Source organism: Anticarsia gemmatalis, chromosome 7 (genome assembly GCF_050436995.1).
Source record: "Anticarsia gemmatalis isolate Benzon Research Colony breed Stoneville strain chromosome 7, ilAntGemm2 primary, whole genome shotgun sequence".
Classification (NCBI taxonomy): Eukaryota; Metazoa; Arthropoda; class Insecta; order Lepidoptera; family Erebidae; genus Anticarsia; species Anticarsia gemmatalis.
Genome location: NC_134751.1, coordinates 4,386,371 through 4,530,549, shown reverse-complemented (window position 1 = coordinate 4,530,549; position 144,179 = coordinate 4,386,371). Strand labels below are relative to the sequence as shown.

The 144,179-nt window shown below is 33.3% G+C and overlaps 3 protein-coding genes across 3 annotated transcripts; all 3 read left to right on the top strand.

Annotated features, from left to right (window-relative positions):
* Positions 1 to 3,066: 3,066 nt before the first annotated feature.
* LOC142974322 (carboxypeptidase Q-like) lies at positions 3,067 to 9,196 on the top strand. The gene is made up of 3 exons (XM_076116572.1): positions 3,067 to 3,352; positions 5,559 to 5,688; positions 8,041 to 9,196. Exons 1-3 carry the CDS (start codon positions 3,153 to 3,155, stop codon positions 9,130 to 9,132), a joined length of 1,422 nt encoding a protein of 473 aa, XP_075972687.1. The 5' UTR covers positions 3,067 to 3,152; the 3' UTR covers positions 9,133 to 9,196.
* Positions 9,197 to 9,388: 192 nt separating this feature from the next.
* LOC142974321 (carboxypeptidase Q-like) lies at positions 9,389 to 11,528 on the top strand. Its single transcript, XM_076116571.1, has 3 exons — positions 9,389 to 9,785; positions 9,910 to 10,039; positions 10,315 to 11,528. Exons 1-3 carry the CDS (start codon positions 9,586 to 9,588, stop codon positions 11,404 to 11,406), a joined length of 1,422 nt encoding a protein of 473 aa, XP_075972686.1. The 5' UTR covers positions 9,389 to 9,585; the 3' UTR covers positions 11,407 to 11,528.
* Positions 11,529 to 30,228: 18,700 nt separating this feature from the next.
* LOC142974320 (uncharacterized) lies at positions 30,229 to 112,778 on the top strand. Its single transcript, XM_076116570.1, has 7 exons — positions 30,229 to 30,382; positions 40,518 to 40,616; positions 62,532 to 62,619; positions 91,442 to 91,527; positions 92,990 to 93,097; positions 105,575 to 105,634; positions 109,641 to 112,778. Exons 2-7 carry the CDS (start codon positions 40,518 to 40,520, stop codon positions 109,725 to 109,727), a joined length of 528 nt encoding a protein of 175 aa, XP_075972685.1. The 5' UTR covers positions 30,229 to 30,382; the 3' UTR covers positions 109,728 to 112,778.
* The last annotated feature ends 31,401 nt before the right edge of the window (positions 112,779 to 144,179 follow it).

Here is a 144,179-nt window from a genome sequence, read left to right as displayed (position 1 = left end):
TTAATTCTTAGAAATAGTTTGAGATGGATTAATTTATTTAAAAAAATGTAATCAAGGGGAAATTTGCAGAAACTATATTATATACCATCAATATACAATATTAAACTCTACTGTTACTGAGCGACTGACTGATGAACAAGGCACAGCCGATATTACTGAGCGTTGAAAGTTGTAATTTGGTATGAAGATTCCTTAGGACATGTAGAGGAGCACTGAGAGAGGATTTTTGGAAATTCCACCGCGAAGGAGGTAAAATTTCACGAGGGCAAAGCTGCAGGCGGAAAGCTAGTATTATACATAGTTAACTTTTGATATAGTCATGACTCGTGTCATACCGCCAAAAATTCATAAATAAACAAATAGGAAGAGTACTGGTAATTAGTTTTCTAAATAAAAACAACATAACATATTATTAAAACTTGATTAACCTGTTAAAATGGCTAAAACCATTTGGCGATTAAAAAGAGAGGCCAGGAGTTTCTTTCCAGCTCTTCTCATTGGCCCTACCTTCCGAACTAGAGGTAAATTCACTCTCTGTATCAATGACTATCATAAGTGTCAACATTTGACCTAAATGAATAAATGAATCATTTTTTTTATATTATTTCTTAATAATATAAAAGGGTTTTTAGGTCGAATATCAAATGTCCTTGCCTACTCCAAGTTGAAGTACAGTCAATAAACGATTAAATACACGGGCAACAATATCAATTAGTTAAGTCGAGTGTTTGTGAGAGCTCGTGTGATTACACGCATGATTTATTACCCTTAATTAGACGTGTACAAATATACACTTTGTATAAGAATATGTTTGTATAAGAAAGCTGACTTACTGATTTATTAGGTTATAATTATACAAGATTTTGAGCGTGAGTTTGTCTGTGTTGAAAGATTCTTCGGTTTAAAAAGTATATTTTGTTTTAATATAGGTTTTAAGCTACGTGTGTACCAAATTTTATAAATATCTATTAAGTAGTTTTTGAGTGAAAGAGTGATAAACATACATCTATCTTAAGGAATTTTCGCACCCAGAAAAATATATATTTAGTTTCTGTAAATTACTATGCACATTGTAGGAACTTGAACCCACCGATGAGTAAGTAGGAACAAAGTCACGTGGTTAGGCTAGTCTTTGAAAATATTTTTACTTGTGGTTAATATTCATGTTATACGATTATAATGAAGAATAGCTTTGTGAGACCGTTAAAAGTCGTGTAATTGGATTGATTTTCTGCAACAAACTTATTATGATGGTAATTGGCTGTTGAAGTATTAAAGTCACAAAACGATATTATGTAAAACCATAAGATTTCTCATTTTAATAAAATATGTATATGGAAAAATAATAAAAAGGCACTTTTTAGTTGTGTTACTAATTTAAAACAATTAGGTTCAAATCACAGCTTATAATTAGGTAAAGAAGGTATTGGATTTTCGACAACATGCGTGAGATTAAAACAATTAGGGCCGATTTCACAGCTTTAAATATTATGTTGCGAAGATATTAGATTTTCGACAACTTGCGTGAGAAGCGAATGCTTACAGCACTCGCATTTCTCAAACAAAAGAACATTATAATATTGATTGCAACAATCATAAAATCCTGGCCTTCATATAACAATTATCCCTCAGTATCGCAACTCAAACTCGCAATTACTATCGTGTTACTACCCACTAGTACAGTACAATCCAAAAGTGAATCGCTATTCATCTGAGCGTAAATTGTGCGGACATGTACGTACAGTTCTGTAGTACAATGAGCAATTGGATTTGATTGCGGCGACGGATGGCCGCTATTCATATTTCATAGTGCATGCTTGAAATGAAACTAAGGATGTATGCTCACTAGTCAAAAATTATGTTTTCAAATTTTACCTTTGTCAATCGCGGTAGGTATGGAGGAGCTTGTGATTTTGTATATGTTACTGTAAAAGCCCGAAACTGTGGTAAATCCTAAGATCTTCCGGTAAAACCTAAGATTTACCAACTCTCAATGGTAAAAGTCCGAACAAGCCGGAGTTTAAAAACTATGTTACGATTTATAAAAAACTCCTTCTTTATAACTATGTTACGGTATACAATAATTATACCGTGACATAGTTATGAAGAAGGAGTTTTTTTAACTCCTTTCGTGCACACAGTTCGGGCTTTTACAGTAATAACATATACAACACGATACTTATTTCAGAAACTAAATATTTGCGTCATTTTCACGACGGTAGCGAAACGGCAAAGCCATATTTTACACTTATATAATAGGTATGTATTATTATGTAGAATTTATGAAGTGAGAGTCGTTAAAGTTAGGCCGTGTAGATTCAGAAGCTTGGCTCTACATAAGATCTTATTTCTTTTTCACAGGCCAAATCTTATGTGGTCATCTCGGCAACATTTTAGATGAAATGTTTTGTTGAGATATTATTGTTTAAAACAATGACATCAACGCATTTCGAGTTAGACATATTTTCCTCCTAAAAGGTTAATTTATTCTACGTCTGCGTCTCGTATATATTAACTCTATTCATAGTAATTTGTGCGTACCAACTATTACTAAATATCTATTCGTCATGTCGTTTGTGTTATTAAAATGCACATAATTAGGCATATTTAAATTCTTATCAGTAACATATTAGCATTAATACTTTGACATATAGGTTTATGGCGCTATTGATAGCGTATCCTATGATCGGATACTGTTGATTATAAGAGCTAGGGTTCTATTCCCGGGTTGTATCATTTCTAATTTATATTACAACAATCATCGATAGTATAGCCAGGAGTTTGGTAAAGTGACTGGTAACTGGCAATATTCAGCATTCAGTATTCTGAGAAACTAGCCCTTAGGCAATTTAATTGAGTTAAAAAAAACGTAACATTCGTAAGTACATACACATGATATTTTAATAAAATAATCTATGATTTTTTCTTCATCCAAAAAATGGTTCACTTCCAACGGGAAATATACACTATAACTACCAAATAAACATTGAAATTCATCACACTTTTATTAATACTTACCCTTATATTAGTAGGCGTCGCATTATAATACATAAATATACAGCACAAAGTACAAGCGACCTCACTCGACCATTTATTTCATCAACTCTAACGTATTTACTTCTAGTCGTTGTTGGTATACAGACGTTTGTACAATGCCTTTAAAATTTACGGCATTGTATATAATCGTTGTTTTAATAGTGAGATTGAAATGTATGCAGGATAAAAATTATTCAGAAGAACATTTATGTGATGTGGGGCCTTTGGCTGAAGAAATTGTTTCATATAGAGATGTGGTTCAGAGTATAATAGAGTATACGGTGAGTGGACCGTTCAAAGGGAAGACTTATGAAGAGTGAGTATTGTCAGAATATCCTGCTAGTGCCTGATTCGATTGACTTTGTGGGTTCCGGTCTTTTCGTTTGATTGATTTTGTTTTTCAAGGTTTTGTTGTTGGTTAGTGCAAGTAGATGGTCAGTTTTAATTTTCTTATACCTGTTTTATTTATAGCGTTTTTTAGTTCCATAAAGAACATATTATTATGATGAGCGTTTGACATTTTATGTATTTTTTTTTTGTGAAAATCAATTCCGTCAAATTACGCCCATAAAGTTTCCATAAAACAATGTCTGGATATCAGTAAAGTTAGTCTAGCCGTGGTTGCTAAATTACCTATTGATATTCCCATATGCATGGGGCAAATTGGAGCAGCCTAATAACATTAACTAACACGGGAATCGAACCTGAGACTCATGACTGGCATTCGCAAACTCTGCTAATGTTTATGTATTTTTATTATGTTAATGACATACATTTTTGTATATCTATTGAATGTAAATTATACATGGATACATTTTTGTATAATTTAGTAGTGGGCATTTATAATTAATTACTAACGATGATTCATAATGACTTACATAATATTATATCCGTGTGTAAATTTGTCTCTTACTTTAGATAGGCATTTGTATATTATTATTGACAACAAATTAATACAATGTTTATAAAAACTGGTTTTACACATGTTTAACCATTTAGGTGTAATGTATACATTTTCTTATAAGCTATGCTACCTTGAAGGTGAAGATTTGTTAAGCGGACAACGAAAGATACGTTAAATCATGAGGTCTTAAGTTTGATTCCCGTATCGTGTAATTTGGAGTAAAAATTTTCTTATTTTCTATGCGTTACGTTTCGTTGTAAGGTTTTACGCTGATTTACGCTGACCTCTATTCTTTTGGCCAAGGTTAATAATAATATGATTATATTTAAAAATGTCTGCCTACGCCTTTTTGCTTAACAGGTCTGATGTAAAATGATAATATATCAATTTGTACTACACATAAACAAATACTAAGTGTGATAAATTATGACATTTTGCGCTCATTATTGATTTTCTACCATTTATCAATTTACTAGCTGACCCGCGCAACTTCGCTTGCGTCCAATAAGAGAGAATGGGTGAAATTTTTCCCCTTTTTTGTAACATTAATACTGGTACTCTGCTCCTTTTGGTCGTAGCGTGATGATATATAGCCTATGTCTTTTCTCGGGTATCAAAATATCTCCATACCAAATTTCAGGCAAATTGGTTCAGTAGTTTAGGCGTGATTGTGTAGCAGACAGACAGACAGACAGAGTTATTTTCGCATTTATAATATTAAGTATGGATGAGGCATGTGCACATTGTGCGTTGTCATGCAGGAAATCATAGTTAATATGTTATTATCATTCATTTTAATATAATGTCTTCCTATTTCTTGGTTGGCCTTGCTTTATGGGTAACTTAACTTCTGTGTGCCATTAATACGACATGTAGTAAGTTTTATCTAAATGTTATTTAATTTCTATTCGTGTACCGTAATTTGTCAAATACTATAAGTCTTCAATAAGTATAAAAAGTAATCTTCTTCTTCTTCTTCTATCGTGTCAACAACTCACCATGGTATTGCCTAAACAATTGTTGACCAGAACCTGGCAACCTCAACTGCTTTATCCGTCGCCAAGTTAAGGTCCTCAATTGTGCAGGTTGTGGGACAGAGAGGGCATTGGAGCAGATGTGCCATGGTTTGTGATGGGGCACCACAATCACAGCTACCTTGATTGGTTAAACCCCACTTGCGCATAGTATCTCGACAACGGCCCGTCTGAGCTCGCAATCGGTTAAGGGACTTCCAGACAGGCCATTGTCGGTCGTGTCCAGGCGGAAGGTGCTCGGCTGGCTGTATAAAGTCAGATGGAGGTGGATGCCTTTCACGCCAGAGCTTCAGCCTTGTTTCCCTTGGGTGGGAGTTCATGGGTTGTTTTATTTAGAAATAATTATTACTAAATGGTGTTTTTAAAGTTTTTAGAACATTATTTGTTTCTGGATTATCAGACTATACATTCTAATTTTTCACCAGCATCAAACAGCGTTTTCCTCTGATTTTAATTGAAAAACAATGATCAAACAATTTTCCTTGAGGAATCCCTAAATTGAGTTGTATTAATATTAACTAATTATAATATTAATGCATCTTACTCTCAAATAATATTTAAAAGAAATTCGTTTACACTTCCAGATTGGCAAAATTCGTGGATAAGTTTGGTGCCCGCATAACAGGAAGCGAAGTACTTGAACAATCCATCGATTATATGATAGAACTAGCTCGAGAAGAGTCTCTTAATGACGTGTTCACAGAAGATGTCGAGGTACTTTATGCATATTTAGATAAAATTATATTATCGAAGATCTTTATCAATAAACTTCGTCTTTTTAGATAAATTTGACTACGCATCTATTTAAAATGACTTGTGAATAATAATATGTACTCACCCAACTAGCACACAAGCTGCTTATACAGTCGTTATACAGCCTGATAGTTGCATAAGAGTCGTTCAAATGCTGTACAATTCTCTATAAGTTGTATACTAGCTATTTAAAAAACCCTTTAACAGCTAGGCGGGACAGTAGCCGTTTAGTAGGAAACTAATGACTTATAGTGATATATGAGCATGTAATTGCATCGCTAGACAGCCTAGGGAAGTATAACTGAGTTAATGGAATCTTCTATAACACCGTAAACTGTATAAGGGGACTTTAGGAGATAAAGGAGTTTAAACGGAGTTATGCGTTGCGCTTATAGCGCTCAAGAGCGTAAATAAGCTTTTTGTAATGCCTTAGGTTCTATAACAGATTTTTTTAGGGCTAGTGTATTACTCATCTATAAAAGAGTTGCGTAGGTCTTTAATAGCGCCTTGAGCGTTATATCAGATATTTATATGGCTTCTGTACGGCAAATAGATGTATAAGGTATCATTCGAAACATTTTTACAGCCATGGGGATTACAGAATTATGTTAAGCACCTAAAGCGCTATAACCGAGTAATATACCTTTATACTAAAGCTTAAAATTATTATCATAATATATTTACATAGGTGCAGTGGTGGTTCAGTCTGTCAACTGTTTTTAAAGAAAAAATAAAATAAAATAAAATAAAATAAAATAAAATAAAATAAAATAAAATAAAATAAAATAAAATAAAATAAAATAAAATAAAATAAATAAAATAAAATAAAATAAAATAAAATAAAATAAAATAAAATAAAATAAAATAAAATAAAATAAAATAAAATAAAATAAAATAAAATAAAATAAAATAAAATAAAATAAAATAAAATAAAATAAAATAAAATAAAATAAAATAAAATAAAATAAAATAAAATAAAATAAAATAAAATAAAATAAAATAAAATAAAATAAAATAAAATAAAATAAAATAAAATAAAATAAAATAAAATAAAATAAAATAAAATAAAATAAAATAAAATAAAATAAAATAAAATAAAATAAAATAAAATAAAATAAAATAAAATAAAATAAAATAAAATAAAAAAGATTTTCAAACTATTTTAATATTCAACGACTGACCCCTAAAAGTACGAGTAAAATGCTGGTGTGCGACCAAAACAGTTATATTGAAGCACTCCTATGCCACAACTGCAAAACCTTGAGGTCTACAACAGCAAACACTAGAGCCTTTGTACAGCTTAAGGCGCTAGAGCAGATGTAACCAACTCTGAGAGCTGCTTGATCGAGACGCCATTATAGCATTTGGTAAACATATTTTTTGAGGTTATTACGATCTTTTGAAGATCATATAAATCTATAGCCTGGTAACGTTAACATAATTAAAATCATTTTTTATTACCTATAACCCTAATTAAATTATCTGTAACCCTCAAAGTCTTATTTATGTTCAAAATACAATTTCCAAATCCACATATCTATATAATTTTTGCACTTAAAACTGAATATTTTGAGGGCGCATGAAAATATTGACGATAATATACATATATATTGACAGCAAACTTGAACTCGCACTTTCATATCACGTACACAAAGAAATAAAAGCGATAGACTACTTGTTATTTTAATAATCCAATCCGTAAAAAATAAAATGTCTCCTCATTTGTCACTGATGATTCATTTTAAAAAAATATATTTAGTTTACACCATAATAAACCGACTATATTACTAATTTAGAGCGTTAGCATTTATAACCGTTACACAGTAGCGCTAAAATAAGGTAAAGGTGGTATAATCGCGCTGCAAGAGCTTTTTCAAAGGCTCGTGGCGCTAACCACCTCTGTACAACAGCTGGTAAGCGCCACGAAGCTGCGAAAAAGCTCTTGTAGCGCGATTATACCACCTTCATCTTATTTTAGCGCTCCTGTATTACTACTATACTACGTACTATTATAATTACTATTTACGACCACTGTAGATCCAATGTCGAGCTATAAGCTGGACAGTATGGGCCTATTTGACGCTACAAGAGCTCTGTAGCCGCTTATAGAACCACTATACTTCTTACTAAGGAGCCTAAGGCGTTATAAAAATCCTTTAACCGGCCATTGTACAGCTTGTTATAGCGCTTGTGTGCTAGTTGGGCAAAGAACGTAATCTGAGCAAACTTAGTAGACGAGTAATAGCAAAAGACGAGCAATCATGATTGTTGTCAAACATAAGGTTTAAATATTATAATGATGTTGCTTTTCAGGTCCCACATTGGGTACGTGGTGAGGAAAAAATAACAATGCTCAAACCAAGAGTAAAAAATATTGCCGTTTTAGGTCTAGGCCCTTCCGTCCCCACTCCTCCTGGAGGAATCACAGCTGAAGTAGTTGTCATATCTAACTTTACTATGTTGGACGACACTCCCGACGAACATATAAGGGGTAAAATTGTTCTATACACTCCTACGTATACAACTTATGGTGAAACAGTTAAATATAGGACGCAAGGAGCAACTAAAGCATCAGCAAAAGGCGCTATAGCATCTTTAGTTAAATCCATCACACCTTTCTCTATATACAGTCCTCATACTGGCTATCAAAAGTACGGAGAAAATGTAACAAAAATTCCAACAGCAGCGATAACTTTAGAAGATGCAGATCTTATTAAAAGAATAAACGATAGAGGTGAAAAAGTTGAACTGCACATCGAAATGAGTTCAACGTTTGATAAGAAAACATCTAGAAATACGATCATTGATATTAAAGGTTCGGAACATCCTGAAAAATTGGTAATAGTGTCAGGCCATATTGATAGTTGGGATGTTGGTGAAGGCGCAATGGATGACGGTGGTGGTCTTTTAATAAGCTTGGCTGCTCCAGTTATTCTCAAAAGACTGAATTTAACACCAAAAAGAACCGTGAGGTCTATATTTTGGACTGCTGAGGAATTAGGATTGGTTGGCGCTCAAGCGTATGAGAAAGCCCATCGGAATGAAAGTGATAATATAGACTTTATTATGGAGTCAGATGAAGGAACTTTTAGACCTCGTGGATTAACTGTAGGTGGGACACAAGAAGCTCGCTGTATAGTAGCAGAAGTACTAAAACTGTTTAATTCGATAAATTGTTCTACTTTAGTAGAAACAGATAGTCCTGGCTCAGATATAACAGTATTTACTAAAAATGGTATACCGGGCGCTGGACTTTTAAATGATAATGAGAGATATTTTTGGTTCCATCACAGTGAAGGAGATACAATTAATGTAGAAAACCCTGAAGATCTCGATCTAGGAGCCGCATTTTGGGCAGCGGTTGCTTATGTGATAGCTGACATGTCGGCCGATATCCCTCGATAGATTACTTTTTGTTGTTGTAAAATGGCTATATTTTATTGAATAAATCTTTGTTGTTTAAGCAATATCTAGATAGTTATTTATTTATATTGCTTCGTTGTTACGAAACTCCCGATAATATTATTAAAACAAAAGTAATATTCTCATATCAAATAATAGCCATTTCAAAATAATTTGTATTGACGATTAATACGCCTCAATAAGATTACTTGAACCGAAAACACACTATCAAGTGTATCGAAATTGAAATTTCACTCACGATTTGATAAGATATGGACGTAATCCACACAAAATACACTCTCAAGTCCCTTGAGTATTAAATGTCTATCAAATATATGAGAAAACGTATAGACGTTTCAGACAGTTGGCTATCACTGTCGATAAGATAGATGCGGTACAAAAGAGCTGATCTCTTTATCGAAACATCTCAATATCTCAAAGACATTGGGAGAGAAAATGTTTTTCTTACGTATTGTATCGGTTACCCTTTTTATTATCGTCGCGAGTGAAGCTAAGGCCTTGAACAAAAATTCAAATACATGCTCAGAAATATTGGGAAATGAATTGATCGAAGAGATTCGATCTTACGAAAATGTTAAAAATCAAATTTTGGAGTACGTTTTGAACGGTGATTTCAAACGCAAAACATACGATGAGTGAGTTACAATTCTAATATTTTAATATAAAAATACGTGCCTCAAGAGGAAAGCGTTAATAAGTTTTGTGCTGTTATTTGTATTAAAATCTGTTTTAAATTTAAATACTAATTTATTATTTCAGATTGGCAAAGTTTGTTGATAAATTCGGAGCGCGGCCGTCCGGGACGGAGGTTCTGGAAAAGTCTATCGATTATATGATAGAGCTGTCTCGTGAAGAAGGATTAAACGACATTATTACTGAGGATGTTGTGGTGAGTTTATAATCTATTTTACAAATAATATACAGTGACATATTGCAATGATTCAAAATGTTTCAGAAATGTTTTGAAAGTAGGCCATGAGATAATTTAATCTACGATTGAGAATTGAACTAGTTCTTGAGTTAAAGTGTTAGTTAGTCAATGTAACAAACCTTTTTTATTAATATCTTTACAAGTTGTTTTAGAAGGTCTTATATCAAGTTGCTATGCTAACTTTGCGTGTTATTATTTTTAGAAACTTTAATAATCATTGTTGTTAATTTTAGGTTCCTCATTGGGAGAGAGGGGAAGAAAGATTAACAATGCTTGAACCAAGAATTAAAAACATCGAGATCCTCGGTCTGGGCCGTAGCGTCAGCACACCTCCTGAAGGTATCACAGCCGAAGTAGTGGTCTTTAACAATTTTGACATACTAGAAGAAGCTGCTGAAGATCTAGTCAAAGGTAAAATTGTTTTATACGACCCTATCTTCACTACCTACGGTGAAACAGTAAAAATGAGGACGCAGGGTGCAGCTAAAGCAGCCGCTAAGGGCGCTGTTGCTTCACTTGTACGATCCATTGCCCCGTTCTCGATTAATACACCTCATACAGGCTCCCAGTACTACAGCGATGACGTAGAAAAGATCCCCACAGGAGCTATTAGTCTAGAAGATGCTGATCTAATTAGAAGAATGTACGACAGAGGTGAGAAAGTAATTCTAAACATTCAAATGTCTTCGACATACGATACACAGATGTCCAGAAATACGCTAATCGATTTAAAAGGTTCTGAAGATCCCGAGAAACTGGTTATAGTTTCTGGTCATATTGATAGCTGGGATGTGGGACAGGGCGCTATGGATGACGGTGGTGGTTTATTCATTAGTTGGGCCGCTCCGGTAATTCTAAAACGACTGAATTTAATACCAAGAAGAACGGTAAGAGCTATTTTTTGGACTGCTGAAGAACTTGGTCTAGTTGGAGCCTATGCGTATGAGGAAGCTCATAAAGATGAACTGGATAAAATCAACTTTATTATGGAATCAGATGAAGGTACGTTCGCTCCACTCGGTCTAGCTGTTGGTGGTAATGAAAAAACCCGTTGCATTGTTGGAGAAGTACTGAAATTGTTTGAATCTATAAATGCTTCGACGTTGGTTGAATCCGACAGTCCCGGATCAGATATTGCTATATTCACTGGAAATGGAATCCCTGGTGCTAGTCTTCACAATGATAATGAGAAGTACTTCTGGTTCCATCATACTGAAGGAGATACGATGAATGTGGAGGATCCTGATGAACTGGACCTTGGGGCCGCGTTCTGGACCGCCGTTGCATACATCATTGCTGATCTTTCTATAGATATTCCACGATAAATAGATAATTAGCTACTTTCACTCCTAGAGTACTATTACGTTAAAAATAAATTGTACTAAATGCAAAAGTAACGTTTAAATTGCTTTATTTATTAAACCACAAGCATTAAAAATGCAAAGCAGAAATGACGATTTATTTCCACATGAGCTAATATTACCTTCCTGTTTTGCATAATGCATGCCAGTGTTTGCGTCACGTGACTTCCGTATAATTTGAACAGGTAAGCTTCACGAATACTAATGCCTCGCTTCTCTAGCCATTACCCTATTTACTGAAAGACTAAGTGGATCATAATAAAATTATGTGCTCGGAATATTTCCAATATATTTGGAAATGTTCTAACCAATATTTCTAGGAGTCTTCTTAAATCAATAAGCGTGAATCTTTTATCTACGGTTCGTTTTCTTTTAGGATCGAGCTCTGAGCGGTAAACGGAATAGGGTATATTATAAAGATATTTTCTATACTCAGCGAGCGAAGAATTTTCTTTGGCAAAGCGATCCACCTTTCGATAAAGGTCTTAAATTATGTTATCGTGTCTCAGCCGTTGTAATAAAAATAAAACAAGTAAGCTTTCCGACACAATGTCTCGTGGAGCACGTAGGCTAAAATTGATTTTTGTGCTGATGTATTTTCTTGTTTATGTATTCGGCTCGATAGGCTGTAATACTTTGTTATTTTCTCGCGAAATTAAATTGTCACTTTCGGAAAGATGGAGACTTACTTAAAGAAACAATTTTATTGTTTTACTTTCTATGAAAAATACTAGGTGAATATGCATTAAAATGTAATTATATTGATCTATAATGGATGGAGTGAAATTGTTCCGGTGGCAACGCTATCGAATAAGTTAAAATATTCATATTGTAGTATTCTCTGTAGGGACATTTTGTATGCAGCTCACGGGTATCATTTTATTACGTACCTACACTTCAGCTCAACTGCTTCCGAATAGACGTATTCTCATCTTTAGATATTTGCATAATTCTAGCATCTCCCTGCATCGATATACGAGTTGGCTATTATGCCTCTTGTACACTACAACAGAGCCTTGTTACTAGCAAATTATATCCATTTAGTCTATATACGATGTGGCAATTTAATTATTTTTAAGGCTGTGAAACCTTAGAGCTTTAACTTTCACCGTAGTAATTATATAAAGTACATAACTCTATTTATGTTTCAGTGTATAACAAAGCCCACTTTTCTTGTGTACATTTCTTGATTGCCTTCTACAAAAGCTTTGCTTGATCTAACCATAAACCACAAAGCTTTGAAGTCAAACAATATTATTCTTGGTAAAACCGAAAATCAATTTCTTAGAACTAATTGATTGTATTCGGCCAATATGACTTCCTAATAAGAAACCTCGGTATTCAAAGCCTATGAATAATTTAAAACTTCCCGACAACGCTAATTGAAAATGTAATGAAATTATAGGAGGCTCAATTTATGCCGTACGCAAAGTAAATAAAATGATCTAATGAAAAGGAAAGTTCCATTGAAGGAAATCATTCTAGGAAAAGAAGGGAATGTCAAAAGATGGAAATTAAAGGTAAATGTGATGAAGCATTATTAATTCATTTTGATGCCTTATTGATAATTAATATGACTTTGATTGAAATTCTTTAATAGCTTTAATATTGTAAAAAAAATATATTAGTAAAAAAAAATAATTCTTCGTAATCTTTGATCCCACATTAATTGTTCATATTCACGATTGTTCGGTTGAACAAACTGTAAGGGCAAGTCTTTGTGCGATACTTTTCTCGAATACACTCCATTCATTCAAGATGACTTTCATTAAAAATTCTGAAAACATTATTGTGCGTAAACAAAGAGAACTTGTAACAATAGGAAGCCCAAACTGAAGACATTTACCTGGCTATATTATTGTTTGCTGAAAAAAGTGTAATTTTATTACAAACAACCCTCGCAAAACTAATGAAGAATGAAAATGTTTTCAAAAAGAAAAACGTTTCTTTCAAGTTTATTTTATAATTGCTGGATACTTGGAACCGCTTGTTTGTTTCGGAGGTTTGTAAAGAAATAAGTTTTTAATTTGATGGGACAATATTGTTGTAAAGTTAAGAATGGTTTCAGTGATTGAGACGTTTTTTTAATGTTACTAAAGTAATCTTTTTCTGCCGATGTTTGTGGAGGCATTAATCTTGTGAAAATTATTTATCCTATCCGTGCTTTCAGTTCTTACAATTTTACTTTTAACGTTGGTTTTCCGTACTAAATTAATTTTAATAATATTGTTTTTAGTGGTATCCACTGCGCCGGAAAGTGGTAAATGCGACACTGCATCGGGAAACGTGAGTTCGATTCTCACTTGAAAACAAATATCTGTGTAATCCACAACAAATCTATTGTAATTTGAACTTTGTGCTTGTAGTTTAAAAAAATCTTAAAAAAGCTGAAGTACTCTTAAAATCTTATTCAGTCAAATAGTTAACTAAATCTCATATTTAAATTCCACATCAAGTTCGACACAACTCTATAGAAAGCAGTAATGGTTTGAAGCAACAAATTGCATCAAAGTTAAGCACATCTGTCTTGGAAGTAGGTCGTAAAGTCTAATCTACGACACCGCCACGGAAACTAATGTAAAGCGTTAAAATTTGTGATCTAGAACTTTTGAAACAGATGTTACTTTGTACAGAGCCAGCAAATAATCTTAAATTCCACAAATCCATACTACACTCTTAGTGTAACTTAAAAAGTCTGTGTGTTTTATCCACTTTTACAGCTACACTGCTGTACCGACTTCTTTAATATTTTGTATTGAGACATTTAAAGACGAGTGGGAAATTAAAAAAAAACGACTTCATACAATACATCATAGTGTATACGCGAGTGGAGCCGTATCACCCAGGAACGATAAAAACTATTAAAAATATATAAACTTGCTCACAATACTTAACTATTTATTATTTAGTGCTGCGAGGCGTTCGTTATTTTAAATTACAGCCTGTACAAGAAAAAAAAAGAGAACCTACACCCTGTGGAACTCCGACATGGGTTATCTTGAGTTTTGAAAGTTGTACCTATACGTGCATTGTGCAGGTTTCCTAAAGCTTATTACTATAATCGTCTAGATTCCACAGCATTCCCGGTTAGTAAACTATCAGTAAGATAATCAAAGTTATCGTGGCCTTTGTGGCCATTGAGTTTCTGCAGCGTGCTTCGATTAAAGCAGTAGTCGTGAAGCCAAGATATAAACCACTGAGTCACTTGAATTACTTTTATACAAGTTTAACTGCTAACCACAGAAAAAAGGACCCGAGATAATATATGAAATAAAAACCCCTAATTCTTTATCATCTACAATCCCGTGTGTCAATGTTTCACATGCATACATACCTTAAATAATGCCTTTTTTCCATCAGGAGACAGAGACCAGAGAACGCCATTTGTACGATACTTACAAACTTCCTTTGCTTCATTCACATCCATACATGTTATCTTACAGGACCGGTTTATAAAACACATTTTTACAACAATGCAATGCAAGTTCGATAAGAGACATTTTACATTAGAAATAATAAAACATGCGCCCTTCCGAAACTGCACATTCATTTTTAAACAGGCACAAAGCTACAAAAATGCGAATGTATCTAAAACTATGACAATCAACAAAAGTAGTACAGTCGACAAAGACTAGTATCAAAGTGGATAAAATATAAAACAAAGTATTTCTCTGTATCGTCGGACAAACAGTATTTTACTTGTAAAGAATAAATTCGTACCATATTTTCGCGTTCTCAAAGCTCTTTTGTGGGAATATTCAAAAGCCGACCAGAAATAGTCGAGAATTGTGTTATAAAATGCGAAATAGTTTTCACAATAAATTATATTAAAATATGGATGCAGTTTCTTTCAGCACACAGGAATCTGTTAATACTTTAAATAATGTATTTAAATGCTGTACTTTTCAATAACTTTCACAGATAAAATGTTTGTCATTTTTTCACATTAGTTATGGGTCTCTGGAAGTAATATTATCGTTTTCATCGTCGCTTACTATCTTCTTAGATGAGAAACAAATGCCTTGTTCAATAATGTATAAAAAAATGTAACTTACCAATTAGCTTTTGACTGCCTCCGTCGCGCAGTGGTTTAGGTCGCCACGCCGCTACCATTGCATCGGTAGGTCGTGGGTTCGATTCTCACACGGAACAATTATGCGATCCACAAATAATTGTTCCGGGTCTGGTTGTACTTTGTGTCCGTTGTTTGTATGTTTGTAAAAGTCCCCGCGACCCAAGAGCATTACTTAGCAAGAGAGCTATCTAAATATATTGTTAAAGTAATATCTTCAAAGTCTAAATCCGTCCTCATTACAGGAGGAGACTTGACAAGCAGCGGAACTGTAATGGGTTGTATTTGTACTTAATATATATTGCTATAACTTAGTCAATGCGCTATAAATTACGGCTTAGCTGCAACATAATCAACTTTTAACGTGCCCTCTTAAGTACAGAGACGAAAAGCTTAATACCAGTATCTAAATATAAAGGTATATAATTACTACCTTTAGAGTAATAACCAATCATCTCAAGTTTCTACAACAGGCATATTGATAGGCCAAACTTGTAGCGTCCTAAACTTAAATTAAACAATTTGAAGTTGAATGAAACTTAGAACGTACACACAAACTTTCAGTTGAGAAGTTTCACTTTACAAATACACAACTTGATCCCTTATAGTGATATAAAAACTTGACGTGTGTTTAAGCCCGTTTTTAAGACATAATTTAATATGTTATCTAACGACTCTTTTCTAAGTTTTTTTTAGTATTTCCATGATAAATTTGCCATAAAAATTGACCGGTCGTTCGAGCTCTTTTCAAGCGAACATATGTACTCTTACTTCCTCCTAAAAAACAATGTATTACAAGCTACTTAAGCTATGAAATTGTCTTAAAAGCAACACAATATTACTACTTATACTCCTCTTTGTAACAATACACACTACACAAAATACTGTTTACTGAGGTACTTGTAGTTGCACCAAACGTTTTCGATTGTGAGCCCTTATAAGGTAAGAGTAACAACAGGAATAAGGAAATCAGTAGGGATTTTGGTATTGTAAATTCATGAATTATAAATTTTAATATCATCTTATATTCCGATTGTCTAAGTACGCCCTTTAGAGGTTATTAGCAATTATTTATTGCAATTCTTTTAACAGATGGAGTTACTGTGCCTCTATGGAAAGGAAATATTAGATATTTTATTCAGAAGTCTCGACATTTGTATTGATTCTCAGTGGCGCTAAATACTTATTTTATCACAGGATACTGCTACAGGTTTCTTTAACCTATAACTTCTATTATCATTATTTTCATTGGGACTTGATATTGTCTAAAAACAAATAGAAAGAAGAAATACCCAAAAGCACGTTACTGACGTTGAAAATACAGCTTAAAATATTGTGTCACTCGTAAACTTTAATATTATAAAGGTAACCACAGAATCTAAATAAAATACAAAACACTTATACACCGTGACATAAGGTTGCTATTTCATAAATATAATATTAGAAATAATTATCACTTGCTCCAACGGTAAAGGAAAAACATCGTGAGGAAACCTTGCATGCCTAAAAATTTGTTTAAAAAAACACTTATTGAGGTCATGCAAAGTCCCCAACCCACACTTGGCCAGCGTGGTGAACTCAAGGCCTAACACCTCCCTCATTACGGGAGGAGACCCTTGCCCAGCAGTGGGACATAAATGGGTTAAATTTATAATTTAATTTTATTTAATATTTTGCAAGTAAAGTCAGGTGCAGAAACTAGAGTTTTTTTCACATACGATAACACATTCGATTTACATGGTTACTCGATACGGAAATGACTATAGCTGCATGCCAGCATTTGGCCTTAATGGCGCCGTTACCTGAACGAAAATTACTTTTAGATGAACTTTTAATACTTTTCGACTTATGTTACGAACATTCAGAAACGGGAAAGTAAGTGAATATTTTAAAATAATTTACTTGAGTTTTTATAAAGTTACTTTTTATTTTTCTTTCTTAGATTACACTTTTACTGAGGGCGATTTCCTACAACTATCAAATATAGACAGCCGGCTAGGTAACGAAAAGTTTTGTTTGAACAACTGATTAGCGCCTCTAGCGGGCGCCGTGGGTAGCTTATTCTTGCAGCACATTTTAAAATTCGAACGCTAGATACTTGATTGTTAGGGGTATAGAAAATCGCATTACAGTATGCGTCATTCATCTTTGTATGATAGAATTGTATTTGCGCTCTTTTTACCTCTTTTCTTGCAATAAAACATTTTCGCCTCCTGAAAAGCGATTTGTCGTTTAGAATATTCAGCTATATGGTTAAATAGAGTAGGTGTAGAGTAGAGTAAGACACATAATACAATACTACCGCAGTGCTTTAAAAAAGCAGCGTTATTTGGATGCAATTTAAAAGATTTATCTTTTTCATTTATGTTACTCACCCAATATACAATTTCAAAAAAGCACATCGCACTATAACAACGACAAGACATGTGCCCTTTTCAAATTGTTACCCAATCTTAGCTTTATCAAAAAGTCCTTTTGCTATCTAAAACGTCTGGTTTTAAAACAGATAGAAACTAATTCGTATTTAGGAAAGTAGTAATGAGGTATTAAAATTCCGACTGGCTAGCGCTTCTTCATTATCCTATTTTAAGTTGCGGAATTAATTCCAGCTATTTTAGGCTTCCTTTTAATTATTACGTGAATCATAGTCGCTTTCCCGGATTTAGGATGAGTTTACACAACGCAAATGATTTGCAACTTACTAATAGCTGTATTTTTTAAGTAACGATTGAATTTATGGGTGATGTACATTAAAAATCAGTTATAGCCAAGTAATTCCGACGCTAGTGGTCGATGATTCGAACTCATAGTAAAACACCAATAACTTTTTGAATTTCTGTGTGTAGGTACTTATAAATAGAATTCACTTGCTCTAACGGTAAAGGAAAACATCGTGGTAAACCTTGCATGCCTAAAATTAACAAATTTCTCCGCGTTCGGGAGACCTTTGCCTAGCAGTGGGACAGCTACGGGGTAAAAAAATCGAGTAAACAATTACTCATTGATAGCAAAACCAACTATAGGAAATATAGCATTTCCTTTGACAAAATCTAGCAATTTTAACGTAATATTATGCCAAATGAGGCCATTGCCTGAGAGCGAAGCCGGCGCGACGACTGTAATTGCTCGAAACTTACGTACATATTTATGTTTCAGTCCTCAGTGAAATTCGTTCAACGAGTAAGTGATAAAACTAACTAACTGACTTATCAAAAGTTTTGCATATTAATGTATTTTCAACATAACACTTGCGTGGGATTCGGTAATAAATTACATTTTTATATGAGTTTTTTATCTTCTTAAACACAATATCACGTCGGTTACATACGAATGTGTTGGCAGAGTTATATTAAACACACTAGCTTTGTTTATCTAACAAGAAACAAACTTATGATTGCTTAAAATATTAGGTAAGACGATTATGTAGAAAATAACGGGATCAAGCATTTAAAGATGACATAGATAGATGTTGCTTGACATTTTGATACAAAATACACTAGACGTAATCGCAAATCTATTTTTTTTTTCTAATACTAATATATGCGAATATTTGGATAGATACATCCCAACTAGCACACAAGCTGCTTATACAGTCGTTATACAGCCTGATAGTTGCATAAGAGTCGTTCAAATGCTGTACAATTCTCTATAAGTTGTATACTAGCTATTTAAAAAACCCTTTAACAGCTAGGCGGGACAGTAGCCGTTTAGTAGGAAACTAATGACTTATAGTGATATATGAGCATGTAATTGCATCGCTAGACAGCCTAGGGAAGTATAACTGAGTTAATGGAATCTTCTATAACACCGTTAACTGTATAAGGGGACTTTAGGAGATAAAGGAGTTTAAACGGAGTTATGCGTTGCGCTTATAGCGCTCAAGAGCGTAAATAAGCTTTTTGTAATGCCTTAGGGTCAATAACAGATTTTTTTAGGGCTAGTGTATTACTCATCTATAAAAGAGTTGCGTAGGTCTTTAATAGCGCCTTGAGCGTTATATCAGATATTTATATGGCTTCTGTACGGCAAATAGATGTATAAGGTATCATTCGAAACATTTTTACAGCCATGGGGATTACAGAATTATGTTAAGCACCTAAAGCGCTAAAACCGAGTAATATACCTTTATACTAAAGCTTAAAATTATTATCATAATATATTTACATAGGTGCGCAGTGGTGGTTCAGTCTGTCAACTGTTTTTAAAGAAAAAATAAAATAAAATAAAATAAAATAAAATAAAATAAAATAAAATAAAATAAAATAAAATAAAATAAAATAAAATAAAATAAAATAAAATAAAATAAAATAAAATAAAATAAAATAAAATAAAATAAAATAAAATAAAATAAAATAAAATAAAATAAAATAAAATAAAATAAAATAAAATAAAATAAAATAAAATAAAATAAAATAAAATAAAATAAAATAAAATAAAATAAAATAAAATAAAATAAAATAAAATAAAATAAAATAAAATAAAATAAAATAAAATAAAATAAAATAAAATAAAATAAAATAAAATAAAATAAAATAAAATAAAATAAAATAAAATAAAATAAAATAAAATAAAATAAAATAAAATAAAATAAAATAAAATAAAATAAAATAAAATAAAATAAAATAAAATAAAATAAAATAAAATAAAATAAAATAAAATAAAATAAAATAAAATAAAATAAAATAAAATAAAATAAAATAAAATAAAATAGATTTTCAAACTATTTTAATATTCAACGACTGACCCCTAAAAGTACGAGTAAAATGCTGGTGTGCGACCAAAACAGTTATATTGAAGCACTCCTATGCCACAACTGCAAAACCTTGAGGTCTACAACAGCAAACACTAGAGCCTTTGTACAGCTTAAGGCGCTAGAGCAGATGTAACCAACTCTGAGAGCTGCTTGATCGTCTTGTCTTGTCTTGATCTATAGCCTGGTAACGTTAACATAATTAAAATCATTTTTTATCACCTTTAACCCTAATTAAATAATCTGTAACCCTCAAAGTCTTATTTATGTTCAAGATACAATTTCCAAATCCACATATCTATATAATTTTTGCACTTAAAACTGAATATTTTGAGGGCGCATGAAAATATTGACGATAATATACATATATATTGACAGCAAACTTGAACTCGCACTTTCATATCACGTACACAAAGAAATAAAAGCGATAGACTACTTGTTATTTTAATAATCCAATCCGTAAAAATAAAATGTCTCCTCATTTGTCACTGATGATTCATTTTAAAAAAATATATTTCGTTTACACCATAATAAACCGACTATATTACTAATTTAGAGCGTTAGCATTTATAACCGTTACACAGTAGCGCTAAAATAAGGTAAAGGTGGTATAATCGCGCTGCAAGAGCTTTTTCGAACGCTCGTGGCGCTAACCACCTCTGTACAACAGCTGGTAAGCGCCACGAAGCTGCGAAAAAGCTCTTGTAGCGCGATTATACCACCTTCATCTTATTTTAGCGCTCCTGTATTACTACTATACTACGTACTATTATAATTACTATTTACGACCACTGTAGATCCAATGTCGAGCTATAAGCTGGACAGTATGGGCCTATTTGACGCTACAAGAGATCTGTAGCCGCTTATAGAACCACTATACTTCTTACTAAGGAGCCTAAGGCGTTATAAAAATCCTTTAACCGGCCATTGTACAGCTTGTTATAGCGCTTGTGTGCTAGTTGGGATGTTACCCAATGACGCCGAAACTACTAAACGGAATTTGAAACACAATATACTTTTCAAGTGGATGCAATTACAGCGTGAGTTCAGATATCATATCAGAATATCATGCAGTATAGAAGTCTAAAAATCTGGACAATTTGCATGACTATTTTCAATACGCTTTAACAATTAAATGATTTCATCATCAATTGCGATGAAATTGTAGCAGTCAGTTGAGAGTATTCCACGAAATAACATCGTTACAAATAATTAAGAGTGTCGAGAGCGGATGCTGCGAACTCCAATACTCATTATCATAAATCTCGAGATGCTATCATTTCTCTGAGATGAGTTATTTTATTAATTTCTCTTACATTTTTGTTGGATTGAAGATATTAGTATCTGACTGTGAAACGTGGTCTGATTTACATTAATTTATCTACTATTTTTAGACTGTTGTGAGACAGTTAAAAACAAAATAATAACATATATTATTTATAATTAAACTAAACTTTTGAGCCTTAATTTAACCCATAATAGACATAAATAGATTATACATAGATTTATTGAGTAAATAAGTGACCAAGAACTCTATGGTGACTATTTTTAGCTACTATCCTTACTTAAAACAAGTTTCATATGTAAGTATAACCAAAGACACACATAACGTATCCACAAGCAGTAAACGTATAAAGGGTGATATTTTATTCACAAGTGATAAAAGAAACCAGAATATGAAAAACGTTATTCGCTCAAACATCGCAGAATGTAAGTATAAAAGTCAACGTTAATAACAAGAGTTCCCACGACACATCGTCCGCTATAAATCTATACTAATAATATACCTACAGCTGAATAATTTGTTTGCTTGTTTGTTTGTTTGTACACGCTTATAAAAATAGCATAAGACCTCTTCTTCTTCTTGTTCTTATCTAAAAAATATGCTGTGAAACGGTTTAGCTGATGTTTTTACCACCTACCCTTCGTCAACCCTTCTTCGGAACTCAGGAACTACCGGCTTAAATAAAAAATATTTTTGTGTTAATAGTCAATTTATTAAGGAGGACTGAAAGATATAGGCTGTATAATAACAGGCTAAAATATTAGGAAAAAAAATGTGAAAACTGGAAAACTAAAGTCCATGCGGACGAAGTCATGGGCGACCGTAAGCAACATATCCAACTCACATTAATTCCCACCGCGCAATAGAAATTATTAATTTGGAAAAACCGATATTCCACATGAGAGGATATCGGATACGTTTTAGATTTTTATTTTGAATCGTCGTTCTGCAATTATCCAATATCGGAAAATTCAATAATCGTTCCGTCGTACCCTTCATTGGAGGTGATATTGTGCCAAATTTTAACTTAGCTTTAATTCGAGTGAGGCGTGAATTCCAGGGGAGGTACTAAGGTTCATAACCTAATTATTTTATTACATTCAATCTTCAAAATCGTTGTATATTATGAATTAGTTATGATAGACGTGGTTAAAAGAAAATACTTATTATTAAGTTACTCTTTTTTGTTGTATGGAATTTGATTAATAAAATTATTGAAGAACTAACAAAAATTGATAGTAGTCATATCATGACGAAATCGATTAAAATCGTTTTAAAATAACCTGTAATTTTCGAAGAATAGGTATCTAAAACAGTTCCTAGCAAATTTGTGACAAAAAATACTATAACCAAGATACAATAACATCAAAAAGTTTATGCACCGAAATTTATCACTCAAGTTTGCAACAATTCGAGTTTCCATAGTAAAGGTGTCGGGTCACAAGAGATAGAAGGCATTTCTTTTGTTCACGACGCCGGGTGGCGAACGATAAGAAGTTATACGGGTGTTCAACGTTTTAATTGATACCCGAGGCCGAACGCCGACAGCCAAATGCCGAACGCCGAATGCAGAGATTAAAGAATATATTTTTCACTGCAGTGTACTCTAGCTTTTATCTTTTTCAACACACGTTTGAGAATTTTCTTAGATTTTTCTAGTGGCAGTTTATTTTGATTGTTAGTTTTATATTGTGGGTTTAGTTGGCTTTTGCTCTGATATTGTTTTTAATGGTTTTTGTAGAGTAAAAGTGAGATAAGATACAGGCTTTGTTTTACCAAAGTTCTAACTATATTTAGTGCCTACTCATAGTGTTGTAAAATATAACGACTGGTCATGAGGTTTCGAGTTCTATCTATTTAGAGATTTATTAATTTGCTTAGAAATATATCTCAACAGTAGCCCTGAGTTAAGTAGCGTCGCCGGCTTTACATGGGACTAACATTGTTAATGGAAAGACGTGAAAGTAAGTCGTATGCCTCAATTTTTTTCTTTTCGTCAGGGAAACCAATCGGGTTCACTGTAAAAGCCTACAACTTCATGCATTTATACATTCGAAATGAATCAATAAAATAATAATATACTTATTAAGTAACCCACGTCAAAGGCCTTCAGGCGGCTTGAACAACTTTGACACTAGGTTGACCACTAACCATACGACAAGAAGAATACTTATTAAATACCCCAATCGAGTTACTTTTAAGATATTAAACCGTATTCATTTCGGTTCCGACTTCAATCAAAGTTGATTCTGTCGTAAAGATCATAGTTCAACGGAATAAGATTAAATGTTGACCTTTAAACCAATTTTCTTAAACCGCTGCTCAACTGACACTCAATTTACGAATATTACGATTTAGATTGAAACATGAATCCTGACCTATGGTTATTAAACCTTGTCAAGTCCTTTACTTATCTTAATTACTTTATATCGGTCAGAACTTATGAAAAGGAGGCGCCCATAGCCAGTTGCGCTCACCGGTCGGTAAACGATCTGTGGGTGAAGCGACCATTGGCGCGGTCATTCCATAGATGGGTGACCGCATAGCGGTATTTGAACTGGGCGTCACCGTGCTTCGGAGGGCACGTTAAAAGTCGGTCCCGGTTGTTGTCTACTAAGATAACAGTCGTTAAGCCATGTCAAAGGCCTCTCGGGCGGCTTCAACAACTTTGACACTAGGTTGACCACTAACCTTACGACAAACAATAAACTATGAAAATTAAATAACTCAGATTTTGAAGGTTGCATCTATCTGCCGATTTATAATAGCGTCGTTTAAATTCAATCACAAGTAATTTTTGGCGGTTTTGACATTTTATTGTTATTGACTAGAGAATTGAAAGACGAAATTGAAATTTGTCTCTCGTGAAAACTTGCTAAAAATGACTAACGTGGTGAAAAACTTAAACAATGATATGTGCTTAAGTTTGAAGTAGAGACTAACCGAAGAATAATTTAATATTTATTAAAGAAAATATAAAGAACTGTGAAGTTTGGAAGCATGTTATTGTTTGTATATGTTTACCTTACTTATGTTCTATTCTAATGATGTGTAGAAGCTATGGCGGTAGCTCCACCACTACCGATACTCGTAGTTGTCGTGGGTTCAATTCCTACACAGAAAGATCATCCATGTAATAAAAAAAAATGAATCACCGATCACGGTAGCTTTTAACCATCTTAAAAAAGGGAGGAGATTCTCCATACGCAGCGATTTTTTTTGGTTTCAATATTTTAAGTAATTTTCTTATTGTACCCTCTTTACGTAAAGGCGATTGATGTATTAAAATACGAGTATGTATAGAAGATAAGGTGCAATTCTGTTGCTAGTATCTTAGTTAATATTTCAAAAGTCTTAATCAAGTAAAGTGATATTTCTTCAGTCACAGAGACAGTATTCTTACAAAGTTGTTAAATTCCCCAGATAGTAATTAAGCTAGGAATTCTTCTACTCTGCAGTTAGTCTTGAAACCTGCAACTTCGAAGGAAACGGACTACAGAATACTATAAAATTGAATTAAACCTAACTCAAGGTTTTCACTTTATTCCGGTACTAGCTGACCCGCGCAACTTCGCTTGCGTCAAATAAGAGAGAACGGGTGTAACATTTCTTATTGCTTCTCCGCTCCTATTGGTCGTAGCGTGATGATACAAATAGGCTATCTAACACTGAAAGAATTTTTCAAATCGGACCAGTAGTTACTGAGATTAGCGCGTTCAAACAAACAAACAAACAAACAAACTCTTCAGCTTTATAATATTAGTATAGATTTTACACTTTGTTACGGTTTTCTCGTGCAACACGTATAAATTTAAAAATCAGAATAAAATGTCTTTTACCAAAAAAAAGTTTAAAGTATGTATTATGCAAGTTGCAGATTTCAGGATACGTCCATTCTCGAAATATATTAGCAATCGTTCATGTAAAATCTGTCGTCATATAGTCAGAATCTAAAAGTAAATAAGATTGTTTTTAGGCGAGCAGGTGCAACCAAATTCATCAAAAACGAATAAAAATATTAATAAATGTAATGGAAAACATAACACGTAAAATATTTTATTTAAAATCAAATCTCAAACACAATCCACACTCCGTTATAACTCGATTTGAGCGTCAAGTAACGATCGTGAACAATGCCACGAAGTTTCACCGCACACTATAAATATTTCATAAGCTGTTTATTCGATTTTCATTTTTACGTGCAAAAGGGGACTCCACTTGAATGGAGATTTCCTCAAATCGTGGTACGAACAGTACTCGAAAGAAAACATCTTGTGAATTTATATTCGGTATAAGATTAAGAACCAGAATGGATACACTCGAATGTACTCTGAAAGGTTTTCACAAAACATCAAACAAAAACATGGACTTGTGTTTGTGTAGGTCTTTGCTATAGGTACAGTAAATAAATATTTATACACTCTCTCATATTTAATAGTATTTCTATCAATCAAAATTATACAATCACTACTTGTTATAAACTTTAAAATAATTTTACAGTCACTGTATTTTTATTGATGGCAAATTGCATAAATAAAATATTTTCGTACAAAAAAGTGCAATTGAAAATGTGACAAAGTATCAATGTCCATATTGCCCATGACTGTACTTTTGTTCTGAAATTTGTATATCAAGCAAGGTTCATTGTTATCTTAGAGAATTCAAGTCTTAATAATTCAATATTTTTATTAACTAAATAACCAGATCTTGTAATTTTGCAACCTGAAAGATAGTATACATTAGATAAACATACATACTAATGAACTTTATAATACAAAAATACTGTTTAGACTTTACATCAAAATTTAGAAAAGTAGCGATTATGTACAGACATTTACAATGTACTTCAAAAATAGTTCCTACGGCACCCGCTAGAGGCTGAACACATTTTCATATAAAATATCTCTGTAGCTAGCCAGTTATCGATAGTCGATAGTAGTAGACAATCGATAACTGAAAAATACAACAACAAATAAAACAAATAAAAACCTAACCTCACACAAATATTTGTCGCATAGAATAGGATACGGGAATTAACGCGAACACGCATTTCCCCTTAAAATGCGTGTGCGCGTTGATCGAATTCCCGTATCTTATTATATATAAAACATGCAACGCGAGAGTTTAAAAGTTATGATTGTCGTATAGAAGTCGTGTCGTACAATCTAAAAGCCTTAATTAGAGGAGTTTCATCAATACGATACACACGGGAATTAGATGAAGAGGGGTTTAACGCGGGCCTTCGATTTAGAGGTACTTTAAGGGCCTCCTAATGAATCCTCTTTTTTAGCACTTAAGCAAATGGAGCGGAGGTTTTTTTCCGCGTGTGTGGGTGTAATCTCTAATGGCTTTAACGATACTATTGAATTGAGTAATTTTGTTGTATTGACGACACAAATTGTATAAAAACGTAGGTTTTAGTCATTAGCGATGTTTGTTTTACCTCTGCTATCAATATAAAGGTCGATATTAACAAATTGAATGAATAATCTGAAAAGTGGCCAATAGTCTTTTTATTTTCATACCTGTGCCTATGTTACAGCAAGATTTATTATCCTTTATTTGCTCACTAACCATTAAAGCTTATCTGAGTGTTTTAGTTGTCACGGGATTTAGTTATTATAGCATATTGTTTTTAATTATGCAAGTCAATGTAACTTGTGCCAACACGACAACCATTTCAAGGTAAATGTATAAACAGTACATAGTCGAAAATGAAATTAGGTACTCCTTCTGTCTCTTTTCAGAAACAAAAGCTTACAAAGTGTTTTTCTCCAAAAAATGGTATTGTATACAATTTGAAAGCACTTAACCGTAGGAAGCAACACGAACCAATTTTAAATTCATCTAATTTTCTACAAAGCTCAGTCAACTGACGATAATACTCAAAATCCCAGTTAATTTGCAAGAACATTGGCAAGATGTTTCCTCGGTCTTGTATCTGCTAACAATTTACTTCACTGATTCTACTACACGTCACTTGAACTTGACTGATCGAATTTACTAAACATGGCATTTTATACCTTATTTTAAAGCTATAGAGCCCATTTCTGGTTGATGGTTTAAAGGTTTATTTAAGAATGGATGTGGTTGATTGTAAATGCGTATCCGAACGATAAATTAAAACGCGATGTGTTCGGATAAATATCCGAAACACGCGGGCAATTTATTTTGTTCAACTCTTGCCTTTGGGTCTATTCGCGGAGGAATTAAAAAAGAAGGAACTCGTATGGAGATATTTTTGGTGTTTTTCTTAGAACGAGGTATTAATACTTTTACTTTTATTAAACGTTAGAACCATGACACAACTTTCTAGCACTTGTAGCACAATTTTCTACATTCGGTACTGTCGAGCATCGAGATTAGACGTTTAAAGTGTACTACTAAAATAGTTCTTACAAATTCCGGTAGAGGCGCTGAACAGATTTTACTTATCATTTTTTGTGTAGGTGTTTGGTTACCATATTAAAAGCAGATTAATATGGTAACCAAACACCTACACAAAAATAAGAACATAATGGTTACTTATTTCTAAATACGTAGAGCTACGTATATCGAATACAAAACTTTAATTTGGGATTTTACTGAAAGCCACATTGTCTCAAAGTTCAATATTGTATTTGTAGATACAATGAACGAACAAGTCTTAGGTCTTCACATAATCATGTCACGTAAAAAATCGTTTCTAAAACTACATTTATGTTTAAAAAGTAATCAAGTTCGATATCAGTACGCATAATCGAAGTAAAACTATAAGAATGAGGCTTTGTTTGCATACAAATGTTTTTGAAAGTATGTATGACACGTGAAGATAAAAGGATTCGCTTTCATGAATTTATTGATAAGAAAAAAATTAAGTTTGAATAAAGATATTGAGAGCAGTAAAACAAACGAACTTATTTATAAGATTTGTGAGAACCAAGTAATGTTTTATAACATTTTAGAAACAAATATATCGTTTTTGAATTTTCGCGACATGTGCACATGCAGACAACACTATTTCAATAGTATTTAAATGCGAAAATAATTTGAAACCAAGTCTTTCCGCGACCAAAGCCAATAAAAAGATAGCAACACTGGGTTATATCGAAATATTTAGGGAACCTTTAAATTTCACACTAAGCAAGCACTAGCTTTATTCATGTGGTTTTTCTTATATTTAAAAGTACACAGGAACGTATTTTTACATTTCTGTGCTTTGAACTCTACAGTTGTATGATTAACCGCCTGTTTCTGAGGTTTATTTATCGTTTATCTATTCAATAGCGTTTAAACTCATATAAAAAAAGAATATGAATAAATATACTACCATAAATGCATGAATGTTTAAAAATAATAATAAACAATTAAGTAATTGATATAAACCATTTCATAATCTTCATAATTATTTATTCATTAAGATACTAACCATCAGTACAGAACACGATAATAAAGTCAGTAATGATAAATCGCAGATGTTGTAAAATTTATTGAGGAAAAGTGCGCGTAATCGCATGTACATCACGTGCGAGTCTTATCGAACATTCACCACGAATATAAAAGGTTAACTGTGTAAATTATGGTGAACATTGCGATTATATTTCATACGTAACATTTCGCTTATATACCCGAAGGTGTAGGCAGAGGAGTATTAAATTACTAACCATTTGCAATGAGTGTAAGTATCGCCGTATATATCCCGTATTGCAATATATAGGGCATCTTACCTAACTCCTGGCTGCTATTGAGACAACGAGACTTTTGAGTACGAATACCATCTAATTATGGACTTGGACAAAACAGGCGTTGCGCAAATTAGTAACATTCCCAATGCTGGGGCTACATATCACGTATTTTGGTTGACAACTATTTGAAAGCTACTACGCTGTACATTGTTTTTTTCCCATATACTCTAGTGATCAACACTAGTTGTCAACTAAGATACGTGATAAACCGGCAGATGGAAGCCTATTCCTAAGACTATTGGTAAACTGATAATTAAAGAGTTGTCATAACAAGAACATGTCAAAACAGAAAGAAGTCCAGTGTTTTGGTTTCATACATGAGAAATTAAACATTTTTTTAAATTGCATTTTTGGTTTCAAAAACCCGCGTATTACGACCGTCCATTTATCTAAAAAACAAAAGCTTAAAAAATTTTAAGAACATCTTCAAACAAAAACTTTTTGAAGATTGCGTTTAATTTTTATTCACTCTTTCGTTTTCTTTTAACTTTCCTCGTAAAGGTTTTATTTTTATTTAAAATTCAGATTACAAGGAGTAAACAAAACTTAACAGATTTTTGTACTTTTTAAACATTATGAATAATTTATAACTTTGTTTTTTCTGCTAATGTTTAAATATTTTGTAATTCGTGTTTTCTTTTACGGGTTGTTTTTATCTAAATATCTGCTGATTTAACGGAAATATTTTTACCATTGCAGCCATATTATATACAATAATCAATCACTTATATTTAGTGACTATAACTACTAAATTACTAACAGATACTAGAAGAAATAGTTTCAAAACGACCAAAAACGTTCCAAACTTATAGAAAAACTGCAAAGTAATGTGACACGCAAGACAAAAATGTCGTGAAGTAAAAAAGAAAAGTTTATGTTCTACGACGTAGCACCGTAGCGTTCGTAGCTATGTCTACGGCTACAGCTTTCAGTAGAGAGCCGAGAGGCTCAGTCACCGCGCGGCTTCGAAGGAGAGCGCACGTCGCTTCGCGGACGGCTCCCGAACATTTAATACGAAAGTAAACAAATAATATGTGATATAGTAAACTTTGTTATAACATGACATTAAGTGGTTCGAGTACTTCTGAAGATAATTCCCATAATCGAAGGTAAATTATTTTTGTTTTTTAAACGTAGCTTTTATATCTAAATTGCCTACGATTTTTTTTTATTCATACTAATAATTGTAAGGTGACCGAATAAGCGCGTGTGAGAAAATGTATGAATTGAACACCTCGTGATCATATTTAAAAATAAATTAAAATATTCTTTGAAAATTGCGAAAGTGTCTTAGATAGGTGACTTATTTTCTAATCAGATTATCAAATATGCAAAATGTGCCCATTATGCAAACAGTTCAAATCAAATGAGCAAATCTAAATAATTAGATTTAAATCTATAAATAAATCATAGATTTAATACTTATTACTATACATACGAGTACCATTAATAAAAATTATATCGTAAAAAAATTACTAAACATAACAAACATTGAAAAATGATTAATTGTCTAACAGGCCTACCCTAAAATAACGATCACAATAATTAATAATATCCAAATACAAACTCAAATATGTCTCCGTATTTGGCCCATAAATCGTACAAAATAACTAAGCTTTATATTTCAACATAAAGCTTATCAAAACCCCATATTATAATGAAAGTAGTAACTTTCTAAGACCTCTTATTTGACGAGTATAAATAACACTTATTATATATGAACCTAAATGTATACTAGTAAATACAATTCTTTAATTTCAAAAACAAATGCGTTATTATATTTATTCAGTTTCAGGTAGATATTGCTTGTTAAAATTTACCTTGAATTAGTAAATCGAGGCTTCAGAATATTCGAGGGAAAATATAAACGTCTACAATAATAGCTTAATATATTCTTATAAAGAAAAAGTAATAATTATTTTAGTAGTAAAAGAACAAAAATATTTAGACAACTCACACACAGTCATCTGATGCCAAACTAAACAGAGCTTGTTCTATGGTAACCAGACAATTGATAAACATAATAATATATAAAATAAATACAACGTATCAATAGTTTTTTTTATTATTTTACCAATTTTTTGGAATCACTTACAGTTAAAACTCGAGTGAAAAAGTAGTTAAATCTAGAATTATAATTTGTAGCACAATTCACAATATCAAAATTAATATTTGATTTAAATATTCTTAATAGTGAATTCAAAAAAGGAGATTATTTTATGTACATAATATGATAATTATAATACCTTCTAAGAACTAATAAACTTAAAACTCCTAAATTAATTTTTAGTAAAATATTTTTCGAGAATTGTAACGATTTTAAATTAAAATCGACCCTTTGAGAAGTTTTTGAAACATTTCATAAAAACTAATTAAATTTAGTTTTAGTTGAAAAGTTCTTACTTAAAAGGCTTGTGTTGAAAACATTTTATAATATTTTTTAAAAATTAAGGAAAAAGTTTTTCGTTGATTATTATTAACTTTCCGTTGTTAGATTTAAACAGACTGCTGCAAAAAGACTGTAATACAGTTATTACAGTCTCCTTTGACAATTTTAATGGACATTAAAATTGTATCATCCATTACTCCAAAAACTGTTTTTAAATAATAAAGTACAATGTTAGTTTTAATATGTTATAATATCAAATGGACAATTCATCTTGAAAGATGCAGAATTTGAGCCGACAGTTGTTTGTCTGCCTATCAATATCCAAACACGTAAAATCTATAAAGAAAAAAGCGATATACAAAACCCGGTAGTACTTTTCACGGCAAATTAATGACTACCAGTGACATTACCACGGCTAAATGATTTCGAATTATTCGTGCCATTTGAGATAGAATTACACGGATTCGTACTTAAATAAAAACAGTTCTGATAAAGGTCAGCTAAAACATTTCGTATATCTCATTAATTTAGTCTTGCTTTTTGTATCGTCCGAAGTGTCATCTGAATTCCAAATGAATTTCTTAAAAAAGCGCCTTTGAAGGAAATTTTAATGTGTCTGAAAGCCTAGAAGAAACGTTTCGAGTGTTTATTAATTATTATTTACTAATTTAGTTGGTCTTCAAAGTTGTTTTCAATGTTATTTTGTAACCAAGAACAAAGGAAAATATTTAGTCTAAAAGTATGAGAACATATTGATTGGCCAGTTTTGCTTATACATTACACTGTGTTGATTCCGCAATATAATGTTTATGTACGTTGTTTTAGGTACGATGTATTCGTCAATATTATTCTAGTATTTAGAACCGTAAATGTATTTGAAAGGTTTTTTTATTTCTTAACCATTTATTAATTTCAAGCAAATAGAAAAAAAGATATCCGGTTTTCCTAAGGTCCTTTGAATTACACATAAATGCAAAATAAAATATCAATCATATATCACTAGTTACGCAAGTTTAATCTTGTATTGTTTTTAAAGTAAGCAACAAAAATAGGTTAAAATATTTACCCAGTTAAATAGCAGTCCATTCAATTTGATACAGAACATTAATTGCTTACAAATACGTAAACAGTTGAAGTAGGTTGTTAAATTGCAAATACGTTAGCTCAATTTGAAATTATTCCACACTAGCTAGGACCCACGACTTCGTCCCTGTAAAATCCAGCTGTAATATCTACAATTTATAATATAATATTTATAATTTAATAAAAAATTGTTTGGCAGTTTTGGCGTGATTGAGTAACAAACATCTATATAAAAGAACACAGCTTATTTTATTATCCTTTTTCTTAATCCACTATTAAAATAAATTGGTAATTGGTTTAATAAAAATTGGTCTAGTAGTTTTGATATTATTTACTTACAAACATCCAACCATTCAAAGTGATGAATTTATAATATTAGTAAGAATAATATAAATTATAGGAAAGGAGTCGAAAATTTTACTAATAAACTTTACGCGACTCCCGTTTTAGAAATTGAAGTACGAATTTGAATGACTGAAGTTAAATAAAGTTTAGTTACCGAGACAGTTACGTAATCTAATTATAGAGTTATTAATATTCGATTGTTAAACATTTAGTCTAAGAATAGGAAGGGTCAAAACTTGGATAAATGGTTTTAAAACATTTGCAAAACACCGTTTTATTAATGAATTTTAAATTAAGTTTTGCAAGTTTGTGCAATACATATTTTTGTGATAATCATATTATGTTACAATTTATTGTTACTGTACTATTAGATTTTCTTAATAATTGAAAATTCATTAAAGGTTTGGCTTAAACCTAATTAAAAATTATTCAGGATTCAGGATAATAATATTCAATATTTTTTTTATTAAGATTAGTTAAAATTGGCTACAATATTTTTTTTATTATACTATATATAATTTTATATATTTTCAATATTTTCTTAATAATAAATTGTTACGTGATATTTTGAATTATTTCCTTCAGTTCTGTTTAGTTGGTGATTAAGCGCTTTGTGGTTTCACAGACAATTACTGCTTCCGAGAATATCTCGAGACGCTAACGTGTACAATATAACTACATCTATTGATCTATACAACTGACAAAGTTTGGTACACCAACTAATATTATGTTACTTATTACTCATCTATACTTATATACTAATTACTTATTTACTTATCTATATTAATATTATAAAGCTGAAGAGTTTGTTTGTTTGAACGCGCCAATCTCAGGAACTCCTGGTCCGATTTGAAAAATTCTTTCAGTGTTAGATAGTCCATTTATCGAGAAAGGCTATAAGCTATACATCACGCTACGACCAATAGGAGCAGAGTACCAGTGAAAAATGTTACAAAAACGGAGAATATATTGACCCATTCTCTCTTATGTGACGCAAGCGAAGTTGCGCGGGTCAGTTAGTTATAATATAAATATGAATTTATGTAATGATGAATGTGTGTAAGAAAGTACGTTTTTTATACATTATGTAAAAAGTACTCAACGAATTTTGATGAAATTCGTTTCACAGTAGGACACTTCCGAACAAATTAGTTTTTAATACCTATATTGTTTTTTTCATTGTTAAACACTACTTGTATTCCGCATGTCAGTAATAATGCATTATTTTGCACTAAACAGCTCAATGCCTGCTAAGTGGTACAACATTTTGAGATAAGTTTTTCAAAAAAAAATACACTCTAATGAAAGTTAAGTCAAAAATATTCAGTAGCATAATGGTAACGAACTTTTTCAACTTCAGTCTTTCTAAAATTCAATAAAAGAGTAGTTAGTCATATGAAAAAGAGCGTATAAGCTGAAAAAGGCATCAAAGCCTCGACTGGCGACTGTAAAAATACTAAAAGTGTCATTGTTATCAAACACCGAGCAAAAACTGAACCGTAGCTTTTTATTTCTACTGAAAACTGAAAAATGTCGCCTAGCAAAAAGTTGGAACGTTAAACCATTTAAAACTGGAAGGTTTGATTTTTAGGTTATGTTACTAATGAGATGAAAATTCCGTAGTGGCTTAGTTAATTTTAGTTTATGAAAGATTTTATTGGAAATAACTTAGCTTATTTGATAGATAATACTTGTATTCAACAGAAAGAAATTTAAGAAAATATGTATTTTTGATGGATTCTCTTGACATTTTAGCACACGTTTTTGGCTGTAGTCTCAAGATGTCAGCTTAGATAATAAAATCTCAAAAGGTTAAATACCAAAAAATCATTTCGAAAATCATTTTTTATAGTTGGCAGTGTGAAACGCCAATACCAATATAATTACGCAACCATTTTGTTACATGAAAAAAAGCCAGAAAACCAATTTGAATTTAAAATAATAAAATAAAGTTTGAGTCCACTAGTATGATTAAAATCGGCTCGGCAGAACTGCAAACACAAACATTGACACTACGCCGCGGTCGACGCCGCGGCTTCCCTCCGCAAGTAATTAATAAATGAAAAAATAATTAAAAGACAACAGACTTTCGTACTAGGAATATTGATTTTTTGAAAATAGACAAACAACTACTCTATTTGTATAATTATATCCGAATCGCTAAGAATTTTCGAAACTAAAATCAGTGATTTTATAAATGATATAGAACGTCAAATATTGTTAGTTGACAACGTAATACAAGTAATATTATTATGATGTAATCATCATCCTTCATTCACATGTTGCAAAGAACTTTACAAACATACGAAATGAGACTAATTAAAATAATTTGAACTGGTCTAACTGATGATTCATGCTATGTCAAAAATTACAAATAAGTACAGAAGTTTTGTTAGATAGTTTATGGTAGTAGAAAGTAGAAATATTTTCTCAGATCTATGTTTTTCGGTTCAGGCTAGAAAATTCGATTTAGTTACAATACATGCACCTCAATTCTGACCTTCAGCTTCAGTTTCGATCCTCTCTTGTTATTTTGTACGCCACGCAATTTGATACCAAAAAAAAGACTATCGGCTTGTCGGCTTTATTGAATTTTAGAAGCCAAAAATGTTTGGTATCGTTGTTTACATTGAATATTTGTTCTTGCACAAAGCTGCCGCTTAATATTGCATAACTTCGGTGATTTTTTTATTGCTGATGATAGAGTTTTTGTTTTACGTCGTATCGCACTTTTATTATAGTTAGTTTTATAGTTTGTAAGAATAGAAATAAGTTGCATTGTTTTATTTTTGCCTGTCAACCCCAATCGCAAAGAGGCATTATTTAATAAGTACATAGAAAATGACAGACTAGACTAGACCATGAGAATTTTTATAACAGACTAAACGTGAAATTTATCGCTATTTTAAAAGCAGGTTCATTTGAAAACAAATAAATAATTTTATCTCCACTCTAGAAATAAGTAGGTACTAAATAATCGTACATTATGTTCATGCAAATACCAGCGATATTACAGGACAGGACAAATTTGTGGAATATAATTTAAATAAATTTAATCATTAGGTTTCATAAACATACCTTAATAATAAAATGACTTACATTATTAACTATGAAACGCGGGTGTATTAAATACGCTTTTCCCGACACTTTCGGGCATAATAGACGTGATGTTATGCATACTTTTATAAAAACCGTTTAGAATAAATTGCGTTTTAATTATTATTATTATTTATCGTATGGTTAGTGCTCAACCTAGTGTCAAAGTTGTTCAAGCCGCCCGAAGGCCTTTGACGTGGCTTAACGACTGTTATCTTAATTGACAACAACCGGGACCGACTTTTTACGTGCCCTCCGAAGCACGGAGACGCCCAGCTCAAATACCACTTTACGGTCACCCATCTATGGAATGATCGTGCCAAGGTTTGCTTAACCCACAGATCGTTTACCGACCGGTGAGCGCAACTGGCTATGGGCGCCTGTGGCTATGCGTTTTAATCAAAAGTAGCCAGTCATATGCTAAGTCATAAAACAAAATTTTCCCCTAGGCAGCGTCTACCTTGATCGACATAGAATAATTTAATCCTCAGGCAGCTAGTTTCAAAATAAAGCTATGCATATTGATGGACCGTTAGATTAAAAGTGCCTCTTCAGGGAACGCAATGGCGATTACAAAGCTTAATATATTTCCCATTTTATTCTACCTCTATAGGTCTGTGTTGACATTTTTTTTAACAAAGCTATCAAGGTATACTGGTCCTTTGGGACCAGCAGCGCGATTTCCAACACGGTACTATATTCCGACAACTAAGTAGATACTGTAGGGAAGCCTTATCTTTCGCGTTTTAGACTATAAAAAAAATAGCTTGTCTATACATAATAACGCTGTTCATGTACAAATAATATATGTACAAGTAGGTCGGTACAAGCTGCGTAAGACTACGACTACGTTCACAAAAGTACAATTCTTTTATGTGCCTCAGCCAAACGATAGCCTTGAAAACAAGGCTCTTTTCAGCGTTGTAGGACTATACCGAGTAGCGAACGATTGACATTTAAAATTACTTGAAAAAAAAAAAGTTATATTCACTCTGTACAATCGAGTAGCGAGCGTTTGACATTTAAAATTACCTACTTGAAAAAAAATGCTGTTCAGTTTTTTATACAAAATTTATTATTGATCGTCAGTTGTTGATAGTCGATAGGGGTAGGAAATTAAACCCCAGCACAATCATGTTGTTTATTTTCGATCATATTAATGTCTATACTAGTTGACACAGATTTCTCTAGCGTAAATTTTCATCTTGATGAGAGATTTTCCAAAAAATTATTATGCTTCACCTCGTTCTTCAACAAGCTCTATACAAAATATTAAAATCGGTGCAGCGTTTTAGTCGTGACAGCGTAATAGACAGACTTTTGCATTTATAATATTAGCATTAAACTAAACGGCTGTAGATGAAAGGAGATAGCAATTTATATTCAACTTTTCAACTTAATTTTACTGAGTGAAGATTAAACTAGATGAATGATGTCAAAAGTCTCCTCGCGTGAAATGTAGTTTGAGAAAGTGTCAAATGCAGAATAGATTGTTTTTAGAGATGATGAATAACGCGTTTAGTCTTAAAAATAATCCTGCATTTTTACAGATTTTTTTTTTTTTTTTCTAGAATGCTTTTCGTAGAGACACTGCTAACGTTATAGTTTTTTGTAGTCGATCGATTGCTCGGCTCTGCAGTCGTCTTCACGTACTGTCGTACTCATATAGTTAGGTCTCCTTATTATTAGCTATTATGTATAGAGGCTAGACTATGAATAATGAAATATATTATTTTTTCATACAGAAGATTTATCTATCATTTATGGTGGATCATTGATGTTCGAAATTCTAATTTTTTTTCACCTACAACATCTTTTTAGTTAGTTACAAAAATAAAGCTTTTGTATTATGTTATTATGTAAACGATTTTGTTTTAACTTCTTTTGTGGTAATTAAGTTTTGGAGGTTTACAATTTATCAAATAATTCACGGCCATATTTCATGTAACAAATATTACTTAATACTAGAACTTTAAAACAGCGCAACAATTACTTTAAGGAGTAATATCATTGAAAAATGTTTTGTAGGTCTCTTTCAGAAGTAGGTGCAAGTTTTATTAAAACTATTTCTCTCCGAGGCAGCAAAGTGCAGCGGAATCTTGTTCAGTGATAGTCGAGACCTTTCAACAAAATGAGAACATCTACTTGAGAAACATTTGTTACGTAAAAAATATACTGCTATGTAGTTGTTCAAATTAATCAAAGTTTTTGTGAAATAGATGTTCTTGTAGCTATGAGTGGGATTATAATAAAGTTCTAGTTTTGGTCCCTCGATTAGGGTTTTTTTGGAAAGTTATAGCGTAGAATAATTTTCAAATCAAGAACTTTCGCTATTGAATAATATTGAAATATATCAATAAAAAATATAGACGAATTGAAAACCTTCTCTTCTTTTTTGTTTAGAAAAGCTTGAATTAGAATTGAAGTCAATTACAACACTTTCCGCAAAAAACAACTAGTACGTTTTTTATACAGTATTTCACAAGCTACTTATTAAACTAGACTCTAATTAAAGGATGAAGGCCACAGTCCACAACCGCCAAGTACTATTTATATCTTTATTTAACGAATATCCCACTTAAATTCCAGTTCACCCAGTAAGGGATAAAACGTGACCAATACAAACATACATACATACAAAGCGGATTAAGGCGCATCACACACAGCGCGGTTGCGGGGCGAGCGCGGATCGAAGCAGGATTATGAAGACCGTAATACTAAGTAGTTGTTTGGACGAGTACACACGTAAAACGAACAAAAAGGAGCGATTTCCTACTACTATCGAACGGTAGACCACCGGAGTAGCTATCGACAAATTTTGTATGTAAAACTAATCAACGCCCCTGGCGTGTTCCCCAAAGGGCACTTTTTTAAATGTCAAACGCCCGCTACCCGATAGTACCGCGAAAAGGAAATTACGTTACCTCAGTAACGTGATTTCCTCCACGAGTAGACAGACTGCTGCATAACCAAACGGTTCCAGGTAGTTAGTATACAGCGATTTGCGCCTGTGTTATAAAAGTAATGAATCGTGCAAATCACGCGATAACAACGTCACGCTTCCGCGCCCAGTGTGTTAACGCTTTAGTTAACCAAATAAAAGTTTTGGACCTCAGGTAGAGACCGTGCGTAAACACTTAGCGTAGGAAAACTTTCACGGTTTTTGTCTTTCAATTTGATTCAAGAGTGTAAACAGGCTTTGTCTTGTGAAGAAAGGAACTGGTTCAAAAGAAATCACTCAAGAGTTTTTGGAAAACGTTTGGCTAGTTTTTTACTGGTTATATAACCAGTAAAAACTTACGGCATAAATTGTTTTATAGCATGTAAATACTTTTCAATCACTTTTTGAACTACAACGGTAGGAGATTTTGTGGAGTTGAATGTGAGTTTTATCAACGAAAGTACATAGAAAAATTAACCACTTTTACTCATTTAAAGACCATACTAATAACTTCGCATAACGCATCAAAAATAACTTTTTAAAAGCACTAAACTACATCAGTAAAACTAACCTAAAGCATATAAGGTCCAAAATAGCGTAAACATCACACGTCTTCAAACAAAATGTATAGAGCAATACTTTCAGAGATGCCAAGACGTGGATGATTAAAAAATACCGCGGCTCCCGGCCCCGGAACTATTTGACAGATGAAAATAACTGTCATAGAGGGAAGCATTGATTGTGACGCCATCTTGGATTTACTGTCAATGTCATAATTGTGACGTTTGATGAATAAGGTCGTGGAGGTATTTTGGTGTTTACTGCAGATATCGCGGAATTTTTCGGAATTTGGTCAATGGTATTATATAACTTTTTGTCAAAAAATGGGTTTGTATTCGAGACGAAAATAAAGGAGCTTTTTTATATTATTGACATATATTATTTTAGTCTACAATTACTATACCCACTTTTTTATATGGGTCGTTGACAACAAACCATTTTTCTTTGCTTTGCATTTTCTCAATAAAAAAGGTAGGGTACCAAAATATAAGCTCTCCAAAAAATAACGAAGTTCTAGCGCTCCTCATTTGTTATACTAGAGTGTCGATCTGATTGACATTATTATGTCAAATGGTAGTAAGGTCACTGACGAATGGAATATCAATTTTTGCTAGACCTTTTTTCAGTGTACCTCGACAAAATACAAAAAAAATGTATTGTACAAAAATAATTTGATTTATATGAAACCGATACGCAAACACGACAATGCCCCTCCTGCTACTAGTTTCATTTAAAACTAACCACCGTGATAAATTATCTACTAGGAGAAAATTGTTATGAGAATATTTATATTCACCTGTTAACCTTTGAAATGTTTGTTTGTCATCAGATGAAAGCGTGGAGCGCTCACGAGCAGGACACAACACTGTCATGCTGTCGGACGCTGCACGTCAAACACGCTGCTTACGCAAGTGCCCTCTATACACTGGTAAGTTGAACCCTAAATATCTTTGTTTAAGAGCTAATACAGATGACGTAGTGTCACTTACGACTGTTTTGCACAGAGACGTGTTTTGACGTATAAAATTACTTACGTCCTCAGGAATATGGTGAAAAATTAAATGGAATCTACGCTTATTCAAAAGAAAGCAAATATTTCCTTATGCTTCGTACTTAACTTAATGCTTCGTTTGTTATAAAATCTTGGTTTAACCGAATAAACGATGCGCTTGCCCAATACAGTGCCACGATTCTCTACTGCTATTGACTACCGACAACCGACCAGTCATCGAGAAATTTTGTATGAAAATCTAATCAGCGTCTCTGACGGGTGTTGTAGGAAACATTTTGGCAGTACATTCTAAATGTCAAAATTCGATAGCTAGCCGGTTGTCGGTAGTCGATAGTGTTAGAGAACAGTAGTACAGTTCAAAAATACGGTCATACACGTGTACGGTTAAACATAAAACATTACACAGATACGATATCTCATTTCGAAGAATTAGTGTCCACTCCCTAAAAGACTAAATTTTTATTTTATATATTGACAACAATCTCTTAGTCGTTCTTCCTGAAAATCTGAAGATCTTCGTAGGCGTCAACAAAAACATTTAAGAATTGATAATAAATCTATGCCGAGCCTTAATACCAAGAAACACCTCTGAAACGATCTCGACAAAAGCTATGAAATATTTTATCAACACATCTTTTTCAGAAGTGACTCAACATTTCTGATAATCACACTTTCAGGATTGAATAAGATATAAATTTGAGATCAAGTAAATTCTCCTAACTGAGTGCTAAACAATTTTTGATTGTGTTTTTATACCTTCTTGATAAATTTCGGCATTTGCTACTTTATTTGTGAAAAATGAGTATTCTCTTACCTATATTTTTCCTTCTTAAATGGTAGGTACTCTAGTAACAATTTTAACCAGTTGCTTAAACAGTCGGTTACCCTGTATTTTGTAGTACAACAAGTATAAAAACTAAATACTTTTACTTGTATATTTTTATGGTATAAATTAATCAGTTTTGATCTACTGCTTTTGAATTCACATATTTTTATCGTTTAGCACCTGTTTCATATATGCTTTATCTAGTATCAAGAATGAGACATATCAAAGGCGCTATTCAGATTTTCATATATTTTTTCACGATAGTAGATAGCCAGTTGTCGATATTGTAGTAGAGAATTGCGCTAATAGTCTTAGACATAGTTTATGCTCAAAACTAGATTAGTTAGACAAAAAATCAAGATCTAATTTCGAAAAAAAATATCATCAATTAGGTTTTACATTTCCAAACATTTTAACAAAAATATCCAGCGGTTTAACCCTCAGAATAACTTTAGAAACTTGCTATGTATGTATCTAAGAGTTAGTGGTGCTAATAAAGGCTTGTATTAATCAGTGAGGCGGCGAGAACGTGAGAATTTATTTTGTTAATTAGTACGAGACGCAGCAGGTGGAAAATATTAGAGATAATTAAGAAGATACAACATATTAAATTATATGATTTATGAATTACGTGTTCTCGTGAGCGAAATTATTTGATTACTGTTAACCTAAGTTTTCTTAGACAAAGACTTTTATACTGATAATTTAATTCGAAGCAATTATGTGAAGAACACGCAAAACTATTATTTTTCTTTATTCTATTTCTTTGCTAAAAATCATGCACAGATGTTAGTCAGATTAGAGGTTTGCAACTGAATTTGTGCCTTCTTTTATAATAAAATATCTTTCAATATTTTATACTACGGTTTTAAAGCTCGTGCGAGCTCCAAACACTTTCTGATAATAATAGAGTAATCGACCGTTAAAGAAGCTTGAATTATAAATTTTGCAATAAACATATACAATACAAGAAATATTAATAATATTGAAAGTACGACAATTATTTTTATTGAAACGATTATTAGATATGCCTTATTGATATTACATCATTTGGAATTCGTATTTAACTTTCGCAACTCTCATCCATTTTAAAGAACACCATTAAATTTAGCTCCGTATAAAACAGCAAAAGTTATACAATGTTTCAGCAGTTGACTTATAAAACGTTTGCCTGCAGTGGAAGAAAAAAACATCGTTCTGTCTAAAAATAGCCCGGCGCGGCATGCAACCCACCTTAACCTTGCCCCACTGAAGTAATTACATACTAAACAATAGCAAATCGTTCCAAACGAGTTTTCTTTTGCGCAACAATTTCTATGTTTTAATTTGTAATGAAAATTAGCTTACGTTTTCACTATCGTATGGGCTTTGAAATAAAAAATTATGACGTTTGATGTAGCTACTTTTTTGTCTTACGTAATAGTACATAGGTATCGCAAAATACTTTCTTCTTTGATGTAACGAATATTTTGTAAACACCAAATCCATACAGAATCTCAATTCTAAGGCTCATAACGTTTTAAATAATTTTTAATTGTAGCTATATGATCTTGATATTGATATCTAAAAAAAAACAACTTTGGTATAAAAAAATGAGGGGGACGTTTTTGTTTACAATCATATAGTTTAACAACAGACAAAAAAGTGAAATCAGACACAATTTCAATACCAAACACTCCAACTTTATACGTTTTATCTCAAATACACTACTTAAAAAACTAAATTCCTGATCGCAATCCATATTCCAATACAATAAGACTGAAAACACACAACCTTTTACACCAACCAACAAAAAAATCGTATCTATTATACGTACATTGTATAGTCCTTACGTCCTTAGTAGAAATTCCATTTGGTACGTGGGAGCGGTCATAATAAGCCTGTTGCTTTACTGAGGCTTGGGGCCAAACATCGTAGTTTATTTATAGACATTGAATATTATTTCAGCCCCTGTTTTTATACTAAAGTACAAACATATCATGTATATCTTCAAAACTGACGGTAAATCTAGTATTTTTGACAATTTAAGCGTCTATATTTGACCAATGCTGATGTTTTTCAAAAACAAATTAGATTTTATTTTTAAAAACATCAGCATTTTTTTTAAAGCGCCCGATTTATGGAAATAGGCTTTACATGAGGCTAACATTGTTAATGACGAAACGTGGGTGTATTTTATATACCTTTGCCAACACCTACGGGAATACAAGCGTGATATCAAGTAACTATGTATATGTACGTATATTTTATATATGACTTGCGTAATCAACTGTGTGGGATATAAAGGTTTTTGCAACTTTTGCTAAGATTTATTACATGATATTTTGGTAGAAGTCTGTAAGAAAATTGGTTAAGTTACGAACTATAATAATAACTTTTATGCTGTAGGTTTCTTTTTAGAGTCTAAATAAGCCTAAATATACCTAAACGGGCACATTTTCGTGAAACATTACGTCAAAGTCCTGTAATAGCTTCTAAACAGTTTAGTAGTTATGAAGATCCTAGTTATATGGTTAAGGTTTCTAATATCACCTTACATTATGATGATCCATTTAAAACAAACACAGAAATTATAAGATGACTAAGCATGTTGTAATATGTAATTTAATGTGTCATTGGTAAAAATAAAAATTTATACTCTATTAATTCTATAAGCAATAAAATTCACAAATATAATTTTACGACTCCATCGACCGGTATACTGTTTTTGCTAGTTATTGCTCAGACATTGCATCAAGAAAGACCTCTTCAGAGCCTTTAACCTAGAGTTGCATCTCGCTTTTTAGTGTTCGTACTCAAAAAGGAAAACCGGAACCCTATTACTAAGCCTCCGCTGTCTGTCTATATGTCTGTCTGTCACCAGGTTGTATCTCATAAACCGTAATAGCGAGAAAGCCGAAATATTCACAAATTATATATTCCCATTGCCGCTTTAACAATAAATGCTAAAAAATATTTTACAATCAAAGGTACTCCTGCACTAAGAATTGCTCTTCTGTCGCGAACACTTTTACAAACATACAAACAATGGACACAAAGTACAACTAGACCCGAAACAATTAATTATTTGTGGATCGTATAAATAATTGTTCCGTGTGGGAATCGAATCCACGATCTCTCGATGCAGTGGTACCGGCGTGGTAAACTCAATAAAAATATTTATAACCTTTTCACAGTATACTATAATTTGAAGCAATACTATTGATAGGAATCTGAGCGCAAACATCACAAGAGTCGGTCAGAACAATCGATATATATAATTGTGTTCAGTGGCCTCCTTGTGTCAGTACAATTACATGTTTCCTATTGGATTAACACTACGCACGAACAGTTTTATAACGGAACGGAATACAATAGTTTTAGACTGGAAAATTACTTTTTATTGGACTCCTTTTTAATTTATTTTGCACTGCATACGGTTAAAATACTACCCCCCGGTTTCTGAGGTACATTGATCGGTAGTTTATCTATTCAATAGCGTTTAAACTCATATAAAAAATAGATAAACTACCGATAAATGTACCTCAGAAACCGGGGGTAAGAATTGTATATTTCTGGTTTAAATCCTTGTGAAATACTGTGATTTAACAAGTCCATATATTTCTTATTAAATTGTGCTTTTTTATATTTTTAATCATTAATTTGCCTAGCTTTTCTTCCAACTATGTTAGAGTCGACTTCCAGTCTTACCGGATGCAGCTGAACACCAGTATTTTATATGGAGCAACTACCGGACCTCCACAACCCAGTTACCTCTGTTATAACCCGATTCATACCCTTCGGTAAGACTGGTTGTTAGACTCTCAAGTAATCGATTACTGTAACGATGATGTTATTGTTTTAAATAATATATCCTTTTAAAGTACATTATTTTTCATTCACTGACGTTGCAGTGCTATCTAAAACGCTTTTAAACATGTTATGGCTCTTGTACCCACTGGGCCACACAAGGCCACACTAGCGTTCACATATTGGGTCCCTGCTTACAGTGCTTACATATCGCTCGCTCGGTGGTCAGCGACGAACATAGGCAGGGATTCTAATAACATATGTCACGTCTTTATTGGTATCAAGGACCATTTTGTCCGGTCCTTTGTGAAAATATTCTCCCCACTGAAATATTGACTAAAATTATGTTCTGAACCTACCTAATTGAAAAAACCATACCCTAAACTTTTTCTTGTCACTTTACAAAACATTTTCTACATAGTTTTTTGCCTTGCTCCTTTTTTTCCCGTTGTAGACCTAACTCATGTAATTGGGGTCGTAGAATGACTAGTGAAATTTTCGTGTAAAACAAATGTTGTTAAAAACTGTCTCCTCATTTTAATCTTATGTAATTAAAACGGCTTTAAAGGCGTGTGTTGTCACAATTTAACAGTTAAGGGACTGGAAGTAAGATTTTGGGTCATTGTTTTGCTTGGCCTTTGCCTAAATCAAGATTGCCATTTTAAGGTCTGATTGTGATACAATGTAACTGGAAGATTTTTTTATAGCTTTCTTGTTTAATTGTGAAAATCTTTTTCAATTGTTTTTGAATTTAAAAATTATTTGATTATTATTATTTTCATTCTGTACGGACAAATTAACACAAAGCTTTTATCTTGCGCGTTGAACCTAATAAACATAAGAAAAAAAAATCACATTCATTACCCTAAAAATAACGCTCTGGCTTTTTAAAAAACAGCCATAAAAGCAAAATAAAAATCGCCATATTTTCCATAAAACTTTTAATGAAATCCATCCATCAGTTTTGTTTGATGAATTTAATTTAGGAGTCGGAGTTGTATTTTGTTTTTCCAACTCGTTCGTTACGGTTGTACCTATTAACCAAACTTTGGTCATCGATTATCGAAAAAATTCACAACGAACATCAAAAGTTTTATTTGTACGGGATATTGGGAAAATTGATTGAGTATAGTCACGAGCAGATAATGCGAGCACTCATATTTACAAAGATATTTAATGACGAGACGAATGAGAGAGGTTGGAAATGGACTGAATAGATAGATAGATAGATTATAAATGGGATTTAGCCTAAAGTACACTTGAAGATCCCTGATTAAATATTGGCTACTTTTCAGTTTTAAATTCTGCCCTTAAAGTTTTGAAATAGTTAACATGAACTTAAATATATAGTAACTCGTTCATGTGCATAGCGCACGTGAGCGATTACTCTATATTTTGCAACAAATGCATAATGATTTAAATATTGTTTGCTAAAAAAGCCAAAAAAAAAACAATTTAAGGGGTAAAAATGTGGTTGAAAATGAGTGAAAGTGTATATATTTTTGCTTGTAACTGTACTCGGTTGATGTTGGATATTATTTGTTGGTTCGGATCCGACCTAGTTTGTTGAGATCTCTGGCAATATTGTCTAGCTTTTCGTGATACAGATTTAATATGACTGTCGTAGATTTAAGGTTAGTCTGACGTATTTTTTTCGATATATGACTCGAATTTTCGGTAAAAGGAGTGGTTTCTACTAATATTATCCTGATAAATCCGGTATTTTTTTTTTGTTCGTATTGTATTTTTTGTATCCATACTATAATAACATTTGAATACAAAGGTTTGTCCATCCGTCTGTTTGTCTGCATGTCTGTCAGTTTGTATGGTTGTAACGCTTTCATGACTAAAAGTTGAAACCGATTGTCATAAAATGTTGCATAGTGATTTTTTAGATCCGGATTCTAATAAAGGTATATTTTTTCCAACCCTTTAGTGACTTTAGGGGATGAAAATCAGAATATGTAGAAAATAAAGCAAGCTTAAATACTAGCTAAATCCCATTTCCAAATCGCACATCTAATTGGCATCTGTTAATCGTGCGATCCGTGATTAATGTTGGCCATCCATCGCTGGTTCAGTACTAGTCGGTCCTCGTTAGCCTCATGTCAGCGCGTAATGGATGTCGCCCACACGACAGATTAACGATAATGATGAGCATTGGAACGTGTTTTGTAGGATTTCATTCTTGTTCAATGTTGTTTTAATATCTATGTATTATTATGAATGCTTCTACGACATTCGTTTGCCTTCTTTTCGTCACACAGACGGGTAAAACATAATAATATTCCAAATTTTATGTGTGAGTCAAAAAGTACATACGCTTTACCAAAAACAATATCTTTTGCGTCATTTTTCTTTGCCATTTATTTTGCATCATTTATATAACACGTTTTGTTTCAAAACGTATTAAATAAAATTATTTGTTTTAATTGTTGAATCCCTATCCAGCAATTAAAATCGCATGTCGATATATAACGCTTAACTAAATAATATAATTACTAACGTTAAACTGCTGGGTTACTTCACTCACATTCACAATATTATTAGGAAAGGTAGGCTTTAAGGTAAATTCGTTATGTACACTTGAAACCACTAAATGAGTCCTTAAGAAATTTACGCTTCAAGACACAAAATAAATACATAGTAAAAATAATTATGTTACTAACGTTGTAAAAAATAAACGTCTACATTTAAAACGTCAACGTTACTAATAATAACAGTTATTTTTAAAAAAGCCGTCAGAGAAATTACCACAAAAAGTAATTCTGCTCTGTTGCAATAGCGGCGGACCAGTTTTTATAGCGACCCATATAAAGGAATTGCTCTCTCGTGCAAATACGAATACCTTTTAATATTACGCGGTTTAAATAAAACGTTCGTGCTTCGACTAATTACTTGGTTGTTCTACCTGAGCGATGTATAGTAGCGACGCAACGCGACGCGATGAAAAAATCGTCTTCCAACTGTCTTTTTAATAATGTAATTTTCAATACAGTTCCTTAATTAATTTCAGTTTTCCCAACCCGCACTTGGCCAGCGTGGTGGACTCAAGGCCTAAACTCCCTCATTACGGGAGGAGACCCTTGCCCACCAGTGGGTTAAATTTATTTATTATAATTTTCAATAATGACGAGTAATAAATATGATATCGCAACTTTTGTACGTCTTCACAATATTAAATTTACTCCTAGCCAATAATTGGCCACCTGAATCAGTTTTATTGACACCAGCCAACTGCTCACGAAGACGGCTTATGAGATGCAGCCTGGTGACAAACAGATAGACAGACAGACAGCAAAGTCTTAGTAATAGGGTTACCGTTTTATTCTATGGGTATGGAACCCTAAAAATAACTCAAAAATGAAAGGAAATTAATTGAGATTCTATACAGATTCAATCGCTTTGTCGACGTTGTGACGCTTACTGCGTTGCGTCGCAATGTCTCGCGTCGCGTCGTGTCGCGTCTGCCGCTCGCGTAGAACAACGCCTTAGTTTCTTTATTTACATACAATTGTCATTAGCTGTATTCAGCTTATGTGATTTTTAATGTAATTAATTTGAGTGGTTTTAATTAAATGTGACTCTCCTCTTTGTTCTATTTAATTAAGTTAGACGTGTTTTAGGGATGTGGTGATATAATACTAATTAATTAGTTTAGTTAAATATGGAAATGAGTATGGTGTCATAAAATCGTGTAAGAATATTTATTTTTAGACCATTATTTCGAAGGACTCATAAAATAATCACGAAACGTTTACGTGATATTAAAAGTTAGGTAACGCATAGTATTATTTCCTCCGAGATTTTTGCGAAATATTAAAGATTACAATCACAAACAATCGCCAAATTTAGTTTTAAAATTGAAAGATGAAACATAACAAAACACCGGTATTTAAATAAAAAGGTAAGTATAACCACAAAAATTCTCACTTAGTAATATTTTCCTTCGAAAAAAAATATTCTTATACTCCTTTAACAGAGTGAAAAGTTTCATTCAGAAGTGAAAGGAGGTCTGTATCAGTGGCTTATCTCACTCACGACGGAGGTCACAATGTGTGAGTTGACGGCTTAATACCCTTGTATGTTATTTATTTTGAAAGTAATCTGAGACTTATGGAGTGAATAGGCTTTTATGGGCTCTACGGGATTCGTAATGACTTTTTCTATTGAATTGAGTAGCCTGAATTGTTTGATAAGGGTGAAATGAGAAAAGAGCAATGATGAAGTGGTTAATGCATTTGTTTTCTACGCAAGTAGTTGCGTGCTTGACTTTATACCATGTGTGGTAGAAATAATATAACAAAACTTTGCTAGCCTAAGAATTAGATACATGGACCACTTCAAGATGTACAATTGGGAGCCTACACCTTGATCAGTGTTGCTTGTTTTTCATCACGTTTCGAGAAGAAACTCATGTCCAACACTGCGACATTATTAATACGATACATTTCCATTCTTATGAGTGGGATACCTAGTCTTTAAAATGTTGTGTATTTGTGTTCAAACGGATAGTTCTAAAGCCAATTACTATCTATACTATAATATAAACGACCTATAACTTATAGAGGAATAAGACAACCATTTACAAAAGGTATTTATGTAAACATAGAACGGTATCATCGCATCGAATATCAAGTATTGAGCATCAAACGTCTTTATTACTAACAAGCAATCAACAGGCATCTAGACTAATCCGAGATCGACGGACATAGCCGAGTAATACCGAGGGTACCCGAGCCAAAGGTATAAAGGTATTCTAGGTCTATTCAGAGACTGGAGGGATTATTGGAGGTATTAACTCTATATACACTAATGAGAGTCAGTAGGATTGAATTGAAAAGCGATTTAGAGGCTCTTTGATTCGAATGTAGCCTTTTTGGATAATGTTTTATGTAATAGAAGCTTTTGGCTGTAAAGAAGCTTTCTCGGGAAATGGGTTGTTAGACTGACAAATTTTATCTCAAATTCGTTTTACCATTAAAAAGGAGAAGCGAAATATTTTTACATACATTGCATACAAAGTTCTTTAAGCTGTCGTATCATCCACTTTGTCGACCGCACTTTTTCTTTACATCTCCTGTATTTTTCGCCTGCCACGCAACAACTCGTTGCTGTATTCCGACACGTAATGTTTAGTGGCACGTACAATACGTATCTGAATTACGTTCACAACCAAACCATTCACGTTTAATCCACAACTTACCAACAAGTAGTCGTAAATAAATTAACATCAAACATAATTACTATTCCAAATATTTAACGTGTATCAAATTTAATTTTGTTCATATTGTCAACAGCCGCGCTAACCGCGACGCGACGCGACGCGAGCATTCAGTAACGATAATTTATGGACGCACGATCAAAATGGCGAGCCATTGTCCAAACTGTTTTTATTTAATTTGCACACATTTCCATTATGGATTATTGCAGATCATGAGTTACGATTATGGTCGGATAAATTTTAATTGTATTTTATGTTTAAACTCATAATCCTTTTGTAATTGATTTTTCAAGTCCGCTTGATTAAACAGAAAACAGCTTCTTTCCGCGACTTTGTTCGCTTGAAAATATTTCCCAGGGTAACGTAGCTTACAAACTCTTTCTGTGTAACAACATTCAGCAAATCTGTTTTGAGATTTTTGCGTGAGAGTAACAATAACGTAAATAGACACATTTCTTAACAAAATTTTGCATATAAAGTTGTTCAGTTTCAAAGCTTTACGTAACGACACGATGTGACAAAATAAAGAATGAACACTACGCTAGGCAAAATAAAAACGCAAACGCTACGCTTAACTAACTTATTGTTCTATACCTATTGTAATTTCGGCTAAATGTCACTAATTGGTGTTTCTCCTTTGATATGTGCTGAAATAACAATTTATCGACACAACACTGGTCACAATTGTCAAATACAATGCCGAGCGGGTGCCAAAAGAGCCACATTTGAATAGTACAGCGTGAAACAACGTTAGGATGCCTTTATACAGGAACAAAAGGACAATTTCCGAGCACCGAGTATCGACATAATAGTTCCTGTCGAAATATTTAAGACAAAATGGGTTTGTATTTATTTTATATGACTTTTTAAAATATGTCAAACGCTATCATTATATTGTATGCGTAAGTCTTTTTGTCCACTATCTACGCTCTCCCGCTGAACCAATTTCCATGAAATTTTGCGTGGAATGTTTGAAGTTATATGCAAAAAAATACTGCTTTCTAACAACTAAAATATGGATGGAAAATTTACAAGCAAGCCACACATAAAGCGCAATTTTCAACAGTCGGTACTATAGAATATCGAGATTTTGAAATTTAAAATGTACTTAAAAATTAGTTCCTACGACTCCCACTAGGGGCGCTGATCAGGTTTACATACAGTTGTCGATTGTTAGCTGGTTTTCGATAGTCAATAATGTTAGGAAATTACCTCTGATTTAAAACCTGCTTCATTATAAAGGCAGCCTTACACATTAGGCACGGCTGGTCGCTGACTATAATCATAGACCGTTGCAATTCTCACTGTTATTAGTCTGTGCTCAAATTTGATTGGAGGCCACGCTGTTTGCTCCTTTTGTTGTGTATGTGGACCTATAAAGGATTGAATGGAATTTGACTGTACTGCTGACTGTTCAAGGCTTTTGACAAGAAATACCTATACATAAAGATTTTTTCATACAAGGTTTACCGCAATTACGCGCTATAAACTTGTTCGTGTAAATTAAAAAAAATATCGTAATTTCAACATTTAACAATAAGTAAGTAGTTATAAGCTAAACTTGTAAGAAAATTGGACACTCGGTGCTCGATAATAGGTTTGTATATTTGTCGTATGGTTAGTGGTCAACCTAGTGTCAAAGTTGTTCAAGCCACCCGAGGCCTTTGACGTGGCTTAACGACTGTTATCTTAGTAGACAACAACCGGGACCGACTTTTAACGTGCCCTCCGAAGCACGGAGACGCCCAGTTGAAATACCACTATGCGGTCACCCATTTATGGAATGACCGTGCCAATGGTTGCTTAACGCACAGATCGTTTACCGACCGGTGAGCGCAACTAGCTATGGGCGATAGTAGGTACCAAGTGTAGAAAATCCCGCTACTACTGTGAATCTATTAGAATAAGATATAATTCCAATAGTTGTAGTAAAGATATATTATTCCGTGATCGGAGCGGGGTTAACCGTACAAGTAACAGTTCAGGATTGCGGTGTACCACAGCGTGCGATGCGAGCGGGTTCTAACATCCTCGTTCAACGTGTCGCCTAGTTACATCTGTGTTTTAGGTGTTAGTAGTAATAGTTCTATATTAAAATAGTATACATCTATACTAATATTATAAAGCTGAAGAGTTTGTTTGTTTGTTTGTTTGTTTGAACGCGCTAATCTCATGAACTACTGGTCCGATTTGCAAAATTATTTCAGTGTTAGGTAGACCATTTATCGAGGAAGGCTATAGGCTATATATCATCACGGTATGACCAATAGGAGCAGAGTAGCAATAAAAAATGTTAGAAAAACGGGGAAAATTTTGACCCATTCTCTTATGTGACGCAAGCGAAGTTGCGCGGGTCAGCTAGTATACTATAAAGAGTGTTTTTGTGCCTTTATGGCTGTATAGTTTATTGTATAGAGAATTTTATCTTGTGACGTTGGGTTTCTTGCTCTAACCAGATAATATTTAATTAAACAGTTTAAATTTATTATTGACATAAAGAATACTGAATTTCGGTACTTCATGAAAAATAATATCTTGTTATACCAGGTTTAAACAAAACTGTTGATGTTACTATGAAAGAATGATGCTGAAATGTTTTCTTTTTCAAAAATAATTTTATCGTTACAGTATACTAAATACTGAATTACTGTATATCATAAATAATAATATATTGTTTTATCAGGATTAAGCAAAACATGTTTATATTTTAGATTGTTTCTAAACAATTTTCTTTTCACACATTTGTACCAAAAAAATCATATTATAATTGCATATCTCAACATTACTTAAAAGATAGCATCCGTATTTCTCTAGGAATTTTTCTCTCAACGTACGTAGAAACGCAAGCTGTTACTCCAGTGACCAGTAGTGAGTGTTGGCAGTAAATCACTGCAGTTTACAGTCACAATGTGTGGCGGTTTTGTGGCTAGTTGCTCGGTCACTGTTAAAACACTAGCCAAAATAGCCTGACTGTAGTTGACAATAGCCGTTTTGTAGCAAATCACTTTTTTGTAGTTTTAGTTTAGTTTATTTAGTAATTTATATATCTTTTAGCCGTTGGAGAAAAAAAGGATAGGTCCTTAATGCAATAAAATTTAGTAATTATATTGGTTATTTCCATTAATAGCTAATTAGAGAATTGAATATGAAATTGTAAACGGTTTTGAAGTTGGATCTGGGCTGGGTCTTCAATTGAATTATTTCAAAGTTTGAAGGTCAGCAGTGTACTTATTGTGCCCCTGAAAGAAGATTTTTATTTTACTGTTTACCTCCGAATTTCGATATCTGTAACGCAATTCTGTACTATTATCGATAAAAGGCTAGCTAACGAGAAATATTGTTTAAAAATCTGATCAGCGCCTCTAGCTGAACATTTTAAATGTCAAACTCTTTACACTCGATGGTACCGACTGTTGATTATCGCGCTTCTAAGTGTAACAACAAATTTCAAAATCTATTAAACAGGCATTTTGTTCAACTAATATTTTACTAAAACTATTTTTACCTCACAAGACGTTTTAACAGCCAATACATTCTAGGATCTGAAACTATGTGAAAACTATCAGTATGCGAGGTAGCCATCCTCGTAAAAATAAAACGTAAGGAATAACCCGAGTTGTTCAGGGTTTGTCGTAAAATTCTAACTTTACTAAAGGGTTACTGCTCACTTTTACTACTAAGAACGAATCTTCTAAACTATGAGGACGTTTATTTTTATATTATACGGGAATTTACACGATGTATTAGTCGCCTTGCTTTTAAGTTGTAAAAAAAACGTTACCGACTTAATGACTTACAATTTGTACGCATAGCTAATGTATGAGCATTTCTAAATCAGAATTGAATAGTTTAAGATGTTTATAGTTCAATTAACAAGTTAAATATATATGTAACAAATAAACATAAAATCATGCTAATAATACATACGCTGCTTTTATTTCCGGGAAATCCTTTCACGCGGACAAAGTCGCGGGTAAAAATAGGTAGATTTAATAAAAAAATATAATACCTAGGTTCAAAATAGTTAACATATTATTATTTAAGTTATTTGATGACAAGAGAAAATGCTTCAAAGACTTTCTTTTGATGAAAGTATCATAATTATTCACGGTTCAAAAAAAGTGGTATTAAAAAATTCCTACGTCAAGTCATCCATATGTCCCTTTAGGATTATAAAGTATTACCGTCACGATCATGATGGATTTAAAAACCAAAGATAGAAGAAACAAACCAAAAAGATTATCACAAAGCCTTCGTATTTAGAAATTACGCAAATTTTGTGACCACATACGACAAATTATATCATTCATCCACGTCCGCTGTCATGAAGCACCTAATAAATATGTATAATAACAAAAACCGCATCAAAAATGGGTCAGTGGTTTTCGAGTAACAAAGTACAAGCCGGGTTTATGCGTGAATTAATTATGTTCATTAATTACTTTTATTGTACTTTGTTGTGTAATTAAAATTTGTATAATTATATTTTTATGAAAGCTTTGATGTGGTCGAATTATTTGAAGACTAAAGCTTGGGATACACTGAGGACAAATGTCTGACAACAATGTTTCATTCAATACCTGGCAATATTGCGCGACTTTCATACGCGTCATTCATCGCTACGGTAATAATGCCCGGTTTCTGAGGTCCATTTAACGGTAGTTTATCTATTCAATCAATTTTTTATACGAGCTTAAATGCTATTGATCGTGTAGCGACGAGTGATGCGTAACAAGTGGAACGTTGGACCATTTCACCTAATGTTGTTGCCGACTCCTAGTGTATCCCTGGTTTGATAACATTAATTTTTGTATTAAATAAGAGAGGCCTAAATGACAACGTAATTATCGTCGTGTATTGTCAAAGTGAAATTATTCCGCGTGTCTAATTAATTATCACTTTGTTTAAGACAAACAATATGTTTTAAGTAGTAGCGGTATAGTGCCTTGTAGTCAATAAGCGATTACTGAAACAAACAGTAACGCGATTCTGTACAGTCGGGACAGTCGAGTATCGAAATTTTGACATTTAGAATGAATTTCACCGACAACCGAACTGTCATCGAGAAATTTTGTATGAAAATCTGATGAGCGCCTCTGGTGGGTGTCGTAGGAAACATTTTGGCAGTACATTCTAAATGTCAAAATTTCGATAGCTAGCCGGTTATCGGTAGTCGATAGTGGTAGAGAATCGAGGTACTGTAGCTCAATTCTCTATTACTATCGACTACCGACAACCGAACTGTCATCGAGAAATTTTGTATGAAAATCTGATGAGCGCCTCTGGCGGGTGTCGTAGAAAACATTTGGGCAGTACATTCTAAATGTCAAATGTCGATAGCTAGCCGGTTGTCGGTAGTCGATAGTTGTACAGAATCGCGGTACAGGTTAAGGATTATCTATATAAGTAGTATCTACGTAAAATGAGATCCTAGTGCCGAGCAAAAAGCCTCTTTCCTGAAACATGTACACATTATTGGCCGCAACATTTTCAATATACCGCATAGAATAAAGAATATATTTACACAATATTATGCCCTAGTCTATTTTCCAAAGCAATTAGGGTCAGTACAGCAGCTAACTCGTTAAACAGGAAAAGAAACATTTACGTAATGAAATAATTATTCAGCGTACTAATGACTCAATCAAAAGTCGCGACTAAGACAAATTACTTGGCAGTTTCAACTTCAACCTAATAAGTTATTCGCGTGAACTTCTGAACAAAATAACGCCAAATATTTCTGGAAAATTTAACCTGCTATTTTTCAACTGCTGGGCATGGGTCTCCTCTTGTAAACAGAATTGAGTCCACCACGCTGACCAAGTGTAAATTTTTATTCCTTCAAGAACTTTTATAATACAACGAAATCTTTTTATTTCAAAATTGTTTGAAGTAAAAGCAGATAATATATAGTACTCGTTATTATAGGACATGAGTAGCGACCTTATGGCATACAGGCAATCTCTTCCAGACAACTATAGGATGGAGAGATATTGATACAAAGATATGGTTTAGTTCTTAGTTAGATCGAGTGATCATTACGTCCTATAGGCATAATATTATAACTTCTAAAACTATAGTTTTTATGTTTAAAACCTATGACCAACTGGAGGGCAAATGCAGCTATACTTATAATATTTGGATGATATTGTTTTCGAGTTTTATACTTATGACCAGCTGCGTGGAAGGTAAATCACTGGGCTATCACTGCTTATCTACACATTCTTAAAGCTATGTGAGTTAGTCAGTCTATAAGGTTGATTCACCCGAATAGAAACGAACTCTGGTGATTTTCATGAAATAAAGTAAACACGGAAATAATTCAAGAGTCGATCGAAGCCTTTTTTATTTAAAAAATCAACCCCTTAAGGGCCGAAATAGGGGAAACAGCAAATTAAGCTACCCCGGTCAGCTGCTATTACATTAAACAAATATTTCTAGATTATTCTAAGGTAAGAAATTGTTCTATGGATTGCCTCGGGGTAAAATGTTGTGATAAAATGCAGGCTGATTTTTTTAGTTGGCCGTACTTAATAAATTCCTAGTAGCGGTAGAGTAGAAAATTGTGCGGAAAATTGCCACGAGAAAAATATTTTTATGTGGATGAAAATAAACTTTAGTGTCTTTTTTACTCCTTTTTTTATTTCATTAGTTGAGGTATTTTATGTACTATAAATGCCACCTGCATAAATTCAGAATTCTTTTATAATTATTTTAAAAAGCTAGACTTTCGTGTTGCTATTTTTTTTGAGATGCAACATTTACGAAACAGTCGCAAAATTAACGAAGCAACCACTTTACTTTACAAAAAGTTGTTATTATATTAATAATGCCTAAAAAATAAACTTTCTAAATAAAATTTCAGGGATTACTAGTCATCTAATAAAAAAAAGCCAAACCAACCAACCATAATCAACCTAAAGACATACAATCACAAAACAAACCAATATGATATAGGTACAACTCTCAGTTCCATTTTCAACCACTGTTGGGTATTGTTTACTTAGGGAAATACAGCGCTTAGATAAATAGATAACAGGGTAATAATAGAGGGTTGAAACGTTTAATTTATCGTGTGAAACACAGAGCGGGAGTGTGACGTTTTCAATGCGTGAGTTGAGCGTTTTTTGATCTTCACATAGAACACGTTGAAAGTGGGCGTACAGTATTTCTTTAGCTACAATAGCTACGCAGTACAAAAAAATGACTTTTATATAGATCGGCGCCCGTTTTGAGCATCTGATAGAATATTGTGTTTCATTTTTGAATAAATATATAAATTGCATCTTAATTATAATACGAGTTCTTTAGCTACAATAACTACGCAGTACAAAAAAATGTCTTTTATATAGATCGGCGCCCGTTTTGAGCATCTGATAGAATATTGTGTTTCATTTTTGAATAAATATATAAATTGCATCATAATTATATTATAATACGAGTTGTTTAAGTTTCAACAACAGACTGCTGCGAAAGGAGAAAAAAAGAAAACAAAAGACGTAGGCAGTGAGTGCGAGTGACGAAGACGTAACAACGGCGGTTTCCATCCGTCCCGTCACACACACTCATCTACTGCATTTTTTATATTTACTTTACACCGTTCAGTGTACCTTGCTATGAGAAAATAAAATGATGTGTTTCATACACGCATTCGTACTGTTATTACACTTTTTTCTATACAGAAAAAAAAAATAACATCATCATCATCATCAGCCTAGCCTTTCTTCCAACTATGTCGTAGTAAACTTTCAGTCTTACTGGATGCAGCTGAATACCCCAGACAACGCATATGCCAGGGTTACAACACGCTACCCCTCGGTAAGACTGGTTCTTAGACTTTCAAACTTCTGACTTACTGGTAATGACTATCAAATTTTTTAAAAGGACCGCCAGGACCCACCATTAACATGCCTTCCCGAATACAGAGGGACTCGAAATGTATAATATGGTCACCCATCCACAGGCCAACCTCGGCAAGTGTAGTTTAACCAAAGAGACTTTTCCGCGCGACTGTTGCAACTTAGCCACGAGCTCTTTTCTAAGCTCCTCTCTCCTCTATCCGTGGTCGCTTATACCTATACCGTTGAATTATACCCGCCGTACTCCAGTCACGGCCCGCGCCCGCGTTGAGTGTATACTACACTTTATAGTGTTGCCAACCAAAAGTTGGGCAGGTGAATTATTAGAGAATAATTTAGTACGACTTCACGGCTATAAACTGTATTGTTGAGAATTCTAATTAACTCGTCCCTGAATAATGTACGTTCATTGATTTTACTTAATACTTTGTATGTTGAATGGAATTGGTTGGTATTGATCGGCGAATTTTAGGTACTTTTATCGAGAGATTCGTACTAATGGGTAACACAGAGCGATATTAGTCCAGAAGACGCATTTGTCATGTTATTGTTACATAGGATGCGTCCTTTTCAGAATTGAATATTTATTTAAAATAACATAACAAATTGACAATGCTCACCATTAAAAATCATTGGAACATTTTGCTTTAAATGTTAAAACGTCCGATTTCTTTCAAAACTGAAAATAGTCCTTTGCCTCAATGCGTTTTTAAGCAGGTAATATTCAAAAGTTTTGGTTATCATTTAATCGGTACCGATTAAGAATGAGATGATATTTGCGTCTCTTTTGCCCAGAATTCACACATACTTTTAAATTCGATAAATATTTCCACATGTGAACATCGCGACACTTCCCTTGATCTTCTCTAATGACAGATAGGTTGAATTTCGAAAGGGGGGAAAGATAAGCCAAAATTAATAAACGCAAGGTCTAGTGAAACGTGAGCAGAACTGGGTTCAGAAAGTAGTATTACTTGAAGGTCCTAAACTCTAGAGGCCTATAATAATAAATTCTAAGCGCGTCGATCGAGTTGTATGAGAATACGACGTGAACAGTCACGTTTCGTATGACCTAACGTTTTCCTATTGTATTTCACTACTCGATTAACGTTTCGTAAACGTCTTGTGAGTAGAATAGTTTTAGTTTAAAAGATGATATTTAAGCTTTAAACTGAAATCTTAATAATAATTAAAATCTGTCCTGCTGTTGGGCAAGGGTCTCCTCCTAAAATCAGGGTTAGGCCACGATTTCGCCTCGTGGACCATACAGGCTGGGTTAGGTTATGTTAACATTCCTACAAGAACTGATTTAAGGAACTGTCAGACATGCATGTATTTTTATGTCCGTTTTACAACAAGCTTTGTGATAAATAACCTTAGCAATAAAAGTAATTGCTTACTTGGACACAAAGAAAATGTGTAAATGTGAATAAATTATTTACACAGGTAAAGGCCGGGTCAGTATAGAGAGTAGGACATACATTAATGTTGAAATAAATCGATAAATACTAAAATAGTGAGTATTAAACTAGTTTTTACTTGTAGATCTGCCTGCTGCTGTAGTGGTTCTACCCAAGGGTATTAAAATGGGAAGTTTAGATTTTTCCTAAATATATAGTTGCCCCGTAAAATTTTATCGGATTCAGGTCACTCGTTTTTGTAAAAGGCTTAAATTATTAATAATAAGGAAAATAATTAAAAATGAAAAGTATTTTTAAATAGTAAGTTCTAGCCTCAGACAGTTTTATCCATATAAAGAATTCAATAATAATAACATATTTTTTTAAACCTTCAAAACCACTCATTTTGGGTAAAGAAATTTTTCTCAATTCAAATCTAAAACTAGACGAGATTTGTATTCGTAGACAACATCGAATTGTCAAAATAATTCTTCACAAAGCGAGAATTCTTTCAAAAATATCTCAATTTCCATGAAAATTTGTACCAAATTAATGTAACAGTACAATTTTGTTAATTGGTAGGTTTGGGAGGACAGCCAATTCTTTAACTGTTCTCGACTGAAACCTGAGAAGGGAACATTAACAATTAACACGGAGATAAATTAATGGGTAAATAAACGTTTTATTGAAAGTGTTCATTTTATAACGTTTTAAATGTTAAATTATATATAAAATATATATTAGGTATGGTACAATATAACTAAAAAGAAACGTTATTTTAGTCATGAATTGAGGTTTGTCAAAAGCTAGAATAGATATATAACTATTGCAGATAGATAACTTTGTAACTATATCTATCAAAATATCATTGGATTTTTTTTTGTGTCTTAAATATTTTTCTTACATTATTTTAATATCTACATTATAACTCTACACTGACACTTTCTGCAACTTATCTGACTTTCTATTAATTGCTTTTATTAAATTATACCTAACATCACACTTGCACACGAAATTGCAAGCAGAGGTCGATACACCGTTTTACTAATAAAATTGTTAGTAACGAAGTACCTAGTTGGTTGTTCCTAGTTGGTTTGACATTTTAAAAGAGCAAGCCGTGAGTTTCTTGCCGTTTCTTCTCACGAGCAAACGAGCTTTTCCGAAACGGACGAAAGAAATACAACACGTGACTATTTCAAATACTTTGTAAAAAGTTTCCGAAATAAAGGATATTTTGAATTTGAATTTGAATTTGACCATTCAGAACACCCCAACAGAAACTAAAAATACAAAAAGCAATTTTCTCAACTTGGGAATTGAACCCGAGGCCTCATGATAAGCAGCCACAATACTCAGACCACAAAGTTGATAATAATGTGAACCATTTTAATACAACTTTACCAAAATAATATTTTTCAATGCAAAACTTTGTTTCCCCTCTGAATATTCGATTCATTAATGTTTTAATATTAAAGCGATGTATTCAGACTACCGGGAATACAATGGCGCCCGATTATAAATAATATCTCGCTTCCGTTTGTACCGGCGTTATTTGCATAAATTATATTAATTAAGCTTTACAAAAATGAAGGAAATTTATTAAATAATTGATTATTAAAAAGGTAGTAAAAGTATTTGCCTTCTACGTAATGTAATATGTACTTGTTTTTATTTTTTGTTGAACGCGCTAATCTCAGTTACTAGTGGTTCGAATTGATGCTTTTACTGTTAGATAGCCTATTTATTGAGGAAGACTAACGGTTTCATAACATTAGAGCTACGACCATTGAGAGCAGAGTAGCAACGAAGAATGTTACAAAAACGAAACGAAGTTCGGCTAGTTATAAAGTCCCTTCGCAGCATCTGCCAGCCTGTTCGCGATGGTGAAAATCTTTTTTTTGTCCCCGTACTGTCCTACTGTAGGGCAAGTGTGTCCTCCCCAAACGAGAGGGAGGGGTTAGGCCTTGAGTCCACCATGCTGGCCAAGTGCGAGTTGGGAACTTTGCATGCCCTCAATACATGTTTTAAACAAATTTTTTTAGGCATGCAAGGTTCCATCACGATGTTTTCCTTCACCGTTAGAGCAAGTGATAATTATTTCTAATACACACATTATCGAAATGAGATTTTTCGCGAAGGTTGCTAAAAATACTAAGCTTAAATTGATACTTCCTATACATTATGTTGGTAACCTTAGCCCGCGTTGATAGTGTAATACTAAAAGCTTGTTATTATGCTTCCCTAGAGCAAATGTAAAAGTAAAGTAAGGTACTTATCTTAGGTTTTTATTACTTACATCGATATTGTAATAAACCTATATACGTATATTTTCAAAGCTTTGAGGGTTTTAATGCATTCCAAGATTTTTTTGTTATACGTTCAACAAAATAAAATATTGTCTAACTCGTAAAATGTAAATTTCTTACCCATACAAATCTTGGGGCATATTTTAGTTTACTAATCACTAATCACGTCAAAACTACTGAACATATTTTGTTAAAATTTAATGTGCTATAAGTACCTAGTTTATAACGTAGATTTATTCATAAGAGGTCGCTTTATTGGAAAAACTTAACGTGCGGACAAAGTCGCAAGCAGAAGTACCAAAGTTATAAATTCAATACCTTTAGCACAATTTGTTTTCAAATAGGATAGAGTTTTGTATATTAATTTTATGTACTAATTTATTAAGTCCGAATATTTTATGAATGTGTTTTTGTATGTTTGTTACAGAATATATCAATATTGGTGGTGCTGTTGTACAGTTGGAGGATTGGCGTCAACGCCAAGAGGTATAAGGAGCTTGACGATGTATATTATGGTATGTACCACAGCATGTCTTTTATTTAAATCTATACTAATATTATAAAGCTGAAGAGTTTGTTTGTTTGTTTGAACGCGCTAATCTCAGAAACTACTGATCCCATTTGAAACATTCTTTCAGTATTAGTTAACTCATTAATCAGGGAAGGCTATATATCATTACACTACGACCAATAGGAGCAGAGTACCAGTGAAAAATGTTACAAAAACGGGGAAAAAATCACCCATTGACTTTAATGCGACGCAAGCGAAGTTGCGCGGGTCAGCTAGTAATATATATTATTATTATAGTTAAGGCTCTGAACATGACAAAATTGTAAGGTATTGAAATAGTCCAGTGTTAGCGGAATTGTTTTAACAAACTTTACAATACTAAGAAACTACCGAGACCGACAAATAATGTGCCCTAAATAACAGTAAACGGTCACCCATCTATACAATGTCCACGTCAAGGGCTCCTTAACCAGCAAATCGCTTACTGACCTGTCAGCGAATGAATTTTTTTTTTCTATAGCTATCTGTACTAACTATACTGTATACACTTCCTTTTCGTGTCAAAGAAAAAGAAGAGTAGTTTCAGTATAGCACTACTTATTTTACTTATTTAAATATCTTCTGATACCAAACCCAAGTAAGTGACAAAACTATTAATGCCAAAAAACCATGTAGATGAAAAAAACACATAAGTACTTATATTAAAATAATTAATACAATTTAATCAAAGCTAAAGTATCAAAACTTTTTGTTTGAACTATCAACGGTCTTACGATGAAAGTCAATCTATTGGGTAAGTGTAAAAACTTGAAGTAACTACGTGAATTTAACGTTACAAGTTTAAAGGGTATTGACCCGTAATCTGATATAGCGCGATGGATACAGTAGCCCAATTCTCTATTACTATCCACTACCGACAACCGACCTGTCATCGAAAAATTTTGTACGAAAATCTGATCAGCGCCTCTGAAGGGCGTCGTAGAAAACTAAAATGTCGATAGCTAGCCGGTTGTCGGTAGTCGATAGTGATAGAGAATCGAGGTACAGTAAGATCCATTTAACTACATTTGATTAAAATATTCTTGATTTTGTGTACTAATTATCAAATACTTTCCAAAACTTGACTGCATATAAATATTTTGAGCTCTTATAAGTATGCTATGAGTAGCCTCGAAGAGCACGTAAAGCCGTCCTGCGCCTGACCCCTCACTGGTCTTGTCGGTTATCCGTCTCACCGGGCTATGAGAGTGATGGAACAGAGAGTGTACCTGTGTATCGTAGACACGCTTGGACACTATAAACAGAGTCCTGCACAAATAGCCAGTTTCCATGAAATTGACCACCGTAGCCGGATATCTTCTAGAAGGCCATTATTAATATTATGAGTTAAACGTTAAAAATAATAATCTCAGAGCTTAATTTCGTCAAAATCCTAGTACCTTCCTAACAAATTTGTTACCTTAATATTTAAATGTTTACTTCAAATCCTAGTCCAACAAAATGATTTAAAGAAAAATATATCCTAATATTCATAAGTAAGGAAAAGCAACACATTCCTAATATTATTACAAAAGAACATATTTATACAAATACATGGAAGATATAAATAACACTGAACGAAGTGTTTCATTAAGAGAATATGTATCGTAATTACTTATGATTCTTTCGTATCTATACTGTTAATATATAAAAGAAGAATTAGTTTGTTGGTTTAAACGCGCTTATTTCAGGAATTACTGTTTCGAATTGTTTTTTTGTGTTGATTAGTCCATTTATTCACGAAGACAATAAAGAAATATAACATCAAGGCATGACTAATTGTTGTAGAGTCCACGCGGAAAATCAAGTGTCCACGCGAACGAAATCGGGCGGTTGCTACCTCCTGTACCACTATTCTAGTTTATGTAGTAAATGCGAAATATCGTTACTCTTTCACGAATAAACTGCTAAACATAATTTTTTATTATATTTTGATATTTGATACGGAGAAATCGTTTCTCGCGGACACACACACATAAATGCGAAAGTTTGTGAATGTTGGAAATTGTAGAAGTATGTATGTGACTCTTTCACGTGAAAAACTACTGAGCTACTTTCATGAAATTCGATTTAAAGATAGTTTACCTCCAAGATTAACACAGTATACTTTTTACCATTCCAAATTCCTTCACACGGGCGAAGTCACGAGCTTTCTTTAGTCTGATATAATAACAACACTGGACGGAGTGTTTCATTAAGAAAAGATATATCGTAATTACTTGTATATGATTCTTTCGTATCCAATATGAAAGCCAAGGAAATAACAAATATTTACTAGGTAACAAATAACACGCAAGTATTTGGGTAGTAATGTGAGATTCTATTGATGGTTAATGAATTAATTTCGGTATAAAGACCAATTGATGTTATATTCTTCATAAATCTTAATAGTTATTTCTTTGTGCTATTTTTTTTAAATGGGATTTTTATTTTTTTAAACGGTACATAGTTTTTTGATTATGTTAAGTGCAACCAATACAATTAATATTATAAAAAGAATCCGACCAAAACAAGTAGATATAACAAATGCTTAAGGTTGTGAGGATCGATGTAGGTATGTCTGTTATGCAATAATACCAAAACTACTAAGCAGATTTTCATACAATTTTGTATACACATAAATGATTACCTGGAAGAACACATAAAATATTTTTTACTTTGATAAATCTTTACACGCAGAAATTGTCACAGACAAAAGCTACTAGCACGTTATACAAAATATGGATAATTTTATCAACTTTTTTAGTTTATTGCGCTTTCTACCCCACATTTCAAAAGGCTATTGTATACATGTATGCAGACTATAGCCACAAAGATATGAACGAACGATAGTTAGCTGTCTAGACGTCTTTTTGTATTCAACTAGATATGATTTATTGTCGGTATTGTCAGGCGGTATACGCCAAAATGCTTTGAATTATAATTGGCACAGGATTGTTGTACAAATTGATGCAGTGGCGTTATATTATTTTCTGTAATAACTTTTCCCAATAATTAGGTCGGGGAAAAAGTATTTTCGCATTATAGTATGCATGAACTTGTAATAAAATCTTTTCTCTACAAAAAGCTCGCTATTTGGGTTCCTCACGAGCTCACTGAAAGAAACCTAATGAACCGTGTACTCATTAGTGATTCTTGAAGTCATTTTATTACAAGTGCATACATACTATAATGCGAACAGACTTTTCGCGACCTAATATTTCATTATCCGTATATTTTGATATACAGCATGTATGCCACGTTGTAGTTGAAAAAAAAAGATTTTCTTAATATTAAATACGCAATAAAAATTACACATTCAGAAATAAATGTTATCCATTTATGTCCAATTGCTGGACTCTCCTCCCGTAAAGGGTTTCGTCTTGAGTTCAACACGCTGGGCAAGTGCGAGTTTATACATAAACAAAACTTTTTTTTATAAATTATAATAAAAATGTCCGATACTGGTAGCAATGTAATGTAAATACAGAGATAATAATGAAATAATAATTTAGATAAGTATATTAATCTTTAAACCAGCTACTAATATGTTGCTACTCGTAATAAAACGGTATTAGGCAATAGATCCATCAATGTCGGCTGTCAAACTAATAATTTAGACCTGGAGATAAGATAGCAATACTAACGATATCATAATCAATACATCTTAATATGTATTATAATTAAGATTGATAGGACTTTGAAAATATATATATCAGCTTAGCCTTTTCTTCCGTGCTATGTTATGTGCCAACCCAGTTACCTGGGATAATACGATACCCTTCGGTAAGACTAGTTGTCAGACTTTCAAGCTTCTGACTACTGTTAACGAATGTCAAAGATCTTCGAAACTGACAACCAGGACCCAAAATGTAACGTGCCTTCCGAAACATGGAGGAACTCGATATGTATAAGATGGTCACCTATCCACAAATCAACCTCGGCAAGCATGGCTTAATAAATTCTTCAGTAATTATGGCCTATTAGCTTATTATCTATTGATAAGTCGTAGACAAAGTTTATACTACTTTTCTTAAAAGAAAGTGCGTCGATATTGATCAGTTTCAATGACTTTTCAAAATTTTATATCAGTTTTTCTTTTTAATACGTATAATAAAATCTTAGTAAAGATCATTATCGTTCGTAGCACTCAGTTTTATAAAGTTATATTAAACAAAAGAATATAGGTAAAAGATTTACGGGAGCCTAAGGTCTAAGATAACGACACCCGGGGGACATCCGTGCTGTGACCGTAACAACTAATAGATAGAAACATTTATTATACCCGGCTACCCGGCTACCCGGCTACTGACTATTGTACGGTTAATATTTTATAAGAACAAGGTCACGGAGATTTATCTGATTGTTTTATATATACGTAAGTAATTGTGAAATTGCCTCTGTGGTCTTGGCGTTAGTCTATACGACAGGTAACCACGAGGTCCCGGGTTGGATTCCCAGGTCAGACAAAGTGCTAATGGTCTTTCAGAGTTCGGTAACGTGCCTAGTATATGGTATTGCTAACGGCTAAACGATATATTCTATACTTCTCTGCCTAGACCTTCGGGTGTAGCAGGCATTATATTAAATATTATGTATTTTATTATACCCATTAGCCGGCTACTGACGATTGTGCGGTTAATGTTTTATAGGAACAAGGTCACGAAGATTTATGGGATTGTTTTAAAAATACGTAAGCTATTGGGCTTATTTCTTGTTGTCTTGATTTCTAGAAATTATGATTGGTTTGTTTTTCTTCGTCGAATTTATAATTAGATTGTTGTTTGCTGGTTTGCTAAGTCACTCGCGATACAACGTATCATTTATTTTAACATAAAATTGTTTCGACAACTGTAAATACTATAAGAAAGCTAAATAATCTAAAACTGTAAAAAATCTTGTAATTTCAAAAAACTTCAAAAATAATGGCCTTTACCACTGAAAAGTGCTCAACAGACATTCAACGTAGGCTCGAAAGTGATACAAAATCACCTCTTAAGTAAATAAAATCTAAGTAGTTCGAACTCAAATAGGTAACCGCATACATCTAAAAATGACTGGATAAATAAAAACGATCGTAAACCTTTCAGTCTTTATTTAACAACCGAGTGAGCTGGAAAACCTGTAATAAAGTTATAAGTGTGTTGGACTATGAATAACGAAGGTACAGCCGAATCATCTCATTGAAAATAGTATCAAGTTAGACAGAAAAATAAGTATCCTAAATCGGGATTTCAGTAGAAAAATTGTTTAGTTAATTGAAGTTAAGTAATAGTTGAGTTCATTTTAGTTATAATCGACTAGCTATTATGAAATTTTGTACGTCTCTAGCTGGCACCTTAGGAATAAATTGTGAACTACATTTGAAATGTCAAACTCTTGATACTTGCCAATACCGACTGTTAAAAGTCCCACTACTAAGTTTTATAAATCATACGACAATTTGAAAATAACATTTATAGAATGCAATGTTTTTATTTCTTGTAGGGAATACTTGATCCTTGTCACAGATCTTTGATACTTCTTGAAAAAAAATTCAAATTGTCCAAACAATTTGTAACGCTTAGCTTCAATTCCTTACGAGTAAGACACGTATACAATTTGTCTATAGTCAGCTACGGCCAGTGTAACCTGCGCCAAAATATACGTCTTATAAGCGTCAATTCTCGTTTCCTGTTATATAATAAACATGCAACGCAAAAGTTTAAAAGTTATTTAAATAAATAAATATCATTGGACAACTCACACTCGGTCATTTGATTCCAAACTAAGCAGAGCTTGTACCTACTAACCAAATAACTGATAAACATACTTGTATACTTCTAAATACATACTTATATACATTAACATCCAGGCTCAGAACAAATACTCGTGCTCATCACACAAAAAAATGTCTCGGGTGGGATTCGAACCCACCATACGCGGTGCTATGGTTGTTGCGGCGAGGTGACAGCTACGCTACCGCTATTTATACGGAGATATTATAAATTCCATAAAACTACTTATTCATACGTCTTATTAAGGCAATACAAAAGCGTTAATATATAAGATGCAAGTCTCAAGAAATATGAAACTATTTTTTAAAAGTTGGCGGCGAGACAAGAAGTCATTTGTTACGCTGAACACTGAACACTAACGAAATTGCTTACATTGTAGGTTTATAAGTTAAATATTAAGTTGGCCTGAGATACGCTTTTAATATGAGTTTAACACTAAGTACATTTTGTCATGGAAAATTTAGATTAACCCATTTTAAATGAGTAAGTTTCGGTATTTATCTGAACTAGAATAGTCGATTATTTAGTATGATTTCATAGAATTTATACTACTTATTACTATTCTATTTTTAGAAATAACAGTTGAAGCGGCTGAATCAAAATTGGATAAAATTTGGCAGAGTGACAGATATAGGCTGATGGAAAAAAACGTCGCCGCTTGTGAAATATTATGTTTTGAGGTCATTATACATAGTACCTAGGTCTAAAATATTAAAAAACAGTCTAAGTTCAACTAGTCATAAGTCTTAAATAAAGATTTGAATCAATAGCACGAATTAATGAGTGTTATCTTGTAGCTAATTATTGACACTAGAAAATTACTTGGAAAAATCGTTTCCGCAGTAATTAGCTCAGCTGACTATTTTTCACACAACTCGATGACTATTCAGTTTTCGACAGTCAAGGTTGGAAATCGCCTAACAAGAAACAATTTTACTACCATCAATACTTCCTTATTTCCAATTGACATATAAATTCAATTTCAACTCAATAATCCAATGAGTGACGGTATAAAGGCCACACTCCATTATAATTTAAAGCCCAATTTCTTCATTTAACACCCCAATAAACTTCCACCTTTATAAAAGAATCGTCAAATTTATAGGCAGCACCTATAGCCTATAGGCTATAGAATCTTTGTCAATATCGGGTCCATGAATATTCAAATCAGAGTAAAGTGTTCAATGATTTTCCTTACGAAATATTAAAGAGCTTTCTATTGCAATTAAATGAAATAATGTTGGTTTAAAATGTTTGTGTGTGTAGGTTTTGTATGTAGGCAATTATGAACAATTCGCTCCTTCAATGCAAAAGGGCCACAACTCAAAAAAAAATGAAAATCGTTTTATTGCAAAAATGACACCTGAACCGACTATATTTTATAGTAAAAAAAAAACCCCCATCATTTTTGCTTATATTATGGCTGCACTGACTTACTGCCCTTTTTGCATTAGCTCACTTTGACAGGTAATGTCAGTGCAAAACAGCCACTCTTTGAGTTGCGCCCGGAGATTCAACGCAAATGCTCGTCAGTTGCATGAAAAAGTGCCACAATCCAAAATATGTCTGTGTTGGGAGCAAAATTTCAAGTAAATGTGATTATATTTTACAATACAAAACTGCCATATTTTGGAAAACGTCCTTTTTGCATTCTAACTATAGTATTCGTTACCATATTTTGTAATGCAAAAGTGCCATATTTCTGAAAACGACCGTTTTGCATTCAAACACTAGTTTTTGTTATTATATTTTGTAATATAACAGTAGCATATTTTGAAATACGTCCCTTTTGCATTAAATTATTGTGGAATAAATAATCATTTTTAGCGTGCTAGAATGGAAAGGCCAGAAATATGACCGTTTGGTATGATAATAATTTTAGTTTTCGTTACAATTTTAAAAATAAAATAATACATTTTGATGCAGGCAAAGTAAAGAGGCACCCTTTCCTTTCAAATTCCTCTTTCAGGGGCAAGATCCGACCAGTCCTTTTCAAATGCGTCTAGGTCATCCCGCCATCTCCATTTAAGTCTCCCGCGTCTGCTATGACCATCTTCTGGCATCCAGTTGGTAGATATGCGGGTCCACCTTTCCGAATGCATATGGATAACGTGGCCGGCTCAGTTCCATTTCAGCCAGGCGGTCTTCTCCCTTACATCGGCTATGCGAGTTTGGGAGCGCAGTATTGAATTTCGGACGTGATCTGTTCTTTTGATGCATAATATACTATGCTCCATCGCTCTCTGGCTCTTTCTGGTTTTCCGTAAGGGACCATGTTTGGGCAGCGTAGGTAAGGACGGGTAGTAGGTATAAACATGTCGACGAGCTTTCACTTCAGTGACAGTGGAAGGTTACCCTTCATTAGCTCTTTCCTGGACCAGGATCTCTTTCAGGCACTTGTGACACGTTTGTCCAACTCTTTGTCCCGTCGGTTGTTAAAAGAGGTTATCTGGCCCTAGCAAGTGTACTCGTCGACATAGTCTATGACATGCCCGTCTACCTCGACCCTACGTTTTGTGTTGTTGGTCATAACCTGGGTTTTTGTACGGTTCTTACTCAGTCCAATCTGAAGGTTTGCCGTGCTCAGATCTTTGAGCATCGATTCGAGTTCCGATGCCGAAAAAGAGAAGAGGACTATGTCATCTACAAAACAATGGTTTGTTAACTGTTTACCACTTACAACTATGCTTTTGGTTGCCATAACACCGCCAGGCTCCTGAAAATTTCTCTGAGGGTGCTGGTAAATAATTTGGGAGTTAGCGGGTCTCCCTGTTTCACGCTTCTTTGGATTTGGAATGATATTGTTGTCTATTGCTTTGATGAATTTGATGTATGAAGGTTCGATTCTACATAGCATCTTTAAGTAAATCTTGGATGGAGTGATGATTCTATGGCGGAATGAGTAATGCTGTCAAAAGCTTTGGAATAATCCTCGAATGCTAAATATAAAGACTTATAAAACTCAAAAACCTTTTCTATTATCTTATTTCTTTAATACTCCTGCTGCACTCAGTCTACTCGTCACGTTACCCATTGATTGATGATGATGATTGATGTTTAATTTTACTAAATAATGAAAGTTACGCACAAAGTTGATCTCAATAATTTTACTTACTTAATAAAAAGTTAAGATTTTTTCATTTAGATTGTTTAATACAATGTTTTCCTGGTCTATTCAGTTATGGTTTTACTTAGAAATTATTATTAAACTTTTTGATACGGTTTTTTTACCAAAAAAGTACAATGAACCATTTTTATTTGTAAAACTGTGTTTAATTTTTGACATATTTCTCATAATATTGGTTCAAATTTTGAATGCAAAAGGGACTTATATGCTTTTTTCTCTTAATACGTAACAGCTATTACAAAGTTTATTTTGTAGAAAGATAGAGCTAAAAAATACGCATCTAATGATATATTAACATCTTATATTTAATAAATAAATATATGAAATGTTATAAAAAAACAGTTTCAAAAATTTGTTTTGGCTCTCCTGTAAAATTTATAGATTTCGATTTGTGGCCCTTTTGTATTCAAGGAGCGAATTGTTCAAGCAAGTAGCGTTCCTTGATCTCCGCCTAACCCTATGAGAATTTTATGTACGTAGATACGTTTCATAATTATTTACTATTTAGACTTAATATTGACCTATGACCGAGCTTTATTCGTTTTCATTTTTCATTATATCATAATCGGATCAGTGGTTTATATATGAGAGCGTAACAAACAGACACAAACTGTCACATCTACTATATATGTATATAGCATGAACATAATTGCTCATTGGAATAAAAACTGTATTTCTATCTTATTGTACACTAGCTGACCCGCGCAACTTCGCTTGCGTCACATAAGAGAATCATAATTTTCCCCGTTTTTGTAACATTTTTCACTGGTACTCTGCTCCTATTGGTCGTAGCGTGATGATATATAGCCTATAGCCTTCCTCGATAAATGGGCTATCTAACACTGAAAGAATTTTTCAAATCGGACCAGTAGTTCCCGAGATTAGCGCGTTCAAACAAACAAACAAACAAACAAACAAACTCTTCAGCTCTATAATATTAGTTAGATTTGCGGGTCTAAAAACGAAATTCACTCTCTTCATTATCAAAGATTCCCTTTGGTTCAGTGATATTAATAATTAAGAATACTCATTAATGTTCTTCGGCCGGGAATGCTGGGATTGAAGATATTAAGTGTTACTTCGCTTAACGAGTCCCTTGGTACAACACTGAGGAAAACTTCCATTAAATTTTCTATTGTTTTCGTAAATTATAGATGGTGTTGTATTTATGTCTGTTGATACCAGTGGTTTGATAGTCATTGTGATGTAATACAGGGAAATTATGTAGTAACGTTGTAATCTGACTATTTGGTACAATCAAGTAATTTTTCAAATTTTATCGTTTTTTTGTTTCTCATTTGTAATTTGCAATTAAATATTTCTTTTTTCCTTAGTTTCTATGCCTATAATAGAAACATGATACCGTAATGTCTAATGATTATACTGTTTATCTGACTGATTAACATTTATCGAGTAGTGTCATTGTGGCGAACCTGCGCGTTCGCATGCATAGTTTTAACGCCTTTTATTTGAAGATCCTGTCAAGATTCAACAGTAAGAGACTAACTCCCGGTTTCTGAGTACATTGAGCGGTAGTTTACCTATTAAATAACGTGTTTTTGTATGAGTTTTAACGCTATTGAATAGATAAACTACCGCTAAATGTAACCCAGAAACCGGGGGTTAGTCTTTTAGTGTTGATTCTTGAAATAAAAATAGGCTTTTCCTGTTTATCTTATTTTATCGAAATCCTAATATTGCGGTTAATAATATCAGTATAGATATTATTACTGTCGTTTTGTACCGTAAGTCAAGTCCTACGCAGTAGCCACTTTAATTAGTGAAGTAGAGCGAAGCAAATGGCTATGAATTTTACATTTTCGTGGGATGCTACCCGCCGGTACACGTACAAAACGATGAACGTAGCGTATAGTTGTATGAACTGCGTAATATTAAATATCATCCTTTGAAGAAGGGCAGGAAATGAAAAACTTAGCATTTTTCATATATTTGAGTACTTTTTTGGCTTGTGACAAATGCGGGGCAAAAAAATTGTCTTGTGTTTTTCATTGTTAAAACAAACGATTTCCGCACTGAAGACTAGTCTTGTGCCGCGGGGATTTTGCAAACATACAAAATGAGAAATAATGATATAATCTTTGCAAAATAATAAAATGATAATTTTATGCGCGTGCTATCTTCCATCCCTTCGTTTAAAAGCAGTTTTAAAAATAAAGCGTCTTACTGTCAGGCCAGAGACAAAAACTACCTCTATGCTGGCCTTTATCAAATTGTGATCTTTGGTTTAACTGCGAACGTGCGACAAGCAGACTTTTTCATTTATAATAAAGTTTAAAACCAAATAGGTTTGAGAAAACTTTATTTTGACTTATGGCAATATTTAACAAAATAAATATTATATTTGTAATACTCTATCTACTTACATTGTTCCGTAGCAAAATAATTTTCGCCACCCGTAAATACTTACGAAATCGATTTCAAATTTTTTATCCATTATTCATTTCTTTGTGAGACATTCAATTTGCTTCTATTACACTAAAAGGATACAATAAATATTGTTTCGTATCGGCAAAGTGTTCCTTCTTTTCATATTTTTATTTCCAAGGTAGAACAAGATTGATGTATTTTGAGATTTTTGCTACATTACGACAGCATTTAGTAGGCGTAGAGTAATATGTAATGACTGGCAAAAAATAAAATATCATATTTTTACGCGTAAAATTACACCTTCACAATTTCATACAGCTCATTTTATTTCGTCTATTCATGATAGTAAGGATTTTATAGCTACCTACTACTAGCTAGTTTCTAGTATCCAAACGCATTTATTTCGATAACCAAGTTAGGCAAAGATATATGTATATAGTTTTCTTTGTTTTTATACGGCTAAAGGCTTGCTCTTTAAATTACTAACTAGAAATAAATATTTATCTTTTAATTATGCAACACACCTCTGTCTACACCACCTGTAATGGCCAGCACAATTTTATTACAAAAAAATCTGATAAGAAAAACATAACATTATTAAAAAAAAACTAGTTAAATACATTGACGACAGTTAAAGCTTAAAAGGAACTCATTTTAATATACATCACGCAGATCCCAAAAAGGACCGTACCTATACATCATATATAAATCGTATTTTACGTACAAAATAAGTTATATTAAACAATCACAAAGTTAATAGAAAAGAAACAGATTGTACCCGTACTTGAAAATTCTAATACATAAAAGAAACGTTGACGTCAAAGCCAGCGGTCATCATAACCTGCCCTACCAATCTCTTGTTCAAACAAGCTCAAAAACGTAGGCAGAAACTAAAGCTGTAACACACGGATAGCGGGAGCGTGACGTTTTTAACGCGTGAGTTGTGCGGTTTATTATGTCCACGTACGAGTATAACGTAGACGAGGGTGCGGGCGTACTATGCCCGCGAGCTGCAGTGGGAGCTACAAAAATGCAGTGCTGATAAAACCGCGCGGTTTTTGTAACATCAGGTTGCTTGCTTGAGCGCCGCTCATTTTTAGTGTGTCACACCATATACATACGCGAGAGGTGATTTGCAACGGTTGACAACTTTCGATTACGTACCAATCGTTGCTGTCTTTTTTTTGTATGACAATTGTTTGTTGCGATCAGTCGTTATCGACTCAAACTCTCGCTACTCGATAGCATCGATTGTAAAAAATTGCCAGTGTTGTAAATCGCACTCGTCCCGCAGCCGTTCTTTGTCTGTATTTCTCTAAAGGTGAAAAATTGTAAGGAAAGCGCTCCATTTTTATTAAAGAAAAACCTACTCTCATATATCAATACAGCCATAACGTGTAATGTAAACATTGATACGAAAAGTCGTTATTACTAAGAAATACGGTCGTATTATTCATGTGCCTTATACATTTATACATAAGTTAGGTTATGCTCGAGTTTGTTACGAGGTGAACGAGCGATGTATACTAACCGGATGATAAATGTCGCAATATTTCTTTGCGATACCTGCGCTAAGGAAGCGGACAGTTTCTTTTGACATTTTGTTAGAAGTTTTATGGCTTTCCGAGCTACCTCGAGTGAACAACTGTTTGAATACAAAATACCATATATAGAGTTATACCAACATAATCTATAAATTTTGGGATGTATTTTAAGTTTCTCACACACAATACATACTTATCCTACCAATAAATTTATTTTTTTTTCAATCTAGAAATCGGCCTGGAAAGCTGTCTCGAGATTGACTTTACCCATATACCACTTATTAAAATTAAAATAATGATTTAGTGGTTCATCCTTGAAAGCGGGACAAACAAACAGACTTTCGCATTTATAACACTAATATCTGCAGGCAACTTTGTCTGTGTAGTGATTTCACATATTAATTTGTGTTCAATCAGATCATACCTCTAGACTAGACTATAAATTATATGTATGATGCCATATTTATATAATTTTACCTATATTTTATTTTGTCTTAAAATGTAACATATATCTTTAAAAACTTCCGTGATCAGTTTATTCAATAAATTATTACAAAAGTATGGAATTACCAAAGTTCATTGAACTTAGTAGATAACATAGTTAAATTCAATTACCAAGTTCGATTGTAGCCGGTGTTATGCATAATACGACTAGACTCGAGCACCTTCCTACAAGTTAGTCTAACTAGATTAACTAACGACTAGTTCAAGCACTTATTAGTTTAAATTAAACTTGTTTACTACTGATTGTGTTTGACACCGATTGTGGTTTAGTTAGTTTAACTACTTGTATATTGAGTATTCAGTTCTTAAAAGTCGTATTTTACATTATGAATACATAATTCATGTGCCCTTTTTGAATCGATATTCAATATTGTCACGTAGTTAAGAGAAAAAGTTTTACTTAATTGTGTTTGGTATTTGCATAATGCATAGTCATCATAAAATTTCTTCTTACTTTCTTTATTGATAGCATTTGATATACTATTTTGATAACTTTAATATTAAGTGTATTTTGTGTCTCTCAAGTGAAAAAGAATAAACCGATTTTGATAAACATTGGCCGAGCTATAGATTACTTTACAACGTAGAAAATGTTCATCAAAAAACACGACGTAAGCGAAACCGCAAACGTAGGCTAGTTATTATCGTAACGGGATTAGTTTTGATAGAATTAAAATACCTAATTATTGTGTTTAACCGCAGTAAGCTATATTTATCACCGTTTTATTAAATTTGATATTATTCATTAAATATCCGCACCGCAAAGTTTAATTAGCCTAGTGCAAACTAAATGTCAAAAATAGCCCGAATTGCTTCGAGAAAAGGATGTTATTACGGCCGTGCCGCTTTTTTTTGCTCGACTTGCGGGGGCACTTCCGTGCCCCCAGATTGTACGTATTGAAACACATTTTGTTAATCAATTTGAACTAATATTTAGTTATTTAATTTGCTTTTGTTATTATGATTGTGTATATAGGTTAGATTATCAATGTAAGTACCAAGACCAGGGATTAAAAAAATTATCTAAATTATTAATTTAAAAAAAAGTTTTATTACAGAGATGAGGTTAGATAAGAGAGATTGGACCCGACGACGTATACGGTCAAATTTAAATAATTCCGAACCAGGTTTTTAGCCAACCCGATTTTTATACACTAGATACTACTTTTTATGGTTTCCAACCAATCCTAGACTAATATATCTTGATAAAAATGTACAAAACATAATTATATCTGTTAATGACGTATAAGGCTTATTTTTATATACGCTGACTGACTATAGGTGGCGTACGCCAGTCGACCATATGATGTTGTGATGAAAAGACCACTAAAAATACACATTGACACATTAAAAATAACTCTTGTGTCGCGGGGGCTTTTACAAATATATAAACAACGGACATAAAGCACAACCAGACCCAAAACAATTATTTGTAGATAGCACAAATAATTGCTTCGTGTGGGAATCGAACCCACGACCTCCCGATGGTATCGCGTATAGCGTGAAGACCTAAACCACTGCGCCACGGGGGCTGTCGAAAATTTATCTAAGTATAAAAAAAAAATATTTGAGACAACTCACACACAGGCATCTCATTCGAAACTAAGTAGTGATACTATGGTAAGAAGGCAACTCATAAACATTTGTACTTAGTTATGGGATACACAAACGACCCGATAGTGCGCTCGACCACTCGAAACGTAAGAGAAAATGGGTCCTTAAGACGCACAAGTATGTTATCCACTGTGAGATAACATTACAATATGTCAAGTACTTGTTCAAGCATACCACAACCGCAATTGTTTGCGTTAGAGAGAACATGATACTCTGGTTTCAATGACTTATATAATTATGTAATTACATATAAATGTAGGAAAACTTTTGGGCTCCGTATTTTTAGGACAGATTTTCTTCCTATAATTAAATTATTATAAAACTAAAAAAATCACCTCGCCGTAGCTGCCTGTTTATTCGCAATAAACTTAAAATCTTTTGATACATTTTATGCAATTTTCATCAATATATAGTGATTCTCGAGAAAGGTATGATTTTTTAAGGTTTACCTGCCACCTGGTGTAATCCGGGCAAAGACAGGGTCGGACACTAGTAAAATAATAATTTTGGCCATTATAATAGATTATATCACATCTTATTCCGCGGCGAGAGGAGACTTTTGCCCAGCCGTGGGACATTAATACGTTATCAAACATTAATTATTCTTGGTATTAAGAATAAACAGTTTTAACGCTTTTATAAATGAAAATCTGTCTACAAGTATTTAAAAAGAGATTATACTGAAGAAAAAAATATAATTCCCATAAATAAATAATATATTATTATATCGGTCTAACTAAAGGTCAATGAAGATGAAAAGTGACGTGTGAACATATCGCCATTTTATTTCTCAGATAAATAAGAAATATCACATTATTATTAGATGGGTCAATATCCACTAATAATATAGTAGCCGAGTGGTATAGCAGTGACAGCCGAATGGTATAGCAGTGACAGCCGAGTGGTATAAGTTGACACCTCCCACGCAAAGTGGTCGCAGGTTCGAACCCAAGGCAACACACCAATGACTTTTCGAAGTTATGTGTGTATTAGAAATAATTGTCACATGCTCCGACGGTGAAGGAAAATATCGTGAGGAAACCTTGCATGCCTAAAATTTGTTTAATACATTTATTGAGGGCATGCAAAGTCCCCAACCCGCACTTGGCCAGCGTGGTGGACTCAAGGCCTACCCCCTCCCTCATTACGGGAGGAGACCCTTGCCCAGCGGTGGGACAGTAATGGGTTAAATTTATAATATAAATTCAAAAGTGTATATTACAATCCCTTTTTACACCAAAACGGCTAAATCGATTTATACAAAATTTTGTAGAATTATAGATTTGATCCCGACTCCTATGTATTATTATTCTAGGTTATAGGATATATCCTAAGTCCCCAAACCGCACTTGGCCAGCGTGGTGGACTCAAGGCCTAACCCCTCCCTCATTACGGGAGGAGACCCTTGCCCAGCAGTGGGACAGTTAAATTTATTTATTTTTATAGGATATACCTGTATTTATGAAATTCCATTCAGAAGTAATGCGGAAAAGAGTAACAAACGTACTTACATGCAAACCTTTCCTCTTTATAATATTAAATATACTTAGATAAGAAACGTTCAACGCGAGCAAAGATTCCGAGTATTGTGTTGTAACCTAAATATCTACGTCAACCAAACTCTGCAATAACGCAATTCTCTACAGTCGGTATTGTCGAGTATCGAGAGTTTGACATTTAAGATGTACTGTCAAAATAGTTTTTACGGAGACCGGTAGGGACGCTGATCAGTAGCTCGATTCTCTCCTGCTATCGACTACCGACACCCGACCTGTCATCGAGAAATTTTGTATGAAAATCTGATCAGCGCCTCTGACGGGTGTCGTAGAAAATATTTTGGCAGTAGGTACATTCTAAATGTCAAAATTTCGATACTCGACAGTACCGACTGAACAGAATCGCGCTACAGTACCTCGATTCTCTACCACTATCGACTACCGACAACCGGCTAGCTATCGACATTTGACATTTAGAATATACTGCCAAAATGTTTCCTACGACACCCGTCAGAGGCGCTGATCAGATTTTCATACAAAATTTCTCGATGACAGTTCGGTTGTCGGTAGTCGATAATAGTAGAAAATCGAGCTACAGATTTCCTGTAAAATTTATTGCTAACTAGCCGGTTGTCGGTAGTCAATAGTAGTAGAATATCGAGTTACAGTTTTCAAAACCGTCAAACTGCCATTCTTAGTAATAGGCAAAATTTGAAACCATTGTATCGGAAACGTCTGTTCTAAATGACCACAGAAGCGAAATGTTCGCAGTGACAAAAATGTTCCGGCTCCGGTATGTGGAAAATTGGCTGCCAATGAAGTACCGAGCTTATTCAGTTACTGTTCCGTTCTGTGTGATATGCTATAAAGAAACGATTTATGACAAAAACTTGGTATTGCTTTATACTAATGTATGTATGTTTTCAGATCTTTAAAACTATATAACGGATTTTGATGAAATTAAGCTTGAGATTTTTCAACTGAGTAATATACTTAATATTTTTAACAGATCTCATTTGTTAATAATGAAATAAATGATTTTTATGATTTTCGGCATATAAAAACGTATACGGACATAGGATCTATTCTCAAAATATCCGGCTTTTTTGAAACAAAACTGTCCATGTCATCTAATACTATTTATTCATCAAATTCTAAGGAACACATCACACAGAATAACATGCATTAATCAATATGGAACTCCGAGCACATCATAATTAAATCACGTGAAACATATAATGTAAGGAGTAAACATTGTAAACCAAACATTAACAGTTGAGGTTCCCACGTCTACACACTTGAGGACTTTACACATAACGTTAACGCACCGGTAACGCACGTTGAACGTAATTGAGACGCCTAAAAAACGCTGGCGACGCTTTGTAAATGCACAGAGTGCTCGCGCTTGCATCATTACACACGAGTAGATACGCTCGTTTAATCGCGTTAGACGCGCGTTCTTCCTGCAATTTTATACATAGGAACGCATAAATATTATGTTACTACTCATTGATGACACGGTGAGAATTTAATCATAATAAATATAAAACTTAACAGTTTTGCCATGCACCCCACCGGAAGCAGCCTGCAGTCTTCTGGTTTAGGGTAACCGCATCCTATAAGATCCATTATTTTACTTCCTAAAGCATCACACTCGCACAGTGTTTCATGGTTTCTGCTTCTTCATTGCAGTGCCTGCATTTAGGGTCATCTATGGCTCTTATCTTAAAATTTAATTTAACTTTAAATTTAGAAACGCGTTTTCTTAATTTTAAGTCACGTGTAAATCATTAAAATTTGGTCTTTTTCAGCTTGAAGTATTATGATAATTACATATAATAACATGTCCTTTGGATATTCAGCTATGTCGTATGCATTTATATCGATTTCAATGCGTTTACTATGCGTATTTATTGCGTTCAACGAATTAAGTTAGCGTCGTGTGTGAAGTTATTTTAAACTCCTTCCCTTCAGTTCAATTTCCTGCTGTAATCAGGGGAATTATGAACACCACTGCGAAACGAGAACGCCATTTTGATATAAAGATATTTACATCAATTTTACACAAACTGGTTTCCCGTCGGAGGCCAATTTTAAAATTTTCGCTCTCCCCGCTGGAATATATTTCATATTTTATTATGCTACATGTTTAGTAATAACCGCGATGTGGATTGTTGAAAAGAGTTAAGTATTTAATCATTTATGATATAGAATATTTTGAATCATAGGTCAAGTTCGAAATCCTGCGTCTACGTTCTTTATAAAATTTCGTAATATATTTCGTAGAATTTGGAGAATTTCCTAAATAGAATTTGATAATTAACGATAAATAAAATGTTTATTTAATGATAAATAAAATTAATTACACTAAACAACGACTTAAAACTAAGGATTAGCAAAATTTTGGATTCAGATATATACGTTAAATTAACGATAAAATGCCTAGGATAAAAAAACAATTATGATTGACTTTTGAAAAGTATCATTGCCTATATCCTAGATCTCAACTATCTCTTTACATGGTTAAGTAATTAAGCCACGAAAGCATGACAGATAAACATACTTGTAATATTGGAAAGCATTCCAACCGTTTTTCGCATCAAAATCCAACCTAAACACGAACAATTCGTAGTCACATATTTAGTAGAAGATAGAAATATATTATGCATGTGTCGACGGTCGGGTCGGGATAAATGATAATGGTCGGCTGACAAGTTTGCCTTCACGGACGGGGGTATAAATCTGAGTGCGTGGTGCTATGAGTGAATGAGATGATAGTACTGTTATTTGAGGCTTGTAAATGGTATATAGGGAATCTTATTTTGACTACTTTAGTGAAAATCGATAAAACATTTGAAAACATTTATTACGGGCATGCAGAGTCCCAAAACCCGCACTTGGCCAGGGTGCTTAAGTCAAGGTCTAATCCATCCCTCATGCGTGAGGACACATTTGCCCGGCAGTGGTACACTAACTGGTAAAAAAAAAGCATTTTGAGCCGTAAAAGCGTAAGAAACCGTCAGACATGCATTCACTTAGTAAGCAGATCTACTAGCAGAGCTAGCCTTGCGTTTAAATAGTTAATTCACATTACGTCATTGCATTTGAACGTTATTGGTAATATTATGCATGTGTTGACGGTAGGGTCGGAATAAATGACGGAGGCATAAGTCTGAATGCGTGGTGCTGTGAGTGAATTAGTGAATGAGTTAGGATGTTGGGCTTGTAGAACTTTATCACTCGGAGTACAGGTTAAGCAGTCGGTTTTGGGCCTTACTTCTTATTAGTCGTGTCGGTTAACCGCCAGACCAGGTATTGAGAGTGATGTAATAGAGAGTGTACCTAATACCTTTTTACTTAAATGAATTATGTGAAATTCATTATAATATTACATTTTTGTAGCTTTTTCTTCTTCACCTACTTGTTATAAAGTGGTATAAAATACTATAGGTACGAAATAGAGTCAAGACACTTTATTTAGAAAGGTTAACATTACAAGTTGTCGAGTCATTATTTATTTTCCTAATGCCGCTAAGCGATCAATAATAATTCTTACATTTCACAATATGACGTAACGTATTGCATAATATTATTGAAATTATGCAGCGCTTAGTTTTTGCTATAATTGGGCTAATTCAATAGTTTTGTTCAGGCACCCGATGTAATTTTATCTAAAAAACGTGAAGGAGTAACTTAACAAACTTAAATACACATTATTTTGACACTTTATTTTTACCTCTACCATGATTTTTTCTCACCTGAGGTCATTCACCTTTCAAATAAAAATGCAAATTCGTCGCGTGGAGAGTGTTTGCAAATAACTTGGTATGCGTTTTGGATTGAAAGCAAATAATGCAAGGGTTTTACATTTTATATTGCAGTGAGTGACCGTTTATATTGAATTTCAAATGGACTTTCATTGAGCTGATAAATTGGTTTCTTTGAAACTAAATTGAATACTAGCGGATTATAGTTTTGTTCTAAGGAATGGTATTTTAAAATGCTAGAGTATTGTTAGCGATGAAATATCAAGCGATCCGATAAGTAATTCATGTTTGTATAGCCATAGTAATATGAAAATCATTGTAATAAATAAGATTTAAAGCATTAAATCCAAAAATGCAGCTGTTTTAAAAAAAACGACAATTGGGACATAGGATGTACTTGATTTCGCATCGTCAAGTCTTCATCGTAATTCAAATCGATAAATCATTTTTTATTTTATTTAGGGGATGCAAGGTCCCAAACCCGCACTATGCCAGGGTGGTTGACAAAGGGCTAACCAATCCTAGTTCAGCAGTGGGACGCAGTAATGGTTTAAAAAAAGCATTTTAGCCGTAAAGCGAAAGAAATCTTCAGACTTGCATTCACATTTAGTAAGCAGATCAAATAGCAAAGCTTTGCGTTTAAATAGTTGATTCAAATTTCGTCATTGAATATGCTCATTGCTTTGAAACAATATTGGTAATAAATAACACCGAGCTATTCATAGTTTGGGAAATACATAGATAATGCACGTCAGATTCTTATATGATAATATGCGTTATAAATGTATTTTGTGCTCATTATTGAACGTTTGGTTTAATGTAATTATTCTGTTTTGTTGTTTTTGAATTACTGGAATCGGTGAATGCTGAATATTTACTCCTAAAAATATTTTGTCCTCTCGTCGCCGTCGGTGAGATGTCAAAATGAAACACATACTTTGACTGTTATAAACATGTTTATTTGGTATCTTTTTAAAATAAAAACAGTATTATGCTAGATAAAAAAAAAATTGGTTGTGTCTTGGGCCAGAACTTCAAAAAAACATGAATGGTTAATATTATAATAACCATACTATATTTTTAGAGTGGCTTTGACAAGAGATATCATAGCCCGTGTTATATTTAGACATAGCGAATAACATTTCGTAACACGACTATCCCCTTAGGGTAAAGGCAATATTCCTTTAGTACCTATATGTATGACCTAGAATTTAAGTACCATACTAGACGCACTCTACCTCTCAGAGATATCATTAGTTTTACTACTCCTCTTCAATAAAAGCCTCCTAATATTACCTAGCTTTTCACTCGAAATAACAAGATGTACAGTCGTGAGCAAAAATATGGGTTCGCTGTTACACATGGCCTGGATTAGCACATGAATACTTTTGACCCCGAAAATCTTTGCGCGCGTATTAAATAATAAGACAAAGTGTTATGTAAAATATACTATAGATTCTTTATTGCTCAGTAAAATACAAAATAGAATAAACAGAAAATATAAAAGGTACATTCGGCGGCCTTATCGCACTGGGCAATCTCCTCCAGGCAACCGTTGCCAGGTTTACGGATGCATAGAAGTAAGTTAGAAAGAGTAACATTGCAAACATATTTCTTCTCAAGACTGTATCAATGCTTTGAAATACTCGTAGAAAAAACTATAATTGAGTTTTCTCGAAGAAAAATCTAAATCTGGTAGAAATTGGATCTGTAATAAGAATTGATACAAAAACAAGAAATGTTATTATTAAAGTTATCTTGTTAGTAATTGATATAATACATTATATTCTTTGATATGCGGCTTATAATCTTAGATATTTCTACAGCTGATCATCAATCTATCAAAAGTAAGTTTGGAGAAATGACATAATAATAAAGTATGTAGCAAAAAATATGCATATAACAGTATTAAATACATAAATAGTTTTGCTCGTCACTGTACAACAAGATGCTTCGAAATTTTTCGGTTTTGTAGACTTTAACTAAAGATCTTGTTTATCTAAACATCGTGTAGGCGTATAAAATCCTACAAATAAATTCCTAGAAAGCTTGTAAAAGTGAAAGGCTAAGTACAAAACATAAATCTGGCTAGTTTTATGCCTGACTTTAAGGTTGGGTTCAATGTTGTTCTAAATGATTATGAAATTTGTTACAATTTTGAAATTGATAATAATAAAATGACTGTGTTTTTTTTCTCTGAATAGGTACATTTATGCATTATATTAAGCCTGTTTTACATAAAGGTGTAAACAGAGGTTAATAAAATGCACTCATGTATTGCCGTTAACAATATGCGAGTCTGTTGTCATTTACCGGGCACATTACTAAACTCAGTAGCTCGGAGTTTAGTAGAGTGCTCGGTATTAAGCTCAGCCCGTTTACATGGGACTAACATTGTAAATAGCGAACCATGCGTGTATTTCACACATATTAGGTCAGGGAAAAAGTCTTTTCGCATTATAGTATGTAAGAAGTTGTAATTAAATCTCTTTGGCTTCAAGAATCACAAATGAGTACACGGTTCATTAGGTTTCTCTCAGTGAGCTCGTGAGGTACTTAAATATCGAGCTTTTTTGTGTAGAGAAAAGATTTTATTACATGTTCATACATACTTTAATGCGAAAAGACTTTTCCCCGACCTGATATATATCGTACACCTCTGCCTGCCTACATCTGCGAGTGGAAAAGACATGATATCATGTTAATAGTTTTTTATTACTTTGTTGTCATGTTACCACTCGGATAGTTTATCCGACACTTATCAATAGACCGTAAAACTAGCCCTAAGGGAGCCTAAATTGTTAATATTATTCTATAAAAAAACGAAAGCAAAAATCAGAATCTTTATTTTCACCTAAAAATATTGTAGCAATATTTTCTAAGCTCGGGCTAAGCTGTTTAGCCTTCGCTTCTCGAAAATCCAATTTAACAAGAAGCATAACGAAACTCCAGACAAATTAGACCAGAATACTATGATAAATGGCTTAACTACATAATCCTAGGTATTAAGAACTTGTAACCCGTTGTAACGCGCCGTGATGTAAATTATATACCCATGGGAAGATGTAAACCGTTTTTGAGGCTTAATTATTATTATTAATGGGATAAGGAATTTTATTACTTCTAAGGAAGGCTTTAGATAATAATTGCGATCACAGCCTGTCTTATCTAGGCCGACTCGTCAAACAATCCAAAGGTACAATGTATGTGCACGTTACTTTTCTTATAAGTACATAATAAACGAGATAAAAGAAATTTTGTATATACTTACTGAAGAACCAAGGAAGTAGGTCTTAAAATAATTCGCGTTTTCTCTGTATATTCATTTGAATACCTCTTATCAATGTTTGAAACTCCACTTCAATGTAATCTCTGCTTTAAAACGCTGCAATAATTGTTTCGCTAATGCTCTTCGCAGTATTGTGTACCTCATTATGCGAAGAATCGTTATATTCATGAGTACGTAGAGAGTTGCCAACCGCTCTTCACGTTATGCTAAATATTTCAGATTTCGGATTACATTGTTTTGTAAGTCAAGAGTTATTGAGCTTTATGATGTGGAGTTTGGGATTCGTTGTTTTATTTTATCTTGTTAGGAAATAAAGGTAGAAATTTTTGAAGGTCAAGGTCATTCAAGGTCAACGTCGTAATCAGGCCAAGGTCATCAAAAGACGATTGAATTAATCTTTTTTAATATTCCTATATTTTTTTAAATCTTTTTTTTATGAGTAATTCCACGTTTACAATACACATTTTTTACTAAAATTTCTTGCGCCTAAAATACTTATTAGCTAGAAATGTATATCTCTGAAGTATCATACATCAAGAATATAACGTTTCTAAAATTACGAAATCTTACCAAAACAGTATCAAAAATACGATCTCAGAATTCCCTAAAAGACACTTCCACATTACCGAGTAATAACCCTGTTATAACAGAAAAGCTGCGGCCGTAAGACAAGATGAATAAGAAATTCTCTACTGGAAAGGTTCTTTTGTATAATTCATTTGCGGGAACATAAGTACATCGTGTGCTGTATAAGTAGGGTCAAAGTCTTTTTGCACGAAATGGTTCGTGTATTAAGGTTTATGTCGGTCTGTAGTAATGTGTTTCATTACTGAGCTTTGAGTTCTGCTCTTGAGTCGGAAGTCTCTCTGTGAGAAGAATTTTTGGTGGTTTTTGATTTGTGGTATAGGATTTAAGCAGAATATTACTGAGAGGAAATCAGCTTTCTCGACATAACGTTAAATTAAAGTACAAATACAGAATAAATAACAGTCATCGTCAAATATTATTTTCAGTTGTATTATCATCATTATCCACGCCCTTTTTGAAAAATATTAGCATATCCATAAATAGCAGACCTGCTAGTTAGCGATTATTAACAGCTGTTAAACGATCAGTGATTTAAACAACCTTTTGCCAACATTCCAAAGACGGTTGACCGCTTATTGGTATTAGAATTGAACACTTACGTGATTCGAATTTATTAATTTTAGTGTCAAAATAATATCTCCTGACATGACGATTAGAACGATTTTTACTCTGGGTTGAATTTGCCCTTTTATTTAACAAAAGTAAAATTTATTTGACATAAAATACACAATATAAATGTTTTATTACCATACATCTGAAAATAAATACAATAAAGTCTCTGAAGGATGAAAGGTGAAGAATTCTCATTATCAAGCCGCGGTTGGAAGGAATTCGAACAATTGTGTTAATGGAGGACTCATGTCAAATATCTTTCGCATTGTTTTGAGATAAACGGTAGGATAAAATGTATTTGAGGGTGAAGTCAAATGTTATGAGTTCGGTTGAATAATTGTTGCTTTTAGAGAAGTTTACGTGCGTAGGTTTCAGGGATTGATATTTGGTAATGTATGGGAACACATACAAAGACATCACGGCTATTTTATCTAAAGGTATTGGCAATGTTAGTCAGTTATAATAAGGCGCAAGGTTTCTGCCATGTACCGAGCTTTATTTGCTACTAATAATATAAATGTTTAACATGCATTAAAAAGTACCAATAGCAAATTTTTCCCCACTCGAATCGGCCCTGAGGTCACGTAACCGGCAGTTGAAGCCGCATGAAAAATTTAAAAAGATAAAAATCGGTACATTTTAAAAATAAAATGCAACGATTTTCATCGTTGGTAAAATTGTGGAAATAAAAACAAAAGACTTTTCTTTTTATCTTAAACAATCCCCTTTCGGTGTTCTTTAGTTAAACGAACTTAGTTAAAACATTGTATGCAGTAAGTTTTTCCTACATTTAATTTTATATTCTAACACTTCTTCCTATATCAACTAAATATTTATGATGTCATTTCCTACTTACCTGTAAGAAAATTGTTATAAAACGGGGCAAAATAGTACAATTAGTTAAACTCTACGTTTTCTATGTACATATAGGTTCAACTTTTTAGGCAATTTTATGACCCACATATGTAATAGCGATTTATTCCAATACATGTATATGTTACTGTAAAAGCCCGAACGGTGGTAAATCCTAAGATTTTCCGGTAAAACCTAAGATTTACCAACTCTCAATGGTAAAAGTCCGAACAAGCCAGAGTTTAAAACCTATGTTACGATATATAAAAAAATCCTCCTTCATAACTATGTTTATAACTATTTCATGGTATAATTATATACTGTGACATAGTTATAAAGAAGGAGTTTTGGGCAAAGCGACATGGGTAGGTTAGGTTAGAATTTTTTTAACTACCCAGAAGGAGGAGCCCCGAGAAGCGGGGCTCCGGCGACATCTCGATATCATCAAGTGAATATAGGTAAAAGTTCGAAATAAAAGAATTGTTCGGACTTTTACCATTGCGAGTTGGTAAATCTTAGGTTATACCGGAAAATCTTAGGATTTACCACCGTTAGGGCTTTTACAGTAACATATATAACACGATAATAATTAAAACTTTCTATTTTATTCCATTATTCAAGACGCGCCAGAAGTAAATAAAATATTTTTTTAACACACAGGTTATTTTAATAAAATTTCATGCAGATATTTCTGAGAAATACACAAAAGATAACACAAACGATTGACGGCTGACTGGCAGCCAATATCAAGAAGCCGAACAAAATAATAAAAATATAGCTCTGAGATGAACTGACATGTCGATCCAAATGATTGAGCTCATACCAAACATTGCGAAGAATCAAACGCCAAGATGGTTATAGATTAGGAATGATTTATGAATAAAATTCTAAAGAAAATTTCTTGGAACACATTCCGTACACTTTTTAGATACGAAAAAGAAATATTTACTCCCAAAATTCGCGATCCCAATTCAATTTTGTCGAATTATTGTCATTTTATGAAGGAATCTCCGTTATTTGAAAAGAAAATTAATCACATAGCTCCTGTTTTTCCTGAAAATCTGAACTTGTCGCTAGCTGTTTTTTCAAAAACCTTTTATTTAAACATATTCTGTTCAGTGATATCTATATAAAACTAATAGGCACTTTATAGGCTACGTATTTGAAATAAATTCGTCATTCACAATACCGTTTAGGAAAGTCTAGACTGTCTAAATTCTAAAGCATAGCAACATTTAATGAATAGTTGAATACCCTAAAATTTAGGGCACAAAATAGACGAAATCCCAATTATTTCAGACCTAAACTTGGAAATCACTATAATGTTGGAAGTAATTTTAATTATAAATCGTATGAGTACAAATTCTACCCAATTATCACACAAGGTCGATCACAACATCCGAAGATTAGAAGCTGAGCGTGTTTATCTCAATTTTAACATGAATTACACACGCCACTGCGTAATCCTACCCGTTCTGATCATCGTACCGCGAAAATTGGTTAAAAACTTTAAATAAAACATCACAATTCAATTGAAAACTCAGTGATGCCATCAATTTGCGTAAAGTCGTTCACAAAGGAGCTCAAGGCAGCTTTTTAAAAGGACAATGCATCGGCTCCGATGCTTCTCACTTGACGTGAACCCATTATTCCTATTGAATTATAGTGAACTAGAATCCAATTCACGATCCCGATTTGCAGGATTCTAGTCGGTATCGTGCAAATACCCTTGGGGTTATCAATGTAATCGATTTTGGCCAGATTTGTTTGTTCACTTCGAATAGATTACGTGACGATTGTTGGAGTCTCGATTGCTTCCAACTTGAGCTCTTTCGAGTGTATTCTATAAATATCTTGGGCATTTATTGGAATTTAGTTTACCCGTTTCGTTGTAATCTACTTATGTAATGTTTACTTGTAAAAGGGTTAAACAAGCAGACGTTTTATCTATGCCGATCTTTTCTGGGCTACGTTTATTTTAGGGTTTCATTTCTACTTAATCCTTGAAGGTATCGTTACTATTTTATGTTTATTTACCTTTAAAACTTGTAACGTTTAATGTACAGTGACATTCTAAAGCTTTGAAAGGTTTTATTTTGGGACACTGAGATGTAGCCAGAAGTACACTAGGGGAACAAATTGTCCCAGGACATTTTGTCGGCGATATATTTCCCGTGTCTGGCGACATCGCGCGACTTATGTCTTGTAGCGACAAGCGTCTTTAGTGAAGTCTGATAGAATCGAGCAACTTCACCCGACAACGCCAGTGACACATGTCAACATTTGACCCAAATGAATAAAATATGATTTGATTTTGATTTTAAAATTTTTTTTCCTTTTGAATTCTTCACTCAAAAACATTAGATAAGTAAAGAAATATGAACTCAATATGAAAATTTTGAATTGTGCACTAAAATGTTGAAATGCGTCCAATTGCGGGAGTCAGCAGAACGGGAGCAAGTGATACGACACAAACAACTGTGATTATGCAAATTACTTTGTGTACGATGCACGACATATTTTTCGTATAAATTTCAAATTATTTTATTTGAGACGCATGACTTGTTTGCGTGGCTTTCATTATCTATATTTCTATACTAATATTATAAAGCTGAAGAGTTTGTTTGTTTGTTTGAACGCGCTAATCTCAGGAACTGCTGGTCCGATTAAAAAAAATCTTTCAGTGTTAGGTAGACCATTTATAGAGAAAGGCTATAGGCTATATATCATCACGATACGACCAATAGGAGCAGAGTAGCAATAAAAAATGTTACAAAAACGGGGAAAATTATTCAATAATAAAAAGAAAGTCTTTTTCAATCACTCTCTTAACTTATTTTTGTCGATTCTCATATTTTTTGGTACTGTTGGGTAAGATTTGAATAGTGCTAAAAAACAAAGTCAATGACGTTGATTTTATAATTTTAAGAATAATTTGATTTAATGATTGAATTTAAAAATGTAAGATTTTTGGCTGTTTAATTTTCAGGTTTTTCTATATTATGATATTACTAGCTTTTACCCGTGATTTCGTCCGCCACCTTAATTTTCCCATTATGCGTCATTTTCGCGGGGTAAAAAGCCTATGTCCTTTCTCGGGTATCAAAATATCTTCATACCAAATTTCACGCAAATTGGTTTAGTAGTTTTAGGCGTGATTGAGTAACAGACAGACAGAGTTATTTTCGTATTTATGATATAAGTATTGATTTTTCAAGCTTTGCGCTAAAACTGTTTTCTCTTGTTTCAGGTGTACAGATAGCATATTTTGCAATCATTGGAACACAGATGTTCATGATTGTACTCAGCATATTTCTCTTTTATGGAATTTATAAAGTAAGTATTATTTTATTTAATAAATTAGAAATGTTTGTAAATCATAATTACACATGCAGACGTTCTTTCTTGTTATCTATCTATACTAATATTATAAAGCTGAAGAGTTTGTTTGTTTGTTTGATTGTTTGTTTGAACGCGCTAATCTCAGGAACTACTGATCCGATATGAAAAATTCTTTCAGTGTTAGATAGCCTATTTATTGAGGAAGGCTATAGGCTATATATCATCACGCTACGACCAATAAGAGCGGGGTAGCAACGAGAAATGTTGCAAAAACGGGGAAAATTATGACGCATTCTCTCTTATATGACGCAAGCGAAGTTGCGCGGGTCAGCTTGTTTAAGTAATAAAAAGATTCACTACATATTTCAATTACATAAATCTACACCAAATAATTTTCGTCTCGAAATAATGTTGTACTTTTATGATATTTATAGTTAAACACACCATAAATATTGATCAAATGAAGTGATCTTGAAAAAATTAACTCTTAAGACGTCAAGTAATAAAATAATATAAAAAAAATGAGCAGGGTAAACATTATTTTATCTTACAAAATTGTACCTTAATCCATTCTTCCAATAACAGTGTCTAATATAAAAGCACACAATCAAAGTGTCGGCCTTCAGACTACTTTATGGAAAATAAAATAGCTGTTTGAGAGACATCGTAAAACTTCAAATAAATGTTCTTTTACCTAAGCTCGTAGGTACTATACAAGTTTAGCAGTAAGTTCTAATTAAATAGCGTATCAGTTGTTCTTGGTTATATTATTAAAACGTTATTTTACAAGACTTTCATTACAAAGACAGCGGTTGAGTTGTATTTTGTCTTAAGAAATAGCCTTGTGATATGTTTTTATTATAGAAGGTATTACCATTCAGTCTTGTAGAAACTTTAAGGCCTGAAACTGTGTAAAGCGGACGTCTGAAACAGCTCCTGTTCGGGCCTAATACTCTTTTATTCTCTTATCATAGGTGATAGTGTGAAGAAGTATATTAAATTCAGTCAGGATTCGTTATTAAAAGTGTAAGTCCCATGTAAGGGCAAGTCTGTTTGTATATACCATCTTTACCACTGCGTTACGGAGGTCGTTTAAATATGTCGTAGAAAAATCAAAATAATAAACGTTCGTAGATTTATTACATACTAGAGGCCGTCCGCCGCTTCGTACGCGTGGAAACCCTTCCCGTGTGAATCCCGATCACTCGGATACTCCTGGATAACAAGTCTTCAGCTACCTATTTACCAAATTACATAGTAATCGGTCTATTAGTATTTGCGTAAAAGAGTAACAAACATCCATACATACATTCTCACAAACTTTCGCATTTATAATATTAGTAGGATAATAATAGGAAATAATAGGATTCCCCTGCTCACTTCTCAAATAACAAATGTAATATTGTACATATAAAAATACACATTTCTAGGAAGTAATAATATATTCTTTTTACAGGAAAACGTAGCGTTCCTGGTGCCGTGGGTGGTGGGTTGTATGACGTTCATGGCGCTTGAGGCGATGGCCATGGTGTACTCCAATATCCTTAGAGATCACGTTAACAAGGTAATTTCTATAAACATGCGATATTCACGTGATTAAGATGCCTTCCATACGTGTTATTAGCATAAAGATTGTGTACGAGTGACGACATTGAGGTTTTACTATACTAATCTATACTAATATTATAAAGCTGAAGAGTTTGTTTGTTTGTTTGTTTGTTTGAACGCGCTAATCTCAGGAACTACTGGTCCGATTTGAAAAAATCCTTCAGTGTTAGATAGTCCATTTATCGAGGAAGGTATAGGCTATGTATCATCACGTTACTACCAATAGGAGCAGAGAACCAGTGAAAAATGTTACAAAAATGGGGAACATTTTGACCCATCCTCTCTTATGTGACGCAAGCGAAGTTGCGCGGGTCAGCTAGTTACTAATTATATTTCTTAAGGTTTTATACTGTTGTGCGACTGACTTCTAAGAGGGTCATTTTCACATATGAATAAGAATTATTTTCTAAGTTTTTAGACTATTGTCCAGGACGAGGAAAAATATGAATAGCGGAAACTTAGGTACCTAAAATTACACAATTTAAACACGCAGCTTTTAGATAAACCCTTTTGATTGATTGAACATTTTCGATTAAATGTGTTAAACCATTTTTCATCTTGTACATTGTTACGGCGAAATAAATAAATTAACTAATTATCATGTTTGTAAAGTACAGTAACCTCACTTGCTACCATCAACTTTATAGATTGCCCCGTGCAAGATTTTGTGGGGATGGTATACAAAATTCATAAATTTGACAGGACTTAAAATTTTCTTGGGATTTAAAATATCTATACTAATATTATTATTATAAAGCTGAATTTGAAGAGTTTGTTTGTTTGCTTGTTTGAACGCGCTAATCTCAGGAATTACTGGTCCGATTTGAAAAAAATCTTTCAGTGTTAGATTGCCCATTTATCGGGGAAGGCTATAGCCATACCAGTAAAAAGTGTTACAAAAACGGGGAAAAATTTGACCCATTCTCTCTTATGTGAGTAAGCAAAGTTAAAGCATACCAGTAAAAAGTGCGAGTCAGCAAGTTATCGATACATGGCCAACTGATAGCAACTCGCCCATAGCCGGGCTTTCACTAATTTGTTGTTATATCAAACAATATACTCACTATCTGCTGACATTCAGGCAAGACATCAAAGCTAAATAAAAAAGTACTTGTTTTGTATTGAATACAAGCAAGTGAGGCCAAGGCTAGGGTACAATTAAACAGTATCAATTTGAAGCTATTAACTAAATTACGAGACTTACGTGTCCAATACATTCGGATATACTACCGACGATATTAACACGGACATGCATAGATCGTAAAAATTATATGTAATTACTTTTTTATGGTTTGTTTAGTACCTACAGTACCTTCGTTTTTTCATAGAGTAAAATTGTACTTTAAAGTTACTAACATTTGATCTAGAATTACTAATATATCATTATTTATGTAGAATAACGCAAAATAGTCATGATATCGCTTTAGGTATTATAGCAACGGAAAAGAGGGTCAGTTTAAATTTCGTCCACTATTTTAATATTTTTATTTGATTTGTTTATTTAAATACAATATAATATATAACTAGCTGACCCGGCAAACAATGATTTACTCAATATGCTCACAAAATTTTATTAGAATCGGTCAAGCCGTTGCGGAAGAGTACGGTAACTAACATTGTGAAATGGAATAGATTTATATAAAAAGAAAACAAAAAGATAAACACTCGGAAATGTGCTTAAAGGCTGGCTACAAGGCCACGTTGTATGGCAAAGCAGCCTAAATAATTTAAAATGGATATTTTTTTTTAGAAATGTTGTCTCAGAAAATCAACAAAAAAGGCATTTTGGAGGAATTACCTGTGTTTATTATATGCCAACAGAATACAAATGTAATTCTAAAACTGACTATTGGTTAAGCTGTTGAAAAAAACATTACCCCGTCACCGCTCTTTGAGTAACACTGTGACGTCATAAAATACAGCCATTCTATCGTGACGTCATAACGTGGCATATGTAGGCTGCTGTTGAAAACCAAAAGGAAAAAAACCAAGTGCAAGTTGGACTCGCACGAAGGGTTCCGTACCATTGTTTTTAAAAATGGCAAATATACACATTTGTTATATGGGAGCTCCAATTATTATTAAAATTTATTTTATTCTAATTTTGAGATTTTTTTGTTGTACAAATAAACATCAGTGGATATTAAAACTGTCTAACTATCACGATTCATAAGATACAGCTTGATGACAGACAGACAAACAGACAGACAGCGAATTTTCAGTAATAGGGTACCGTTTTTACCTTTAGGGTACGGAACCCTAAAAGAATGTTATTCCCTTCCTTTTTGGTGAATCTTTCAGTATATGTCAGCACCTGTTGAGTCGGCTACTGTGATGTAAATAGGAAGCTCGGAAGTAAATCTTCGGGTTTTACGAGAATGTTAGCTACTGTCCAATATTTTGTACCGTAATATCGTGTTCCAGTTTGTTTGCCAATGTCTATTATATTCTTTCTGTCTTACTTTTTCCTGAATGTTTTTGAATTTGAAACGAAGTAGAAGTTAGATAAAGTTTAAATACTAATAACTACTCTATAGCTAGGTTTAAAAAATTTAAAAGCGGATGAGTATTTATATTACTTTATTGACTTCGAAAGAAGTCATAAGTGTAAAAATATAAACAGTTTACTGAGGTGTTGTAAGAGCTACTTTTAAAGACAAAGATGAATACTAAAAACAATTTCTAAATATTTTTTTTTTCAAGTTAATTGTACCTAAGAGCGAATTTAAGTCGGTAATGTCACCTCCATGACCTCAAGTCATGGTCGCAACTTTTTATAAAAATGAAAAAAAATTCTTTTATAAAAATGCCTTCTCAAATATGAAATGTTTACTTTGATAAATTAATCTTGTCTATAAATGACGTACAAAAAGTATAAAAAAATTAAATAACAAGCATAATCTACTCGTCTATAATATCATGTTTTCAAATAGCCGCGAGCGATAGTCAGTATTCATAGAACAGACACGGAACAACAATTTCGATTAGAACTAATGAAAGCTGAAGTTTGGAACTTGTGCATTAGTTAGAGAAATGATAGCGAATTCAACTGAGGATATCGTGTTCACAACTTCAATGATTTTAGTATAAAATTTTGAGTGCGTGAGGCGCCCATAGCCAGTGTGAGGCGCCCAAAGCCAGTTGCGCTCACCGGTTGGTAAACGATCTGTGAGTTAAGCAACCATTGGCACGGTCATTCCATATATGGGTGACTGTATAGTGATATTTGAACTTGCGTCTCCGTGCTTCGGAGGGCACGTTAAAAGTCGGTCCCAGTTGTTGTCTACTAAGATAACAGTCGTTAAGCCACGTCAAAGGCATCTCGGGCGGCAACAACTTTGACACTAGGTTGGCCACTAACCATATGACAAACAAACAACAAAATTTTCTTAATAAATCTTAATAATCACGATAAATCTCAAAAAAAATATTACTACTTTGATAAATTATTATCATAATTATGTGTTTTTTCTTAATTTTTCTAACTAAATACATACATAGTATCAGGCCTGTTATACTTGAAGGTGGGAGGTGGAATACACTCACGTTTCACTAGTAATAATCGTAGCTCCATGTAATAGAGGGCGAGCCTGTAACTATATACCGTATACATAACACTATAACTTTTATAGAAGACTAGCTGACTTGCGCAACTTCTCTTGCGTCACATAAGAGAGAAAGGGTCAAAATTTTCCCCGTTTTCTTAACATTATTTACTGATACTCGGCTACTATTAGTCATAGCGTGATGATATAGCCTTTAACTCATAAAAATTCTTTAATTGTTAGATAGTCCGCTTAAAGAGAACTATAAATGGACTATCTAACAATTAAAGAATTTTTCAAATCGGACCAGAAGATTAGCGCATTCAAACAAACAAACAAACTTCAATAACACTGACTTTCATAAAAGATACACGATACATATATTTGTTCCCCATACAACCGCTCATCTCGAAGCAGATTGCAAGCCGTAGATAGCACAAAGCCGTCAGCAATCAGTAATAGAACATCGTTGAACAAACGAGGGAACAAAGCAACGTTGCTGCAACAATTTGTCGATTACAATCCACTGTATTGTGAGGAACAAGGTCGAGCACGTGTGAACGAAGATTCGGTTTACTGCTGGAGTTTTACTATTCATAGTTTAACTGATGGTTTGATTCGACCAGAGATGGATAGACTTAGGGCGGTTAAAGCCAAGTTTAATATGATAGATAGATATGACTGTTGTTTCCATTATTCAGACAGCACGTTAAAAGGTCAGTTCCAGTTGTTATTAACTAAGAAATCAGTCGTTAAGCCCTCTTTCTTTTCATAAAAGCCTTCGGGTGGCATGAACAACTTTAACACTAAGTTGATCATTAACCACAACCTTATATGCATAGCAAAATTAGTAAGCTTCGTTTTTTTTTCATAGTAGGTTTTTAATCTCAAATGTGTCAAAAACTGCTTACAAAGAAATACACATATGAATCGATCAAGTATTTTACGAGATCAAAAATCGTGAACGTCACAGTTAATTTACTTAAGTTTATGTTAGGTATATAGGCATTATAAAACAAAAAAGTACAGTTTCAATAAAACATATAAAACCATTAAAATCTTTAAAAACCTATTCATATACTCTTATAAACTAATAACAAACACTCTCAGAACATAATCCTTGTCTTAAAACTCTTGAACTAATTTCGCCGTTATCCGTTCTCAATGAAAGCCTGAAGGTTAGACCGACCGCAGCCAACAAGTGTCCGACACAGTTTAGACCAAAGGATCTAAACATTGCCATGACGAAAGAAATATATTGATAGATTTATTGGCTCTCTGGACTGTCAAGAACTTTGCTGTGACTGTTTTTATTTATAACATTTTCTAGGTTATGCCCGTGGTTTTACTGCAGGGATTTGTTTAATACAAACAGAAGCCGGTCTTCATGACTTTGCCGTAGAAAGATAACAGGCGTACAGGCAGACAGAATTTTGCATTCATTTTGTTAGGATTGTCTGATTCTGAAGGCGTATGCTCCACACCCACAAGATACATTTTTTGAATCGATACGTAAAGCCTTGATGTGCATCACTTCTTGACTACCAAGTTCAGGCGCGAATAATGACAGTAATTTTTTTAATCTTTTAAAAATAATATTTGAGACCATTGAGAATCCTTGGATAAGCTACTTAGAGCATTCTTCACTAGTTTTGCAGCTTATGCAATGGTGCCCTCTACCAAAAATATTATCTTTAGTAGCATTCTTCTTCTTATCTTATGGTTAGTGGTCAACCTAGTGTCAAAGGCCTTCGGGCGGCTTGAACTATCAAGCCGCCCGAAGGCCTTTGACATGGCATTAACTTTAGTATTCTCTTTACCTTACAATGTCGTGATCAGGCAAACTCATTGCAACAACTTTGCCTAATCTATATCTATCCTAGCTTGATGGTTGAGAACCTCTGGTTTAAACTGACGTGAATCAATGCTCCAACTAGCAGATGCAAGTATTTTAACTAGATCTCAAGCGAAGTTGGAGAACTAAGCCATTATAGTCGTTAATTAAGAACTGAGTTTAGCGGAGAGCTGGAGTTAACTATAAAAAGTTACAAATTACTTCGTGAGTTTAAGTCAGTTGAGTATTGTTTTATGATGTTTGTAATGTTCTCGGCTTCGTAAATTTATATTAATAATAATTTCTTTATTTATTAAATAACATGACTCATTTTGTTAGTAACAATATTCCTTACATGTTAGTACCTATTCCCAAATTTAACAGACATTTTTGTGTAAAACTAGTTTCCAACCGCAACTTTGCCCGCGTGAAATCATTTCCCGTGGTAAAACGTTTCATATTTGTATATTAAATATGTATGTTAATCTACGTTATAAGCTATCTGTGTAACGAATGTTATCAAACCCGTTCAGTAGTTTTTTTAGTGAAAAGTAACAAACATATTATCCTCACAAATCTTCGCATTTACAGTATTGGTAGGATAAATAATTGTAAATCCCACAATAAGCAAGGGTGAGTGTGTCATTTACAAAACGGCATCACCGAGTATTACGCAATTTAGCACTGTGATAGATTTTCTTTTATAATATAATATACATTTTGAGGGCAAAGTTATAATTAATAATCAATAATGTAGTATTTTAACTGTACCGTTTGTAAAACAATATAATACATACATTGTGTTTAAAATAAAATTATATTTCAAAGTTCTAGCGGAGAAGCTATAAAAATAAGGAATAATTAATGTCAGAGTATGGTTTCTTCAGCGACCTTTCTTTGTATTTCTCTCCACGGGGCATTGCACGTTGCCAGTCTATTCTATGAAATCCATATATTTATTGCAAAAAAACTTATTAGAGTTAACTGACGTACCCCCGGTTTCTAAGGTACATTTAGCGGCAGTTTATCTATTCAATAGCGTTAAAACTCATACAAAAAAACGCTATTGAATAGATAAACTAAATACCGCTTAATGTACTTAGAAACCGGGGGTTAAACATTCGCGCAAATACGTTATAACATGGAATAGAGTGAATTATAACGTTTTAATTAGATTATTTGTATTTTAAATAGGTTATCGCTCCAGTTTGGAAATACAGTTTTTTTTTTTTTAAAGACAAACCCCATACTAAGAATAGCTCTTGTATCGCGGAGACTCTTTCAAACATACAAACAACGGACACAAAGACCCGAAACAACTCTATGTGGACCAAGATGGCCTGACGGGCAATTTTCAACTTCTGTGACTATCGACTACCGACTGTCCACAGACGATTACTCATCGACAAAGGAGGACCGGACAAAACGGTCCTTGATACCAATAAGAACGCGACATATGTCATTAGAAAGGTCTTATAATATACCATCATCATAACTTTTTTCACACAGTGATTTGAAATGAGCTCCAATAGTAACTATTATAGTATATTATAAGACCTTTTGTAATGACATATGTCACGTCGTTATTGGTTTTTGGACCAGCTACCATACATTTTTGCCGGTCCTCCTTTTATAAAGTGATCAGCGCCCCTATCGTATTCCGCAAGAACTATTATTTCAACAAGATGCCAAACGCTATTTGTACAGAGTTAAAGAAAAAGCGCTAAGTCTTTAATTTAGGATATACAGCGTGTCAATGCCAAACAATAGTAATTTGTGTGCACAAACAAAGGACAGATTATGTTTATTCCCAGTTCTCGCTAACATACATACGTTTACTTAGCAGGATTGGAGTAGGATGGGCTGAAGTGTACCTATTGATTAATTCTCTAATACATTTGCGGTATTACACCATGTGGTTAGACTCTACTTACACGACTTTTCTATTAGTAAATTGTTGTTGCAAATGCTTATTGTTATTCTTTGGTGCAATTATTATTAATAGCTTAGATTTTAACGAATATTTGATGTTTTGTAGATTACAATTGTTTTTCTTTGCATTTACGATGTATAATATTACAATGGAATGATTGGTTTAAAACAAAATAATTTAACAAATATACCAGCATTTCATTCCAAACTTCTGTTCGCTCTAAAGGTGAAGATGATACAGAAGAACGTTATATAAGTCAAGATTGAAAAATATGATTTAACTTACGTGTCAGATTCGTAAACCAATTATTCAAAACAGTACCGCGATTCTCTGCTACTATCGAATATCGACAACCGTCTAACTATCGAGATTTTGTATGGCAATCGGTTCAGCGCCTTTAGTGGGCGTCGTACAGACTATTTCAGCAGTACATTTTAGATGTCAAACTCTGAAAACTCGAGAGCACCGACTGTACAAAGTCGCGCTGCCTAGAATGTCCTCAATATATATTTTACTCATAGAAAAACAGCAACACCGAATAAAAACATATCGTCTCAACTTCCAGGAAGAAATCCTTTGAAACGTTCTCCGAACTTTTATTTCTCTAGATATATCAGAGTCAATAGAAAGTATATCTCGAAGTGAAGAAGTAAGTATTCTGTGTTCGACAAGCAATTTAACTTGGGAAACATTTCCATACTGGGAAGAGGTTTCACGTAGGTGCCGCACGGAAAATAGTACAACATATGCTGTATATATACATACTAGTTTAAAAATCTACTGATTTATGTAATTGTAAGAATAGTATAATATTAGGTCGGGGAAAAAGTCTTTTCTTCTAAATTTTTTCTAAGCAAAATGTGCAACAATTGCACCTAGTATTATATAATTTCAAAGAACTAGACACTTCATTGCTCCCTAAATCTGCAAAACTTTAGTTGCCTTATCTAATAGAAATGAGATTTATTAAAGCAAGCTAGTAACTACGTACGATCTTGGTGTGTTAATATAATTTGATTCAGTAAACAGAATACCAAAATATACCTACCTTTCTAATTGAGTATGATGGATCACACCAATATAACACACGCTGTATAAAGCATACAGGGTGCTCGCTAAATATATCTGTGCCAAGTTTGTGACACTCGCGTCGTCAAAACCTATTTTTAGGTTATTTAATTATGCTACAGTATGATACCTCGCTTGAAATACGTCGTAGAAATCTTCTTGGTCCAAAAATAAACCGCATTTAAATTTATTTGTTTATACCTAGATGGAGATGCACTATTTGACAAATGGATATATGGTTATAGCACTTGGACAGTTGTTAGTATCTAGTTGTTAGATATATAGATAATTTTAAACCGTCTTTAAACCGCCGTGGGTCGGAGCAAGCTATCGTGTTATAAATAAACTGATCACCTAGCGTAATCCGTGAGAACTATTCTTAAAGTGAAATTTTTCCGTAAAACTCAACACGAGAAAGAAACACAGATCACATCGGCGAAGTTTTCTTCGATCTTAAGTTAAATATATAACCTAAAATATATACCTTCAAGAAATCACAATAGCATCTACAACCAGTTTGAAAGGGTCTATATCAAACATAACTTCATAAGTATAACTTGTGACGACAGTACAAGCAATAACTTTGAACAACAACACTTCGTAGGTATGAAAGGAGACAGAAACAGATAATTTCCCAGGATACTTCCTTCTTGGGCTTCCCCCGGCGATGTATCAAATTATATCGCTCACTGTTCACTGTCACAACAATTTAACTTAACTTTGATATCGTGAATTTTGTTCATTGAGTAAGAAGAAAGTTATTTGTAAATTTAAATATACATGTACGTACTTAGAAGTATATAAGTATGTTTATTGGTTAGCTGGTTGCCCTAATACAAGCTCTGCTTAGTTTGATAGCTGTCAATAAATATTTTTTTATTCATTAAGATTATTTTTGTAAATGTATAAACATTGTTTGCTAGGTACTAATTTTCGATTGTGAAAGACTGTTGATAAGTTTTATATAACTGTCTGTACATAGTGCGATTTTCTATAATTGGTACTAATGACCATCGATAGTTTGACATTTGAAATGCACTGCAAAAATAGTTCCTGCAGAGCCCGCTAGAGGCGCTAATCAGATTTTCATACATTTCTCGATAGCTAGCCAATTTTCTATAGTGTGTAGAGAATCGCGCTACTGATCAATTGTGTTTAACAAAAAAAACAGGTAATTTAAACTTTCTCAATCTGTAATATATAAAATTATAAAGCTGAAGAGTTTGTTTGTTTGTTTGTTTGTTTGAACGCGCTAATCTCAGGAACTACTGGTCCGATTTGAAAAATTCTTTCAGTGTTAGATAGTCCATTTATCGAGGAAGGTTATAAGCTATATATCATCACGCTACTACCAATAGGAACACAGTACCAGTGAAAAATGTTACAAAAACGGGGAAAATTTTGACCCATTCTCTCTTATGTGACGCAAGCGAAGTTGCGCGGGTCAGCTAGTCTGTAATATTTATCGCAATAGAAATGCTTTTTACTCAGAATATGTATCAATATAGTTAAAATTTAAACACTTGATCGCACATTAAATATATTCAGTAGCTATTCTAATACTTCTAAATAATAATAAACATTTATGGGATATAAATGCCAAATAGATAACAAAATTGACGGCAACTAGCGCAGTTATTCGCTATTATACGTTTTGAATAACGATATAAAATTTAACTGCATCGAATATACCAATTATTTAACGCATACAAAATTATTATGAACAACATTTATGATAACTATGTCGTTATCACGATTACTGAAACTGCTATCAGTTTTGAAACTACTGAATGATAATGTGGCTTAATTAGTTACATTATAAGATTAAAGTACTTATAAAAGTTTTTATAACATACATACATAAAACCAAAATCCCCTTTGGGCAGAGAATATTATAAATTGTTTTAATTTTAATAAGTTTATAAATCATATAAAAATTTCAAATATGAAAGATGTAGTACGATTTTTTATATTTGGTTCCGTCAACTAGCGAGCGTCGGACGTTAAAAATTAAAATAGTTCTTTTGGCATACGTTAGGGGCGCTGATCAATTAATTTTACAAGACTTTTATCGATAGTCAATACTGAATACTCGGTCGTCAGTATAATATAGTTATATTAAAGCTCAAATATAAACTGAAATCACTTGAGTAAACTTTAAATTGAAAACAATAATAATATATATTTAACATTTTACATAATTTAAAAACAATTTACAATACAATTTTGAATGCAATTAACCTATAAACTAATTAAGAATGTACTGCATAGGCGGTTAAATGAACCATGGAATGTTTCCGTAATATTTAATTCGTAATTCGACTGTAATCCCAATGGACATTGCTAAACATGTGAAATAATAGAACGATTATTTATTTTGTTCAATGAGTATACAATTAAAATGTACTGACTAAATGTTTATTATGAAATTATTATGATTTCAGATGCTATTTTTTATTGAGGCTCTCCTGAGATTATTTCGACTGATGCTTGTACTTGCGTGGTTTCTGCTTATATCGGCGGAAATAAATTTATGTGAATGAAGAAAAAATAGTTTTTTAAAAATCATTGCTAGCGTTTTCGAGAGACTTCCCCAATGGGATAAGTGATTTTATGTATTATATTGCTCTAGGTTTACTCTTGGGAATGTCACTTTACCTAGTAAATCAATATATCAATAAAATAAAGCCGATATTTACTTATCTAAATATAGCAATGTAAAAACAAAATATCAATTTATTTCCACTTAGTTTGATAACCTTAAAAGGGTAGTTAAAACACCCAGTAGTCCATTTAATACCCTCGCACATTTTCCAAGCAATTTTAAATAGAGCTACATAAAACCATTACCACTTTATTTACCCCTAAATTGGGGGTTGTTTGAAGAAAATTCGTCGCTACGCCGTTTACGTACAAAGTAGGCTAACGCTTAAGTGAGTTTGCTAAACTAATGGATAGAAAGTTCACTACTTATAGTACCATTAATATTTGGATACTTAGCCCCTAACGGAGCGGGAAAATTCCATCACTTTTCCTTGTCGAAAATATATTTTGGTTCGCTTTCATGGTAACAGTATACAAGCAATTGTAATCCAGTCCTACTGATAGTGTGTATGTAGTATGATACACTCATAACTAGTCGCTAACCGGTCGATAAACGATCCGTTAAGCAACACTTGGCACGGTTATTATATAAAAGACTGACAGCTGAATAATATTTGAACTGAGCGTCTCTGTGCTTCGGAGTAGTCGGTTGGCATTGCTGTCAATTAAGATAGCAGTCGTTAAGTATAAGTCAAAGGCAGCCTGTTTAGGTGGTTTAAGCTGTGAGTCATTAACGTTACGATAAAATAAAAGGAAATATTCGATCTTCGACTAAGTTCTAAAGGGTTGATGTATACATACTTATTGGCCTTGATGCTAACCAACAATCTTGATAATAAAGCGATTTGGCGTTCAGTGAGGCTATCGTGTATCTCAATTGACAACTAGTGTACGACAAATTTATAACCACTATTCAGTACATGTCTGCTTTGACGTAACGTATTAATCACTATAATAAAAGATATAAAACTATGTACAGCATAGTCGCTTTTAAATAGTTGTCAACGGAGATACGGGATAGCCCCCCACGTAGTTTAAATTATGTCACATAACATAATGCTCCTCCTTAGCTTGTAAGCATAAGTTTTCCATAGCTACGGAAAACTTTCCACACGGTTGAAGTCACCGGCCGAAGTATCAGTCAACATAATCACGCATCACAACAGTTAAAAGAAGACTGTCCGTAGGTTCTCTCTAAATAGGAAAACCTAATTTTCCTTCGAGAGTTTGTGGCCATGACATCAAGCTAATTCTAAAATAGCGTAACAAAAAAGCCGCTATTAAAAACAGTTTTTCCAACAATTACGTTATCGACATTATAATAGGCCTGTTACTAAAACGTAACAACCCACGCTCATAGAAATTGTATTAAAATGTTGAACAAAATTAATATTAATTTACCTAGAATTTGTTGTTTTGTGTATTAAATTATTTTTTGTTTTGTTTCAGCAATTCGACTCAATGTGTAAAGCCGAAATCTCCTTCTTAATACCACGGATACTTTTAAATGTAAGTATTTTAAAGATAAGAAAATATTAATTTAAGAAAACACTGTAAGCCACGTGCCTGCCGACGGGGCAGGGTTACTTGATGCTTCTATTAACTACTAGCAACCGAGTAGCTATCGCCAATTTTTGTATAAAAGACTGATCAGCGCCCCTAGCGTATTCCGTACGAACTATCTTATGTAACTCCTTAGTAAAATTTTAAGAGATCGAGACAGTGTTGCGACCCAATACTCAATTTCATCGTTTGATTATATAAAACTAAGTCCTACGATTGCTCGCGATGTAGTTTGGTCAGTATACAAAGCTTTACATAATTGTAAATTTTATAGACATAGTGTGACAAAGAAGAATTACAGGATATCACACATCAATATATCAAATAAGCTTCTATTACCAGTAATCCAAATCAATAAATTCATACCTATACTAATATTAAAAAGCTGAAGAGTTTGTTTGTTTGTTTCATTGTTTGTTTGTTTGTTTGTTGAACGCGCTAATCTCAGTAACTACTGATCCGATTTGAAAAATTATTTCAGTGTTAGATAACTCATTTATCGAGGAAGGCTATAGGCTATATATCATCACGCTACGACCAATAAGAGCAGAGCACTAGTGAAATATGTTACAAAAACGAGAAAAAACATGGCTCTCTTATGTGACGCAAGCGAAGTTGCACGGGTCAGCTAGTTTAGTACTACAATTGAAATACACTACATAAGTCATGACGCAAACGAACTCGGTAAACCAAGTTCATAAGTCATACTAACTGCGTCTATAAAACATAATCTAAAGACTTACATAACTTAAGCTGAGCCTATTTAAGTCTACGATTCTTTTGTACGATGTATGACATAAGTCAACAACGACATGAGCCGAAATAACGCGAGCCATTGTTGTTTGAACAAAACTTGACGGAAAAATACGCTTTTTACCGTTATTTTCGTTCAGCATTATTTTTAGGGTTCCGTACCTAAAGGGTAAAAATTACCGAGACTGTCTAACACCAGGCTGTCTCATGAACCGTAATAGACAGTTGAAATTTTCACAGATGGTGTATTTTTGTTGCAGCTATAACAACAAACACTAAAAAATAATCTATACTAATACTATAAAGCTGAAGAGTTTGTTTGTTTGTTGGTTTTATTGTTTGTTTGTTTGTTTGTTTGAACGCGCTAATCTCAAGAACTACTGGTCCAATTTGAAAAATTATTTCAGTGTTGGGTAGTTCATTTATTGAGGAAGGCTATAGGCTTAATATCATTGCGCTACGACTAATAGGAGCAGAGTAGCAATAAAAAATGTTACAAAAACGGGGAAAATTTTTAACCATTCTCTCTTATGTAACGCAAGCGAAGTTCCGCAGGTCAGCTATATAAAATAAATAAATGTTTAGCTTACAACAAACGTGATATTTTCGTGTTTATAAATAACGGTACGGAAAACTCAGTGCGCGAAACCAACTCCTTCTTGGCCGGTTTTTTAAATGTTCACTGTTATTTTTGTTCAACGTTATTTTTGTTCTTTTTACTTGACGATGTTGACTTTCACGGTGGCAGGGCACAATCAACCTGGTTCTCTGACGCTGTTTTCGTAAGTGCAGCTGTGACAACTACTGTGTTTTTTTGTAAATTATTTGTGAAATAGATTGACGTATTTACAAACACAATATCAGGGGGGCTATCACGTATCTCAGTTGTCAAACATTTGAAAGCCACTATACTGTACATTGTTTTCTCTCTTAGAATACAGTGATGGACACGCTACGTCAAAGCAGCAATGTACTGAATAGTGACCATCAATTTGACGTACACTAGCTGTGAACTGAGATACCCGATAAGCCCGCTGGCCTGTTATACACGAAGTTGCACTGTGTATTAAATACGACTGCGTATCGCCATTGACAATGTTAGTCCCATGTAATAGAGGCGAAACTATTGCCTAGCTTGCTTAAGGTAATAGCTTACTCTTGTTTTCAAATAATCTACTTTTCAATCTATACTAATATTATAAAGCTGAAGAGTTTGTTTGTTTGTTTGTTTGTTTGTTTGTTTGTTTGTTTGAACGCGCTAATCTCGGGAACTACTGGTCCGATTTGAAAAATTCTTTCAGTGTTAGATAGCCCATTTATCGAGGAAGGCTATAGGTTCTATATCATCACGCTACGACCAATAGGAGCAGAGTTCCAGTGAAAATGTTACAAAAACGGGGAAAATTATGATTCTCTTATGTGACGCAAGCGAAGTTGCGCGGGTCAGCTAGTATTAATTAAATACTCGTTCCAACTTATTTACAAAATAACTTTATTATAATTTATCTTTTGAATAAATAGCGAACATAACTCACTGAATATTCGAGTTGATTGGCCTTAATTGCCGTAGCTACTCGCTTTAGGAATCAATGCTTCATAAATGTTGTTGGAAAACTATAAATTAACTTTAAAACAACCCTCTAAACTATATTGCTTCTGCCGTCAAATTACGACGTAGATTACGATTTGATTCCCGGGTAGGAAAGTTTCTATTTATTTTTCTTATTTCTATTTGAATATTCTCAATAATAGCCTGTAGTATGCCCGGTACCTGGCAATAGGCCTATTATTACTAGTAAATGGTCAAACGCCGATGCCTTTCATTCACCTTCATCTACACGTTCTTACAAGTTAGGAGAGAAATTAAAAAAAAATCTCGCGGAAACTGCCAGTGGCGCTGATCAGGATCAGTACCGCGATTCTCTGCCACTATCGACTACCGACAACCGACTAGCTATCAAGAAATTTTGTATGACAATCGGTACTACGCCTCAAGTGGGCATCGTAAAAACTATTTTTTCAGTACATTTTAAATGTCAAACACTCGGTACTCGATGGTTCCAATTGTAGAAAAGTTTAAGTTCTTCAAACAATATTTTCTAGTTATCGACTGTATAATGCGGCTAAAATTCACTCTGTAAAATTGACATTACAGTTTCATGTAGTTTATTTCACCTATAACATCAAATGTCCACATTACAAGCCAGTAATGTACGACTAACCTATTAAACTACATCAATAATGGAAGATTCCTATCGATGGGACGTTTAATGGCCAATAAAATGTCATTATTATGAGAATGGTATGAAAAATTCCGTAATACTCGTTACATTGTACAGTTACGGGCAAAAATATGTGTACACTTATATTTCCAAGCTGAGTTTACCAACAACAGTTGTCTTATAACTGCTGTGTAATTATAATAAGGAGCGATGAAATGTTGATCCTAAAACTCAAAATATTTTGAGATATATGATTGATATAATATTTTTTTGATAAAATAATTTTCTTTTTTACTTATTTCAATTAAATTAAAAAATCACATGGCGTTTTAATCCTTGTGACAACATTCAATTTAATGGTTTTAATAAATTAACACGTTTAATTGTTTTTTTTATTTTACGCCTTAACAAATACCGTGAAAACATTTGATAAAATGAAAATGTGGATTTTGACACATATTATTGCTTGTAACTGTAATGCTTTCATAAGCTGTTATCTTGGCAGTAACTTTAAAAGTAATAAAAGTAACGATGTGCGGCGGCCAAGTCTCATTCAGTTATATCTTTTAATGTATTTGGCCAAGTAATGTAGGTGTGATTACAACGAATCACCATTTTAACCTTTTGGCCATTGGTAAAGGTTGTAAAAGATAACGTAGTTATGGATGCAATGGTTTTTATTTATCTTTTTGCTAATAAAAACGTCAAATTATGATCATTCAACATGTAGAGGCGTAAAATTTAGCAAATGTATAAAATACGTGCTATGAAGTAAACAGCGAACATAATAGCATCTGACATTATTAATTAATTAAATTCAATTCGTATACTTATTTTTGCTCATAACTATACCTGTTGAAACAGAAAAAGCACATACATTGTTTAGCATTAAAACATTTAATTACGTATTCTACCCACCACGTGACATACAGTCACGAGCCTAAAATCAAAGTACTTATAATAAATTTCTTCCACAGTGCCTATGTATATGGTGCGTCCTCCGACTGTACCACCTTCTCCGCGCCGGTGTCACATGGAAAGGTGCAGCGCCGATAGAGCTGTGACTACTCCAGCCCCTCCAACCCTCGGAGCCCCAGGTGCGTCAGCCCTGCGAGTCCACGCTCCTCCTAGGAGGGGCGGAAAGCGACACCGATGCAAGTCTTCACGAGCTCTGACCTTCGTATAACGTGGCAGATTTCAAAAGATTCCATTTAGCTGCTGAAGAAAGAATTGTTCGGGGTATTTAATTTTGTCAGACAGCTTTCTTATATATTTATAGAACTTGTTAAAAGAAATAGCTAATGGTTATGATGCCCTGAGTATGAATAACGTGCAGTGGTCGGAAGGTGTTGGAACCATCGTATATTGTGGCAAATTTCAATAGTTTCCATTTAGCTGCTGATAAAAGAATTATACGGGTTATGTGAATTTTTCAGAAGCTTAAATAACAGTTGGGCAGAGTTAAGCAGGATAAAACTGTTCTCTGCTTCATAAAGGGCTATATATAGGGTTCTGCTTTTATTACGTCAAGAAAATTAGTTAGTTAAAAATTAGTTATCATACCTTACCACACAGTAAACTATCATTGAATCCCCGAAAACAAAACACAGAAGGTACCGTCTGTCTGTTCCCACTAAATCAAACAATATCTTCGCTAGCAAATCAGCTTTTACAAAGACAAATCTGCAATCTCCATATAATAAGTTTCATGTACCAATGTCATCAGATCTATGCGATCTATTTCAAAAGTCACCACACGTCGTTAGTATTCTACGATAAAGTAACTAAATTACTAAAGATTCGCAGATCGGCTCCACTGATATCGAAAGGGTTCACGTCTAATACTTTTTTGTAGTATTTTGTTAAACTTGTATGTAGATATCAAGGGTCATTGAACTTTGAAAACGATTTCTGTTAACGAACCAAATAAGCTTATAGGGTTGACTATGCAAAGGCATGATTTTTATCATTTTATGTCACTAATAAAAATGTCTTGGTACAAAATACCCTAACCAATTATTACATATTTATATTTTCCACTAAATGTTGCCACACCATCATAGATGAATTTATTACTCACGGCAACACTGAGCCCAAATTATGAATATTGTACATTTAATTAAAAATTCCTTGTAGCACCGTCAACGAAACCGGAAGCCGTTATTAAAAAAATGTTAATAGGATTAATGCATGCAATGCAAGCCTGTATGGTATAATAATATGCATTTTACGTAAAACGGAACGAAACTTGCATACAAAGAGCCCGTATTCTTTTATACTCGTTAATCTTCGGCTAAAACAAAGCCTTATTTTACGTTCGTTAAAATTTTAATCATGTAAGTTCGTGTGTAGTGTTTCTTTTGTTTCACTGTTTTTAGATTATGGTAAAAACATTGTTCTTTGTATGGAGGAACTATTGTGATGGGTAGTGAGAATTCTTTGCTGGAAATGGCAGACGTTTTAATTTTGTATGCGTTTATTTGTTTTCTAAGGCAGTAACAGTCATTGGCTTTTGACATGTGGCACCAAGCTCAACTTTAGAACTACAGTCGTAGACATCAATTATTTTTTTTCATTTCATATAATATTTAAAACTAAATAGCTGTTTTAGATTTAAAAAAAAACGTCTTAATAAAAACATTGTTATCAGTCATTTGGAATACGAAATTTAGAGAGTACAAATTTGAGAAAGCAGCAAAGGAAATCTAGCAAAATGTAACTGCTTCCAAAGAAATCTGCCACACCAGAATATTTCATTAGCGCGCCACCGGTCATTGCACAAAAAGCCTAATATTCTCCAACCCTAATATGCCTTTATCAGTCGAGTTCCCTAATATGCCCAAGTTGGGCCCAGCTGTCGACAAATTTAGATATCTCGGTCACTTTTTCTTGGCGAAATATCAAAGTGGGTTATGAACTCTCAGTGAAATATAGAATAGAACGTTACACACACTACGCGATTGCGGGGCGGTGTGCGTGACGGGAGCGGAACGAGTGCGGGTATGCTGCTATCATATTGCGTATATACTCGTAGTTTTGAGTACCTACAACTAAAACAGCGGGTGCCATGCCTGTCGCCTGCTGCTACGAAAATCGCGCGGTTTCAACAGTACTGCTTGTTTGTAGTTACCACAACAGCTGGCTTAGGACGTAGTTGTGAACCCACTCGACCTGTGCACAAAGGACCGCGCGACTCACGCATTGAAAACGTCCCGGTTCGCAACCGCGCGGTGTGTGTGGCGTTTACATGAATGTACAACAATTACAATATTGTATCCTGCTTATTTTGTTATATTATACTGTATTTTTATTTTAGTGTATATCATATATAGTTAGTTGACATTTGATATTCTTATTCAGAGCTAATTTTGTAATTTTATGTTATAAGTTCTGACAGTTGCATAAAATGTTGTACGTAGCAATTGCAGAGATTCTAATTATTGTGTTATATGTATCTAGATATTATTGAAATGCGTATTGTATATCTAATTCACAAAGGTAATCCTATTATTTTTACAGTACCTACTTAAATAGCAAAAATAATCAAGGTTGTAAAAGAATATTCGGTTAACATCTCCAAAAAAGAATCCGTACAAATGTCACTTAACTAACTGAAATAATGTAAATAAATAAAGCTTGTATAAACGTACTAATAAAATAAACTTGATCAAAGTGAAACTTTATAATACCCTCGCGGTACAACATCAAAACGTGAAAAGAGATCCTTCAGAGCCTTTTGCCCAAATGTATTTGATCTAAATATATATGTAAATAGTTCTACTTTAGTTCTAAAAGTATATTTTGTATATAAAATAATGTAAATGTACATTTATAGACGCTGAAACAAAGCTTTGTTTTACCGCTTGTAAATAAATAGAGAAAGACTTTGTATTACGGTGCGTACATATTAAATAACATAACTTGTTATAAAACAAGTTTTATGACATTTATGCCCGGCGTAGCCTAGTGTACGAACGGAGTTATGTAAACATTATAATACGTATGTTATATAACATGTATGCACCGTTAGGTGTTATATACAACCTATAGACTATATAACCGCTGTAAAAATAGAAAGAGAAAATAAAATACGTTACAATGAAATTCCGATATTATAAACGTCTAATAAATTGAATGTTGAAATACACGTGGTTTTAATGAACCTTTTAAACAGATATCATTTTAAAATAGTTATTAGGGTTCCGTACCTAAAGGATTAAATCGTGATCCTGTTATTGAGACTTCACTCTATGTGTCTCTCTCATGAACCTTGATATTTAGAAAGTTGTTTTTTTTTACAGATTATGTATACCTGTACCTCAATTCTCTACCACTATCGACTACCGACAACCGAACTGTCATCGAGAAATTTTGTATGAAAATCTAATCAGCGCCTCTAACGAGTGTTGTAGGAAATATTTTGGCAGTACATTCTAAATGTCAAAATTTCGATGGCTAGCCGGTTGTCGGAAATCGATAGTAGTAGAGAATCGGACTACTGTTACCGCTTTAAAAAACAGATTCAAGTAAAACTTTAAGGTGGCTATCATATGATATACATATTTTTTTTTTTCATTTTAAAAATAATACTGTTACGGAACCATTCGTGAGCAAGTCGAACTCGCACTTGGCCGATATTTCAGCTAGTTTGTAATTTGAATATGCTTTTAACACTTATTTAAAAGCTAACTTTGTTTAATCAAAGTTGAAATTGTAATATGTGGAAGTTCGTGAATTGATTATGATCATTGAAAATATCATTAGTGCGAGACACTTTTATACAATCTAGCGGATCCGCCTGCGAATAAAATTCATCCACTATGTCGCAGTTTGCTATTGTATATTTTTTTAGGTTGTTGCTTAACCTCAAGTTTAACTATCTGTATGACAAATTTTATCTAAATCTATTCAACGGCTTATCAAGCGGACGGTCAAACAGATAAATGTGGATTGGTAAGTAAATATTCCTACTATTATCATCATCAGCCTAGCCTTTCAGCTTGCTATCTCGAGCGACTGCCTATCGGACCTCCACTACCCAATTGGGCTTGTACAATATAACGTGCCTGCCGAAACACGGAGGAATTCGAAATGTATAATATGATCACCTTCCCACTGATCAACCTTGGCAAGCGTAGCTTAACTTGAGAGATCGATCCGCGCAACTAATGTTACTCAATCACTGTTTGAACAAATAACAATTTATTAATATGTTAGGTATAATTAAAAGTAATAAAGTTAAAGTCCTGACAACTACATAGAAGCGAAAGTCACATTCAACTGGGATTTCATGTGGATTGCACCGCGACGTGTAGTAAACGAAATAAATTAATTAACTACCCGGCTTCACTGTGATAGTTGAAATAATAGTTTTATTCTATAACTTTTGCGTTTTAACTCGTTCGTGTAATACTCGTGTTGTGGAGTGTTCAGCTTTTATTAATGAGTGAGGTAAAATTTTAATTTTGTTTTATTACTATTGATATTTGTGGCGTGGCGTAGTGGTTTAGGTCGCCATGCCGCTAGCATTGCGTCGGGAGGTCGTGGGTTCGATTCCCATTTTGAACAATTGTTTGAGCGATCCACAAATAATTGTTTCGGGTCTGTCTAATTTTTTTTAATTATCCTGCCCGAAAATAGTCCATTTGTTCAATTCAGTCTTAGTTTAAAATAATACAGAATAAAAATCATATACTTTCTTAGAATTTGCACATTTTATCAGTGCAATTAAAGCGAAGGGTAGCAGAAATTCTTCAACCTTATTTTTATTAGAAACAGATCTTTAGAATATATTTTCTTACGACCTTTATATCAAATGTCATCGTCTTGTGAATAAAATGAAATATTTTTTTGTTATTAAACTCTCATAGACCCTTAAATGTATCTAGTAAAATTATAGTTTTCTGTTATATTAGGCTGTACCAATGTTAGTTTTTTATAGTCTAGACGGATTTTATTCAAATATAAGTTTTATTAGATTAAAAAGTATGACTTTAATGTTTTATTTCATTCTTAACAGCAACTTTACACTTTATATTTTAGTAATTTATTACTAGCAGTGGATGAGTAGATTCAATAAAAAATACGAAAATTTATAAAGATGTCGATATTGTATTGTTTTTAAAACAGTACCTGTACTTGAACTGCTTGAATTTTGTTGTCTATATTATATCACAGGTTATAAGTAATGATACCAATTTATATTTTAGATTTTTTTATTGACCCTCTTGGAGCCGTCGTGTCTGTTTAAAAATCACTACAGATGTTGAATATAAATCGCGTGACAAACATTAACAAGCAATCGAAAAATTAATAAGATCTTTCTTTTTGCAGTCGGTTAAGACGTTAAAGTTACGATAAAAAATACGTCCATTCACGCCATTCCAATCAAAATTCCATTTCAATTGATCTCAACGAAAAAACAAAATCGCAATTCCAGCCAGGATTTCGAGTCTAATTATTTTCCTCACGCACTGAAACGTTAAAAATAAAAAAAAGGCCACACACAATAAAAAAAGAGAAGAATCGAAATTCAAAAGCGTTACTCACATTACACTTACTTTTACTTATACGTGGTAAGTGACACAGTTTCATCAAAATAATTTCGACCTTATATCCTAACGTTAAAGTTTAAATCTGCGTGTGGGTGTTTTCCCGCGATATCTTGGCAAATATTTACTGGAGCGTCGAAAGGAAACGTCCTGACTAATGGTGCAGACGCCGTGGCCCCGAGGGTGTCTCATTAGAAGCACTCGCTGTGAATCGTTCTACTGTCCCATTTACGCCTTTTGTAATATTTTGGAAAAAATCACGTAATGCTCTGTACTCTGCCTTTTTAAAGACAGGTGACGAAGTAAATTGTGTGGGTTAAAGCAATTCAGTTTGAGATTTTTGACAATATCCATATGTAAGCGGTTCTTGGAAGGGTATTTTTATTACTATAGAAAGTATCGTAAAACAGCTGAAGAGTATAAATATTTCCAAGGTTTTTAGGTACACAAATAAGAAAAATTTGGTATAATTATAAACATTTATAAATCATGATACAGTTAAACGCGGTGAAAATAATAAAGTTACGAAACCTTACTGGTTTTCCGACGTTTAAACATTTTATCTCGTTTTGAATATTTGTATTAAATATGTGTACATGCTATTGCCTATCAATCGTCGAATCAACACAATATTTTTTTTATTATGTCAAATTATACATCTCTGCCTCCTTTTTCGGGTATAACAGGCGTGATATTATGAATGCCTTCTCAATTTTTTACAATATCCAGATGTAAGTTGATCAAATTAGTTATAAACCAACTAAGTCGATAGAAAAGACCGGCTCAACAGTTCAACAAGGCCCAAGTTAATTTAGCCTAATTAAAGACTCTGTGGTTAGTCTATTGGCAGCTACAATTTTATTCTGTGAGGATTATGGGCTATAATCCCGAATGAGAATTGGATAAGGCCATAATAAAATGAAACAGCAATTAGATTGAGCACGATTCTTCGCTCCCAATTCGGAAATTCTTCTTGAAGAGCACTTAAGACGAGCTTTGCTGTTCATTGTTGTTATAAATTGTATGTAAGCTTAAGTAAGCTGTTATATTTGACCAGCTGACCCGCGTAAATTTGCTTGCGTCACATAAGAGAGAATGGGTCATAATTTTCCCCGTTTTTGTAACATTTTTTACTGGTTCTTTGCTCCTTTTGGTCGTAGCGTAATGCTATATAGCCTATAGCCTTTCTCGATAAATGGACTATCTAACACTGAAAGAATTTTTAAATCGGACCAGTAGTTCCTGAGATTAGCGCGTGCAAACAAACAAACAAACTCTTCAGCTTTATAATATTAGTATACATAAGATATTTATTTTTGAAAATGAAGGTTACACTTTGAAAACTGAAACACACTTATTATTTGACACTTATTGAAAAGCTATGAGATTGACCTTTTAGTTTGTTATATTTATAAGAACGTATCAAAAAATATCCTATAATTTGAAAAGAATCACACAATTTTCAATCAACCCCTCTTGGCGTCATTTTACGGCCGTAAAAGGTTGAACAAAAAGGGCTTTTTTATAAAATTTTCTCATCATAAGACTTTGTGAAATTGAATCAGGTTACGTGAATGCCATTAGTGAACATACAGCCTTCGTAAAAACTCTTATGTGTTATCTGAGACCGTGACTAAATAGACTTTTGTTGTATACATAAATTTACTCTGCGTTGATCTACTTATCTGAAAAAAAATATTTAAAGTAAAATTTAGAATTCAATGTACAAGTGTTATATGCGAAGTGTAACCTACGGTCTTATTTCATGAACATTTGTGTTGAATTTGGTGTCGGAAAAACAATGTTAAATATAAAGGTAACAACGATTTCTATTATCCGGTCGGAGGCCGGAGACACTTTTCCTTACAAAACAAGTGACAATCACCAAACACATACATAATTAATTTTAGCTAGTTATAAGCGTTTAAACCCGAATCTCTTACAAGGAACCAATAGATAGCTTTTAAATTCATTAGGATACCAATTTACAAACCCTTCAACATTCTACCTAGCATCAAAACGTTACAGCAATTCCACTGCTTAGCTCCTAGTAACAAAATAAGTTATTGTATCCTACGAAATTGTTGTTATATAACTTGCATCATTATCCACTACTAAACGTATACAGATTGTTGTTAAAACGCTTACACTACTGAAACTTTGAAAATGAACGTAAATAGAGTTTACTTACACTCGCTACTGCTATTACCGTTTAAGAACTATTTCAACACGAAGTTTCTTGCTCTTGTTCTGTGCACTAAGAATATCGTTACTTTTGACATGCAGTTACATTTAAGTAATCTGTTTTTTTATAACTGTCTCTAACAAGTTGAAAAGTTTATGACATTTAAAGATATTGACGTTAATAAAATGAGTGCCAAAGTTTAAAAAGTTTCAAAGAACTTTTAAGTGATTTTTTTAGTCGTGCTGATTTTTATAAAATCCATCTAGTAGGTGGGTAATTTATTAAAATAAACAAATATAATTCCATAAGTATTGTAATTATTAAGAATAAGAAAACAAACAGTATACATATGTTTCGGTCTCGAAGATCTTCATTTCTCGTTTAACGAACAAAAAAAAAACGTCTTTCCAGTTTTTGTAGAACATAAACTTCCAACTCGGAAAAAACTGGTAAGTGAAAACAAAACGGCCAAGAAATCATCAATTATGAACTCAGTTACAGCTCAATTTGTACCATGTTTCAAGTTACACAGTATATGGAGTTGTGTATAAGTAGACAAATCCACGCCTTCTTTCCCTAGAGCTAGGTACAAATCAAAAAAATGCACTTGCACTTAGAACACTACAGATATTCGCTTCATTCATATTCATACATCTTGTCATACACGACCGCCATTTACGATTGCTAATCACTCCACATCACCGACATGATAAGTGTATCTAAGGCGTTATCTTTCAATAATGTATTGAGTACCTTTTCGTTACTTGCACTCCTTGTATTAGTCGCTTGTGTTTATTATTTTCCTATTCAAGCAGTTTATTACTAAATTAGGAAACATAAAGGTAAATATCGCAAATATCTAGCATTATATCAGTTCTATAGTTATATTTTCAAAGCTATTACACCCTTTCAGTCGACTATGAGCGATATCAAAACACCATTACCGTAGTATGGCGACGTCCTTATCTGAAACTCGAAACGAACTTAGCCGAACTTAGCCGAAGTTGCACCGAATACTACATTAAACTAACTTTAAGTGCCTATCTCGTAGATCCAACTCGGAATAACTTTATGATTTATGGCAATAAGTTCAATATAAAAATGGATGTTTCGATCCTTCGACGACCCTGTTCAACTTTCCAGACTTTAATAGGAAAAATGATGGGATTCCCAAGTTGTTTTTGGGTCGGCAATTATAAAAATTGCTTGTCTTTTCATCTTGACAAAGAATAGATTTATCTTTTTGTAAGACGTTTTTATGTCGTGATTCGCGAAGAATTTACAAGAGATTTTTTATCATGGAAATTTACTTAACTTGACTTGTTTTGTACGAACGTTGATTAAGTATATTTACTGCGACACTTATTATAATAAGGTCTCCGTTTGATACCCACTAGAATTATTTGTGTATTTTGTTTAGAACTATATTTTGTTCGAGTAGGACTATTTGTGTATTTTTATTCGGCTAATCAATCGAGTAACAAGAGATACGGGATGCATAGAAATGCAGCGTGGTTTTTCAAAAACTCAAATGTTTCAAAAACATTTTTCTCACAAATTACAACAGCTATTTATTACCCTCATAAATAAACCAACAAGCCATAAGTATACAACATTGAGAAAGTTAAAAACCTAAGTAGATAGCTTAACGAACTCTCACACATTCTACACCTGTGCACACTCCTAACTGTTTCCTGTTAGAAACTTACTTGGAAACTTCCACATTTTATAAAACTTTATACACAACATCATTTCTGTGGTTTACCGGCTAAACTTTTTGGTATTGTTAGTGGCGAGCAAATTGTTTGTAGCAAACTGTAAGTCTCACCCCAGGTTTCTGAGAACATTTAGCGGTAGTTTATCTATTTAATAGCGTTTTTTTAATGTGAGTTTTAACGCTATTGAATAGATAAACTACCGTTAAATGTACCTCAGAATCCGGGGGTAAGTGACACAACTTACTTAAGTGTTGTTAAAAACTGGATGGCCTATGTAATTTATGATTTCTGTTGTTGTTATACAGCATGCACGGTTCAAGTAATAAGCCCTTGATGTAACGCGAATGAATAAAAGAGCTATGAATATAATTAATTATCTTTTAGTTCAACCTCAATAATCTCAATAGAACCAATAGAAAGATAATTTTGATTTATAAGACATACGAATTTGTCCATTGCCGGGCGCGGAAACATTGTGATAATACATATATAGATGAAATGTGCTTGTTTATCGATTTTTTTCCTAATGAAATCGACAACTGTGCTTTGAAAAGTTAGACGTAGACCATGATGCCTGTGCGTTTAACAAAAGTAAGTATTCTAGAGGTAAACCAGAATATAAATTACTGCAGCATTTTATAACATAAGTCTCATCAATAAATAAATAAAATTCAATGTTTAATATTTTTTTCAAAAACGCCTAGTTAGAATACAGCCTTAAACGAAACCTCATTTATTTGATTTACGATCAAACTAAAGTTTTAGTGCATCATCTATATTGGCTTGCCATAGGTTTTTTACGAGCTATTCTATGTAACGTACCTATTATAATAAAATATAACAAGCCATGAGACTTTTTATTAAGGGTGTCGTACAAGGCTGACGATAGGAAGCTGAGTTTTTTGGTAGATTGTTCTTTTAGTTTATAACATTAGTTAATTGAGCCAGTTTTAATTGTAAGTAAAGTACTAATATTATAAAGTTGAAGAGTTTGTTTGTTTGTTTGTTTAAACGCGCTAATATCAGGAACTACTAGTCCGATTTGAAAAATCTTTTAGTGTTAGATAGCCCATTTATCGAGGGAGGCTATAGGCTATATATCATCACGGTACAACCAATAGGAGCAGAGTACCAGCAAAAATGTTACAAAAACGCGGAGAAATTTCACCCATTCTCTCGAATGTGACACAAGTGAAGTTGCTCGAGTCAGCTAGTTTGAAATAAAATAACAACACAACTATACGTTTGTCAATAATAATTTTTTAACGTCATAATATATGAAGTCGAAAATTAATGTTGTTTTGGCAAATTCTTCGTAAATATTTTTATACCTTAAATGTTTGTATCGTCTATCGTATAAAGGCCTATGAATAGAAAAATACAAAGACGTAATAATAATATATTCAACTGAATACAAAAATATATTCTTTTATCACGAAAACACTGTATAAATGGGAAGTCGTAACGATAGAATAAAAGGTAGTCATCAGCACTTAATAACCCTATTATGAGATTAAATCTGGCCATTTGTAGTTAACGAGGAGTATCAATCTTTTACTTTCATTAACTAATGTTTACTACGTATGTGTGTTTGTGTACAAGAAAATACGAGTACAAGTAGCAAAAATACATGTTTTATTAACAAAAAAAATATGTTTGTGACTCCTTACGGCGCGGTCCGTAGTGTATCCGACTGCTGGTCATGAGGTCACGGGATCGAATCCCGAGTCGTAGAAAAGTATTATTGATATTTTAATTTGTGTTGAAATATTTCTTTATTGTACCCCAGAGGTTTCCTAGTTTTTTTTATTACAAGACTGATATTGTTAATAGCGAAGCGTGTATTTCTTAAATCTTTTGCTACACCTTCAGTCTGATAGCACTGATACTATGTATGTAAATGAATTATGTAATCCTGGAAAAATAGGAAAATCCATACTTATATTATCGTTACTGCTTGCGCTATTCCACTGCTAGGCGAGGGTCTCCTCCCGGAATGAGGGAGGGGTAAGACCTTGAAGTCAACTACGCTGATCAAGTATGAGTTGAGGTCTTAGCATGGCATCAAGTACTTCATCTTCATCAAGCCTTGTAACATTTCATCACGATGTTTGTATAAATAAAACAAGTGATAAATACTATTTTGTTAAGAACAATTTAATGGAAATTGCTTAGACGTTTTTTATCTTCTATCCTCAGGCTTATGGCTAAATGTATAGTTATAATGAGAATTACGCCTAGCGGCACCCACGCTGTAACGGTTTTATCTCACCGCCCACATTAATTAAAAGAACTTACTTTATTAGTCTTTAGTTTTCTTCTCTTAGATCTAGTCAAGAAACGTTTGATAATGTATTGCTTTTTGAGCTCAAAGCTTTGTGCCGTGTTGTAATGAAATTGTATTTTTATTAATTACCCAACTAGCACACAAGCGCTATAACAAGCTGTACAATGGCCGGTTAAAGGATTTTTATAACGCCTTAGGCTCCTTAGTAAGAAGTATAGTGGTTCTATAAGCGGCTACAGATCTCTTGTAGCGTCAAATAGGCCCATACTGTCCAGCTTATAGCTCGACATTGGATCTACAGTGGTCGTAAATAGTAATTATAATAGTAAGTAGTATAGTAGTAATACAGGAGCGCTAAAATAAGATGAAGGTGGTATAATCGCGCTACAAGAGCTTTTTCGCAGCTTCGTGGCGCTTACCAGCTGTTGTACAGAGGTGGTTAGCGCCACGAGCGTTCGAAAAAGCTCTTGCAGCGCGATTATACCACCTTTACCTTATTTTAGCGCTACTGTGTAACGGTTATAAATGCTAACGCTCTAAATTAGTAATATAGTCGGTTTATTATGGTGTAAACTAAATATATTTTTTTAAAATGAATCATCAGTGACAAATGAGGAGACATTTTATTTTTACGGATTGGATTATTAAAATAACAAGTAGTCTATCGCTTTTATTTCTTAGTGTACGTGATATGAAAGTGCGAGTTCAAGTTTGCTGTCAATATATATGTATATTATCGTCAATATTTTCATGCGCCCTCAAAATATTCAGTTTTAAGTGCAAAAATTATATAGATATGTGGATTTGGAAATTGTATTTTGAACATAAATAAGACTTTGAGGGTTACAGATAATTTAATTAGGGTTATAGGTAATAAAAAATGATTTTAATTATGTTAACGTTACCAGGGTATAGATTTATATGATCTTCAAAAGATCGTAATAACCTCAAAAAATATGTTTACCAAATGCTATAATGGCGTCTCGATCAAGCAGCTCTCAGAGTTGGTTACATCTGCTCTAGCGCCTTAAGCTGTACAAAGGCTCTAGTGTTTGCTGTTGTAGACCTCAAGGTTTTGCAGTTGTGGCATAGGAGTGCTTCAATATATTATAACTGTTTTGGTCGCACACCAGCATTTTACTCGTACTTTTAGGGGTCAGTCGTTGAATATTAAAATAGTTTGAAAATATTTTATTTTATTTTATTTTATTTTATTTTATTTTATTTTATTTTATTTTATTTTATTTTATTTTATTTTATTTTATTTTATTTTATTTTATTTTATTTTATTTTATTTTATTTTATTTTATTTTATTTTATTTTATTTTATTTTATTTTATTTTATTTTATTTTATTTTATTTTATTTTATTTTATTTTATTTTATTTTATTTTATTTTATTTTATTTTATTTTATTTTATTTTATTTTATTTTATTTTATTTTATTTTATTTTATTTTATTTTATTTTATTTTATTTTATTTTATTTTATTTTATTTTATTTTATTTTATTTTATTTTATTTTATTTTATTTTATTTTATTTTATTTTATTTTATTTTATTTTATTTTATTTTATTTTATTTTATTTTATTTTATTTTATTTTATTTTATTTTATTTTATTTTATTTTATTTTATTTTATTTTATTTTATTTTATTTTATTTTATTTTATTTTATTTTATTTTATTTTATTTTATTTTATTTTATTTTATTTTATTTTATTTTATTTTATTTTATTTTATTTCATTTTATTTCATTTTATTTCATTTCATTTCATTTCATTTCATTTCATTTCATTTCATTTCATTTCATTTCATTTCATTTCATTTCATTTCATTTCATTTCATTTCATTTCATTTCATTTCATTTCATTTTATTTTATTTTATTTTATTTTATTTTATTTTATTTTATTTTATTTTATTTTATTTTATTTTATTTTATTTTTTCTTTAAAAACAGTTGACAGACTGAACCACCACTGCACCTATGTAAATATATTATGATAATAATTTTAAGCTTTAGTATAAAGGTATATTACTCGGTTATAGCGCTTTAGGTGCTAAACATAATTCTGTAATCCCCATGGCTGTAAAAATGTTTCGAATGATACCTTATACATCTATTTGCCCTACAGAAGCCATATAAATATCTGATATAACGCTCAAGGCGCTATTAAAGACCTACGCAACTCTTTTATAGATGAGTAATACACTAGCCCTAAAAAAATCTGTTATAGAACCTAAGGCATTACAAAAAGCTTATTTACGCTCTTGAGCGCTATAAGCGCAACGCATAACTCCGTACAAACTCCTTTATCTCCTAAAGTCCCCTTATACAGTTAACGGTGTTATAGAAGATTCCATTAACTCAGTTATACTTCCCTAGGCTGTCTAGCGATGCAATTACATGCTCATATATCACTATAAGTCATTAGTTTCCTACTAAACGGCTACTGTCCCGCCTAGCTGTTAAAGGGTTTTTTAAATAGCTAGTATACAACTTATAGAGAATTGTACAGCATTTGTACGACTCTTATGCAACTATCAGGCTGTATAACGACTGTATAAGCAGCTTGTGTGCTAGTTGGGTACTTATAATTTGTTTTAACGGTGAAAGAAAACATCACAATGCAACCTAGCATGTCTGACCCCCCCTAGCATATTTTTTTATACGCTATCGAATAGATAAACTACCGCTAAATGTACCTCAGAAACCGGGCATGAGTTTTTTACAGTTCATGGGGCATATTTAGTCCCCAACCCGCACTAGGCCTGCAGGGTGGACTTAAAGTATGTCCCGTCCTTCGTTCTGGTATTAAATCTTTGCCCAGCAAGGAGATAGTAGTGAGTTGAATTTATTATTTATTTATCCTTAGATGCTTACGACGTACATTAAAAGAGTTGCGTAGTAATTGTCCAATTTGTGTCCTAGAGTCCTTCTCGAGTTTAGGGCGTTTCAAATGTGCAAGCAAATTATTTCTTCTTAAATCTGTAATTATTCATTAAACTCCGACAGCACAATTCGTTAATTTGTACTCAAGATTGACAATATTTTTTTTCAGTGCGCAAGTTAGATCTATATTTATGGGTAATTACCGAAAAATCATATTATCTTCAAAGATCTAAAAGCTATAGAGAGCCATCTTAGTCGTTCCTTTGACGTAAATAAACCGAGGCTGACTATTTACGACGAAGACGTTGACTATTTACGGTCCAAAAATGCTTCAGCAAGGCAATTTGTGAGCTGTCCAAAAAGCTAGCATTTGTAAAGGCTAATCTTGCAGATTGCTCAAAAGAGCATCATTTGAAGACTGCAAAAGGGAAAGTTAGTGAAAGGAAAGATTAGTTTTCAAAGGTAATACAAGATAATCATAGTTTTGTGGCGAGTTTCATGTTTTATTAGCACAAGAAAATTACTTGATGTGAATATATTCAACTGCTTACAGAAATATAAGGAAAATTGAATATTTGTCCCTCGATGGACCATTTATAATCTTTACTAGTTTCTGTACGCGACTTCGTCCGCAAGAAAAGATTCCCCGAGGTAAAAAGTCTACATCATGTGTTTTAATCTTTAATACTTTGTGTGTTAATTATTTTTTAAATCATTGTAGTAGTATTTTTGTGGAAAAAAAAACGTCTGCATGCCTTCATCCATCCTCACAAATTTTCACATTTATAATATTAGTACGATTGAAAAATATTTTGCTACCAAAAACGCAACTTCCTATATTTATTTTGTTTTCCTTTATTTTTATATACGCTGTTGTTTTTTTAACAAAGTAAATAACATAGCTCGACGTATAAAAATAAATTTTATAAAATAGAATTTTACGATAGAGGTACATTGTTTGAATGTCGTATCTACCCAATCTATGCTCATCCAATTTAATCACCAACAGAATGCAAAATATTTCAAAAAATAAAATATATTTTTTACAATTTTTAACACAATAAATAATAAATTTTAATAATTCATTTTTGTGCAAAGTTCTCCTATAATAAAAGAAGAGAATAGATCTTGAGTTCAACGCACGGGCTAAAAAGAAGTTTGTATACCTTCAGGATTTCAGGAACTGTATAAAGACCTCTCAGTAATACCAGTTTATATCAAAATGCTTAGCTTCACGTAAGTGATAATTATTTCTAATGCAGACACAATTTTAATAAGTCATTGATATGTTGTTAAAATACTTGTTCATTTGCGAAAGAGGGGAATTAAGTATTTAACCAGCTTACAACTTAAGTTTTATTTAAAGTTGTTTGTTTGAGGCACTCGTGGCTAGTTGCACTCACCGGTCGGTAAATGATCAGTGGGTTAAGCAACTTTGGCGCGGACATTCCATAGATGGGTGGCCACATAGTGGTATTTGAACTGAGCATCTCCGTGCTTCAGAGGGCACGTAAAAAGTCGGTCCCGGTTGTTATCAATAAAATAATACCCGTTAAGCCATGCAAAGGCTTTCGGGCGACTTGAACAACTTTCACACTAGGTTGACCACTGACCATACGACAAATGAAATGAATTTAAAGTTGTGCAGTATCGTAACCTTTTCACCCTATCTGACTTTACACAGTCGACACTTGCTGAAACTAACCGTCAGCAGAAAAAATGTAGGCTAGAGCCTAAAATTGTACGCGGGCGATGCAGCTAGGCAAATATTGGTCTAAAATAGAGTACAAAAAGCGTTACACTGTCCGACTTTTTACGGAATACTAAAAATTGGAAAGGAAAAACCGACTTTTATTTGGTAGTCCTAGTTTTTAGGGTAAAGGGAGAGCTAATTCGGGTGAAATTTTGTTACTTTTTATATGTATTTTTTGTTTTACATTTCAAGCAAAATATTATCATGCAACACGAATGCAACGGATCTTAAACGCGATTGAAAATGAAAGGTTATGATACCCTGTTTATTCGATGTTTCGATCGAGTTACATACCGTGGTCACGGTTGACTCTCAGGGTCAAAGTGTGTTAGTCGTGAAAGTTTAAAATCGCTTAACTTTTGCTTGATTCATGGATATTGGTTACGCTTTGCTTGAGTATAAAAAATAACAATGTGACAAGTGATAGGTAATGAATAAGATTATTTTACCAGTGTACAGTCGATAATAATAGCCGCTATAATATTATTTTTATTACCAAATTTTTAAAATATTTTTTTATAAACTCGATATGAAATGATTCCTGGTTTTCTCCCTAAATGCCCTCGCTAAATTTTGAATGTCATATTTTTACTGGTCACAAATAAATCATAGAATCGAATAGTCCTTTTCATTTCATTACAAAGTGGTCACATACTCCATTAAGCACAACCAAACGTAATTTTGAAAAGGCCAACGCTACCTTAGAATCACCTGTATTAAACCAACTATTTAAAAGAGCAGCATTGAAACTACTACCACGAACTGTGGCATGATTCTTTACCACTATCGTCAACCGGCTAGCTACCGAAAAAAGGTTTTTAAAAATTAGTCTAGCGGCTCTAGAATGCGTCTAAACTATTATTATATAGTACCTCGATTCTCTACCACTAGCAACTCGTCGCAAGTCGACCAGCAGGCTATCGAAAAAATTTGTATGAAAATCTGAACTGAAATCTGGCGTGGCGGGGCGTATTTTGGCAGTACATTTCAAATGTCAAACTCTCCATACTCGACAGTACCGAGTGTAGAAAATTGCGTTACAGTACATTTTAAATGTCAAACTATCGTGCTACTGTGGCAATTCCACTCCCTCATAATTTCAAGTTTTATTACAACATTTAAATAAACATTTGCCAGAAGATTTATCTACACCATTTCCCTGATTAGTTAATTCACTATTACTATTAGAATCGATTGAATGTTTGCTTGTTAATATTGTATAAGAGCCTCGTTTTTTACGGTTCTGTTGGTTCGAAACGTGATGTAAAGATCCTTAGACACGCTATTTTGAATAATGAAGAATGATTGATAAATAATATATTCCTTTACTAACAGACAAACAATGAAAAATGGGCAACTATCTTTTCCGAATCGGTCAAAATGATATAACTATACCATGTAGCTTGTTCGACGTTAACAAAATACAGGCTAATTTGAAATAAGTTAACGACAAGATTTTTAAATAAGGTAACATTTAAAAGAAGGTAAATTCAGGGTAGCCTTTGTCAAATAGGGCACCCCTAATTTGTTATATACCTTTTTTATTTATAATTGTTTTTTTATATATGCAGGAAACCCCTCGCTTCATAAAAGTAATACATTAGATAATACTGCTTATAACATGCTATATTCTTTCGTCAATGCATCCATTACATAAGCAGTAAAGTAGTTTCAAAAGTAATATTACCTAGTACTACAAGCAAATTCTAAATAAACGAACCTAAAGTTTATTAGTAGTTAGATAAGTCTGGCAATTTACGGCGGCGTAAACTGGTCAGGTGTAAAGCAAACCGGTGGAAGTAATCCTGCTATAAATTCACACAGACTGCGGGCTATAGTTCCACGTAAATCATTACTATAAGACGTATAAGCCTTCAAAGTGTGGTGGGCTCAGCACTGTCCTCAGGACCCTAAAGTCCTTCACCGCTTTTATCGCTTTTGTCTTATCAATTTGACCGTGTAAATCCGTTTGCCTTGTCTCAAAATCGTTTCTCTTTCTTCGGTACAAATTGTTACATTCCCAAGGTATTTTATTGCTTTTTTAGGGATCTGTAGCCAAGGGAAAAAACAGGCTTCTTTTACTAAGATTCTAATGTCCGTCTGTTTATCACCAGGTCGTATATTTTGAACCGTGATAGCTAGACAGTTGAAATTTTCACAGGTGGAACATTTCTGTTGCCTCTTTATAAACCAAACATTGACTAAAATAAATATTTAAGTTTGGCTCGCATTCAAACATGATTTTTTGCCGTTTTTAAAGGATAATGGTACCGAGAACATGGATTGGAACCCTTCTTGCAGGTTCCAATCCATACTTGGCCGGTTTTTTCTTCGAAATCTTTTCTTTATTATTGCACCTTTTTTAAATTGAATACCTACGCCTTTTAAAAACTTGTTTCAAGATACTTTCACGCAAGATCGCTTTAATTTTAAATTTCTTAAAAAAAACTAGTTTTCTTTACATTTGTTTTATTTTGTTTTTGTTTCAAAGAACTTTAAAGTGAATGTCAAGTTCAAGAACTTTGAAAGATATCTGGACTTTAGCCACCTTTAAAGTCTGATAAAGCGCTTTTAGTTAGTTTTATAAAGTTAATAACTTAGTTACAACATTACTTAAAGCAAGCACAAAACAGTTATATAATTAAGCGAATGAAATAATATTATTATTAATTATTTTTTGGTCTGTATGTAAAAAGCGTGATTTTATATGTATCAAATAATAATAAACATTTTGAGATTCTATAGTCGCGCTCACCAGTCCATAAAAAATCGGTTATTAAAGCTACCCTTGGCGCGTTCATTACATAGATAGGTGGCCGCTTACTGGTATTTGAACTGTGTGTCTCCGTGCTTGGGGCGCGTAATTAGTCGTTCCCGGTTGTTGTAAATTAAAATAACAGTCGTTAAACTATATAAATAGCCTATAAGTCGTCTTGAATGAATTTGACACTAGGTAGAAATTTTTGCTTGACATTTTATAAAACACGAAATTATTTTACATCTTTTTCCGCCATATATTTGCGAGTAAAACACTATTCATTTTTACCGAAACTAATTTTGTAAGGTCCATTCATAAGAATTTTCACGTTTCTAGAAGGAAAACGAAGTTAAAAACATTACACAGAAATGAATAAAAACAGTTTCTCTAAAGACATAGAAGCTTTTTCATTTAGATGAATGGGTTTCTTAGAAAGAGGGTTAAAATCTTTTACTTATTTTCACCAGGTTGATTTAAAGTTATCCAAAAATAATTCTAATGTATCCTTTTGAAAGGTTAAATTTTGTAGGTACTTTAAAATATCCACGTGCGTGCACGACATTATTAAATTTCGCATAATTAGACTCTCTCTCTTATTTGCTTCCGTAGTGTGCTGGAAAGAGTTCTGGGGTTCGATTCCCGGGTCGAGCATAATTGTAATGGTTCTTCTAATTGGTTGTAGTTAAGCAGAAAAGACTCAAACCACACTTTGACCACAATGGAGTTGAGTATGCAATCATTTTCCTAAGGGTACATTTTGACACTCTTCATACTGTGGGTTGAGTTCAGGTAGAAGGAAAAGTAGTTTCCATGTACATTTTAGAAATAGGGATTTCACTACATCATAAAGTTGACCCTCAGAATAATGATTGCATACTTAACATCATTGTGATCAAAGTGTGGATTAAGTCCGTTCTGCTTGACTACGTCCAATTTATATTGAATATTCTGATTAGCAGCCCAAAGTTTGGTAAGAAGCTTGTTTCTTGGGCCTAAAATTGTAAATGGCAAAGCCGAACCTACGCCTTTGAGTACTACAGGCGAGACGATTTAAATAAAAAAAACTTTCCCGTCATGTCTGCCTATCTATCGCAATATAAACAAACTTATCATAACTTTTAAACTCTCGCGTTGCATGTTTAATGTATAATAGAATACGGGAATTAACGCGAACACACTCGCCGTGGTCCCAGGCAGACTGCCTGGGACCACGGCGAGTGCAACCTGCGCCGAAACGTTAGGCATTTTAAGGTAAAATGCGTGTTCGCGTTAATTCCCGTATTCTATTATACATATAAACAAACTTAAGCAAGAAAAGCTTTTTTACAAATTTCGGATACTGGAGCAAATTTAGTAGACTTCTTCTTCTTATCGTATGGTTAGTGGTCAACTTAGTGTCAAAGTTGTTCAAGCCGCCCGAAGGCCTTTGACGTGGCTTAACGACTGTTATCTTAATTGACAACAACCGGGACCGACATTTTACGTGCCCTCCGAAGCACGGAGACGCCCTGTTCAAATACCACTATTCGGTCACCCATCTATGGAATGACCGCGCCAAGGTTTGCTTAACCCATAGATCGTTTACCGACCGGTGAGCGCATCTGGCTACGGGCGCCTCATTTTAGTAGACGAAGATTCGTAAATGTGTAGGTAAGGTACTCTTATTTAGGTATGATTAAGCACCCATTCAATTAAAACCCTTATTCATTCCTTAGCGACGTCAAAACTAACAGAAGTAACAAAGATATATTACTATCCTTTTAAAAACTTTTCGGGACAGAATTTATTAAATATTTTTTGCATCGCGTGAGTGACGTCAAAGCCCTAGTTTTTCACTACTTTGAAATTAAATATCTCTCCGTAACTTTGATTTTTATAAAGAGACTGTGGCCGTTCGCTGATTTAACGCTTCGAAACTGTAGTAAAAAATGTTAATAGGAATACAGTATGAAAAAAAAATTTGGCTTGTAAAAATACCAGTCTGATTGCGTGATCTCGGGTCGAGCCATGTCCTCTTTGTGACAAAAAAAAATAGAATATTTCTCAAAAGTATCCCGAAGTTTGGTATTGCACCCGGTAAATAGGTACTTGGGACGAACATGATTAGTAACGGATTGTATTTGATACACCTTCACGTATGTCATAATATTATGTGTAGCACTGTAGCCTATATATCTTTTTCTTTCTTCAAGAAAAAAGCTCCCGCACTAAGAATTGCTCTTGTGTCGGGAACTTTTATAAATACAAACAACGGACACAAAGCAGAACCAGACCCGAAAAAAATATTTATAGATCGCACAAATAATTGTTCCGTGTGCAAATCGAAACCACGACGGAATCGTAACGGCGCGGTGACCTTAGCCACTGCACTACGGAGGTGGTTAAATATTTATTACCTGAATTTCTATATATGTTTTGTCCAAAATATTAATTTCAGAAAATAATAGTCGTCAAAACGTCCGTTAAAATATAACAAGATCGATTTACCGACACAACCTGTAATTATCGACAACACGTAGTAGTGCCGTGGTCCGGCGCTATGAATTATTACACAACTAATAGCTACGTTTAGTTCAAGCTGAGAGATATATACGGTAATATTTTAATGTCTAAGGAGACCCACACACCACGCGTTAGCGGGGCCGGCGCGGTTTACTTGTAAGTAGTATGAACAAAATTATGTATTTTCGCGATTCTCTACACTATCGACTACCGGCTAGCTATCAAAACAGTTTGTATGACAATCGGTTCAGCGCCTCTAGCGGGCGTCGTAGAAACTATTTTTGCAGTACATTTTAATGTCAAACTCTCGATACTCGATGATTTCGATAGTAGATCATCGAGCTACTGTACCTCGATTCTCTACCATTGTCGACTACCGACAACCGGCTAGCTATCGAATTTTGACATTTAGAATGTACTGCCAAAATGTTTCCTACGACACCCGTCAGAGGCGCTGATCAGATTTTTATACCAAATTTCTCGATGACAGTTCGGTTGTCGGTAGTCGATAGTAGTACAGAATCGAGGTACTGTACCTCGATTCTCTACCACTATCGACTACCGACAACCGGCTAGCTATCGAATTTTGACATTTAGAATGTACTGCCAAAATGTTTCCTACGACACCCGTCAGAGGCGCTAATCAGATTTTCATACAAAATTTCTCGATGACAGTTCGGTTGTCGGTAGTCGATAGTAGAAGAGAATCGAGGCACTGAGCTCGTTTATTAAATACTTATGTGGATTTCATTCTGACAACCATACGAAACTTTGGTTCGAGACACGCGTTGACTGCTACTTAACAAACCGCGCGGTTTCAATAGTGCGGTGTATATATTATGTATCAACCGCTCCACGGAACGGTGTTTTTCATGCATAAGCGTCCGATTTAATAGTGAAATAGTTTATAGATAAACGTTTGTAATTATACCAATATGGTTTGATATCGTAGTAGTTCGTATGAAACAATTCAATTATGACCATTTTAATCTATCTGTCCGGATCCTGTAACAGGATTTTACTGCCTATGGGTTCTGGGCGGTTGTGACCGCTAATCACGAGGCTCCGGGCTCGATTCCCGGTTTGGGCAAAGCAGACGGTATGCCATGTATATGGCAGCTACAGTAAGCCAACTGTTGCAACGACATAAATATGTAAATTATATCCATCACATGACGCTTTTTTATACCCGATTGTGTAAGCAGAGGTGTAAGAAACACACACGTTTCGGCATTAAAAGAAAATGTAGGTTAGAACTACAGTTTAACATGAAATACTTAAATACATTTACGCTGACCGCAAAACAAGTTGCACGCTATATTTCACATCCAGCCATGCATACTGATGGAAACCATTAGAGTTGTCATAATTTTAACGCTCCACCCATTCGGGACAACTGTCGTAATGACTCGGAAATGGTAAGCTCAAATAGACGTCATGACGGATCGTTTACTATATGTTTGTGGGTTTATTTTATACTGAGATTGTTTCATGGGTAATGAACTGGTTTAGACATGATTTTAGGAAGACCTTGAGTCTATTATCTATATATATGTCGCAGTAAGATAGATAAAGCCGTAACATAGTTATATCCCTAGGGATATAATTATATACCGCAATATACACACATCAACACTGTCTAGGGATATTTTGTATTTACTCAATTATCTCAAAATTGATTAAAGATAACATGCAACATGTATATATTTCTATAAAGCCCATTTATCTGACTATACTTCAGAATAAAAAAAATCTGTAATTATTTTGCGTTAACAATTTTATACTTAAATAAAGAAAAAACTAAAATATTGGTAAAACTAACAATGAATGGTTTTCTTCAGAAAATGTGAAAAATAAGAAAAAGTTATTGTTTTTAGCAGTTTTCTGAAAAATCAGTAGTCTATAAAGCTATCTATGACATTTATAGCAGTCCTGCAGCAATTTTTCATAATTTGGATAGAGTTATCCAAGTCTTACTGCGGTATATTGTCCCAGGTCCGGCTAAGATGCAAAAAAGTGGCTCTTCCGTTGCAATGTTCGCAGGGAAATTTCTCAAAGCTCTTCTTTGGGGCATACTCCACGCGTGCTCTATAGGGTGTAGGTCAGGTGATTGAGCGAGCCAGCTTAAGACCGATTTGTCGTGTTCCCTCAACCATCTCGTTACCGCTCTTGCTGTGTGCGGACGGGTGTTATCGTGAATGAGGGTGAATTCTTGGCCCATTTGAAGTTTAAGGGGGTAGATTATCGGCCTTAGCACCTCATTACGGTATTTTTTAGCCGTAATGGTGTTTCTGACCCAAACGCGGTCTGTTCGTCCACCGAGAATAATTTCCGCCCAAACCATCATTGTCCCGCCGTGCTATGAATGGACTTCCTGAGGATATTGCAGACGGCTATCACGACCAGAGACTCGCCAAACACGTACTCTACGTGAATTGAAATGAAAACTGAACCGGGACTCAGCGGTAAACAGTAATACAGACTACGGGTTATCATCCCAGAGCAAAAGTACAGGGAACCCACTTTAGTCTTCGTCCGCGATTTCCTCAGCAGAGTGCTGGAATATGAAGCGGTCTGCGAGCGTGAAAGTTATCTTCATACAGCATTTTCCTCGCAGTTTGGTCACTCACAAGCAACTGGTGCTCTGACTGGAGCCTCCGAACCAACTGCATGGCCGTAACATTTGGTTCTCTTTTCACGGCAATTTGCAAAAATCGGTCTTGTCGATAAGTGGTTATTCGCTTTCCCCCTGGATATCTTTCAACCACTTCACTAGTAGCACGGTAGGATGACTATAACCTAGATATCACGTTTTGTTTTGTTCCAATCTCGTCAGCAATACTCCGTTGAGCAGCCACAGCGTAGAGCATGCCCACTGCCCTTAGCATTGCTTCTCTCGTTATATAGCGCCGCTGCATGATGCACACAATTGATTTAACTCGAAATTAATCGATAACTTGTTATAAAACTTAAATCTGGCACAAAAAAATATCCCGATACTACAGTAGTTAAACAAAACTTGCGGACTTCGCAACCATTATGCCGCGTAATTATTTTATTTTTAATTATTTTTTATAAATTCAAATTTAGAATCATCCAAAAAGGTTTAAAAAATAGTCTTTCATCAAAAGATTTTTAAACTGACCAGTATTTTTTGAGTTTAAGAACTTTATACAAAATATCCCTAGACGGTGTTGATGTGTGTAGTTATAAAGAAGAAGTTTTGGGCAAACCGACATGGGTAGGTTAGGTTAGAAGCCTCAGCCTCCGTGGTTATTTTTTTTCAAACCACCCAGAAGGAGGAGCCCCGCGAAGCGGGGCTCCGGCGACATCTTCAAACTCTCATTATAACTATGTTACGGCATATAATTATATCCCTAGGGATATAACTATGTTACGGCTTTATCTATCTTACTGCGACATATATAAAAATGAGTTGCTGTTCGTTAGTCTCGCTAAAATTCGTGAACGGCTGGACCGATTTGGCTAATTTTGGTCTTGAATTATTTGTGGAAGTCCGGAGATGGTGTAAAAGGTGATTTAACTTGAAAATGCGCGGTATTAAATAAAAACAAGAAAGTGTGAGCGGCGCTGCGCAGTCAGCTAGTCTTAATTAAAACCAAAGTGGAAATTACTTTTAAACATAATTTTTATGCCTGTTGTATGCTTACCCAGTTATGGAAAGATAATAAATTTTACTATAAATACAAATTTTAAAAAAATGGATAGGCTAGGATAATTCATAATTAAGGGGTTAGCTCGCAAAATTTCCTATTTCATATAACTGAACTAAATCATCTATGAAATCGATAAACAGAACACGTTTTTCAGCGCAGTATCACCGGCCACAGGTTTTTTCAAAGCGCGGTTTCACCGATCAAACACAATTTCAGTTCGAACTCGAATCCGTACATAAAAAGTAATAAAGTGAGACAAACAAACAGTAGTGTATACATATCGTTGGTTTCATTTCCGACAGCTCTCGTATAGGAAATAGAGAAGCCCTGAAAATCTCTGCGAACCATTCACGTTGTTACCGGCTGAGGCCGGACTCTGACTCGCTAGCGATTCATATTCTATTGAGAGAAAGAGATAGCGCTATACGATTTACATTCACACTGATATAATAATGCGAAAATCAATTTATTACGCACTAAGAACTAAACTGTTAAATTAACATTTTATGGTAAAATGCGTGTTCGCGTTGATCCCCGTTTCCTATTATAGTATACTTTATCGTTTTTCTAACATTTTTTACTGGAACTCTGCTCCTATTGGTCGTAGCGTGATGATATATAAAAGCCTAAAGCCTTTCTTAATAAATGGGCTATCTAACCATGAAAGATTTTTTTCAAATCGGACTAGTAGTTCCGGAGATTAGCGCGTTCAAACAGACAAACAAAGTCTTCAGCTTTATTATATTACAATAGATTAAACATGTAACGCGAGAGTTTAAAACTTATGACTAAACTATTTTACGCATTTTTATGATTAAAAACATACGTAAAGCAAAGATTACATTTTGCAAATTCTATACGACGGATATATTCGATGAAACGTCATACTCAAATTTAAATAAAAGTTGTTAATACGCCTAAAAGAACTTTTAATAGTCATAATATCAAAAGTTTACAAAATTAAATCCTTAATTAAAATCTAGTACCGCTCTTAAAATAGACCTAAGAGTTGACAAATGTAGGCGAGCCTAAAATAAAGTGCTCAATTAAACAAATGAAACGCTATTTTATAAAGTTTCATATTCTCTAAGCTTCGGTCAAGTCTTGGCTATAGTAAGTGATTGTTTAAGATTTTGTACAGCATTCTGGAATGTACGGATATGATTAAAGCCTTTTCAAACTTAATGTTCAATTTCAAATAAATTAAACATTAATTTTCTAGGGAATTAATCAGATAAAATTACCATTAGCATATTTAAGAAGATTAGTTTCATGACCTATTGCAGGATTCAATCTCCTTGACAAAAATAATTCAAATCGGACCATGTGTTTTGTTAAGAAAGAAACACACATTTACTTTAAATAACTAATATAATATGTAAAAACACATACTCATAACATTTCAATTTCCTTGTCTTCCCGTCTATAATTAACTAGAGTTTTGCATAAATCAGCAAACCTCGCATCGTCAAATTTATTATAATGTAAAGTCTCAAGAACAATCATCGAACTTGAAGCCACGTGTGACTTAGCACCCATTTGAAAAACACCAAAACAACAAGACCCGTTCTTTCTAACATTATGTAAAGCCTTGGAGGTCATGATACACTGGTACATATTATCGAGCTACCAGAACAACAAGACTTATCATCTCTAACAACATGTACCACCTTGGAGGCCGTGATACACTGGTATAAAATTATCATAATTCCTTTTTGAACCATATACAAGTTGGCAACTTTGCATTGAAACTTAAATGGTTAATTACACATCTTTTGAAAGTTCAAAATCTTAAAGGCTTTTGTTCAACTCTAGTAGACTTGTCTGGCTTCACTCGTGTTTAATTTAGATTAAAGATTTTTGGAAAAAATAAAACCTCTTTTACAATAACCACCTGATTATTTCATATCTATGTGGTGTAGGCGTTAGATATTGCAATGTCACCTGTATCATCTTAAACAAGCCTTTCCCGCATAAATCTTGATTCCACAATAATCCTGTAATAAAAGCAACCAATTTTTTGCTACATAACTTCCTCAATTTTCAAATAAAAGTACCATCAAAATCGGTTTAGACATTTCGGCGATTTGCACAAACAAACAGAAAGACAAAAACAGACAAACGCGTTACAGCATTTTTTTTGTGTATTTTTGTCGTTTGAATATGTAACGAAATACTTATATTTGAGAAATACACAGAAATTTTGCATTTACAGGCAGACAGACATATTATTTGTATAAATAGTTAGGTTATAGCTTAATTAAATAACGCTGTGTAACGTAGAAGGGTATTAACGCAATGAATAGGCAATTTATTAGATTTATATTCAATTCTTCTTGTTACTTGTCAAGTCTGTAATGAACAGTGAGAGGTATTAGCAATAAAGATTTTATTAGACTGATTCTAATACTTATTATACTATTAAAATATAATATTAATCTCTATTCAAGTAACTAATACTTTACATAATACTGTATGCGATTCGCGGACCGGGTAAAGCACTATCGATCTTTTCTTATACATGATTTTTTAAATCTAATATATAAAATTCTCTCGTCACAGTTTTCGTTACCGTAGTCCTCCGAAACGGCTCGACCGATTCTCATGAAATTTTGTGAGCATATTGAGTAGGTCAGAGAATCGGCCAACATCTATTTTTCATACACCTACGAGTAAGTGACACTTTTTTTTAATATTTGTATGGGAAAGCAACGTTTTCCGGGTCAGCTAGTTATATTATAATAGCCCCGAGTTTGGTAACGGATACGCCCCTTATTACATGGTATCTAATATTGTAAATGTTCTAACGTGGAGGTACCTCTGTCTACACCTCATTACAGCACATCACAGTCGTGATGATGAACTTTTACGCTTTCCTTTTTTTACAATGCCGTACCTAAAGGGTAAAACGGGACCTTATTACTAAGCCTGTCTGTCTGTCTGTCGGTCTGTTTGTCTCCAGGGTGTACCTCAGAAACCGTGATTACTAGAAAGCTGAAAATTTTGTTTTTGTAAAAAAGGTGTAAATATTAAAATTATGTTGTCTATAATAAATTGCACTTGAATTAAAACAAACTTGTAGAAAACATATGGTCGAACATTTTTATATATTTACATTACAAGTGGTCGATTCCAACCAGTTGCTTTGTGACGGTAATCGTTCATCAGTCTCTTAGGAAATCAACCTGATGTACACTCTAAAGTGTTTATAAAAATCAACCACTACTACTACGTGAATACTCTTAATATAAAACAAACGCTTCTGTCTATCTGTATTATTCTGTATGTTTGCGATTAACTCAAAAACTAGTGGTCGAATTTCCATGTAATTTTCACCAATAGCTTTATTATAGATATATTTGTAAGAAAGTTTAGTGAATATTTAAGTAAGATTTTGTGATGCTGATTGCTAAAGATGTCAAAATAAAAAATACGAGTAGCACTAAGATTGGGCACCGAGTTCGTCTAAAACAATTATGCTAAATTGTGTGCCCTAATAGATTTTAGATTTCCCCGTTAGTAATTTATAACAAAACGATTAAAGGTGCGATCCACAAATTATTGTCGGGTCTGGTGTGCTTTGTGTCCGTTGTTTGTATGTTTGTAAAAGTTCCCGCGATACATGAGCAATTATTAGTGCGGGAGTTGTCTTTGTCAAAAAAAATCATTTACTTCCTCGCAGCGGCTTGTAGCTATATTCAGATGCATCAAGCTATTTGCCGCGTGTTTCAATAGCATGAAGTTGGTTTACATTACTGACCAGTTGGAACGTATAGCGATAGATAAAGCTTACATACGTTTGTGATAGCAACCATTAATCTCCGCGGGTAGGCCTCATTTAACCCGTGAGTTGTATGGAACGACAATACGTCTCTCTTTGTTAACCTTATCGGTGAAGGGTTATTTTTACACAACACTCACTTGATGGACGGCTACTTTTTTATTTTTTTATTTGGCAATTAAAAAATATTGTTTTGTAGAGTTAGGGTTTTTTTTAGTTTGGGAACTTAATTGATGATAGGTAAATTGTATTGCTTAGTTTTAAATCGTTCCGTTGTACGAAATTGACTACGAATTGGACTAGCTCTGTTTGGGTTAAAAAAAGTGATTAAGTTATACTCGATTTTTTAATAAAATTTCACCCTTTATAATGTGAATTGCTTTGCTAACGATCAAAATTAAAGTCACTTTACAAAAAAACCATTATACATAGTTAGTTACTACGTTAGTAGTTTACAAAGGCAAGCAAAACAGAAAATATATCCGTCGCTTTTATTCCAATAAAATCCTTTTTTAATTACGAAAAATCGAGCGAAAAAAAAACATCAAGCTTAGGCGTTAACATTTAAAATTGGTTGGTAACGTTTAATTCGAATTTATCGTCTTTCGAAGGTCATTCACCCGAAAAAGGATTCGCTTCTAAATTTATTTAATTTATTTTAGTTTCGCGCTAACTTATTGCTGCTTCGAATTGTTGTGGCATTCACCAGAATCTATGAAACAAAATGTATACGAATCTATTTTATAATTGGAATGTTCTAATATAAAATTCATAGAATCAATTTTGAAATTGAATTCAATGTTTTTAATTTTATAGAAAATAAAAAAATGTATTTAATAAAAATAGTAATGCATTTTTAATTAATAAAATAAAAAGTGGTAAATTAAAACGATATAATATCACGGCATTTTATGTTATTCATAAACCATCCTACAAAACATTCGTTAAAAATTACGTACGGTGTCAATAACGACAACAACCCGTATAATTATTTCTCGAATAAAATATTTGGACGATATGAAACGACCCTAATGCGTGCTCTTATAAATATTATTATGTTGTACGCAATACTGCTCATCATAATCTGAGAACAGTCATTACCATTTCTGAACATATTTTCTTTAATAGAAAGTTCGCGTGTTGGTCTCAATACCTCAAGCTAGGGATGTTATGGATACGAATTTGCGGATACAGATTTAACTTTTGGATATGTTTATATAGGGAAATAAAATTATAATAGAATATTCGTTTTTTCGGATAAAATAGAAGATTAATTTTGAAAAATAATATAACTATGGCTCAATCGTTATATATATGAATTATTTTTCGAAAATGTTATATTGGTAGGGTACTTCGGATATCCAAAAAGTTCGGTTCCGTTCGGTTAGGTTATCGAGCTTCATTATATCCCTGTCTCAAGCGTCCATTGTTTAATGCGGTTATAACCACTACAGTGTAAATGACAGAACCTCATTATAACCAAGTATACTGAACCTACTTAATATCAACGCGCAACGCTTCTAATTATACCTTTTGTTCGTCTACAAAATAGATTTTTTTAAGGAGATATATTTTTTTAGTTCCTTAAAATTGAAGATACTCAGACTTTTTAACGGATTTCCCATCAATAAAAATAATTAAAGCCATGTCTAATAATCTAATAATATTTTATCCACAAGAATTTTAAACGTACTTTCCGAAACTCGAAGACGCTCAATATACCATTAACTGTATGAAATAAATATTTCTGATTACAAACTTTCGATATTATATCAAGCAATTTTGCGTATTCCTATATATATAAAAGTTTTCCTTCGTTCCCTATTTTAACTAGGTTGATGATGATTTCCTAAAACCGCATATTTATTTATTTCAATTTGATTAATTAGCTACCTAAATGAAACTAAAGAAATATATGCGAAGATACATTTCACCTTTAGTTTAAATTAAATTACTGAAGTTCAATCAACCATACGTGCCATTATCTTTAATTACGTATCGTAATAGAAATTGCTTTTGTTTGAAAGATGAAAACTCATTTGCTATCGCAGCATTAGACTGCTTAATAGCAGTATTAGATAACAGCTACTAAAAACATCTGATACGAAGAGAATCGTATCTTTTGTTGCACTTGGATAAAGTTTTAATATCTAACTATTAAGATTAAAGAAGTAATAAATGTTTAGTAGTCTAGCTAAAAAAAACGCTGAAAACTAATTTAGCGCAAATATTAAAGAAGCTTATAACAATAGCGAATTTTTGAAACAACAGGAAATTTCAAGTCCCAATTTGTACATGATCCAATGATCATGTACAAATTAGGACGTGAAATTTCCTGTTGTTACCTTGGGACTTGAAACTTCCTGTTGTTCCATTTAGATAGTTAAGGACCTGGAGCAATCTCCAGGTCCTTAACTATCTAAATGCTAAAGTTAATCATAATCGGTTCAGTCGTTTAGCTGTGAATTCTACACAATAAACCGTAGAAAGCTCAACGGTTTATTACTTTAAAATAACTTTCATACAAAAGGTATTGTGCAAGGAGCCTTACAGTACACGGACAGAATGACAAGCCTTTTAATATGATAATGTGCTTTGTATAACATTAAAATATTCTTTGCTTCAACTTTACCTGTGCATTTTGTGAGCTAGAAATACTTAAATAAAATATAAACGACTGAAAATGTGAAAGTCTGTCTTTCTGTTTGTATGTTACGCCCTAACGGCTATACCACTGTAGCTAACTGCTAAAACGTAGGATATTTTTAATGAGGGCAAAATAGGTTATATTGCAAGGCACATTATTATTATTAGTGAGAAAATTAATCAAAATGATACAGTCAAAGTTGCAAGCTAGGTTCGCGGCTGGCGTAAGTCCAAGTTATGCTGCGGTGGACTGTTTGATAAAACTATTTTATTTTAGAAACACAAAATCTTCTTCTTCTTATCGTATGGTTAGTGGTCAACCTAGTGTCAAAGTTGTTCAAGCTGCCCGGAGGCCTTTGACGCGGCTTAACGACCGTTATCTTAACTAACAACAACCGGTACCGACTTTTTACGTGCCCTTCGAAGCACGGAGACGGCCAGTTCATATACCACTAGGCGGTCACCCATCTATCGAATGATCGCGTTGAGGTTTGCTTAACCCACCGATCGTTTACCGATCGATAAGCGCAACTGGCTATGGGCGCCTCACAACTCAACAATATGCATTATAATCAAGATTAAATGTGCCTGCTAAGTTATCAGACTAAAAAGCGACTCAGACGCCATTGGTAACTACAAATAAATCAACTTTCCTTTGAAGCCTTATAAAATAAACCCTTTTTTCCCTACAAACATCTACATATAACTTATACCAATAAGAAGTAAGTTGAGTGCGTATTCTCGTCGCATGGGAGAGCTCATAAAGAGCGCTAATGTGATTCAATATCTTCAGTCATTACGGAACAGAGACATATGAAGTACCTAACCTTAATGACGTCACGGAAACTATATGTCAATAGTATTTTAAAAGTAAAAGAAAATCCTTGGGTGTGTGTTAAAAACAGAAAAATTAGTTCCTACCACAATCAAGTATGTAATCGAGAAGTTAAATATTATGTAAAGAAATATTGTATGAAAGCCAATATTCTGTGCCAATTTCAACTATTAACATAGACAATATTTCAATTTATTTATAAATTATTAATATTAAAGAAAATATTTACAATTACATTTTAAATTAACAACAATAAACTTACTATATATACAAATAAATAACAATAATAATATACTATTAACAATTTGTGCAAGTCAGTTTATTTGTCAAGCGATCACTAGGCATGAAATCCCAACAAAATTTTAAGCCCATTTGTATTTGTTTTAACTGCTATAGCGTTTTTTTTTATCGTATTAGTTTTGACGCTATACGAATAGATAAACTACCGTTAAATGTACCTCAGAAACCGGGGGTTAGCCATTTACGATATCTAACACTGACACTGGTTAATATAACGACATCAAAGTTTGATGGTATTTGTTAAACAGATAGCTTAGAATAATTCCAGTTAATAACAACCCACATCCTGCCCAAAATTTCACAACTTAATTCTCTACAAAAACAATTACAAAAGGAAAATAAAACAAAATTCAATAACTGAAAACACATTTAACTTAAATAAAAACTTCGAAAAGTCTATAACGAGTGAGAAAGTTATAATAATACTTGAAATCAACAGGTTTGAAAAATAAAATTTTCTTCCTTATTTCGCAGAAAAAAACAATTGAAAAGAAAACTTTAGCATTCAGGCAGGAAATACTTTGTAATTCGGTTTACATTTACAATATAAATAAGTTCTGAATCGTATTAAAAATTACTTTTGCGGTGAAAAGTTGACAACCACTTAGGACAATATTTCTTTTGATCATTGACTTTGAATGCTGATAGGCTTATTTAATAGCATGATTTGTTGAAATAATTATGCTCTTTTCTTTAATCTTCAAAATTTATATTAGTTTCCTTTCATAGCCCACTTTTCTTCCATCTATATAGATTTTTTCATAGCAATAAAAGTAAAATTGTATTTGTAACACATACATTCTTCTGAAAGTTTTTGTGAAGTTTGCAGATATATAACTATGACTATGTTGACAATTTGTAAGTCCCTAGCGATTCTACCCATGTTCGATTCAAACCAAAAAATACAATAGGCATTCTTCAAACTAAATAACTTTCCATTTTGGCACACATTCTTACAAACCTATTGGGACATGAAACTACATTTCGACCTACCCGAAATAAAATACCACAATGAAGGAAAAATCGCTGAACAGTGGCTCTTCCTCACCGAAATGAAGCAATATTTGTTGATATTTTTTGTTAATAACTTTCACATATATGTTATATCCGAAGGTATAAGTTATAGGGGGCCAGCCCATTAAGAAACTCCGGGCTACTAAGAATATTTTAAAATTAATAAAAAGGGACCGCTGGCTTGGGAACTTGAGCCCTCGTAATTAACAATAGTATATCACTCAGACTACAGAGGCACTCGAATATTCTAATATTATAAATGAGAGAGTTACTTTTTTAAGTAAAAACTACTAAGCGGATTTCGATAAATTCGGTTCACAGATACTTTTTACCCCGGAAAATCTTTTCACACGGACGAAATGGTGAACAGAAGCCAGTAATAAAATAAAATGTGAACAGCCCTTCTTGACATTTATGATAATTACTTTGAGTTGTTAATTTCGTATTTTCGCCTGATATTCCTTTAATCCTTAAATTTAGTATAATAGACCCCAAGTGGAAGTGTTTCTTACGATGATGAATTTTAATGGCGTCGTAAATTGTGGGATACAATGCGATTTTAAATAGCAACATTAAATACGATCTAAGTGTTACGATTGCCGCCATTTGCAATTTATTC

Excerpts from the sequence above, each read along its gene's own strand:
- LOC142974320 (XM_076116570.1), top strand. The coding sequence starts at position 40,518 with ATGAAAGCGTGGAGCGCTCACGAGCAGGACACAACACTGTCATGCTGT. Across the intron at positions 40,617-62,531 it reads CAAGTGCCCTCTATACACTG|AATATATCAATATTGGTGGT; the intron begins GTAAGTTGAACC and ends TGTTTGTTACAG. Across the intron at positions 105,635-109,640 it reads TACCACGGATACTTTTAAAT|TGCCTATGTATATGGTGCGT; the intron begins GTAAGTATTTTA and ends TTTCTTCCACAG.
- LOC142974322 (XM_076116572.1), top strand. The coding sequence starts at position 3,153 with ATGCCTTTAAAATTTACGGCATTGTATATAATCGTTGTTTTAATAGTG. Across the intron at positions 3,353-5,558 it reads AAAGGGAAGACTTATGAAGA|ATTGGCAAAATTCGTGGATA; the intron begins GTGAGTATTGTC and ends TTACACTTCCAG. Across the intron at positions 5,689-8,040 it reads TGTTCACAGAAGATGTCGAG|GTCCCACATTGGGTACGTGG; the intron begins GTACTTTATGCA and ends GTTGCTTTTCAG.
- LOC142974321 (XM_076116571.1), top strand. The coding sequence starts at position 9,586 with ATGTTTTTCTTACGTATTGTATCGGTTACCCTTTTTATTATCGTCGCG. Across the intron at positions 9,786-9,909 it reads AAACGCAAAACATACGATGA|ATTGGCAAAGTTTGTTGATA; the intron begins GTGAGTTACAAT and ends TTATTATTTCAG. Across the intron at positions 10,040-10,314 it reads TTATTACTGAGGATGTTGTG|GTTCCTCATTGGGAGAGAGG; the intron begins GTGAGTTTATAA and ends TGTTAATTTTAG.